A 144,179-nucleotide genomic window follows, 5' to 3' on the forward strand; every position below is an offset into this window, starting at 1 on the left:
ACGTGAGATTGACAGGCGGATCAGTGCAGCATCTGCAGTGATGCGGTCGCTGTATCGGACCGTTGTGGTGAAGAGGGAGCTGAGTCGAAAGGCGAAGCTCTCGATTTACCGGTCAGTCTTCGTTCCTACTCTCACCTATGGTCATGAGCTCTGGGTAGTGACCGAAAGGATGAGATCGCGGATACAAGCGCTCGAAATGAGTTTCCTCCGCAGGGTGGCTGGGCGCTCCCTTAGAGATAGGGTGAGGAGCTCAGTCACACTGGAGGAGCTCGGAGTAGAGCCGCTGCTCCTCCATGTCGAGAGGAGCCAGTTGAGGTGGCTAAGGCATCTGTTCCGGATGCCTCCTGGGCGCCTCCCTCGGGAGGTGTTCCGGGCATGTCCCAACGGGACGAGGCCCCAGGGAAGACCCAGGACACGCTGGAGGGACTATGTCTCTCGGCTGGCCTGGGAACGCCTCGGGGTCCCCCCAGAGGAGCTGGAGGACGTGTTTGGAGTGAAGGAAGTCTGGGAGTCCCTGCTTAGGCTGCTGCCCCCGCCCCCGCGACCCTGCCCCGGATAAGCGGATGAAAATGGATGGATGGATGGATGGTAGATTCAAAATGTATCTGGAGGAGAACAATTCAGAATTAAACAGTGGGTTTTGTATTGACTGTTGTCAGTAAGGCTATGTTCAGACTGCAGCTTGAAATGACCAAAATTTTTTAGCCATTATGCGACCTGTCTGAACGACACAGATCCAGTTTTTTGCAAATGTGACACAGGCCACTTGGATATGTCGTCCTAAAACTGATACATATTCGATCTTTTGACATGCAACTTCAGTCTGAACAGCCAGGTCACATTCATCTGACCTACGTGTCATCAACAAGCGACAAACTGCTGCGACTCCACACCCACACTTTCCTTTCTACAGACGTTGCTGCTACTGCCCCACAAAACACCATGGTCAAAAACCTTGTCCTTCTCCTTCTCAGTCTCCTCCTTAAAACAAATAAGCTGTACATGTTCTGGCTTAGCTATGACAGCAACTTTAAAATCACCAGCTGCTACACCCTAGTGTCCATGTTCACACTCTCTGCGTGTGACATCATCGTGTCCTCCAATGCTTATGCGTGACACCTTGCGTTTTGGTGTTTAAAGTTCACACTGGAGATCACATACAAGTCGCATTTAACTGGAAATGTGAACAGCCTCCCAAAAAAATTAGAATTCACAAAAAAATCAGAATTGAGCATTGAGCCTGCAGTCTGAATGTAGCCTAATTGGTGCCCGAAGGTACTGCTAAGAAGGGAATATTTGAAGTTTACAAAGTACAAAACAATATAATAAAATGAAAGCAGCAATGCTCACTAACAGTTGCATGCACTGGTGCTGATTTTTGTTTAAGAACAAATGGCTTGTTTAGACTGTCAGAGGTAAATATGTGCCTGTGTTGCAATAGTATTTAAAAGTGGCTCTTGTCTCAGCAGGGACAAACAAATGTATTCAGAAGTCTTCGTGTTTGAGTGTGATTGAAGGCAGTTGACACTCCCTTTGTCCTGACTTCTCACAGCTACATTGTTGTTCTTAAACAGTTTGAGGTAAACACATTGTCTCCTCAGAGTCGCCCTCCTTTCCTTTATGTGCAACAAGAGAGCACAGAGAAATAGTGCCAGTCAGCCCACAGCCTCTAAAAGCACATCACCTCACTGCTGGCCTCAGGTGTACAAACTGGTTTTGTGCACTATGAAAGAAACATCCATTTCACAGCATAGGATTCTGAATTTCTTTCTTTTCTTGTTGTTGAACTGTCCCATAATACATTTATACTGTGGAAGATTATGGCGAAAGTAACAACATTTCCATAGAAACAAGCAGGACAAAGCTTTCACCAGAGTCAAATACGAGTCTGGTTTGTGGAGATCCAAGGAAATGTGCCAGAAAAACAAGTGTTTAAGTCATTTAGTATTGTCAATATATAACTTTGTCAATTATAAACTTACTTAAGAGTAACCAGAACTTTTTCTAAAGTAATGTTCTATACTGTTACTTGACAATAAATATTAAGTAAGATTAAATGTAAGATTCAGAGAAGTATGATTTCTTTAAAAATGTACACATATGAAGGTAATAGAGTACCTCCACACCGCTGCCGATACTCAACAGCTGAAAATTAGAAATGTAGCTTCTTCTCACAGTATGGGTTGCAGTAATAAGCTGTTCCATCCATCCATCCATTTTCGTCCGCTTATCCCGAGCCGGGTCGCAGGGGCAGCAGCCTAAGCAGGGAATCCCAGACTTCCTTCACCCCAGACACGTCCTCCAGCTCCTCTGGGGGGACCCCGAGGCGTTCCCAGGCCAGCCGAGAGACATAGTCCCTCCAGCGTGTCCTGGGTCTTCCCCGGGGCCTCCTCCAGGTGGGACATGCCCAGAACACCTCCCGAGGGAGGCGCCCAGGAGGCATCCGGAACAGATGCCCGAGCCACCTCAACTGGCTCCTCTCAACGTGGAGGAGCAGCGGCTCTACTCCGAGCTCCTCCCGTGTCACTCAGCTCCTCACCCTATCTCTAAGGGAGCGCCCAGCCACCCTGCGGAGGAAACTCATTTCGAGCGCTTGTATTCGCGATCTTGTCCTTTTGGTCACTACCCAGAGCTCATGACCATAGGTGAGAGTAGGAACGAAGACTGACCGGTAAATCGAGAGCTTCGCCTTTCGGCTCAGCTCCCTCTTCACCACAACGGTCCGATACAGCAACCGCATCACTGCCGAAGCTGCACCGATCCGCCTGTCAATCTCACGTTCTGTCCTCCCCTCACTCGTGAACAAGACCCCGAGATACTTGAACTCCTCCACTTGAGGCAAAGACTCCCCACCCACCCGGAGAGTAAGCTGTTCATTAGGGGAAAATGTGAGACTTTAAAGAGGAATCCTACAAAATGAGAACACATATGTTGAGTAATTCCTTCATTCATTCAAATCATTGTGAAAGGAGGCGTCGCCTTTAGCTTCAGTGAGAGGCCATTACCATGTCCTCCTCAAGCCTCTAACATGTTCCATTACACATGAAAAGAGTGGAGGATTTAAACTCCTCTGAATGTTTCTGGGTTTGAAATTCTCCACAGAGCGGCAGGGTTTAAAGCACTGTGAGACGCATGGTCTTTATGCTGCTTTTACCCATACAGCACAGATGGACTGGGACTCAATAGGAGTCATTCTCTCTGCATTTAAATACATATTAATATTGATGTGTTCAGAAATTACCTTTTTTTGCAATCCATAAATATTTATACATGATAGTATTAAATTGCTTCATTGCATTTCCACATAATCACATAATCCAACTCTGGACTGCTCTAGACTGTAATGTAAAATATATTCAAGGTTTACTTTTTATGTAGAACAGCATTAGCTTTAAAAAGATGATGAATATGTATTTTCAGCTAGTTACTGTGGCTAAAACCATTGCCCATAGACTGCACATAATGACAATTTCAAAGTGTCATGTCAGGACTTGAACCTCTGGCCCCTGGGTGTGCAGTGTATCCACACTATGGGAATGATTTGGAAACTTCTAAGAAGTTAAACTACAAGGAAGGTTTTTAAGAAGTTTAAATAAAAGTTACCATTTTAAAGGGTTTTAATAAAGTTTCAAATTTGGAATTAATATGTATGTTAGGCACTTTGGCTCCATCTGCTGGTTACTCATTTATACTGCAGAATAAGGTGTCCTAGAGAGGAAGCCTTACATTGAAATCTATGGGAAAATCTTCAGTTTATTTCAAATAATAGTTAAAGAGCCAAGAGTTACAGATGTTAAACATAATAGCAATAGTTTTATAGTCCAAAGATTGAACTGTAATTTTCTGTCAAATGCTTGAACCGTGACAAAGTTTTGGCAAAGGGGCAATAATGCTCAGTTAACATTTATTCATACATTGTGATTTTAGCAGGACTAATCTAAAATTCACCACAACTCTATACTTTGTATTCACTAATGAGTTTTTTGTTATGACCTCACATGGGTCAGATCCAGGACCTGTTTGTGAGAGTCCGTGTGGCAAAGCTCTCGTGTTATTTATGAGGCCCCTGCAGCAGTGCTCCGCTCTCACAGCCCAGCCACATGTTCTGTGCATTCAGCTCCAGTTTGGAAGAAAATCATTCCAGGCTTTTTCCCATTTGCCTCAGCACAGGAACATTCATCACAGGAGTTTGAGAAAGGATGCTGTTTGGCTGCACCTGTCTGGAATTCTTAATCACAAAACTGAAGGCATAAATAAATGCTGCCATCTGAAAAAGGAAAGCAAGTGGAAATTCTGAGTCTTAAAAGCAAACACTTCAATAAAATAACAGAGCCAACATGCTGTGACAGTTTTACTTTCATGTTTGGTCTGCTTACTCACAAATCCAAAATAAAATTCTCTTCCAATGACTTTCTGATTCTCAAAGTATACAATTACTCTCTCTCCACTCTGTCCTTCAAGAACCACACACACACAATCTTTGATTAGCCAACAATTTTTATTTAAAGCAATTAAAGTAATTGTATGTAACTTTCTGGAGGTGGAAAGTGGAAATGTGTTTATGGAATCTTATTTCCATAGATACAAGGGGGAGGAGGCCCTTCACCAGGCCAAATAGGAGTCAGGTTTGTGTAAATGTAAGCTCTCTCAGGGTAATCTAGAATCTGAGACAAACAGAGGAATCTGCTCATGTATATTGAAATGGACCATATCATCTTAAGGCAAGTGTGAAGAGAACTGTCTGTATGTGAGTAGTGAACAGCCCTGCCCCCTCTGCACAGCTCCCACACTGTGGAGGGGGAGTGGTGTGTGTGGGGCATACTGTACATTCACATCTTTATGAGCTGAGAGCCTGTGAATGGAGGGTCCAGGACCCCGCCGTGACTATGTGCTGAGAAGTGCCACGTGCCCAGTATGAAGGAGCCAAATGCCTAAGTGTTGGCACCTTGGCTCATTCCTAAAGAGATGGGGTCAGAGTTGTGTCAGTGCACAGTGTAGCAGGCTGTGTTGACAAGAGTGCAACAGTGAATCAGAATTAGACTTTCCTCCTCGTTTTAGCATTCCTGACCAGTGGTGGAAGAAGTTCTCAATGCCCCTACTTAAGTAAAAAATACAGGTACTGGGGCAAGGAAACACTCAAATAAAAGTAGCCTATCACATGAGAAAAATGAAGTAAAATCAAATTTAAAAATTTACTTTAAACATAAAACTATTTTCAGTGTTAAATGTAGTGAATGTTGCAGATGTTTGGTAAACAGTAGCAATACAAATAAATGTCTTAATTTTTCCACTGTATTTTCTTTTATTGTTTTTGCTACAAGGATTTTTTTTTTGCTCCGGGATTTGAAATAAAAACTTTCAGTCATAATTTCACCATGAATGTGCTAAAATAACCTCAAATCATAATCATATGAAAAGCACTTTTTCAGTCCAGTTAAAACATGTAGTGGAGTAGAAAGTCATCTATACAAGTATCTACTATAAAATGTACTTATAGAGGCATGCAGTGTGCTGTTGTAATGTACTGGTCAACCACAAAGCCCTGCTCTCCACACAGGAGATTAGAGGTCATGAGGAAGAAGCCTCATTGAAGCAGCTCAGAGGAACTGGCCAAGTTTTAAGCACCATGTTATTAACTGATGTGTAGATACAGACCAGAGGCTTTTGAAATGAAGAGGAACATGTGCGATAACCCTTTATTCCCTCTGGACTTCAGAGTGGCTGCTTGGCTTTATCCACTCTTTAATCACATAAATACTATTAGGCAACTATTGTTCCACACACAACTAAACCTGCAAATAACAATGAACCCAATAAGAATGAGGTCAAAGTCACAGTAATGTAGGTCAGACTAAATTTTAAATGGATGTAAACGCTGACAGGTCATCACGGTGAGTAATCAAGTGTGAGATTGGCACTGATGGGAGTACACAAGCAGGACATTCAAGCTGCCATGCTTTGTCTCTGCAATAGAAACCAGATGTGCCCTTTTCATTTGGATAACATACAGTTAAACACATGGAATGCAGGCTGGAGTTTTGAGCTTGGACTTCTTGACAATTCTGTATAGTACTGATTGATCAAATACAGATTGTGTTTGTTAAAAATGGGAACAGGAGGGGGTATATCAGGTCAGGCCATTTAAGGTCTTGCCTAGCTTCATGGACACAGTTATTATATTTGGGCCACATTTAAAAACTTCTGAAATTATTTCTGAACCTGTTTTTCATTATACAGTGGGAATCTTGATTTTCGCTCAACTGTTTTTAATCTCAAAGAGATTTTTTTTCAAAATCTCATTTTCTCTCCTCGCCAGCAATGAAAAAAAAAAAAAAAATCAGTTGGTGAAAGCTCTGCTTCATTGACTTCTCAATGAGTTCATCTAGGATAAATCATTTCCAATCTTTTCTTCTTGAAAACTTAAAAGTAAAGAAGGGAAAGTAAAAGTGAATTACAATTACAAAACAATTTCATACAAATTCACTGTTCAGTTCAAATATTCAAAGTAACCAACAAACACAAGAGTGCTTCCTAATCACAGGAAATGAAGAGGGATGAAGGCTGTGTCCCCAGTCGTCCAGCTAGGTTCCATTTCAAAACAAAATTGAATTCTGTCAACTGGACAAAGGTTTCACCACTCATCCTTTCCTTAGTTATGACAGGAAACTGTTGAGTCACTGCTTCATATCTGTCTGAAGGGAGGAGCTGACTATACTGAAACTACTTTAGAGTAAAGAGTCTTGAGTCCTATTCTGCATGATCATTTAAACAATCATGCAAGATAAGACTCAAAAAAAACATGTCTTTTTTACACAGCACATGTAAGACCACAGGTGTTGACAGAGAATAGTAACTTATTATAGTACTTTGACTTTCAGTGAAACTTCAACGCGACCCCATCTACTTTTTAATAACCCACTCTGCTTCTGTAACAGCATAAGACCATTACGGTGAGCAATGACATGTGATATGGAGGGGCAGTAATAAGAGGACAATGGGGTCTGGACATGTAGATGGGGGACAGGTGTTCTCAAATGACATTTCACTGTTGCCAATTCCCCAGACCAGATTTCACCATGCTGCCCAAGGTGAAACCATCCTTGGCAGTCATCCCTAGAAATATCTAACCAAACCTATCTCTTAAAATGCAATCTTCTACTGATTGGGATAATTATAAATGATAAATTATAAATCCATTTGAACCCAATATCATTTTAAGGGTCCATATTACGCTATTTTCTGACCCAAGTTATAATTTATATTGTGTGTATATATATATATATATATATATATATATATATATATATATATGTGTGTGTGTGTGTGTGTGTGTTCTCCTTCTCTCCTTACCCTATTTGGTTTTTCCTGGGCGGACCCCAATCATTCACCTGCTGAGCTCCACTCCATGATCCTCGTCAAGTAATCATCTCCTGCAATAAAAGACCTGCTGACCTGCTCTCAGTGCCAGATCGTTCCATCATCCCAGTGGTGAACTACTCAGGCTTTTTATGATTTTTGAGAATTCCAGAGACTTTTTGATGCTTACCCATTTCATTTGTCCTATCCCCAGCACTTCATTTGGAGCCAGCCTCATCCTGTTACCACCAGTTCCTGTAAGCCTCCGGTCAGCCTCCGGTCAGCCTCCATCTCCACAGATCTCCCATCTGCAGCCAACCCGGACCCGTCCTGCCTCCCCTGGAATCTATCCCCCCGCCAAGACTATTTTTATGAATAAAATACTTTTTTTCCTTCTGCATATCTGGGTCTGACCAGTGATTCTATAACGCATAGTGGTGGTGGATAAGAAACAGAGCAGAGCCGTGGTGGTGGACATCGCAATACCAAGCGATGGTAATATCAGGAAGAAGGAACACGAGAAGCTAGAGAAATACCAGGGGCTCAAGGAGGAGCTGGAGAGAGCCTGGAAAGTAAAGGCATCAGTGGTGCCTGTGGTGATCGGAGCACTCGGGGCTGTAACCCCCAAACTGGAAGAGTGGCTTCAACAGATACCGGGGAAAACAACGGACATCTCAGTCCAGAAAAGTGCAGTACTGGGAACAGCAAAGATAATGCGCAGAACTCTCAAGCTCCCAGGCCTCTGGGAGTGTATGTATGTTTGTGTATATATGTATATGTATATATTAATATATATATATATATATATATATACACACACACACACACACTTTTTTTTTTTCTCATCGCAAACATACCTGGAGTTTTATGGTCATTGTTGTCATTCACTCTACTGCGTTTTAAAACTCAATACGTCTTCATCAGAGTCATTTTGATGATTTCAGCCCTGGAATTGCCAATTTCTGCTGAACTAAAGGTAAAAGGTAGCCGTTAACTTGCAAACTACAGCTTCATGACATCACATGGTGGAATGGACTATTTTGAGGTTGGAGATGTAGACAGACTAATGATAAAGGGTTATTCAAACATGAGACAAATCTGGGCATGTTTTTATAAGGTATCAGCATTATAACATGACTTAAAGCTCATAAGAGTCAATTTTACATAATATAGGACCTTTAAGTCTTAGACCTCACATGACGTCAAATGTGATTTCCTAACGGGATTTACAGCAATTAACTTAACTACACATCAGGCCTTGTGAGGGAAGTGTCACATTCAGTTTTTTCTATGTAGATGTTTGTCAATGAAAAACAGTTCGGGGGGGATTTGAGTGACAGATTTATTGACCAATAGGGGAGGAGTGACTGAAGCCTATAGTGCCACAGTAGTGCTTATGAATCACACTTGCATACAATGACTGGAATAAGAATCATGTTGGTTTGGAAGATATGTAAAATTAGTATAGTAGAATATATAGAATATATTGGCTATAATTAAAATATTTAAAAGATAGCAAAAATGTAAATAAAAAAAAAAGAAATCTGAAATATCTAGTGTAGTCTAAAATGTATTATTGTGAGCTTTAAGCCATGTTGTAGTGCTGTTTGACTAACCTTTTATTATTTGTCTACATCTCCAGAGCTCAAAATGCTCTGTTCCACCTTGTGATCTTATGATATGGTAGTTTTCAAGTTAACAGGTAGACAATTTACAGTTTGTTCACTAGAGATGGGCAATTCCAGGTCCAAAATTATCTAAATGATTCACAGAGGAGGACTTCTGTTTAATTTCTATTTGAGAGAAGAACTAAATAATGCAGGGTTTGTGTGTTAAACGTGTGAATGAAACAAAACTAAACTCCATGTATGTTTTTGAAGAGGAAACAATATTATAACGGATTAGAAAATAGCACAACATACAGCTCTGTTGGTCCAACTACATGTATTGCTTTGCATTGCTTTAAATCTAATGTCTTATTTCTTGTGTTCTTATATGTTCAAACTTCTCCAAAATGATAAACAGAGACATATGCAAATGATGAAGTGTTTTGCCCAAGGACACAGACATGGCTACAGCCAGATTTTACCCATCAACTTTCTAGTTATACGACAAGCCAACCTGGTCCACATAACATTTCAGAATATTTAGATTTTTTAAAAGATATATGATTACAGTCAAGGTCATATTTTATCTCTCTAGCTTACACAAAAGAATCAGGCCAGTGAGAGAGACTACCAGTGCCTGCAGCTAATACCAAAGAGCAAAGAGGGGACAGAGGAATCATGTCAAAATGTAATGTAAACTTAAAATGAGCTGTGAAATGAGGAAATGCAGGTAGGGAATCTGAGTTAATCTGGAATTTTAGGATAGCATTGGGCTGGCTGGTGATATGTGCAGTTCAATTCAGTCACTGGGGAAATTAGTGAAGATGGGACAAGAGCAGAATTGGAATTGTGATCTACACCTTGTGCAGTGTGGCCTTGCATTTAAACTGCACAGCTCAGAGTTTTACACATAGTCACAGGTATTACTTTGCACAAAACAAGTGTGAAATAGACTGTTGGCCTAAGTAAAACAACTAATACCAGCATTTATTGTATGTTTAAAAGTCCTATATTGCACAAAATTTACTCCTGTAAGCAATGTTATGCTGTTAACTTCTCAAAAACATACCAGAGTAATCTTTTATTATTAGTCTGTGTACATCTCCAAGGCCTAAATCATTCATATGGTTTTAGTCAATGTGTACGGAGTTTAAAAACACAGTGGAGCACTTCCTGTATAACCACGTGACATCACAAGGTGGAACACAGTGTTTTTTGTTGAGAGAAGAACTATTAATTATGCAGGATTTGTGTGTTAAAGATGAATGAATCAAAGGTTTGACTGACTAATTCACTGCCATTAGCCAGTAAGGCCCTCCACTTTATTTATGACTGAAAAGATTGGCCCAAATCAATAATCGGATTGGTAAAGATTTCTTTGACATTTGAATAGTGCTTCTCAGGCTGTAGTTCATCATTGCCAGCTCTGAGCAAAATACAATCAGCTCTAACACTGAGCAGCTGTCTGTCTGGAGGAGATGTGGGTGGTTTAGTGAGAGCTAACTTGGTTAAGTAGAACAACAGTCACTGAATGAGTGTCTTGATTTGTTCTGCCAGAAATAAGAAAATGTGGGCTTAATTTTAGTTATTTTTCCCATGTTAAAAGTTACCATCTGTTTGGATGATTTTTTTTTTTTTGTTACTAGTAGATGGCAGATTTGAAACCAGTTCCCCCTCACCTTTCCTTTCCCCTGGCCTTTGTTCATGCTCACCTGAGCTCTCTGCTCTTCTTCTGTCAGACCAAATTGGGCCCTTAACTCTTGCTTTGATTGTTGGTTTACTTTAGTTAACTATAATTCTATATTTTGTTGAACATTTGAACATCCTCATTCTCTGTGCTACACATGCTTGAGACAAAAAGTAAGCTTTGAATGTTTTTGTTTTTTTTTTGTTTTTTTTAATTAAAATCAAAGATATCTGTCATAATAAAGGCACTTGAAAGTGCTCTTTGAAAAAGTCACAATAACACATTACAAGACAGAATAAAGTGTGGAATCATGTACTCCCTCTACTCTTCACCACCTATAAATAAAAATCATTTGTCTGAATCAAACATACATTGTCAATAAAAAGTATCATGTGACATGAAGGTCATACAGTGTGGGTGATCCATCAGACAGATGAATGAAGCCAGTTGTGCTGACGTCTGCATCACTGTGCTGATGCAGGGGGGCGCTACTGCAGCTGCATAGTACAGCATTAAGTAACTTATAAAGTCTGATACTTCATGTGTATTAAGCATTTTCTCAAATGAATTATTAGACACACACAACTTGATCATTACTTTGGGTTAACAAAAGAATTCAGCAAGTTAACATGGTATTCTGTATACCGGTTGTGTCACATTTTATAACTGTTTGTATTCTTGGTCTCATGTTACCATTTTAGATTGTAATGTAATAGTAATTGGGGCATGCAGTCAAACAGTATAGCACACACAAACATATACTGCAGTTTATTTCAGGTAGAGTAGCAGGCGTTCTCATCTGTCACATCTGTGGAGAGGCTGATTCACTGTGATTTGACAGGTACTATTACATTCACCACAGTGTGAGGCTCAGAGTATGCAGCTAATTATCAGATTAGTAATGTCACAGTCTAAGGGGAATCTAAATGTTTCTGCTGCAATCAACCCATCTCCAAACATGTAATAAAAGTCATAAAAGATAATGATGTATATTTCATAGCCAAAGCAGGAACGCATTTGTTGATTTGCCTCATGTAATTGAATGCATGTCGTGTGAGTAAATGGTGCCTTGGTAAACTGTCTATCGTCCACCTAATGACGCTATGAGAAATCTGATTAGCAGCTCGCGTAGAAAACTCACTTGCACAGAGGACATTATTAAGGTGTCCATGGTCCAGAACAGGTCAGAACAGAAGATTTGAGTCTCTTTCAACAGCTGTGATATATGTATTTATGCATGTAAATTGTGCAAAATAGTGCTGCCAATTGTTAAAAAAAAAAAAAAAAAAAGACATATTAACAGTGAAGTATCACTATGACAGTACACAGTATCAATACTGAATCAAATAAATTACCAACATATATCTGTATATTTCTGTATTTTGTTATTTTGTCACACCCCAAAGTTCACATCAAAGTGCAACGAAGCCAGAGTAGTGCCGTCCAGTTATCTTCACCCCCACAATGTTGATGACATAAACCGAAAAGTATCAATAGTACAAACAAAACCATCTCCAGGTATGGCCCATACATTGAGCCTTCAGAAAGGTTCTAGTGGAAGCAGCCTGCTGTGAAGTCTGTAGCAGCGCATCTCTCCAGCTGAGACACACCTCCAACGGGATTATTACTGATTTACGAATATTAACCACCCATTAGACTTTAAATGGAGCTCTCTGATCAGGATTTCACTCTGCACCAGTCTGATGCTAACCAGGGCGATAGTAACAAGAAGAGATGTGGAAGCAACCTATTCTATTTGTCTTGTGTAATTGGCTGTAAATGATCCCAAACACTCAACGACCACAGAATGAGATGCAAACTGGCACGCGTGGTAATCCCTCTGTAATGAAAATTCACTCAACAGTCTATGTCTCTGTGCCCGCCTTTTCCAACAGAGCTGAGCCACTGGATAAGACATCATTCAGGAAGAAAAGAGAACATATGTCTCAAGGTTGGATGGACACATGCATAATTTATTCACTCATTTTGGAACCTATGAGGATTACTAAAATAGATGGGGTTGACAAAATTCCAGGTGCCACAGTGCCGCGCCAGTGGCAGAAAACTGTTGTTGTGTCCTTAGGCAAGACACTTCACCCACATTGCCTAGTATGAAAGTGGTGTGTGCATGAGTGATGGTGGTGGTCAGAGGGACCGATGGTGCAGATTGGCAGCTTCGCTTCCGTCAGTCTGGCCCGGGGCAGCTGTGGCTACAGTTGTAGCTTACCACCACTGAGTGTTGAGTGAATGAATAATGAACTGTGAAGTGCTTTGGGACATTTCCAACAAATTCTGAAAATTTCATCAAAATCGGTCCATAACTTTTTGAGTTATGTTGCTAACAGACAAACAAACAAACAAACAAACAGACAGACAAACGCCGGCAAAAACATAACCTCCTTGGCGGAGGTAATGAGGTCCTGTGTCCAAACTTCCAGACTGTCCCTTTAACATCAAATAAAATTGTAATAAAAAATAAACAAATAAAGTTTTGAGTGGTTTTCACTTGCACATGTTTAAATGAAAAAAATAAAAATCACTGGAGTAATTAGTGTTTATTTATTGCTATTATTGCTTGTTTGGTTGGGACAGGGCATGTCAAAAAGCATAAACTGTAAACATAAATGGATATCAACTCTGGTTGCAATTCACTGTCCATTGAAAAGCCTTCACCTCTCTGTAACTGCTACTGTAAGTCCTGTTATTTTTGTCTTAACACGTTTGTATTAACTTGCTCTACATGATCTTTATGTTATTTTGCTATTTTGTCCCTAAATCAAGATTGATGAAGATTAATAAGAGGCCAGATCAGGGACCTTCCTTCCTAGGGTGGGAAAGGGCATGTATACCTTCAACAGCTTTGCTCCTGACTGGTTCTAGAGTTCTAAATTTCCAGATATGGTCCCTGGTTTCAAATTTACCCCAATAACTGCTAGCCTCTCTAAGCTTTATTTGGCTGCAACCAAACACTAGGGGTGATGTCACACTCCCTTAATCCACTTCTATTATACAGACTGTGGTTAAAAGTTACTGTACCTGATTCTTACTTTCATGAAAAACAAAATTAGTTCATTTTCCAATGATTCCTCACTTATACTATATGGATTTCAAGCATCCTAATTTTTCGTTGTGATGATTTTACAAGCGCTTTTCACTTTTTTTTTAAATTAGCACTTCCGAACAGTAAAGTTATGTACAACATGCCAGACTGAAGTCATAATTCCCATCTGCTGTGCGTCTTTCATGCACCAGTGTATATGGACAGTTGGATAAAGTTTCTTGCCCAAGGAAACAAAAACAGCATGCACTACGGCCATTGCCACAACTAGAACAACTAGGCCAAATCTTGCTTAGTTCTGAGACCTGAAGAGATTGGGCATGCTTTAAAATATTGAACTGATTTCATAGATATTTGCTAGAAGAAAGATTTGGGTTTTTTTTTCAATGTGAAAATCAATGTGTAGGCTGGCAAAATAGCATTTGTCACGTACTACATCCAATACAGTCTCTTCCCAAAGCCTTGACTTGCTAACCTTATGCTAATAATACACGGGAGATAGACTGAGAATGACTATAATCCTCCATCTTAGCTGCACCTTTCCTAAAGAGAATGAATGTCCCTATCCAAGGTTAATCCTGGATTTTCACTATCTCTCACTGAAAATATATTGCCGTTGGTAAACATTAGTGCCTGTTGGAGGTGAAATTGTGCATGGGAATATCGTATACACTCACGCCGCTCTACTGCCTTTTCTGCTTAGCTACACCCATACGGTAAGGTTACATCTGCCTCTGTGTGCTTGGTTCTGATTTATCACAGCAGTGTTGAGGACTGGGCCTGAATGACATGTAATAGGGGTGTCAATATTCTCCATGTCAGCAGGTAGCGCATCATTAAACCTGCTGATCGACCTGGTCTGCACACGGCACATGACCTTGATTTGCATGACTGCAAATAGAACCAAAGCCTATGTTTCCTGATCTACTGTGCTCCAACTGATTGATTTAGTGGAGCAGGCAGAGGTGCACTGGTAGAAAAATCATACTTTCTGGTATTTTTGGTATAATTTTACCTATTTCTCTCCAGTATTACATAAAATTGACTTTTATAAGCTTTTAGCCATATAATAATGTTGTTACCTCATCAAAAACATATACCTGGAATTGTGTTGTTTCATCCACACATGTTTGAGTCATCCTGTGTTATTACTGTGTCTACATCTTCAAAGCTCCAATTGCTCTGTTTCACCGTGTGATGTCATGAACCAGAAATTATCCAAATGATTCTAGTGAAGCACGTCATACATGACATCACAAGGTGGAAAAGAGTTTTTTTTGGTTTTTTTTTTTGTTTTTTTCATTAGAACATAGATGAGAAAATAGCTTCCTATGGGCCCTTTAATGCACAAAAGATGCCAGCCAGAATATTAAGAGGCTTATGTGTTTGTAGGGAAAAACTGCATCAATATCAGTCTGTCCAATAGGTCATATCATTACATCAGTAGTATTGAAACCTGACTGAGACACCATGTTTTTGATTATGTGAAAATGATAACGTGACCTACTAAATAATCAATGCTACACTTTAAAGGCTGCCACACACTACAGGATTCTTCGGTCTTAAATGATTTTTAAACGTTCGACAGAAAGCGCACATGATACATATGAGGAGAATCTCTTTTAAATCTCCAATCTCAAAGGCTGCAGCAGGATATGTCTGTGGACCACAGGCTGTAAAGTTGTGAGCGCGATCGTGTTAGATGTTTCCTGTCTACAGTAAAATGACTCTACTCACTTTAAGTCTCTTAGGTGTTCAAAAGATCAGAGCACTGCACTTCTAATTTAGATGCAAGTCAAAAGTGTTGTATTATTTTTTGTTAAATTCTTCAGATACATGATTTTAATGCACAGAAGGCTGGTGATAAAGGAAGTAGAATCACTATGGGCTAATCTGCAGCTTTACCTCGGCCTGTGTCCTCTGTGGATGTAAATAGACACAAGTGAGGAGCTATTCTCGCCTTTTCATTTTTAAAGAATGCATCAAACTGGATTAATAGTGCTGTTTTGTGGACTGAATGTCAATATTTGTGGAGGATTTATTCTATAGATAATATGGATGAAATGCTGCAGTTTATATTTACAACTTTACAAAAGGTGCACAATAATAATTTCGCCATTTCCTGAGTTTCAATCTTGCGCCTTCATTTCCATAACTCTTTCCGCCCCTGACGCTGTTTTATTCTCTGTTGCCGTAGGGTTGTTGATGTTTGGTGGTCATGATCTGACAGAGCCACTCAGAGTCACACTGACACTGCACACATGAGGAGCAGTGGTTTCAAAATTGCACACGAAGACAAAAAGCCAAGTCACACCTCCCTGAACTCAAGGAGAAGCAAATCACAGTTTGAAACGGGCAAATTCTCCTGTATTGTGTGGCAGCCTGTAGTCAACTAACTTTAGCAATAGAGCTTCCACTGCAGAGCTTTTGTGAGAATACACTTCTTTATTATTAAAACAAAAACATATAACTTTGCCAAATCAAAAAATAGTCAGGGTTTCCTAAGAGAATTCTAGCCGGGTTCACAAAAATACATATTTAATCATCATTCTGACTTACAAAGATGTTTAATAGAGTAAAAAAAAATACTTATTCTGCTTTAAAACACTATATGTTTTTCAAACCGTGGTAAATGTACACATCAGCATCTTCTACTGGCAGTCAGGCTCCTCTTCCAAACTATATTCATTTAAATTTTGGAATTATGACTAGGTTTTAGTATTTTATTCAAGATCTGTCCTTTGCTGGTTTAGATCTTTCATTTATACTCAGTTAAGTCATAATTTAAGCTCTGGTGGAAGTTAGGAATCCAAAGTTAACACAAAGTGGTAGGGGGCTTGGTGTGAAAAGTTCTAGAGTCATTCCTTAAGGTGATATTATTTTATTCTGTTTGTTACTTAGTTATTTCTACCTCCTCATATTGCATTCCTCCCACAGATGGTGGTTAAATATTCATTTCTTCACAGGTTCTTGCTACCTCAATGTGATAAAATGAGACTCTTATATGACGGAGCAGAGCAAATTCTTCCCAGGGGGCTTTGCGAGCACAGCCTTCTCCCACAGGTCACATGAACAGAACACAAGCTTACAGTGAATGAGATGAATACAATTTCCTCTACGACCTTGAACAAAAGAGAAAGCTCTGGTTCTATTTCAGATTATAGCACAGGGATTGGTCTAAGATTTTTTTTTTTTTTTCACCTCAAATATGTGGAGTTAGCCCTTTAGGTAATTTATAACATACTACCGGTAGTCACTTTCTCACTGTATCTTATGAGATAGTCCGGTAGTTTTAGGTCATTTCAAGATGAGACTAAGAATCCCATAAACTAATGAGAGAAGCTACAAATCTGACATTTTAATTTTCTTTGCCATTTGAAAATAATGTTGTTTACTAGTTATACTTTCTAAATCAATTAGCATGATAAAAATGTTGTTTAAAGCTTAAAGATCCTGTATTACACAAAATTGATTCTTGTGAGCTTTAAACCTTGTTATATTGGTGTTACCTCCTTAAAAACACACCTGGAGCTGTGTTTTGTTTCATTCACACAATTAATTCAGTAGAGATTCCAGGGCTGAAATCATCCATGGTTCTTAGTGAAGGTGTATGGAGTTTCAAAACACAGTGGAGCACTGTCTGTATTACCACATGACATCACAAGGTGGAACAGAGTGTTTTCTGTTTGAGAGAAGAGCACAGCCTAAAGACACAGGATTTGTGTGTGAATGAAACAAACTCCAGTTGCCCTTTCAGAACTTGATTGGTTAAATGCACCAGAGGAACAAAGCAATACTGGACCAATTGTATTTTTACGACCAGCCAGACTTTCGGTCAATCTTAAATAAATTCAAAGCTTCATTACATCATGACTTTTGAGCACACCATCACAACTGTCTTCTGTGTGACTTATTTTAACAAAAATGCACTAATTCCCCATAGGATATAATGGGTTCACTTTTTTTCTTTCTTTTTTTTTTCATATATTTACTTTTCAGTATTTGTCAGTTTAATGTGTTTCCCCAGCCCTTTCTGCCAAATGGGTCCTTCTGCATTATTTATAGAAGCACTTAAAGCCAAGTTATTCCGACATTCAGTCAAAAAGCTTTGCATTGTGTTTTTATGTCTCAAATAATTTCAGTGAGCCTAAACCCCGGTGGAGCTTTCAAGATGCTAAATGCTAAACAGACTGTTGTTCAAGTATTGTCAAGTTCACTGACAATATAGAGAGTGACAAGCAGTATATAGAATTGTTCCACTGCTCTTTTGTTAACTTTTTTATATTGTTTTTGCTAATGCATCACTAAAGAAAAACTCTGCATGGAATTCTTAGTAAAAATGCTTGTACGAACAAATCACAAACTTCTATGAACTAGCTCTCTGCTCGTCTCTCTGAACACAGGTCTCTGAAAGCTACTAATGCTCAAAGTTCAGAGTTTATGGATCAGACCATTTTATTTCAGTTTCTTTTTATAGATCACAAACATACGGTGGAAAGTCATGTACATGCATTTTTTGTAAGTATGCACTTTTTTTAAAAAAAGCACAAGTTCCTGAGCTTAAAGAAAGGGTATTATGCAAAATCACCTTTTTGGAGCTTTCTACCATGTTACAACATTGTTCCCTCATCAAAAACATGCCTGAAGAGGTTTTAAGTATCATCTTTGCATGTTTCAGTATTTGAGCAATCTCTCCTGGACCCTATTCTTGACAGTTAGCTGTAAGATTCTGTCCAATGCTCAGCACACAGTCCTACATCATCCATGCACTCACATGACAATTCTCCATAAATACACTAAAGCATGATACAAAACTATACACAACAACTTGACAGGCCTGATGTGATGTGCAGTAGTTTCTTTAGAGGGATGCACGCTGATGGTGTTGGTTGTGTCTCAAAACTAAAGTGAATTTAGCATTTTCAAAACAATAAGGTACCACGGTGATCTAAATATGTTATGTAAGCATAAACCCCACCGAAATAAAATACCCCCTCTTTAACAGTGGATAAGTGCATGGTCCTTGACAGGTTTGAGTTGCCGTGCCAAACACAGGGCTATAGTGGAGGGACAAGCCCAGTATTTTCATGAAAGCTGTAGTTGGTTCTGTGCCAGTACTTTTGAGCTGCTCCTGTTGTAAGCCTGGATACAGATCTGACAGAGCGTTCTGAAGAGCCAGACATCTGCATCAGAGTGTCAAAGCAGAACTGACTTTTACTTTGTGTGGAAGTACTGCAATCAGAGAGGAAACCACAAAAGCGCCATATTTTTAATCTAATTAGCTTTTGTGTGGCTAACAAAGCAAAAGCAGTCAAACGATGTTCTGCAGAGTCTAGCCAGATGTTTGTTATCGGCTTTCATCTGACCAAGCACTGACTGTTTTTGCCCCTTTTTGCCCATAGTGTGGTATGACAGATTTGTATAATTTTCTCATTTTGACCTAGTTTGGTGGAATTATAATTCTTGTAAATACAAATTATAGCTTTACATAAATCAAGAAGCAATTTGCAAAGAAAATTTGAAAAATATGTTAAAAATTACAGGAGCTAGAGAGAGTTCAAATATAGGGATGGCATCACAATATATATAGGGATAATTCTGTCCAAAAGTTACACCCAATTTACACACAAGAAAAAATATCTTCTGATACTATGAACATTATTTCAGCAAAAGCAAAGTGTTTCCTTATTTGTATTTTTATTTTTTGCCTGGTAACAGTTATAGATTTCCTTAGTGCAATGTCATGATTTCCAACCAAGTTTTCAAACCTAAAAATGGCCAAATTGGGAAATAACTGTGAACATTTTAATTTATTTTTTTTTTACTATAATGATCTTAACTGTGTTTAATGAAATTAATAGTCAAACCTGTCACTTTAAATGTATCTATTTCCAGAAGTTGACTACCAAGTTACAAGTCAGACCTGTGGAATGTATTATGCAGTATTATAACAGAGTATAAAAGGTTTCATATGGTAGTCATCTGGGCACTGTTTTTGAAATCAATACACTTCAACATTAATTTACATTGAGACCACTTTTGGACGAATTAGGGATTCCACCAACTAATTTCTAATCATTCAAAAACAAATAAATGGATGAGCAATGTGTTTAATGTGCAACAAAATATCTCCATGCAGAAAAACAAGTGGCATATTCTCAACCAGAAAAGTGACATAGTGCAGTTTTAACCTCTCTTTGGGAGCTTTGGCGTTTCTCCTGGAGCTGATTGACAGGTACTGGAATGACAGGGAGCAGTGACAATGTTCAGGCCTAACAGGAATGATCATTCCGCTCCTGTTTAAAGCCTCTCTGTTTACACACAATAAAGACACAAACACACACAGCCCCTCCTGGCTCCCATAGTTTTACTTCTCATCCATTCTCATTAATGGTGTAGTGTGGTCTGAGGAGGAGCTGGTGCAGCTGGAGGTTTGGGTCTGAACAGGGCAGTTATTTTGTGGTCAGTCAAGTGTCTGCGAGTGTTATCTCTTCCCTTAAGGGCAGTGTCTGTCCATTCAGTTGTTTATCGTCAGTTGTTTTTTTCTTTCAGCAGAGCTAGAAACAAAGAAAGCATGAAATGTCTCTGTCAACAATAGGAAATTATGATGTGTTTTTCTTCTTTATAATTATGTTGGCTGCACCACAGACATTCACTAGTCCAATGTTTGGACACACTTTTTCATTTAATGTTTTGTCTTTATCTTCAGGACTTTTTACACTGTGGATTTTCACTGAAGTCAGCAATGAATGAGCACATATGGTCAGTGGTAAATAAGAAAGTATGACATAACTGCTTTAACATAACATGTTTTATATTAGATTCTTCTAAATAGCCACTCTTTGCTTTGATAATTGTTTTGCACATGTGTGATGTGAAACCATTTCAGGTGAGTTCATCATGGAGCTTGAGAGAAGGCCAAAGGCTTGCAGTGATATCAAAAAAGGGACATTGGACACTTTTGTGACATAATTCCATACATCTTGCATATTTCCAATGTCTTCAGTATCAATAGTGTAGTAATTATAGCAAAGAAAGAAAAAAGCATGAATGAGAAGATGAGTCCAAACATTTGACTGGCAATTATGGAGCTCAACAGTCCCGCCCACTTCAAAGTCCATTCTGGTTCTGGAAATAAATTTTACAGTCATTTTCCTCATAGACTTAAAAAAAAAAAATTCTAATATCAACAATTCAAAGGCATCATAGGGGCTACCCAGCTACATGTTTGTTTGTTTTTTTCAAAATGTCTGTGAAAAAAATGAATGAATGAATTTACTTGCAGTACCAGGGGGGTGGGCAGTCACAGTTGCGCTCCATATAGCAAGAATAAATTTGGCAGCTAGAGTTGCTTTAAAATCTGCATTAGTGGACACAAACAATGTTGGGTCAGTCTATGAGAACAAACCTGCACGAAAGTGATGACTCACCATGGAGGATGAAAGGGAATTTCTGCGCCGGGTTTGAACCCACTCTTTCACCGAAGTAAACAGCTCATACATATTTTATCGTCCTGTAAAGCTTTGTTTTTATCATAATTCATCCTTTGGCTCTAATTAGCAAGGCTTGGCTGTTTATGTTTGTTTGGGTAAAATATTCTTTTCTTATTCAAATTCAGTTAAGATGCAAATTCAGCTTTCACAATTTTATGGTGGGCTGGTTAAATCATGGCGATGCAAGTTCCTCATGGAGACTATGTTACAGTGAAAGTAATGGGTTTGTACAGATCAAGGAACTGGTTTTATTCATCAGACTGTAGAGTAGTTGAAAAGCACTAACACTTGGAGCATTGTTCTACCATTTTTAAGCGCTGTGCCTGTGTATTTTTTTTTCCATGTATATGAATAAAATTTGTTTTTGCCATAATGTGCTTTCTGCATCTAGTACACAGACTGTTCGACGCTGACCAAATGAAACTCACGATTCCAGGGGTTACAGGGGCGAATTTAGAGCCAGTTCCATATCAGGAATTTATTTACATACAAAAATAATGAAATAAAAACACCAGGATCATGTAGGTCTGGTTAATATGAAAATTTTAAGACCAAAATGATGAGGCCCACTACACAAGTTACAGTTTTTCAGTGTAAATTCATTTGGAGTCAATGGAGTCAGAAATGTCCCCATTCTCACTTTCTATCTGGAAAGGTTAGATATGTACATTTATATATACAATTTATGATCTAATAACAAAACATTTTTATCATCCACAAACCAAGAAGTGTACACACTTATAAACTCATCATGATAAATTATTAGGGCGATAGAAATGCATTACGAAAGTGAGAAATAACTTTGGCCAGGTAGTTAAATAAAAAAAATTGTTGTTTTTAAGTTTTTAAGATCACAAATTGCTGGCACAGCACAGTGTTGCTTGATTCAAATTGTAGAATGTAATTAATAATATATCTAGAAAAAGGAAAAGCCATTGCTTTATATCAGTTTGCAGGGTTGAACTAGAGTTTTATTATGCCTTGTAGTCTGCAGAGCTCCATACGGAATGCATTTGTACAGAATTTATAGACTGCTATATGTTCAGCAGAAATAACGTCAACCATATGGCCGCGCAGTCTCACAGGGTTCTCCTGTTGCATTGTCCTGGATTTGTGGTCCTGTAGTCTGCGGTCTTATTCACACGATTCCATATTTATAATTTAGTCCTACTTAAAATTCAAGAGCCGGTTCCTTGGCTCTCGACCATGATCTAGTGCTATTTTGGCAGCACCGTTACGCTAAGAACTGTGCATCAATCACACCGTTCTCATTGACATGCAGCGCTTAGATGATTTTCCAAGAATGAGGAAGGCAAAGGGCTTGTTGCTATGCGTTCCTGATTACGCTGAGAGGAAACTTGGCACTCACATGAGCCCTAATATCTTTCTTAGCCGTTGTGAATAAAATGCATTGTGCCATCTCTGGCTTTGATACCACACAGAACGGATTCAGTGCTAGCGCTTGGCACCGGCACGTCTGTAAACCTCAGTTTGCTACAGTATTTGACATTTGGGAGCTGTGCGGGTACTTCAGAAATGGAGAGGGTATTACCTGTTATTACATTATTATCCCCAATAGCGCATAGACAGGGATGCATCTGTCAGCTGATGGAGCCATTTTGTGTCAAGTGCTCAGTGCAGTTTTCTGTAGAGGTGTAAAAAGCCTGCAGTACTATAATACTTTAGAGGATGTGCTTTTAAAAAGACAACAAAAGGCTACCTGCAATTGAGTCAGGTTTATCAGTGTATACCCTAAAATTTAACAGCTGAGCTCCTCAAAAGTAAGAGAGAATTTTTGACAAGACATAGCGTTACACTTTGGTCTTGTTCTAGACTTTATTGTTGCAACATACTGTGTAAAACAACCCAATCAATTAGTGTTGGGGAAATATTAGAAAATTATATTCAAGAAAGTGGGAAAATGTATTTAATAAGTTCATCAGTTTTAATTTACTTGGTCAATGGAATAATGTTAATCCAAAATGTGCATTATGTTTAACAACATAATGCACCTTTAAGTCTAATTAATGTGTAACTTTCTGGTGGAGGGAACCTAACCTGGTGTCTCAATTGAAATATTAGTTAGTGTATTGTGTGGAATGTACCACAGTAGGCTACTACATTAAACCCAGGCCTATATTTCCAAACAGAGAAGAAAGCTAGCTGATGCCAAAAATATGTCAAGTTATAGGGCAGATCTGTGAACAGCCAAGCCCACTCACAGTAAGGGTTGTGTTTTTCAAGCAATAAAATCAGTGTTAGACAAATACATTTAATAGTCACAGTGGAGCATTCTTACTACATAGTGCACCTTTAATAAAGCATGAAGAAAGACTTTTTCAATATTTATTTAATTACTTATATTGAATCATAGACTGTATAAAAGAAACGGACTAAGCGAGTGTGACTTCACCAGTAGCGTTCAGTGCCACTCAAATGAGGTTACAGGAGTGAATCTGGAGCCAGACTCTATATTATGAATACTGTATTTTCCGCACTATAGGGACGCTCTGGATTATAAGGTGCACTGTCATTGAATGGTCTATTTTCAAACTTTTTTTTACAAATAATATGCACCAGACTTTAAACGAAACACAACAGAGGGGGTCAGTCGGACTTTGGAGCATTCACGGTGACTCTCGGCTTTGTTCAATTGTGGCTCATAGGGAGGGTGCTGTCTGGGACCGCTGAATTGATGATGTGTTCGCAGTGACTCAGTTGTTCAGATGTGGCTAGAAGTGGCACATTGCACTCGCTTTTTCGGTTCCTTCCACTGTTCCATTCCTTGTCAGCGTGTAAGTGATCAGTGTGGTTGTGGGTGTTCGACGCTGCGCAGTCGCTGTCTGCTCTGTGCGTGTTTGCATGCACTGCGGGTGGTGCAGCTTTGTAGTTTACTGAAGTCGTGTGCTGGGACACCCGAGTGGATTCATGCAAGCCTTCCCTAGCCACACAGCTTTGAGCATATTTGTTTGCGTTTTACAGAAACTAAACTTAAAACCGCATGGCTAATTTGCATAAACTAAGCGCTCAAAAAACAGGTCGCTATTGTGCACTGATGCAGTTCCGCTTCTGCTGGACTAAAGGCCACAAACCAGATCGTTTTCAATGGGATTAGCGTGGACGAACACTGCATCTGCAACAAAAACAACTCAAATATGTACGAGTGTGGATGGGGCCTATGTCAATTGGAGCCAGGGTCAGAAGGAGCCGGAAGATCCTCCTGGCGAACTTCCTATTTGGCAGGCATCGGCTAACACGTTATGACGATATGTCCACTCATATATACGGTCTATGTAATGAACAGATACTTTGTTAAGAATGATTCAGGCTTACTTATTGACTTATTTACAACCATAACTTTTAATCTCAGGCTCTGAAAGTTCCTATCCTATTTTTGGATCTTTGTTATAATAGTGTTTCCTCATCACAAATGAACCTGGAGTTTTGTTTTTTCATTCACATGTTTATTACAAATACCTGCATATTCAGGCTGAGTTTTTTGCTCTTGCATCTTGTGATGATACAAGAAAGTGATCCACTGTGTTTTTAAACTCCATACACCTTCACTAGAATAATGTGGATAATTTCAGCCCTATCTCTGAAAAACGGTAAAAGGTAGCTCTAAACATGAAAACTTCTTTGGAGATGCAGATAGACTACTTTAATAATAAAGGATCAGTCTTTCTTCACACTTTATTAAGGCTGTAAATAATGTAGTTATTATAAAGTGTTTCTGTTCAAAGATATAATGGGAGCTGTTATGTTTTAGACCGGAAGGGGAATGGAGCGTTCAGCTAATGCATAGGAGTATAGGCGATGATATGACTTTATGTCTTGTGGTTAGAGCGAGCCGTTAGTGTATGTCATCATCTTGAGATTATGTTAGCATAAATATGAATATAGAATGAAGATATGACCAGTTTTCCGGCACATGGGTAATTCAAACAGACTTGATAATTGCACTATAAATATATTTCCTTTAGTTCCCTAATCTCATCATGTACTGTCTTTCTGTCTAACACATCTTTAACTATATATGTGGTGATTGCAGCTAATTTAAATATCTGTCTGAGTTCTGCCTCCAGCCCTTCGTGTGGTTCAAAGCCATGGTCTGTGATAGGGTAGGCTGAAAAGGCTAAGCTCCTACATACACTCCAGTGCCTCTTCACAAATGTTACTCATGAATAATAATAATAAAGAAGTCATTTCTACACTTCAGACATAGTTATATTGATGCCACACACCTTCTTACTATTGAAATAATTCCTTTTAACTTTGTAGCCATTTGTGATACTCAAGATGATACAAAGAGTAAAATAAAAGAGTAAAAAGATAAGAACACATACCAAATATAACATTAGTTTGACACAAGGGCATGTCATAAAAATCTGATAAATGATTTGATCATAGGTGCATGCTGTTGGTTGGTTTATTTATTTTTTATTTTATGTTTTTTTTATTCTTTTCCCAACACCAAAGCAACATCTTTTGTTGTCTTATACATTTACTTGTTTTTTTTATTCCATTTTACTAGATGTTTTGAAAGATTTTATTGTACACATTAATATAAAGGCCTGAAAAACAGAGCTAGACAATTATACAGTTTAGAGCAGTCTCAGGGCCTGTCCACATGACAACGTTTTTTGGTCAAAACTGTAAAGTTTGTATTCGTTTTGACCTAGAGTCCACACGGAGCCGGCGTTTTGGGTGGGTGAAAACGGTGTTTTTTGAGAAGGGTTCCAGAGTGGAGAAATCTGAGAACGCTGGCATTGTATTGTCATGTAGACAAGCAAACCACAGCTTTTGGAAAACGATAACGTCACGACCCCATCATCGCCAGGGTCCTCAGATGCAGCGAAGACTGCAGCCCTCAAACTAGCCTCTGCGAACCACAAGATCGTTGCCGAAATGGGACAGGTGTAGCCTGTGGAGCCGCTCCCTTTGCCCAGCAACCAAGATACCCTGTTAGCGATAATACTAACAACACGCACCATGCAGATTACGCACACAGATCAATAACAAAGATTACGCACGAGTAATTAAACTGTTGGATTTTGAGACCAAGTTATTCTAATAATTAAAAAATGTTTCAGAAGAAGCGCTTCCTGGACCTCCAGAGGATAATACACAGTAGATCCAACTCAGTGGTGCTCTTTGAGAAGGGAAGTCAGTACAAAGATGCAAAAAACCCAAGGCACTCACTGGTTAAAATAAAATGCCTTTATTAGTTTACGTTTGTCACTGAGGAAAGCCATAGGCTGAAACGCGTCAGGACTTTGTAAGTTGTCCATTAAGACATGCCGTAAACTAATAAAGGCATTTTATTTTAACCAGTGAGTGCCTTAGGTTTTTTGCATCTTTATTCTAAAAATTGTCATCCAAATCTTATGGCTAAAAATGAAAACTTAAGTTTAACGTGTACAAAACAAAACAGCCGTGTGGACATAGCCTTATTCCTTACTTTCCCACCATTCTAATTATTCACATCGATGACTTTAAAAGCACTTTTCAGAGGAGCAGAGTTTTGCCATCAGTGTAATGCAAGCAACAACTAGCATGCTAACAGTGCTTACTTCTTGGTTCACAGTTAATGCAAAAAAAAAAAAAAAAAAAAGAAAAACTACAGCCTAATTAGATGCAGGCAGTACACAGCATTCTCATTTAGATCCCAAAATAGATGTCTTTGTAATATGTTGGCACTGGCAAGACAATTTTTCTTTTAAAAATAAAAATAAAACGGGTCATCATACTGAGCTATGAACTTAGAATTTCAGTTGTTATTGTGTCTCTAGCTCCATTTTCCCCTCTTTTGCCTCTCGCTGTGCGTCCCCAGGTCTCCATCATCTCATTCAGGGCCTTGGGGTGTTGGCTGTTTCGATCAGAGGTGCCACATGTCCCTGGCAGCACTAAAGCACAAATGTCTGCAGGAACATTTAGTGTGACTCCTGCAGTGATCATCAGGTCTCTGGGCTGTGCATGGGGAGAGCACAGGGAGCTTTATCTGGGATGACAGGGCTAGTCTCCATCACCAGCAAATACACACTACAGCATGGAGCTCTGACAAGACAAAAGCGATTGGGCTGTAAAATGAAAAGATCTATAGATTACCACACAGCATATGCTTTTCTTTGGATTTTAATGTCTGTTTTAAAGGTGCAATATGTCACTTTTCTGATAAGAGGTCTTTCACATGCTTGTTTCCATGGAGATGCAAAAAGTTTTCCTGCAAAGTTCCACAAAATGGCATTCCACTATCCTATCTCTGCGAAAACATGTAAGTGGCACCACCAGTTAGAGGTCAGTTCTGTGGAGAGGCAAGTCGACTCACAGTTAGCAAACGGTGCCAAAAAAGATTAAGATGGTCCGACATTTCAAGAGAAAATACAAAATTAAAGAACACTTTGCAGGAGCCTGTGATGAAAATGACGGGTTTTGATGTCAAACAAAAACCTGAGAGTGACTAACTGTAAAACTCTAACTCTAGCTAGTTTCTGTAGACTATAATTTTATGTATGAGGGGCTTATTTAAGAGCACAAATCATCTCACCTTTTGTAGCTCTTTATGGTTAGATAAAAAATTTTACTCAAGTAACAGAGCTTCAGTTAGCATCATACCCACAGGGAACATTTATGACATAAGGTGTAAAATACCAGTAGATGTTAAATGTCATTCATAACATTCCTCATACATGGTGCACGTTTAACCTTTAAAATGTCTATGTTCTGAAACCAGGCACCAACCAACACCCAGAGGAAACTAGGTAAATTACATTCAGAGTGTTCTCATATATAATGAATTGAACAAAATACCTTCTTGGTGTGAGGCAGGACCACACACTGCACTGCACCACACAGTTGAACCAGTACATTTGTTTAGCATTTATTGATCTTGGCTTGATTATCTGCACATCCCGTGTTTAGCTTTGTATTTGGCTAAGATGGCTAAACAGACTTGGATCGAACTTGGATTTTCACAAGATGCCCAGGCTGTCCAGGCTGTCGTCTCAAAGGGGGATTGTGTTTCCATGACAAAGATCTGTCCTATAAAACGTGGTCTAGACACACTCAAGTCTCATTTTCTATGGCTTCTGCACACAGACGATGTTTTAGAATCTATTTATTTTTTCCCCAGAGATAGCCTTTTTACCTTAGTGGCTTTGAAGGTTTCCATGGTAGACATATTAATAGCCTTTCGCCTGGCCAAGGTCTAGCAAAAATTCTAAATGAGATGTCTTTGGGGAAATTATTTGGCCTGCATTAACCTTATGTTCCCAAATCTTGTGATAGAAGAAAATAGAGCCATTCAGATAATTGTGTTTTTGTCTTGCTATTTGTTCGCTGTGTTTTATTACTGTTGTTTATTGTTTGGCATGAAATGAACTTTGGGACGGTGGCCCCAGACAACAGCACAGAGGAACTGCTGAGCCTAATGCTGCACTATGGGGACGGCGAAGTCATTTCACTCCAATAGAGCACTTAATAGCTTTGGCTGATGCAGAGTTTGTGAATCCATCAGTCAGAGGAGGCGAAGATGACTGTGCCAGTGTGGTTAAGCAGCTTTAGTTACATGTAGTAGACAGCAGAAAATTCCCATTTGTTTTTTTTTTTAGAAATTTTTATTGTTCACTGGAATTTTGTCCATCCTGGGGACTCATCTCCAGATCTTGAATGGGTTTATAGTGAGGAATATACTGTATGTATCAGAAGGCTAAACCTCCTATAACTGTGATACATATTACAATATTTGTATTTGTATTGTATTGTATTTGTACATACGTTTATATAATTTATGTCTTATTGATACTAATCTCTTGCTATTTTTTATTGCTACTTATAAAGAAGTTTATTATTGTAATTCCCCAAGTGGATCAATAAAGTCTGTCTAAGTCTAAGTCTAAACCTACCTTACATTTTTGGTTGTTGGGGAGACTTGCTGTGAGGTGATCTTGCTAGTGTGCCGCCAAGCTCATCAACAATATTCTACTGGATTAAAAGGTAATGAGACAAACTGAGCAGTGCAATTTGTCCCCTTTGAATTATATTCTTCTATCTGCACTGTGATATTAGATATTAGATATTATATCAGATATTTAGGTTTAAAGTTTTAATCAGGTGTGTAGGCAATATGAAAGAGAGGATACATGTATGATAGATGTGAATAAAGGGCACCCTAAAATGTTTTATTATTATTGTTATTATTATTATTATTATTATTATTATTATTATTATTATTATATCATATAATTCTAAAAATGCACTTATTATAGTCGGTTTCTGCTCATATGATAAAATGTTCCAAACTCGTGATACAGTGTTCAGACGGAACAAAAATATATTGGTGACTTTTGACAAAAATGTCAGATAGAGCCCTCAGCTCATTTTGAAGAATTAGTTATTTTAAAAAGACCTATTGTGCTTGCGTTTGCTATATGTGCTTTCTATATGTATTTATATATAGGTATATAGATATAACCTATGACACTCGTGGATTACATTTTGCAATATTAATCTAAAATGACTGAATAAAAGAAATAAGTCAGTCGATTTCTGTGTTACTAAACTGTGTTGCCCAATGGGAGCTGATGTTACCGTAAACGTCATGACAACAAGAGTCGGCAGTGAGCAGCTTTTTTTTCAATTGTACAAACATGATTGTGCAAAGCTGACACTAACATTATATGGTTTGAACTTTCTATTTCCACAGAATCATACAGGTGATGTGCCACTTCCAGAAAGTTACATACTGTACCTTTTAGAAAACTATACAGCTATTCTGTATTTAATGAAGCTGATACATTAAAATTCCTTTCAAACATGGATTTACCAGAAAGACTGCATGAAAATTTCCTTGAATCCATGTTCTGGGTACCTTCAAAGTTACTTTTTTAAAATCTTTATATTTATGCTTCTTCTTTCAAAGCTCCAGGCTCGTGTGGTGAGAAGAGATAATTGGCTGTTGAGAAGACTGCTTTGAGATACAGAATACATTCACCTTCTTATTAATCCAAATGCCTCTGGCTTGGTCTATTACCACAGAACCACAACAATAGCACTTAAACCATTTAAGCTACACCTATACCACTTCACTTCATTATTCAAATGCAGCAAAGTTGTTTTTTTTTTCCAAGAGTTTTCAAAGTCAACCAGGCACGTCCACCTCCTGTCAAAAGCTTTGTTAGAAAACCCGACTCCTGTATGCGTCATCTATGAAAGTCATCAGTTCTGAATATTTTCCACATCATTACAGTGAGAAGAAAGAAAATGCCCTATAGTCAGTGACTCAGAGCCTCCCACTGATCCAGAGCTATAGTAGCAAACATGAGGCTTGTCAGGTCGAGGTTATTTGGTTCTCTCCGAGTCCGGGACAGCCATTTTCTGCACCGAAAGAGCCGGAGGATTTTAGAATATTCAAAGAGACGGGTGAGTTTTGGTCACAACTGTCCAACTCTGTGATGGAGATTACTTTTGAATGCTCTTTTTGTGTATTTTTAATCTGTTTACATTACAGAGCTTGAGATGTAGGGGAACTCTGGCCATTCTCTTTGTATACACTTCTGTCAGACTCCCCGCTTGTGTTCTGAGCTCTGACTTAAACAGCAGTGACAGGCGCGCTGCAGCCTCATATACCTTTTCACTTGCAAGAGTGATTCTCAAACCATGAATTATCAAAGTGCAGGTTGACTCAGCTACCTTGCTTATTTTCTGTCTTTGTACCCAAGGAAGTTTTTATGCTCTTTTGAAGTAATTTACAGGCCTAACCTAAGCCTCATTAGTGTCAAAAAACAAAAAAGCATGATGAAAGAGTTGAGAATTAAAGGTCTTATATTACACAAAATGGATTCTTGTGAGCTTTAAGTCAAGTTAGAATGTTGTTACTTCATCAACAACAAACTTGGAGTTGTGTTTTGTTTCATTCAGGTATGGTTATGATGAGGAAACATTATAGCTTAGATCAGAAAGTGGCTTAATATGGGCCCTTTAATCATTTAGACTAGACATCCTGAAGCTCCTTCTCCAAGCACAATAGTGCAGTGTGATGTAGGTTAGACTGACAGATTGGGAATTCAGTGATCAAGGTTAAAAGCACAGATGAAGGCAGGTCCACATTTTTTATAACTTTTCTTGTAATTCAATAATTCAAAGCAAAGTGCATACGCCCAAAAGTGTCACGTACAATATGGAGGTTAGGGGCAGTTTCTTCTCCAACAGCAGAACACAGAGTGATGCAGTGAGGTGCATTTTAACTGGTCTGACTGATTGGATAAAACTTCTTTGTCCAGGCTGGAATCTTAAAAAGGGAACTCATTTACGGAGAGGACACAAGAACAGGACGTAAGTACAAGCAAAAACATTTAAACGTGATAAAATACTGTAACACACATCATCACAGCCCCACAGTATTGTATACAATAGCTGAGAATTTGTTTTATATAACTGTGCAGAACATTCCAACCATAAAATATAGAAACTTAAGTTTTTTTCCCCTTGAAAAGCTGACAGTTGCAGCTTTCCGAACATATTTACTTGATATTTTGCATTTTTGTAGCTAAGATCCTAAATTAAGCATTTTCTTTTGTCCAAAACTTTGTTTATACATGTTTGCTGTGTGTTTTGTATGAAGGAGTGTGCTTTTTTTTCTTTTTTTTTTTGTTTTCATTTGTACTGTATGTCTGGTCCTATAGCTTTTATTACAGCATGCAGATTGTGAAACAGGTTGCACTGAAAAAAAAAAAATCATTAGGAGGTAAAAGTTTTTAATAGCAAAATGTACTAAAATTGCCCTTAGGTCTGGAAGGGTTAAAAAATTCTTCTTTGCCTCCAGGGACAAGCAGCTGCCAATTAAAGTGCTACTCTGCCTCAGGATCAAAAAGTGGTAAAATAAAAGACAATAAATCAATTTTTAAAAATCAATTATATGCAAGGTCCTGTGCAAATGATGTTTTAAAGTGTTGTGTGCTCTCAAAGTGCTATATGTGTAATTCAAAGTGTGTTAAGTGAAGGGTGAAGGTGCCTGTGTGGGTTGAGTTCTGTGGGCTGCACTCACACTTGTGAACAAAACCACAGCACAGTGATCATCATGTACGGGCGTTTTGTTTACATGTCAAGCAGAAGTACAAAGGGTGAAGTGTAGAACTTAAGCGCTGATATAAGTCCTGCAGTGACACGTGCGGGAATTTAACGCTGGACACAAACATACTGCACTTGACAAGTTTTGGGAATTTTTGGGTCAGTCAACGCTAATGTTAAGAAGATGTGGCACATTGTTTTGCCTCATGAAGGTTTTGTAAGTTTAAAGGTCCTATATTACACAAATTTAACTCTTGTGAGCTTTAAGTCATGTTTTGTTACCTCATCAAAAACATACTCAGAGTTGCATTTTGTTTCATTCAAACATGTTTGAGTAACCCATTATTATTACTCCGTCCACACCTCCAAAGCTCAAAATGCTTTCTTCCACTTTGTGATGTCATGAGGCGATAGTTCAAGTTAACAACCGCCTTTTACCGTTTGTTCAGTAGAGACTGGCAGTTGAAACTGGCTGATATTTTCCAAACAGTTCTAGTGAAAGCTTAGAGTTTAAAAACACAATGGAGCACTTCCTGTATTACTACATGACATTACAAGGTGGAACAGTGTGTTTTCTGTTTGAGAGCAGAGCCTAAATATACAGGGTTTGTGTGTTAAACATGTGTGAATCAAACAAAACACAACTCCAGGTATGTTTGTGATGAGGAAACTACATTATAAATCGCAGATAGTGTATATATATATATATATATATATATATATATATATATATATATATATATATATATATATATATATATATTTTTTTTTTTTTTTTTTTTTTTTTTAAGACAGTGTGTAAGATTTCTTATTCTGGTGAATCAAAATTAACCATAAAATGAATGGATTCTCAAAAGGTTCCTAAGTTCCAGTATCTGCCCCTAACTCATTTTATTGAAAAAAAAACATTGTGACATTGCATTATGCATCCACAGCCTACTGGTTACCCACCATTAGTGTGATAGATAATAGCATGATCGCTGTATACCAAAAGCATGACTCCTGCTGTATCGCACACTGTTCTTTCAGAGGAGCTGTGACTTTTTCGGCCTTTACTTTTCTTCATTTTAATAATCCTCACAGTGTGGAATCACAGGACTTTAATGCTCCCTCTGCAGCTTTGGCTTCTGTGAGACAGGCTCATATTTCTGAGTGTGCTGCATCAGAATTTCACACTGTTCTCCAAAGTCACTGGGAAACTTTCCCTTTCATTCCTCAGAACTATTTTTGATGCTACATACAGAACTGATTTTCCAAAAATACAAAACGGAAGATTAAAGTTCTGTGTGATGCAATCTGATATCAAATCTTTCTGCATGTGTGGTGCCCTTTTGAGTGTCCTGAGAGACTGGGCTTGGCATGACTAATGTAGATGATCAGAGCTGGAGAAAACCAATTACTGTGGTCATCACTGCTGCCCCTGGGCTCTTTAGAATGGGATGGAATGTGTTACAGAATGCATTTTTTATTTCTTTTTGGAGTTTCATTTAGCTTTATGATCATTCAGTTTAGGTTAACAGCTTGGTCTTTTTTCAAACAGTGCCTCAGGGCAACCTGTCTGCAGCAAAAGATTTACCTCCAGATCTTAAATTAAGATATTCATGAATATCTAGCTGCAGATTAGCCTACTTTGAATGTCCATGAGTTGGGAGTACTTTGAGGAACCCACCCAGACACAGAGAGAGCATGCAAAGTGCACACAGACGCCCCACTTATGAAGCAAACCCTCAACATTCTTGTTGTGAGGTTGTATTGCTACTCTTGAGCGACAGTAGCTCAGTTGGTAAGGTGTTTTGTCCACTGACCCACAGGTTGGCGGTGCAATTCCATCTCCCACAGATACCTGCTGCTGTTAACTTCCCTCGTCCCAAGAATCTGCGTACACCGGTGTATGAATGTGCATGTGAATGGGTGAGTGGTTCTTTGATTTGAAGTGCTTTGAGTGCCTTGAAGGTGGGAAAGTGCTACATAAAATTGTGATCATTTACTCTGTCACAATTCTGCTTGCAAAAGGCCCTTCCAGCATACTGAATCATTTGAATTTCAATACTACAGCATTGCTCTATCACTTCACATGGACAAAACCAACAATCTGTCTGTGTTCCAAACAGACCTCCAGCAGAAGATCTCAAACTCTGGATTATGCTGCTCCTCCAAGATGTACAAAGACTACAGATCAACATCACGCTCCAGGAGGTTGCTATTTGAGTTCTGTCGCTTTAACTTTACTTTGTTGTGCTTATTTCTCACAGTTACTTTCCAGGAGTTCAAGTTTGCCAGGTTTGAATTTGGAAAACTTTCTACAATTTTCTGCATGTTTTCTTTTTGCTTCATTTCTGTTCTGTGTGCACTGTGCAAACTCAAACAATGGACGGTCACTACTCACTTGCTATCAACTTGCTGAGAGAAAGTGAATGGAAGAGAAGAGGAGTCCTTTTCCTGCAGCTCTGATGAGTGTGTCCTTTCCCATTGCACTCACACAGAGCAGTAACAGCTCAGACAGCTCACAATGATACTGGGGCTCTCTCCTTCTTCCTGTCTGTCTCCTTTTCTCTCCTCTCCTTAATAGTAACCTGGGTCCATTTTCCTCCATTGCAAAAGAAAGTTTAAAGTTCAGGTTTTCTAAAGTGGTTTCACAATAGTGATGGGCAGATTGATACCAATATATCCATATACCGAAGAATATTGCTACTTAAAATCTTACAGAAAATTGCTGTTTGCTTTAATCAAGTTTTAATATTTTTTCAAATACATTTTACATGTACGTAATACAGTTTTGTTTATCTCCTCATATATTTACATTTTACTCCTAACACATAATATATTTAGATCATCATGCTACCCTTAATTGTTTTGAAAATGCTATATTCACCGATAAGAACGTAGCAACATCTTTTACAAGTTTCACTTTCATTTTGACCCCCTTTTCTTTTGCTCCCTGTGTCAAGACACCCCCTTCAGACTGCTATTCTCGCTAATGAAACTACTGCACATCGCACCATGCATGCATTGGCAAGCTGTTGTATACAGTTTTGTATCATGTTTTTGTTTATAATTGTCAAGTAGGACATGGGTGATGTAGGCTGATTATGAGCTGAGATCTGGACAGAATCTTACAGCTAACTGTGAGGGAATAGAGACTGGGAGAAACCTCTAAAATACTCAAACATGCATGAGTGACATCTAAAACCTCTTCAAGAATGTTTTTGATGAGGGAATAACGCTGTAACATGGTAGAAAACTAGAAAAAAATGCTATTTTGCGTAATACCTCCTCTTTAAACATGTCTATCTTGTGTTTATTCAATTACCGACATGTTTATTGCTAAACAATCTCATCGTAATTTGGCCTTTTATCACCATAAGTTAGAATAAACTGTGGAACATTCCAGGTAACGTAATAGCATATCTCTGGAGAAAAGCAGGTGGCGGACCATGCACCAAAAAAGTTACATACTGCACCTTTAAAGTTCCTCCACTATAAAAGTAAAATCCTTTATAGTAAAGAAGTTGTGCTGCATTTTATTAGAAAACTCATCTGTATTTATATCAAAATTAATATTGTGATACCATAGTATTAAGTGGTATCGGGCCGGGAGAAATCACTGAAATCGCACATCAGTTCACAAAAGGCAAAGGTAGCCATTAGCTGAAGAACTGGAAACAAATGTCAGCAATTTAGAACAGCTTTTTGTGGAGGTTTGGCTGCAACAGTGGATCTGGCTTTAGCTTTTATTTTATCTCCGGGGCAGTGAAGTTTAAGACCCGTGTCTGGGTAATGGCATAAGTGGGGCCATTTCACACTGATGGCCATCTTGTTCCACAACACAGCTCACATCTATTCTAGCTATCTTTAAAAACACACACACACACACATACACATTAAAATAGTATTCTCAATAGGAAGACCAGCACTCCTTATGGACTGATTTTCAAAAGATCACCTCTCCACAGATCTAACCTGTAATTTGGCATATGTTTAATGCTGTACAGTGGAAATTCCCAGTCTAAGCCATAACATCGCCACGGAGACAGGCTGGTGGCGGACCTGACAAGCAAAGGTAGCCTACATTTTTCACCTTTAATGTAAACGAGATTTTCTGGGATTCATATAGGCTACGGCTCCTCCCATTGGCAGAACTTCAGAATGACACTTACGAAGTCGACCAGCGCTGTCTGGAGTTGAGTTTGGAAACACGAATTATGGACCATCTTTTGCCCTAAGTATGCATGCACCTTTCAGCCGTGGCAATGGATGAGGGTAGATCCAGGACCGCGGGGTGAATTTATTTACGGACCCCCTGAGAGGCTACATACAGTTCAGATGAAAACGCTTTTTTTTGGCATTCAGCATCGCCAGGAGAGAGAAATAGTGTCCAGTAGCGGCGGCACGTTCACGGAACACTCGTACGCGCGGCACTAAACCCACTCCAGTCCACCCCTCGCCTCATCCCTGGTGTCAAAGTAGTGCTCGACTCTGCAGGGGCACGCTACCGCCAGGAGGGTGGGCGCACGCTCCAATCCTCAGCTAAAAGATCCGCTGCTCTCATTGCAGTCCAGTCTGCCAAGCGGAGCGCAGCGGGCTGAGCGCACAGACCGCATCCTCTCACGGATTTACGTCGTTCGTTTCGTCTTCAAGCAAAGCAGCATCCGGAGTCACATCTTTCAGCTTTGGACAATGTTTCTCCTGCAGTACACAGGTAGGTTACACTCAAAGTTTGTCTTTTTTCTTACGATAATAACACAGGACTCTCCATGCATCCTATATAGGCTCCCTCCTTGCTGCAGTTGTAATGGCTCCATATCTCGCTCTTGTTGTGCTGTCTATCGCAAGTTGAATTTTGCTCCAGTTCAGACTTCAGTTGCACAGCCAAACGCATTTACCTGCTTCTTTCTCCAGTTTTTATCAACAATTTTTGCGTTAGCCTTGACTCATTACGCGCACTTGACTCATTTGACTTCGGATTCTATCTATATCCACATATTTGAATGTTTATGCGTCAGTATATTGTCGAAGAGCGCACTGTGTTTATTGACGCACACGTATCTGTTCAGAGATGAAGTTTTCCGAATGCATTTGTGCCAGTGCTGACGCTTAATTGCAGCGATGGGACATTTTCACGCATTATTCACGCAGCATGCCGTTGTATTGTGGCAGAATAATAGACCACAGTGAGTCACGTTGTGGACCCTATTAGGAGGGCAGTGTCCATGCACACACGGGATGAATTAAATAGACCACATTGCTTGGTTAACAATTAGAAATAAGTCTGAATTTACAATGGATTTTCACATCATGCTCAACATTTTACCTATCTGGAAACGCATCGTGGTTTTGGGTCTTGATAAACTTGCTGATTCCGTGAAAATAGAACTTATTATATGTCCTTATGCTCAAATTTTGTCCTAATCCTCAGTTTTATATTCCCTTTTCCTCTTTTTTTCCAATTCTCTTCTTGGAATTCAATTGACAAAATAGACCAGTGTGAAAGAGAAGCCCCATCAGTGCGTGTGACAGCCAGTTACCTCCACTGCCCCGGTCCCATGGATAAAATTGGCAGAGCTGCTTTATATTGCTCTCCATGATGCAGGGAAGAGGCACTTGGCTTAGATCTGTCATGGAGGAGAGAAGATCGAATGCTTGTACACAATGTGCTGAAGGAGGAGCCTAAATGTTTTAACTCTATTTGACTTGTGCTATGTGAAGTTCTTGACATTTCAATGCTGGTAATGAGTTGTAAGTAGGATTATAAAATCAATCGCAATTTGAGTGGACCCAATTAGCAAACTGTAAACCACTGCAGTTTCTTGAAGTATCATAATTTCCTACGCAAACAATAAAATATCCTGTCTTATTCTGCATAAAACTGCTAGGCTTGTAGTTTAGATCTTTACAAACATGTTTCTCAGTTCATATTTCAGTCTTTTGTCAGTTCTTCTGGACGTGTTTTTCTCAAATTGTTCAGCCCCAGTAGGAAGGTAGTCACGCTCCCCTGTTGTTGGAATAATAGCCTTGCGTGTTAATGACAACAAAGTAGACCAAGTATGGAAATGCTGGCATCCCTTTGTAGCTCATTAAAAGTGGACTCTCTGTTCTTCGGAGGTAAAAGGATTCAGAGATAATTGCTGCGCTGCATTTGAAGATGTGGCACTTTTCTGATAGAAAAGCATCTAACGCACAGGGGACGATAAAGGTTAAAGTTGCACCATGTAACTTTTTCTTTGGGGGTCCGTCACCTTTTTGTTTCTATGGATATGTCAGTGCTCTACCTGGAATGTTCCACAGTATGACATTAAACAGCTCTACCTTACATTTATTCAATTACAGGTGGCTTTATAGCTCAAAAATTCCTAGAAAAGCAGGCATTCTGACTGAGCAGGGTCGCATCTCCACAGATCTGCCCTGGAACTATAGTTAAGGGTTACTTCAAACATGTGTGAATGAAACAAAACACAACTCAGAGTTTTTGATGAGGACACAACATTATGACCATGTGTTAAGCTCAGAAGAATCCATTTTGAGTAATACAGGATCACCAAATCTACCTCCGTCTCTCATTCAAGACATGGTAGGGCCTGACTGAGGAATTAAGGTTGAAGGATTTTATCTGTTATGTCTATTTTGGGTTGATGGAGAAACCAAATTGCACAGAGGAAACTCACCCAGACACAGTAAGAAACATGCAGACTCCACATGGAAAGGTCACAAGGGTCTCTAAACCTGAAACTTCTTGCTGTGAGACATGACTGCTCGTCTCTCTGCGACAGTGCCACCAGATAGTCAATTTGTTGATGATGTTTGCAATATGCTTGTTGTTGGTAATACATTATAGGAAATAGGATAAAAGGTTTAAAGTTATCTGTAAACTATATTTTTATTATATATATATATATATAAGATGTATGGCATTTTTCATGAAATCACCTCAGTGCAACAGAAACTATCAAATTGGCCAAATTCTGCAATAGAACGTGACAGTTTTATGAAGAAATACAAATCCGTTAACAACTAAATTGGGTTTGGGTGGAATCTCTTGAGGATCATTGGAGTTGGCAGCAGCAGTAGTTTACCTGTCACTTGGCTATTTAAAAGCTGAAAGACACTGGCAGCCCAAAGGATACAGTACAATAAATGCTCTTTACATTATGCATTGTGAAAGCAGTTACATAATTTGAGAGTGTAATATATGGTTTATGCATTTTACAAAGCATTTTGTCAGTATCAACTGTTTTCATCCAATCAGGCACATTGTTCGCTAAGAATCATAGGAAACCAACTGCCTGACACTTGATTTTCTGTTATGGTGCATTCCTCAAAAGTAACATTACAGTAGAATTTTACTCTAGTATTACAATTTCCATCTGTTTTATTCAAAGTCAGAGCAGGGAGAGCTAGTCTTTCAAGCAAGGGAACTCTTTACATTTTCATTGTTACTACAGGTATATATACACGCTGAGCAGATGCCAACAACCACATGAGATTATCCTAGACAGTTGTTTCTCTGTCATGGTGCAATATCTGAACGGCACAAAGGAATAAGTGGGTGGAGCTAACAGTTAAAACTAAAACATGGTCCTTACTCATGGCTCAAAATCAGTAGCCTGATTCATCAGCTGGTTTCACTTCGTAGAAACCGTCTGACCTTGCAGCGTTAGAGTTCATTCTCTTAACAGTAGGCGTTTACTTTTTTTCATTTAACCAATCACTGCTATTTGGTCGTGACTTTTGTAATGCACCGCTAACGGGGATAACTGGTATACTAAGCTTTTCCCAAATCCCATAGGAAGAAGGGCAATAAAGTCTTTCCCCTTGATAAAATTCACTAAACATTCTCTTTGTTCAAGCGTTAAATCCTCGATCTCGGGAATCGTTGCCAACACAGAAAGTATGGCTCTTCGCTGATTGATTGGTGCTCGAACTCGCATTTCCGGGGTTCTCGCAAACGTCTAGTGTATTCGATTCCTGACCTAGTCACTGGAGAGAAAAGAAATTGAGCGGAGGCACTAGGTGGCACCGGCCTGGCTACAAAATCAGGTCCTTAAACTCAAATCTTAAAAATGAAATTAACAACTGTTACACATAAACTAGAGGAACCCTTCACCAACATGCTAGGAGCTACATAACACAAGACCACTGAACTGCATTGGCTTATTATAGTGTTTAAGCTGTATGTGACAGGATTGTGGCTCCTGCACCACTACGATAAACCTCACTGACAGTCCCTTTGAGTCCAGGGCTGAATGGAGGAGCAGTTTCTGGAGAATCTGGATTAAGAACCAGGCCCACTGTACCAAGCACTATAGGAGCACCTTCTGTACTGAGCTGTTCTCTGGAGAGCCTAAGAAGTGGAGCTGTTTTTAGCATATTTCCTACAGCAGCAAAGTCAAGAGAGGCAAATGAGAATATTGTGTGATGGATGACCGCATGCATGTAGGGCACCACTGCTGTTCCTCCTGATCTATAAATGTGTCCATGGCCACAGTAGGGGTAGGCAATAGGGGTGGGATGAGAAACAGATATCAATAGATGAGACAAGAGATGAGATTGGGTCAAAGAGAATGAGTCAAGGGGAGATTCTGATATAAATTATAATGATATGTGCGATTCAGTTCACAAATGTGGCTTTTTCTTTTGTCTTTGTATCACTACTTTTTGGAACTATGACTACGCATGAGATGTAACTCAGCTTACTATTTTTGTATGTGTCCCAATAACTAACTTTTGCAGTCCAAAAGGAATCATTGGTTGATGTTGAATGGTCAGAAAACCAACTCTTGTGAGCTTTAATAATGCCAGAATGTTGTCAAAAACATCCTTGGAGTTGTGTTTTGTTTCATTCACACATGTTTGACTAACCCAATAGTATTGGTCTATCTACATCTCCAACAGCTCAAAATGCATTGTTAGACCTTGTGACATCATGAAGTTGCCGTTTTCAAGTTGACAGCCCCCTTTTAACTTTTTTTTTTTTCAGTAGAAAGTTTAAAAAGACAGTGGTGCACTTCTTGTAGCACAGCAGGACATCACAAGGGAAATAAAGTCTTCTTTTTGAAAGAAGAACTCCTAAATATGCAGAGTTTGTGTTAAACTTGTGTGGATGACACTACAGGGGTGTTTGTGATGAGGAAACAACATTATAACATAGATCAGAAAAAAAGCGCAACGTGAGCCCCTTCAGTATCACTATTAGATGTGAAAAGACTGCACAGAAATACCATTTAATGTCCTTGGTGGAAAGATTACAATAAATCTTTTACCATTTTTGTAATCATTAATTATGTTGTTTTTTGATACATTTTAGAACAGTTCATTACTAATATGCTGAAAGGCTTACACAGCATTTCTGTTGTGTCAAATGCTGAGCTGCAGTTCACTGTGGTAACAAGCAAATGACTTCCTGGTTGAGAGCACTGAAGGAGAACTGACATCTGGAAAGCAAAACTAATTTTCTTAAAAAAGTACACTGTATAACTTTGCAGTTCGGGGTCCATCACCAGCTGGTTTCTATGTCATTGTCCTGCCTGGAATGTTCCACAGTATGACATTAAACAGATCTATGTTACATTTATTCAAATACAGATGGCTTTATAGCTCAAAAATACCTAAAAAAAAGCATACATTCTGATTGTGAGCAGTTGTCTCTCAATGTCCACAGCTCTGGCCTGTAACTTCATCTGGTTTGGTCTCCATGACGATAGAAAGGTTTAATACCATACTGTGAAACATATCAGACAAAGCAATAATATCTCCATCTCTTGACAGGCCATCCACCAGAAAAGTTACATAATGCACCTTTAATGCATTCAACTCAAATGTGTGTGTTTTTTTTTTTCAAGCTCTGTCTCATCCTGAGCAGAAAGCTGAGACGGTGCGGTTTGAACCTCTGAACATGAGTGTCCATAGAGATCGTCTGGAAAGCAGCCATCACTGTAATGGAGACTGAGAGTGCTGAGGAGGCTGTTACTTTAGGAGTAAAATAGGAGTGGTCTGAAAGGCTCTGAAACAAGATGAGCACTGAATAGAGAATGCATTATTAACAGGCTATCACAGCTTTAAAATATTGTGTTATCAGCAGGAGGGAAGGTATCTATGTTCAGGCTTGTGTTTACATGACAAGTCATCACATTAAGGCTGGGAGGAGTCTATGTGTCAGTATGTATTTAGTTAAAGCCACAATAAGTCACTTTTTAGACAAAATTGTCTAAAATAAAAGTGTGTTCTTGTTTTTCTTTTCTTTTTTTTTTTGGTTGTGTTTATGGTAGTAATCTTCAGCCAGGCAGCTATGTAAAGAAAACTTTATTTGAGCACTATAGCACTTGCGCATACATATAATACAGTATATGCTGGGATGAAGATTAGCTCCTCCAAATCCGACGCCATGGTTCTTGAATGGAAAAGGTGGCTTGCCCTCTCTGGGTGGATGGAGAGTCCCTGCCTCAAGTGGAGAAGCTCATGCATCTCAGGGTCTTGTTCATGAGTGAGGGGAGGATGGAGCATGAGATTGACAGGCAGATCAGTGCAGCATTGGCAGTGATGCGGTCGCTGTATCGGACCGTTGTGGTGAAGTGGGAGCTGAACCAAAAGGCAAAGCTCACGATTTACCGGTCAGTATACGTTCCTGCCCTCACCTATGGTCATGAGTTTTGGGTAATAACCAAAAGGACAAGATCGCTGACACAAGCGGCCGAAATGAGTTTCTTCCGCAGGGTGGCTGGGTGGTCCCTTAGGGATAGGGTGAGGAGCTTTTACATAGGAGGAGCTCAGAATAGAGCCGCTGCTCCTCCACATCCAGAGGAGCCAGCTGAGGTGGTTCAGGCATCTGTTCCAGATGCCTCTGGGGCGCCTCCCTCGGGAGGTGTTCTGGGCATGTCCCACCGGAAGGAGGCCCTGGAGAAGACCTAGGACACGCTGGAGGGACTATGTCTCTCGGCTGGCCTGGGAACTCCTCAGGTTCTCCCCGGAGGAGCTGGAGGAAGTGTCTGGGGTGAAAGAAGCTGAAGAAAATGAATGGATGTATAATACAGTATATATCAGTCAGAAAACCCATATCTCCTGTTGGTCGATCTTTAATTTCCATGGAGAAGTTACTCACTGTGCATTTAAATTATTTGTATTTATTTATTTATCTTTTTGCTTTTATTTGACTGGTTTATTTTGTAACTATAGTATAACCAATTCAGATCTAATCAACAGAAATGATCAAAACAGCTATATGCCTCATAATCACAACTGCTATTTTCTCTATAAAATATACAGTCATGCAACTTTTTAGTTGCTCTATATATTTTGGGAACATATAATTTTGTGATTTTCCACTTGCAGACTTCTTGCTTGCAAATAACACACACTAACACATTAAAATCTTCTCCACAGAGCACACTCTTTCATGATCAAAGGGAAAACAGTGACTTAAACATGATGAGTACTGGTGGTGTTTGGTGTTGGACTTAAAGGAGCCCTGTACTTGATGTTTACTGTTCTGAGGCTGCAGTCAAACTGGACAAATACACGCTTCTGCCTCTGCTCAGCACCAGAGTTCAGTCACGCTTTCTGCCTGTGTCAATGAAAGGTGAGAGCAGTAGGACGATGCCACACAGCCCAGCCAAATGAGTTCACTGTTAGATGCTGGATGCCCTTGAACAAATTTTAAGTCGAACTATTTATCCATTTGTCTTAAGTTGCACGGGGACAGTTTATGATGAGAACTTTGCCTGGTACACACACTTCCTGTTTTCTAGATGCGGAGTTCATAGAGTTTTTCTCTGATGTTGTAAGAGTTCATGTAAAGGCAATGCTAAAAGTTAAGATATGTGTTAAATGTTTGCAAAGCCAGGCTGCAGTAGCATAAGAGTGGCTCCATGTATGCATGTGTGGGTTTGTTTTGTTATTAGTGGTATAGTTTTAAAAAAAATTTTAGGTTCAGATTTCCTGCATGTTCGTATGTGAAGAATTACCTGCTAATTACACTAAGCAACATGTTGATCGTGAAGTATGTGTTAAGTAGTTTTCATTGTATAATCGCAGAGGTAGCAAAAAAAGTGCAGAGGGACTACTAATGGTTGTTTTGAGAGTAATTGTGAGAGTAATTACTTGGGGAAACTACTACACACCACTCAAGTTAATGTAGTTTTGAAATAGAAACAGAAAAAACAAGATCACATGTGAAGAAGTGATGCAAGGAATACAAATGTATTGAATTATATCTACTTTAAGCTAGCTTTTGCCATTTGTAAACTTACAGTGCGAAGAACTTTTAAAACTTTTAAAGTACTCTTACTTTAAGTAAGAGTACTGTTACACTGTAAAGCATAATTCTCAAAAAGAATGATGGCATCTGAAAACTACTCAGAGCAGCACAGTTTCATAAAGTAAACTCAAGTAAATATACTTGACTAAATGAGAACTAGCCACCTTTGCTCAAGAATGACCAATTTTGGTTCACTGAAAGTACTTAACATGCAGTGTTGTTGTCCCTTCTTCAATTAAATCACATGTATTTAACATGTGTGTGTGTCTTCTGCATGCTGAATGGAGGTCCTGATGGAGGTTGGGGTCATAAGGACATATGCTGACAACAGCAGACTTAACCTCATGTCTGTGAGCACATCCATTACAGACAGGAGGTAATTGGATTCACAAATCTGCCCTGGCTCTGGGTTTATAGTGCCACTGAGTTTAAAGGGTCATATTTCAGAGTGCTGGACTGTTTGTCAGATGGAGCATGGTCGTATTGAGAAACTGATGGATGCAGAAATACTCACACAGAGCACACTGCCCATTTGTGGTCAAAGTACAGTGGCGCAATTCATCAAATTTTAATATGGATTTGGTAATCTCCAAGCGTCAGTAATGCTTTGGACTTTTTAATCAAGACGTCTACAGCCAATCATGTCAGTAAAAACATTTGGAGCAGAGACTTTGGAGGGTATATTGGTCAGTTTTTTGGTGTTAAGTGGCACTGTTTAAAAGTTTGTATTATATACATTCAAGAAAAAGATACTTTTGGTACTTTGGTACTTTTTACCATGAAAGATCAAATTTAATTAAAAAGCATGACACAGCCCTAGGTTAAAATTTTAAAAAAGTTTTACATTTTATGTATTTGTTACACTGATACGATACTGGTATTGAATATTGGTGCCAATATCCGCTTCCAAATGTTGGTTCAACCAATATTCTGGTTGAACATATAAATCAATGTAAGACTATTTACTGGTCATAGTCACCCAGAAAGTCTCATGTTTGAACTATTTATATAAAGCTGCTTTGTGGTGGCTTATGGTGACTTTGTGGTGATAATCAACAGCTCCATAACCTATTTGGATCTGTTCTTTCTTATTTTAGTTTAGATCAAAGGAAAGAAATATGGTTTTCAGACTCTGCACTGGTATTGGTTGATATCGAGTATTGGAATCAGTATCGGGACTGTGAAAAAACTGGATTGGTGCATCCCTAAAAGAAATATAGAAATATTTTTAAACTTATCACCCACGTGGAACACACATCTTTAGTAACGAGCAGAGACAGAATTCGCTAGTGCCAGACTTTCTTCCGGTGCTGCCGTGTGCATGATCTACGGCACTTCATCTGTTTGACTGTATGGGTAATTAAACAGGGAAGGGCTCTCAGGAAAGTTAGGTTCACTGTGACTTTTCGGCTCTAATCCTCCAATAAGACCAGATCTTTATAGGTGGAATCGAATTATTGGTGGAGTGATAGAAGAGCTGCTGTCTGCTTTTAATGAATGGGATTTATCTTGTTAACTCAATTTGATCTCCTTTCCTCATTTCGAAATTGGGCTTGGGGTTGTTTTTACCGTGGTTGCAAAGGTACCACAAATAAATTAGGTTAAACTATTGGCAAAAGTGATATGTCTTGTAGGTCCTGGTTGCGCGCACACTACTCGCCAGTTTTTAAAGGTATTTAAAGGCTCTGTACCTTATTTTTACTGTCCTAGACCTGGTTAATTTTAAACAGTTTACAGTGGCCTCAAGTTATTTCTCCTAATTAGATGCAGCCACTACGCCGGTGACTCATTTTGGCTCCAAGAGCTGCTTTCACAATATATCTGTAATGGGGAAAGACAAATCAGATACAGCCCCTTCTTGAATATTGTCATTTTGTAGTTGTTTAATGGCAGGGGTTCCAAAAACAACACTGGAACAAATCAAAGTAATCAACACTAACTACTACAATGAAATGATCATTTTCTTATTGTTATTTATTGGCACTGTTACATTTCTATTTTCAGGCCAAGATATGTCAGTGTTTAGTATATTTATTGGTGACACTATACTGCATTAATCATGTAATGCTTTTTCAGACACTCTAAGCCACTTTACAATTTCATGCATTATACTTTTGTAGCCACAACTGCCGTGGTGTAGACTGACGGAAGAGAGACTAAGGACACACTTTTTTGCCACTGGCCCCCACTGTGGCACCTGGACTTCCCAGCAGTCTCCCATCCAAGTACTATCCAGGCCCAGCCATGCTTAACTTCTGCGATCTGACAACATCAAGCTTTGACAAAGAGATCCACCCATATGTATGCATTTGTTCATGGCCAATGCTGATAACAATTGTTTAGCACCCAGAGGAACCGATGGCCAATGACCTCTGCTGATATTTTTAGGCCAATATGTACGGCCCAAATTATCCTATTAAAATTCAATGCAAACTCACAGCTTTGTTTTACCACTAACTATGTAGGGAGTAGTGTTGTGACATTTTTGCAGCATCCTATTCAGACTAAAGTTTTGTGCATATATTTTTCATGCATATTTAAGCATCTAGTTGGGCCAAACCAAATATTGGCCCCTGCTGGAGATTTACAGCCGATACTCTAAAAAGTGCAAATATCAGCCCAAAATATCAGCCAACAAATATATCTGTCTACCTCGAGCTTTAGCAAGGAGGTTTGGCCACAAAGAACTACTACTAGAACTGAATCCACAAAAGCTTTGGGTAAATACTTGTATATTTAGCTCAAAAAGAGGCTGCTTGTGTGAGCTTGGAGTTGTCAGCAGCACTACACAAGTGAAAGGATGCTCTGTGAAAGACAAGTGTACATCAGCGTGAGGTTCAGCCCCAGTGCAGTGTTGCATGAGGAATACAGAGCATGTAGCCCCAGACAGCAGGGTACAAATTATTCAGCGAGTACACTGCAAAAGCGTATGCGACAATGACAGCTGTGTACCTGCGATAGCACTTTTCCACGACTCTTGAAAAGCTTTTGCCTGTTGACTTACCTGCTTTTATGACAACTGCCGGGGTCTCTGGTGACTGACTTTGTGCACATTGGAAGCTGAACTAAAAGAAGAGGGGAAACAGAGCTTTGGCCCAGCTAGAAATCTCCCCTGTGAGCAGGATTTTGATGAGGGTTGTCAAAAGTATTGGAATCTAGATAACAACTGATACTGAAATTAGAATTAAAACTAGTATTGACTCATTTGAGCAAGTGTCAATACTGAAAGAAAACACATAAACAGGACAAAATTTGATCTTTCCTAAATGGTGGTACAATGATTCTCCTCGAAAATATACCAGGAGCTGTGTTTTGTTTCATTTTCCATCCATCCATCCATTTTCTTCCGCTTATCTGGGGCCGGATCATGAGGGCAGCAGTCTGAGCAGGAACTCCCAGACTTCCTTCACCCCAGATACATCCACCAGCTCCTCTCAGGCCAGCCGAGAAACATAGTTCCTGGGGCTTCCCCGGGGCTTCCTCCCAATGGGACATGCTCGGAACACCTCCCGAGGGAGGCGCCCAGGAGGCATCTAGAACAGATGCCCGAGCCACCTCAACTACTCCGAGCTCCTCCAGTGTGACTGAGCTCCTCACCCTATCTCTAAGGGAGCGCCCAGCCACCCTGCGAAGGAAACTCATTTTGGCTGCTTGTATCCACAATCTCGTCCTTTTGGTCATTACCCAGAGCTCATGACCATAGGTGAGAGTAGGAACGAAGACTGGCTGGTAAATCGAGAGCTTCGCCTTTCAGCTCAGCTCCCTCTTCACCACAACGGTCCAATACAGCGACCACATCCCTGCAGATGCTGCACTCTGCATTCTCACGTTTGAGTAATCATGGTTCTCCAAACTCAACTCAACTTGTGTGAATGAAACAAAACTTCTACAAACAAAAAGATGTCCTCTTATTAGTAGTATAGTAGTGGTAGTAGTTGAAATGTATAGGATTCTTGTTTTAGTGTTGCAGTTCAGATTTCAGTTAGACATCTTTAAAAGAAAGTTGGACTTTAAACAGAATCGTGACATCTATCATAAACCAACTCATAATCTTAACGCTCAGAACAATCCCAATTACATATTTTGCCAAAATCGTGCTGCTCTAATTGTGAAGCCTCGTGATGCCTTTTAGTATTGTGACAACACTAATTCTAACAAAAGTTTTCAAACCCTGAGCTGTCATTGTCGCCTTCTGACCATGTCCTCATTAGCTAAAGTACAAGTGGCCACAGCGAGGCACCTCTTCAGAGCCAGTTAAAGAAGAAATGTCTCCCTGAGCACAGATTCATTTAGTAAAGGGTTCGGCTGGTGAAAACAAAGTGGGAGGCAGGTTTAGCTCTGCCACATGGAGTCAGCTGCTCGCCTTTAATGACATGGCACTTCCCTCAAAGCGCCTCAGGGATAACAGAGAATCACTGACGCTATATTCCTGTTGTTTCTGGTTTGATTCCTTTTTACATTTTGCCTTTAGCAGTTTCCTTAACAGTGTACTAGTCTACTTATTCTTTCAATCAATTCATTAGTTGTATAGATTCTGAAAGGCCCGTGAATTACATTTTTATTAAATTTGATAGAGATAAAGCTTGAGACTTGACACTTCTGGACATCCTTATGGAATTTATTTACAGATTTGGCATTTAAGAGGGGGGGTATTATGCAAAATTGACTTTTTAAAGCTTTCTATTTCTATTACACTGTTCTCTCATCAAAAACATGCCTGGAGAGGTTTTAGCTGTCATCCATGCACTAGTCGAACTCTCTTTAAAATTAGCAATACGATCCAACCAAAGCATCACACAAAAGCATTATACAAAACAACACACTATTACTTAATAACCTGATGCTATGTGCAATAGTTAAAGTACAGTAATGCATGCTGAAAGTGTTGTGATGGCGCTCTGAAGGGGGAGTGACTTATAGCAGAGAGCAAATGGAGCTTTTTTCTGGTAACATGGTGATCTAAGTATGTTATCCCTTGTATATTTGATTTAATTCCTGCTCTGCTGCAACCATAAAACCTTTTCTCTCAGCACCTAGCACGGTTTGAAGTCCAAGGCTTATTCGATTACTGAATTAGCTGACGGATATTGCAATAATCAGTTAGTTGTGATTAATCAATTAACTTGTTTCAACTGTATATAGAAAAAAGAAGACTATATTTGTAAGAAAGACTGTCACCTGAATGTGTGAGTGGCTCTTGAGGGCTCCTGGAGCTGTAGGGCATGTGGCTTGTTGGTGAAAGGATCCAGAGATTATCAGAGCACCAGAAGAAACGCGTCTGAGCTGCTGCTGTGATTTACGAGCTCGCCGTTTGATTTATCTCATTTGGAAATGGTCTCGCAGGGCCCTGTTAGCTGCAGTGTAGCTTCAAATTGATTGGACATTTAGAGGGATTCGCAAGAGCTAAAAGAAATTAAGCCTTACAGGAATACCAATGAGTGGTAGTATAGCTTGATTGAAGCGTTCAGTTTCATCTCAAAATGTCTGATATTTAAAGTAGTTTTGAGCTATAAAACCACCTGTGATTAAATAAATGTAAGACTGTAAGCTGTTTAATGTCATACTGTGGAATATTGCAGGCAAAGGATTGACATGTCCACAGAGCCCCAACTAAAAAGTTACACGTTGTATCTTTAAGTGTTTAGTTTGAGTTTGTCATTTTTATCTCAAAATGTCCGATATTTAAGAACCAAGTCTGCGAGTCTGACGGCATCAGTGCAGCTGCTGATCAGACGGAGGAGCTCACATCTCTGGTTCTGTCAGTCTCACCGGTGGATTCCCCATTGATCTGCAGTGCTCGGAGTTTGTAGACATGTGCAGTTTGTAACTTCTTTAATCTGCCATTTACAAAGTCTCTGGTGGTTTGGACTACCCAGGCATGGAAAAGTACAATGAAAAAAGTGTTCATGTTTAGAAACTTTTTAGCGAGGAAGTTGGCATCAGCAATAATATTTAGCCTCACAGTTAATTAGCAGTTTGAACCTCTTTTTGTGTTAAAAAAAATATGGATATTATCACTTATTGAGCAAGTGTTGCAGATTTATATTCATCTCATTAATAAAATTGTCAATGAAGTGAGTGAGGTGTGAAAAATACTAACACAAAATTTGCCTGGGATCCAAAATGCACACTTTTGAGATACTTAGCGAAGATGCGAGGCCGGTCATCGGTGAAGTCCGTATTAGAACAAATCTGGCTGCTTGCGAGGAACAAAAATGAAGGGAAAAAAATGTCACAGGGAACTGAAAAACACTGCAAAATCAGTGAGCAAAGCACTAAACTGTTAATATGAGGTGACAGAAATTAGCTCCGTCACAGAGAAAATACTGTGCCTGTCACAATAATTATACTGAGTTATCATTCAATGCATGACAGATGAATTTTTTTTTTATTTTTTTATTTTTTTTTTTGTGGGGGGGGGGGGGTACTTTTTTTTGTACAAGTGGGAACATTTTGGTTATTTTTCTGTTCTACAATGAGATTGGAGCTGTAGAGGGTTGAACTGAAATGACTCATTACAGTTACAAACAAACTACTTAACGTTCTGTCATTTATTTTTTGTACTTCTTCTTTTTCATATATTGTGCAGCTGAATGAATCGTTTTTTGGGGGGATAATTATGCTTTATGATTTGGTTTCAATTTTAACATTTATCATCTATAATTACTTCAGCAATGTATCAGACTTAGAATTTTGTTTAAATGACAGGCCTACCAATCAATCAAATGTTTGGTTCTGTTTTGAGATGCAAAAAAAAAAAAAAAACTGCATAAATTTGCCTGGCAACATCACAATCTGAACAGTCAAGTCCAGTGGTGGAACGTAACGAGAAGTCGTTAATATTTAATTCACTACATTTGAGAGCAGGTATCTGTACTTTCTACTCAGATAAATTTTTAAATAGGACAAAAAAAATAACTGAAAAGTATGTTATGATGATGATGATGATGATGATGATGATTGATTATTATTATTATTATTATTATTGTGTGATACTTACTGTAAAGGCTGTGGGGTTTATTTTTAGAATGTTCAAGGTTCACAGATTCAGTTGTTTCTATACAAACAAAATCAAAAAACAAAGACAAAAAGTCTTGATTAAAAGCATATAGCATACATTATAAGACCTCATAATATGCGTGAATTACTTTTGAGTACATTTTTAAACAGGCACTTTAATACTTTTACTTAAGTGTATTTTTTCGTGTGATACATTTACTTTGTAGTTTTGTTTGGTTGGTTGGTTGGTTGGTTGTTTTTTTGCTCCAGTATCTGTACTTTTATTTAACAGAATTGAGTGCCTCCTCCATCACTGGTCAAGTCTGCAGCTCCCTGGAACTATAGCCTTGGCTTCAACGACAGAGTTACACAGTGAATGAGACAAAGACATATTCTTTTAAAAATCCATCTGTAGAAATGTCTCTCCTGCATTGGCACTCTGGAGAAGGATGCATTTGGAACAAAACTCAAACAAAACAATGGAACATAGTGAGAGAAAAACATCTCAGTTTGAAACAAAGTACAAGATATGCTCTAAGGTTTTTTAAGTACCATAATTTTCTGCACGAACAACAAAATATCCCATTTTATTCTGCATTAAAAATAGCTGTTAAATCTGTACAAACATGTTCTGAAAAACATTGTCAGTTCATGTTTCAGACTCTTAGTACTGAAGGTACACTGCATAACTTTTCTGGCAAAGGGTCATCACCTGCTTCTCTCCATGGAGATATCAAGGGTGTAGGTTTGCATAGGGATGGTGGGGACATGTCACAACCAATATATGGGGAAGACAAAATAGTCCCTACCAATTTATTTTAGTAAAAAAATGTATACATTTATTCCAATATTTTTCCAAACTCACTAGTATTAATTTAACACTCTTTAGTTCACATTTTGTTTATTAGACATTCTGAGATGTATTCAGTGATATGACGACTATGTTATTTCATTGGCTGCAACAGAGTGATGTCATTAGTAGAGGAGGAGCCTAAACTGGGGAAGCGGGGCAGGCCAGTGCCAGCACCCGAAGATGGCGACTTGAGCAGGTGTGAGTGAAGACGCTGCACCAAACTTTGAAAAACTTTTCAAAAGGAACTTAATTGGCTTCATCTTCAGTTGAACTTGCCTTATAAAGAGTCGCAGAGGAAAAAAGTGACTATTGGCACAAGTGCACCTCCCAAACTACTTGTGCTCTATTAGCAGCCGGACTCTGTTGACAATATTCCATGGAAAAATGTCAGGACATAACCTCACAAATATCTCATCACCAATAAGCAAAGAGAAATCTGCTACAAACTTCTACATCTTATCATCTTAGAAAGGCAATGGACACAAACTGTACATTTTGCAAACTGAACACAGGTCTAAGTCACATGTCAGATCGGTGGAGAGGCGAGCCCACTAACAAACATTAAGAATGCAAGTTTTTAAGTCAGTAAAAACCCATGTTAATCAGTAAATGGAAAATGGATCGATTTAATTCCATGTTGGGACATTCCAGACAAAACAATATCACTTCCACAGAGACAAGCAGGTGGCAAACCCTCCACCAGAAAGGTTACACCGTGCACCTTTAAAATTTGATATTTTTCCCAAATCATTCAGCTCTAATCTAGAGTCTTGCAATGTGTTGTTATCAATTATTACACATTATCACAATTTATTACACATAGATTTATTACGGCAATAAAATAAAGAGTTATTTTTAGTATTTCTGCACAGAGATTTAAGGCAGTGAATAATTGCATCTGAAAATCTGTACCCCATGTGTGCCATCTGCTTAAGTGTAATTTCGGGGCCTTCCATATAGTTCTATCATGGGCCTTTGCCAACATGAGCACTGGTCTATACAGGCTTTTGTAGTCTCTTCTGCGTTGGATCTGTTCTTGGAGAGATTTGTGGCCGTTTGGGGCATAGCACAGAGTCTCAAATGTGAAAACAATCAGGCCAATTTGGAAAAGAGCAAATCCATGTAGACCAACTGTAATCCTTGGAATACACCCAGTAAAGTATACATCTAAGAAGACAGGACAGAAAGTGCAAAGGGACTGAAATGAAGTGCAGCTTTATGGGCAAAATGACAAAAGCCAAACCACTGTGAAATATTTGACGCGTTTTCGGTCACGCTCTCCCATTTTAATTAGAAAGACAGACTTTTACTGCTATGATATGAGAGCCAGGCAGTTCTGTCCATTTATGTGCCACTTGCCTGGACAGATCCTGCATTTTTCATGACACAGGACTCCACTTCGGCCACCAGAGCCCACTGTGATGAAATGCAGATTGACTTTGAAAACTGTAGCCAGATAGTTGGAAAGTGTCCATGTTATCTCTTGCTCTGTAAATCCACATCATTATTTTGCAAATGGAATAGCTGTCAGGACTATTTAAAAGATGGCATTTGGGCTATTTGCAAATTAGATATTAGGGCTGCACAATTAGTGGAAAATATCTGATTGTGATTTTCCTGACAAGAATTAAGATTGAGATTAGATTTGAGATTTTTAATAACAGGATTCTTTTCCAAATTCCCATTTTAAATGTGTCCTGAAGAACTGACAAAAAGACTGAAATATGAGCTGACAAACTAATATAAGAATCCCATTTCAGAGCTAAACTACAGGGTTAGCAGTTTTTATACAGAGTAAGGAGGAGGAAATGATAGTACTTCAAAAGTTGCAGCCTTTGCAATTTGCTAATTGCTTCCATTAAAATGTATATTTCGATTCAATTGCGATTAAGCTAGCAGCCCTATTTGAAATGCGTTTTGGTGTCATAGTGACACAATAGTCAGATGAAAGGGCCTATATTCTGCAAAATTTATCTTTTAACTTCTAACCATTATTTCCTCATCAAAATGGGATCCAGAATACACGCTTCACTTGAATATTTTATAAAGATGTGAGTCTATTCACTAGTGAATTGCCCTGTTTTCAAATGGGTGTGATTGACAGATGGATTAGCCAATCAGGGACATGCATGGTCAGTCCATATTGACAAAGTTAAAGTAAAAACGTATCACAATCAAAAATATGTTGGATTTTTGCATAAGTAATGAGCCAAGCATTAAACTGTTGATCTGAAGTGAGGTACATTTGATTTTATTTGTAAATGATAGATGATCAATAAGAGCCTTTGTTTCATGTGTGTCAATTTTTTAAAAATGAATCAGATTGCACGTTCACCAGCGGGAACCGATTTCAGATATTGATACCTGGAGTTGTATTTTTGAGTTCATCTACACATTTCATCTCATTTTGAGCTCATAACACACCTTCTCACAATTTTCTAATAATAACACCTCTTAATATTTTTACTTCCATTATTTAGATAGGTATTTGTATTTCTATAATTTCTCCAAATAGTCTAGTGCCATCTAATGATCTTTATCTATTACATTGTCCGATGATTTACTGCCTGCATTCTTGATACTTTTGCCAGTAAAGTGGTTTCCAAATAAAGTTTGTAAAGCATACAAATTACTGCCAGTATTAACAGAGAAAATATCACGGGAATCCAGTACAAAGGTGAAAACATAGTACAGACCAGTTTACTGCTCAATGACCATAGTACCATCTTAATGTCACAGAGACTATTGTTTCTTATTGGCCTCAAACTAATAGTTATCGATTTGTCCAGGAGGTGTAATCTTTCCACACAGTTCCTTTCTGACATATTAGTCCAGTGGCCTGCTCCCATTGGGCAGTGAGCCTGTGAGTGGACATGACCTTATCAGCTGCTGTGGTCTCATTAACCTTTGGAGCACAGGGAGATTAGAATGCAAACCACATCCTTACTGAGTGTAATAAAATAGGAGTGGTCGAGATTTTTATAAATTTACTAGAAGGCCATGTATATGTAGAAGGGATGGTTTCTTCTCCTTGAATCAATAATCAAGCCATTAGTTCTTCTGCAGATTTCTCTTCGACATACAGCTGCTGTGTGAAGTATGAAGAACTATGTGTCTTCTAAACAGTCACTAGTCGATTTGCATTTGTTACTTTACACTCCACTAAACTACTTTTTTATAAATGTCATTGTATTTTTGAGAATAGATTAACCTTTCCCAAATCTAAGTCTGCAAGAACTGAAGTTTCCTGCATACTCATCATGATATTAACTGATTTGAGTCAGTGACATTTCTCATTGTTATAAAATCTGATGCATTTTCTGATTGCACTGTGCAAATGTGTTGAAATTTAGATGGGGCTGCAGTCATAAATCACCATCACATTACAATTGGTGTGCATCCCGCTAATGGAACTACTGCCTATCGCATTGGGTTTGTGAGGGTTTGTATTATGCTTCTGTATATTTATGGAAAAATGTTGGCTTGTGGGTTGAGCTTTGGATTGGATCTTACTGCCAACTGTAAGGAAAGAGGGTTTGAATAGGGCCCGGTAGAGTTTCTCAAAAATGCATTATGACATAAAACCACTCCAGGAATCTTTTTGATGATGGAACAATGTTATAAAAATAGAAAGCTCTAAAAAGTCAATTTTGTGATACTGATTAATAGCCCTTCTTTTAAAAATGTAAAATGAAAAAAATCAACACTTGTATTTCCCTCTTGTACTTACCTCATATTACAAAAAGCATGTTTTGCGTTAGGGAGGAAATCACCTCATTGGCTGAATTTGAAGTGTTTTAGAAATCACAAGTGTTTTGAATAAACTCAGTGCCCTTGTGTGATAAAACTCAACTTATTTCTTTCTCCAGTGTTGTTCAATGTGTCCTTGGTCTGTTTCCACAGCAACAGCGATGCATCAGCATTCATTTTAGTCGACTTTTAGTTGTTACATTTGCAAACATTGTCACCTAAAATATAGACAGGAGCCGTTTGTAATTACAGAAAATGGACAATATCTCAGTGACTATATCAGTACTGGCTGATGTAATACCTGTTTTCATTGGCATTGGCCCAATATCAATAATTACAAATTTCTGATAAATACATGTAAGCAAACCTTCACTGCAACAAGTTCAAATTTTCAACTTTGATACAGAATTTAAAATATTGGCATTGAAATATATAGACTACAACAGCCAACAAATATTGCACATTGGATATCGTATCAGTTAAGAAAAAAAACGAAGTCGTTTTTACAGACAAACTATGAAAACTGAATCCATTTTAGTCCTCATTTAAAATTGGAGCCTGCTTTAGCCCGTCTATAAATATAAATAGTTTGGCTGATATGTTTATGAGAATGCCATAGCTGTTTCTCCCGCTTCAGAATCCCCCTGCTTAACCCAGTCAGTCACTGGCGTTTTTCACCTTCATAGACCTCCTAAAGAGACCTGGCCTGGGTCCCTCTCAGAACAGAACAATATCTCATTTAGTGTGGAAACAGACTTAGTCCTGAAGGTCTCATGACTTTGTTTTATCAGCACACAGCAGGTGACTGAAGCTCATATGATTGGATGGAAGAAGTGTCAGCTGTCTCACACTGGGCTCAGAACTGAAGCCTTGGAAATCTTGTTATAACTGGATTAAAATGGATGTATTTATAGTGTTGTTTAAAAGTGAATTCATGGTTTGAGCACTGACAAATACAGGCTGACTAAAAGTATATTGGGTATACTGTATGTAAGTATATGCCTTTGGGTTGCCAGAAAGTAAAACTAAGGTTAACTTTATTGTCCCTATAGGGAAATTTGTCTTCTGTGTTTGACCCGTCCTTCAGTGCCACTGGAGCAACCCATCAGCCTCCAGATCTTGGTATCTTAGCTGAAGGATTTTACCTGTTGGGCAAATTTTGGTTGACTAAATAAAAGACGTTTGGAATAGACTGGATTACATCAGCATTCATCATCTCCTAATAAGGAAGTTTCTGTTGAACAAGCAACGGGCACAAGACAGACTTGGGCTACATTCAGACTGCAGCCTGAAGTGAAGTTTTTTTTTACCCCTATGCGACCTGTATCTGATCTTTTAATGACAGTCTGACCAACACAAATCTGTTTTTTTCAAATGCAACCTAGGCCACTTGGATATGTGTTCCTAAAACCGATACATATCCGATCCTTTGACATGTAACTTCAGACTGAATGGCCAGGTCACATTCATCCGACCTACACGTCATCAAATCTATCTAAAGTAGGTGGAAACTGGAAGAAAGCCACAACCATGGCGCTCACAGATGTACACAAACAATCTTCTCGTTATACGAAAATTGTGTATGAACTCCGTCTGAGTGAAGCAGCGAAGCATAGAGCAATCCCAACACTCTTGCCTGCGACTCCGCACCCACATGTTCCTTTCTACGGACGTTGCTGCCACTGCCCCACAAAACGCCATGGCCAAAAACTTTGCCTTTCTCCTTCTCACTCTCCTACTTTAAACAAATAAGCTGCACATGTTCTGGCTCCGATACAACAGCAACTTTAAAATCGCCAAGTGCTCGATGTGTCCATGTTTAGGCGACTTCTGTAAACACTGAGCATGCTCGCTGCATGTGACGTCCTTATCCTCGAATGCACACGTTTGGGGCATTTAAAGTTCACACTGGAGATCACATACAAGTTGCATTTATTTAGAAATATGAACATCCTCGCAAAAAAATTGGATTGCACAGAAAAATCTAAAGTGAGCATTAAGCCCTGCAGTTTGAACATAGCCTAAGATTAACTTTATTGTCCCTGTAGGGAACTTTGTCTTTTACGTTTGACCAATCCTTCAGTGCCACTGGAGCAACCCGTCAACCTCCAGATCTTGGTTCCTTAACTGAAGAATTTTACCTATTGTGCAAATTTTGATTGACCTAATACAATGAGTTTGCAATAGACTGGATTAGATCAGCATTCATCATCTCCTAATAAGAAAATTTCTGTTAAACAAGCAGTGGGCACAAGACAGACTAAAACAAGACAACAGTCCAATCATTACACATCCGCAACACTAAAATCCCATGCAAACAATCAAACAAAATCCAAGACAGAACAATTCTCCTACAAAGTTTCATCAATCATTTCCAATCTGAAGTACTTACAAATTGCACATACACTCCAGCGTTTTTAGATCAGCATTGAAGGACTCAATAGCCTAGCAACAGTTTTTAAGCACTGTTTTTCAGTCCTTTTTAAGTAGCAACACACTTTTAAGATGATTAGCTTCTGTGCCACATACTAAAACATGACAAAAATGTAATGCGAATACTGGCAGTGGCACCAGGTCTGATTCTTCTCAGGTTCTTGATGAATATTTTGCTTTAGACGTTCAATCAGGTCACTTTGAAATGGTAAATCATTAAATTATATGTTTGTTTGAACCCATTAACTGATATTTTTATTTTTTATTTTTTTTCAAGGCACATCTAGACCTGTCACAATAATTACTATATCGACATAGCGTTCAATAAATGAAAGCTGGAATATGTTCTGGAGCTCATTATTTATTGTGGGTATATTTTCTTTGCAAAAGTGGGGAGATATTTGTTATTTTTGTTGTAAAATGGTAAGATTTAAACTGTAGAGAGCTGAATTAATTACTTCTATGGATAATTATTGATTCATTCAGCTTTATTTGTGGCAGCTCAGGCTTTTAAATGATACTGTCTATTTAAAAATGCTTTACCAGGATTCAATGTGGTTTCAATATTATTGTTTATGGCAATATTCTTCTGTAGCGATATATATCATGCTTCAAAATTTGTTATTGTGATTTGTGACAGGCCAAGGCACACCTGCCAAGACCTCAAGGTACATAGTGTTCCTCAGCACTGTGATTAAAAAAAGAGACTATAGGACCTGCTCAGCTCGACTCCTTAAACAGTCTGACAGTCAGTGCATTCTTCACACAGCACTGTCTGTATCTGCTCTGAGGACTAGTATCACACACAGAGATGCATAGATTTCTTTGTTCTCACAGCGGCAGACACTTCAGGTCAATAATGGACAGCCCTTATTTCATTAAAATAATCATTAAATATTTTACAGTTGAGGTAAATGAACACTTGAAATATTCCGTCATCTATAATTACAGTAATTGAGCCAATTCACTTTCTGAGACTGCACTTAACGCCTGGTGCTTTACTACTAAATGGTGTTGAGAAAGAGTGTGCCAATGGGCAAGTTTTGTATCAGTATATATATATATACACATTACAAGATACAAGACTCTAAGAAGAATCTAAGAAACACCTACACATACATACAGAACACTGGATATTATATTTGTCAGACAAACAGAGCATACAGCATGTTTAATTCAATTTAATATTTGTGTATATTGACTTAACATTCAGTATATGAAAGCTGGAACAATAAATATTTGGGGCTCAATATTTATCATGTGTACTTTTTCTTTGTAAAAGTGAGGAGATTTGGGTTATTTTTGTTGTAATACGATGAAATTTTTGCTGTAGAGGGTTGAACAACTAAAACTTCTGAAAGCTGAATAAATTACTTCCATGGATAATAAGTGATTCATTCAGCTTTATTTGTGGCAGCTCATGCTTTTAAATGATACTGTCTATTTAAAATGGCTTACTGGGATTATCTTGCATTAATGTTTTTGTATCAGTGATAAAGTAGATTAAATATTATCATTTATCACAGTATGTCTCTGTAGCGATATATCACACTTCAAAATTCATCGTGACAAGCCTATGGGTATTGTTCACTCAAATTCTAATTTTCCTTTTGCCTGATTAAATTTGTGGATGGTTCATTATTTCTTTGTCACTGTGGAAATCCCTATTAAATCTTTTTTTTTTTTTTTTTTTTAATAAAGCTAGCCTTTAGACAACAGCTTGGACTAATATCAATATAGTAATATGCTTTTTGACCTATCCTATATTTTTCATTATTGGCAAAGCTGATTAAGTCCTTGTTTTTACTGCCCTTTTCCAGGTCTGGTTTATTAATCCTCGAATCCTCAGCCAAATCAATAGTTCTACAGGAGCTAATAAAAGTCATATTGATTTGAACTTTTTAAAATGATATGCAAAAAAAGAATATTGAAAATATATTGTCAGGGATGTAATGATATCCAAATCTCATGGTATGAGATTATCACGGTATGCATCTCATGGTACTCATATTTATTGCGATATTCTGAAGAGGCTAATATAATTGTAGATGGGACACTTTTTTGTTTTTAAAATACCTACAAGATGATTGGTGTGAATTATTTCAGTCATAATCCCAAGAATTCAAGTAAAAAACATATTTCTTCATGTTGTCTGCACTGAAATGAATCATGGGATATGTAGTTTCCGATGTTCATAAGCTGTCTATGAAAAATGCATTTAAGCAAAGGAACTTGTAATTCGATATATTGTGACAGCCCATGACATTATTGTGAGACCTTTGACAATACGATATCACAATATTTCGGTTATTGTTACATCCCTAATATTGTCTATAAGAAAAATGTAATCTAGTATTGCTTCTTGGGGTGTCCTATGTAACTTTTCTAGTGGAGGACCTGCCGCCTACTGTCTCCACAGAGATTTTAAGGCTTAGCCTGGAACAGAATGCCTTCTTTGTCATTATTGTTGTTATTACATGTTGTTGTGCGATTATAAACAAAAACAAAACTGACATCTTTAAAAAATGAATAGAAGAAAAAATAAAAGTGATTGTATTTTTGTTAGATTTGTTAGAGTATGGAACAATCTGAGGGATGATTTTTAAAAAGTTTTAACACTGTAGAAGCCTTAAAAAAAGTATAAAGATTTATGTTTTGAAAGATATAGCGCTCTGGAATGAATGCATTAAATTTTGTTTGTTGGTCATGATCCATGGGTTTATATGTCTATGTTTTGTTTTGTTTATGACAAAATAAAAACTACGACACACCACCAGGCGAAGTTATAGACCAGATCTGTGGAGAGGCCAGCCCTCTCCCAGTAACAAAGCATGTTTTTCAAGGTAATTATGAGTGAAAAAAAAAAAAAAAAACTCTTTTACAAGTTGGAGACAAGCATTTGCAGGACATTCCACCTGATAAGTTACAAAGTGCACCTTTTAAGAGTTGATGAAAACAAAAAGCACTGAAATTTATAGTTGAATCTTCCAAACGCTTTTCGTGCAATACTTTAACAGCAACCAAGACATTTTTACACATATCTGATGGACTGCAAAAACATCATCTGATAAATCTTATAGGGAGAGTACAAATCGATCCAAATTTGTGACCCAGCCCTATTGTATGCTGGCTTGGTATCCCCTGTGCCCTTTCAATATAAAATCAAAAACTACCTTCTGCACTCACATCATCAATAATGTTCTTTCTGTTTTCTGTACAGGACTCAACTCTCTGCCCTTTGACCCCACAACCAGCTCAGATCCTCTGCAGTTCAACAGTTCCCTGGTGAACGAGTGTCCTCCTTTAGAGAACGCAGCAGAGAACAGCAAGAAGAGGAAGAGGTCCACTCTGCCCACAGGTATATATTTACCAAAAAAAAAGAAAAAAAAATAGGAAAAAGATGTATGTTAGGCTTTAAAGATATAGGCTTGCAATTCTGTGCTGACAAACTAAGTCCAGTCTTTCCTATTGCACTAGACCTGGGAATCTGTTCTTTGTAGAAAAAAATGGAATAGACAAATGACATGGAAGAACAACTTTGTCTGGAAGAAAGTACAAAAATATAGGAAGTAGCCGTTAGTAATAAAAAGAACACCTTTATCAATAGCATCAAAATGGACAATTACATCCAAAATGGAGGAACTATTTATGCACAACTAGTGATTTTTATGTAATTTAGAAAGGTTTTGGCCTTTGTTAAAGGGACAGTCTGGAATTTTGGACACAGGACCTTATTTACAAGTTAGCCAGAGTGTGGGAGACGTGTGGAGACACTTTTTGAAATATTTCATCCAGTCCTTGTATATGCAGAGGTCGCTGGTGCTAGGCTAGTGCATGTCAATAGTTAGCCTGCCACTAAAAACAGTCTTACCCACTTCACAAAACACCTGAAGCAAATCTATTATTATGACAGACTGTCGATGTGAATGTCTGTGTCAATAGAATAATTTTAGAAGTAAAACTAACCTTGCATTTGAAGGATTTATGTCTGAGCAGCAGCAGCGAATTGTACTTCCTGATAGAAAGCTCGGCAGTGGCGGATTGATATCACCTAGCACCTATCTTACCGGCAAAGTAAAATGCTGCTGCTGAGAAAATATTCCTTTGCAATGCAAGGTTAGTTTTATTTCAAACATTATTCTAACAACACAGACATTTACCTCGACAGTCTGGCGTAATAATAGATTTGCTTCAGGTGCTTTGTGGAGTGGGTAAGACTGTTTTTAGTGGCAGGATAACTATGGCCATTGACATGCACTAGCCTAGCACCAGCAACTTCTGCAAATACAAGGACTGGATGGAATATTTAAAAAAGTGTCTCCACACGTCTCCAACACTCTGGCTCACTAGGAAATGAAGTCCCATGTCCAAAATTCCAGACTGTCCCTTTAACATTATGGTTGCGAGGTTGTAATTTATGTCACATGTATTAGTGAAATGAGTAGTGGAACCTGACATATGCACTTTAAGGGGTGATTCTTATGTCCCTATAGTAGAAGAATGCATTTTGAGAAAACAGCCTTTGAAGTTACAATGTCTCAATTAAATCAAGTGAATTCAAAGAAATAATAAAACATCTTAAAGTGCAGATTGGAATATGCTGTGGTTTCCAGGTGAAAGCTTATATGTAGATAAGAGAGTAAACTGGCCAAGTAGAGTCTCACCTTATTAAACAGATTTTAAACCTGAATGTCCATCATGACGCATAGGAAGTATTTCTGCAGAGAAGAGCTTTGAAGCAGCTCCCGGGGTGGTGCCACTATAGAGTTTATTTTTTGTTGTTGTTTTCAATTAAACTGCCATGTCCTGAGGCGCTGTCTGTCTGGCCTGTTTGCGGAGGTCAGTAGCAGCAGAAAGCGCCTGCTCAGCTCCGATTGTGTACCGTCTGTTTCCATGCCAACAGCAGCTGTCCGTCAAACCTTTAAAGCCCCTCTGTTCTTCCGCTGTTTACACCTAACAGCAGTTACCATAATTATAAAGGACCAAGACCTTTCCATAAAGAAGAAGCAACTAATGAATTGCTTTTTAAATCCAAATGAAGCGGTAATTAAAGAGGTTGTTATGTTCCTTATTTGAAGCTGTTTTAATTGAGAATAGATTAATACTTGCTGTGAAGAATCATACATCTTCATTCTAATTAGTTAATTATTTTCATCAGTACTTGACAATTAACCTCAAATTGCAGAACTATATCAAAATGTTTATAACAAATCATTGAGTTAGTGTTACTTATTTAGTGCTTATAGGAGTACAATTGATTGCACAACTGTTTAAAGTTGCACTGTGTTACTTTTCTGATGTAGGGTCTGGAAATTATTATTCTGCCTTGGATGTTCCACACTATAGCATTAAACATCCACTAAGCATTTATTCCATTACAAGTGTTTTTATTCTTTAAAAAATACCTTGAAAACCCTTTTGTGAACAGACCTACCTCTCCACTGATGGAACTTGGAGTTAGAGAAGTTTAATGTCACTCTGTGGAACATTTCAGACAGAGCAATAACATCCCCATGGAGACAAAGAGGCCCTCTACCAGAAAAGTTACACAATGCATTTTTAACATTACACTCACAGTAGTTTTGTGATCCTTTCTCTTTTCAGTTTCATTCGGTGATAATGTCCTGTAGAGTGTAAAATCTTACAAAGTAGGATAATCAAAAGTATTGATTTCTTAGATACTAATTTGTACTGGTATCGAAGATATCAATACAAAATCCTAAAATGGGACAAAATATGACCTTTCTGTTTTAGAATGGTCTCAAATTGTTTATAAGAGACTTTTTATTATCAGCGCTACTGAAGCACATGATATTATTTTATATACTGCTCTCATCCTGTGTTGAAAATTAAATTATACTGTCTCAAAAAAGTGTGTTTTCATTATCACGATAGTAACATTGGCATGGAATAGGAGTAGGTTGTCAAAAGTATTGAAAATCAGATACTAATCAATAGTAAATCAAAACTAGATAATCTTTTGAACGAAAGTATTAATACTGCAAAAGAAAAAAAAGATCCTGTTAGAGAAAAGTTTTAGTATAATTTTGAGCTTCATCAGAATAAATATAAGACCTTACATTAAGATAAAGAAAGTATTTTGTATATTAGATTAACATGTTACTAAAAAAAAATGTGCATGTTTTACCATCATTGTAGTATCATAATCCTTAACAAGTACTGTGTGTTCCTTAGTATCAAAACTGAGTTTGAAATGTTTATATTAGCAGTAGAACTAACAGGGCAAAATCAGCACACTTGTGTTTTTTATGTGATTGCTGCTGAAGAGGCCCACGCTCCTTTTCAAATGCATTCATGTGTGGAATTAGTTAGCAGTGATTAGAGCTAATTTGTACCTTGAGTAGAGGAACTGTATGTTTGCTCTTTGTTGTGGCAGGGAGAAAAAGACATGTTTGAACACAATGAAAGTTCCATGAATCTTTAATAAATGCTCCCCTCTCACAAATGTACCTGCTGTGTCTTGGGCTGTGACACTGTTTAATCTCAGCATCAAAGCTATGACCTTTATCTTATGTATGCTGGTTTTGCTACACAAACCTGAGTGCTTTAAACTATCAGTCAATCCCATTTTTTGACATCTTATAATAAAATATTGTTTATGCTTTAAACATACTGAAAATTAATATTGAAGCTATTAAATATGAGGTGCCCACAAGACTTCTCCAGACCATCTTTACTTCATCACACCATGATAAATCAGCGGCCTATTTATTACAAATGTATTATTTATCAAGCCATTCAATACTGTAATTTCACAGTTAATAACCAGAGCGGTTCTCATCAAACAACAAAATCTATAATGCTCATAAAAGAAATTTCAATTGTTTTTATGCAAGCTACAAGCAGCGTACAACTTTAGCAGCAGCTTTGGTTCTGACTAGGGATGAATAGATATGAATATTAGCGACAATCCTGAAAAGTTGCAGGATTGAGTATTGGGACTATGATACTGGTTAAGCAAATATCCTGACTGGACAATAGAACGATTCATAATGCTTCAACTTCATTCATAAGAAGCGGTTTAGTAATTGTGTGAAGAACAAATAAGAGTTACATAACACAATTGGATCTTTTGTGTAATAAGTTAACTGTGTTTTAAGGGAATAAGTGCCATTTTTCCATCCTTACACTGGTTAACAGTCAATATCAAGTATCAGCAGATCTTTAGTTCTGGCAAAATGTGCACGACAACATCCAGTTCATGCCAAAGAATGAACCCAGTTACAATTCAAGCCATGCCAAGCCACACATTCAACAACTGAACTACTTCCAGTCCAATTTATTTTTATTTATGTAGCACATTTTACCAACACAAAGCTGCACAAAGCAAACACATCAGTAAATACATTGCACTGCTGAATAAGTCAAAAACAGTCATTCAAAGCATTAAACTACATCTCCAGACCAGCTTTAATCTCAAAAACCTCTCCATAAAGCATGTAAGCACACAGATGGAAAGTGCCTATCTTTTGGTGAGGCCTCCTCTGGACTGTCTCTGTCCTAACATGCAGCATCTACAACAAGCAAAGTAATATTATAAACAATGTGAATCTAAAGTGGTCAGGTTTTGACATGTGCAAAGGGACAGATAGATATTTGTAGACTCAGTCAGGGATTTATAAGTCCCTTTAGTGCTGTGGTATTCTCTGGACTCACTTGGTGCCCAGTGCTTTTAAATGTCTTAATTGTTTGTTTTAGGCTGGATGTGACTACTGTGTGAAGACAGCCTGTTATCTGACTAGGCCTACATGTGGCTTGGAGATGGAAGGTGGTGTAATAAACTTAAACCTGTGGAGAAACTTCTGCTTTAGAGTTTGAATTGATCAAAACAAATCCAAAATGAGTAGTTTATGAGTGTTGGTTGAAGCTATTTCTGAATGCTCCTTGTCATTTTTAAGAAAGGTATCTAGCTTCAGCATGGTGCACCCAGATCAGGAAGTCACTGGAATGGCTCAACCAATAGGAGACAGTCCAGTGGAAAGAGGATGGGGCTTTCCCAGCAGCAGGTGCAGTGTTTGTGAATGTTCTCATAAGTGTAATATATATTACATTTGATGACATAAACTTTCACAATAACACTTGTCTCCCAGTGAATGCATTTTATCATGTTGCTGAAACTTGACATGACTGTAGACATTTGAATAATGCAGTCACGCATGATCAAATCCCACATTCTTGTATTCTGCTCTTGTCCACAAAAACACATTTAAGTGATTTATCAAACATGTCAGGAATATTGGCAGCCTTAATTTAAAACACAGAAATTCTGTTTTGTGTTGACAAGAGACATTACTGAGAAGTTTTTGTATTTGTCAATCTTCATGATTGATGATAGAAACTCTGTTGTGTAAAACCAAAACTGAGTGAACCAGTGAGACTTTCCTTTGGTGCTGTGAGTTCATTTGTCGGGGTTATTTTTCAACTGAACTAAAACCATGTGTCAAGGGCAGCTGAAATGTTACGATTTCATTTCTAAGAAAGGCATCCTGGGATCTCAATGGTGCTACGACAAATAAAAGCCAAATAGAACATGTCAGTCTTCACTTTGATATATGGACTGTTTTGTCTCTGCAAGAGGAAATGTGTTTCTGCCAGATAAGTCTGATACAATAATAATCTCTCCACCTGTCCTCGGTGTTAGGAAGAACGCTTGAAAAGCATTTACTTACAGAATACCGAATACTTGCATTAAAATGTATTTTGTAACATATACAGCGTCCAACCAGGATGTACTGTGCATCTGAATACTTCTGCATGAAAAATGACTACAATGAATTTCTTTGATTTTGGGAAAATATAATTGCATTTTGAACATCCCCAATGAAAGAGTAACTGTATCAGAATACAGTTACTCAAAATGAGTATTCTGAGTATTTATTTAGTTACTCTCCAACACTTGCTGGAACCTCACTGCATGCCTTATACACTGACTAATTTCCGTCGATCCATAGCAGATGTTAGGTGTACTTTAGTTCGCAGGGATTAATGGATTTGAGCATTAAAAATGTAAGATAATTTTCATCAGTGAGAGGACAGTAAATAATGTAACAGGCTACTTCAGCTGTCAGAACTGGGAGCCCATGGAGATATGAGGATCAGTGTGTGTTAGTCCTGTGGAGATCTCTAGTCACATTTCAGTCTTTATAACACAGACAAGCATGTGGCTAGCCACAACATATCAGATTATGTGTAGATTAAGTATTAAAGGCACTGTACCTGATTTTTACTGTCTTAAAAACAATTAGTTCATTTTAAATTGGTTCCAGTGGTCCAAAGTTCTTCCTCACTTACCTTTTATTCCAAGAGTTATTAAGTGCAACTTTTAGAGGTCAAAGCAGTGTGTTGCAGTCTGGTAATGCTAACAACTAGCAGCCTAATTGTGTACTTCCTGATTATAAGACAATAAAAAGCATTATAATTTGATGCAGACATTACACAGTGGATTTATTTCGACCTCAAGAGCTGCTTATACACATTTTGCTCAAATACTTGGAACAAAGTCAGGTACAGCACCTGTAAGTCTTCACAATTGTATGTACAGACTAAAGATGTACGGATTGCGGTTACAACCGCGGTATCCGCGGTTAATCCGCGGGTCGGGCGGATGACGTGATGAAAAATTATATTTTAATTAAATTCGGGCGGGTGGCGGTTTAACTACTAAAAAAAAAAAAAAAAAGTTATTGTTAGTATTGTTACCTACATTTGAAAAGACGAGTCTCATTGTCTATGCTTGTAGTATGAAGTGTACGTCATATCCTTAATTAGCCCATTTGACCTCGTTTTTATGTTCTGAAGGTTAAGGTTGTGTTGGGTTATTGATAGCCTAAGGTTTACGAGGCACATATTATATGCAGTTTATTTTATTATTTCTAATTTATTTCAGCTGTTTGCCAACACGTAAGTGGCTATAGGGCCATATTTATTTAGTTATGCATATTTTTTCTTGCCTATTTCAATTGGAATATAAAGAGGGCATTGCCTGATTTCAATAAAGGTTCATCTGGATGAGATGATCTGTCTATTTTGTTTCGATATCAGTTATATTTTAAAACACGCAGACATTATAGCGTAGACTGCCACTCGGGGTTTTTAAAACTTAAAGAAAGACCGATGGAGTGAGGCTATGACTTTGAAATAACATCGGGCAATGGCAGAATGTTCAGAATGTAACAACATCCAACACGAAGGCAAGAAGGTTCAAAAATAGTCTAGTCGGAAAACGTTGTCAATTAATTAGCTGCGCAAGAACAAGGTAAGTTTGGGGTTGTTGCGGACAATTAAGAATGCGAACATACACGCTGAGCGAATTTTGGAATGAATGAGCTATAGAGTTTGCATTTTTATCGAGGCTCCGTAGTTTGTTTGCTGTATGATTGTTCTAAACTCTAAAATCAATCGGCGGATGGCGGGCGGGTGCGGTTTTGAAAACCTTCGGTGCAAAATGGATAGAGGGCGGATGATGAGTTTTGTGTCACGGTTGCGGATGAAAAAATAGCCCATCCGCGCATCTCTAGTACAGACAGGCTGGTGTCTTAGTAATGTATATGAAATAAATAAGTAAAAATGACTTTAATTTAAAATCTTAATGTCAATAAGTAATTTTCATATCAGATCGATTTCATTTTTTAAAAATTATTATTATTATTTATGCTGATTGTATAATTTGGGTTTAGACTAATTCCCGTGCAGTTGAATTGCTTCTTATTAATTCAGATAAATGTAGCTGCCAGTTGAGTAGTTTTACCCAAATTATCTTGAAACCAGTCCATTCTTTCAAGGAAGTACTATCATCAAAGTCTAACATTCATTTAAGTCTTTTTTTTTTTTTTTTTTTTTTAAGTGTATAACCTTTTTGTTGTTCTTCTTCTATCAGAACATAATAGTCCACTTGTCTCCACTTCTACACAAGGAGATTGACAACACCCCTGGATCTGCATATAATTAAAGCACAAAAATAGCACATTTTAATTGCGACTGTATAGAAAGTGCACTGCTTTACATACACTCAAGAGAGAGTAACATATCTTGACTTTTTCTTGAGGAAAGGTCTATGTGGGCAAAACAATCTGAGCACTAAATACAGAAACTGCAACTCCAAAGTATCCTCCAAAAACTCTACCATCCCATTCTTGGAGGTCTGGAGGTTTCTAGTAGAGCCCGACCGATATATATCAGCTGGCCGATATTATTGGCCGATATGGGCACCTGGAGACATATCGGCTATCGGCCGATATGCTTGCTGATATGGGCCGATATTTCACGTGGGCATGTTATACCTCGTTATAAAGCTTAGACTCTCTACATTAAGTTTATTTAATCAATTTTTTTACAGACAGATAAATGTCCTAATATGTGGCTCCGCATCAGTATTTATCTGCGGTGTAATTTGTCTGTGTCTGTGTCCACTGTCCCTGAACACACCCCCAGAGTCACGTCACTTCACTCACGTGCTATTGTTTACAGCGGTGCGCAACACTGAGATTATTTTTCTTTTTACGGACAATCGGTTTGAGTCTGGATTAAAAGGACTTTTATTAGTGCAGACTTGTGATGTGAGGAGGAGCCTGTGTGAGCGGTGAGTGTTGGAAATACATCGACTTTGAAGCTAGTTTTGGCTATTTGTTATTAGCGATTAGCTGCTGTAGCTCCCGCACATAAACAGACTGTTTTCTATTGGCCTATTGTAAAGTGACTGTATTGGCCGTATATTTGCTACTGGACCTGCATTGATATGTAAATGAGCTGTGAATAGACGTGTGAATGATCCACATTTATGCATATAATTAATTACCGCGGCGCACGGCTAAAGGCTAATAGCGGTAGTTTATTTACTAGCAAGGAGTTATGGGTCGGTCACGATCGAAGCGGCTCTTTGAAGCGAACAACGGGAGCATGTTTCTTATTGGGAGCCGTGTTTTCTCTTTTTCTCAGTTTTTCTCTTCAAGCCGCTTTTAGACCCGTAGTTTGACAGCAGCAGCGGCTGAAAACAAAACTTTCAGAAATCTGCGTGTGCATAGGATAAAAAAAAAAAAGTGCATATTTGGCTGCAGTTCAGCATAAAATGAATAAACCAGGACTAATCTTGGGCTCGAGTGAGGAGATCGAGTCCCGACACTCAGTCCTGGTTCAGTTCTGGTTTAGTCCTGTTTTACACATGGTTTAAATCTGTTTTAGTCCTGGTTTTGTCCTTTTTCAGTCCTGGTTCAGTTTTGTTTTAGTCCTGCTTGCAACAAAACAATCTCTAGAGTCGCTTGGGAGCCGAAAGAGCCAGTTGCTTTAGTGAGCCAAGCCAAAAGAGCCGGTTCTCCAAAAAAAAAAAAAAAAAACTGGAATACCCATCACTAGTAGCTAGAATGTGATGCAAAAATGCCATTAGGCCAATCTACTGTATGTAAATATGACGTAAAGAGTCAGATTAACAATAAATGTTTCCTAAATAAACCCAATTTAGAATCCACTAGAGCCAAACCTAAGTTTTTTAAACAATTCAAGATTTACAGTGAATTTTTACATCACTAAATATATCGGTGATTACATCGGCTATCGGCAGCTCCAACTCCCATTATATCAGTTTCATATCGGCCACAACAAAATCCATATCGGTCAGGCTCTAGTTTCTAAGGTGTAACTACTTCAACATTTGAAAATTGTATAACTAAAGGCTCCTATTATGCTATTTTCTGATCAGTGTTATAATGTTGTTTCCTCATCACAAACATACCCAGAGCAGTGTTTTCCTGCATATTTGGCTGAATTCTTATTTGGCTTATACAGGTAGTGATCCACTGTATTTTTAAACGCCATACACCTTCACTAGAACCGCTTCATGGCATCACAAGGTGGAACAGAGCATTTTGAGCTTTGGAGATGTAGACAGACTACAGTAATATAGGACCTTTAATAGTATGTTTTGTTTTGGGTTTTTTTTTGTATTTTAGAATGGGCTGGAGGTGCACAGGATTTTGTTGTTGCTTTTTTTTTAAAGCATTTGACCACCATCATCTTGAATAGACTAGAGAAAATAACCAGGATGAAGAGGTGTGTCCAGATAAACCCATATCAGGTTCACTGAACTGTTGACATTTCCTGGTTCTAATTGTAACACTGATAAGATTCTGCCTGTAATGGTCCTTTGCAGAAAAGGGTCTTCAGCCTGCCATAGAAGCATCAGTGTGACGGGAGAGAAAATCCCTTCATCTGATGTATTTTAAAAAGAGTAAAACGCAGTAGCTGGTCCACATGCACCTCTTTTGGCTTTCAAGGTTAAAACATATGATCTCCTATGTGAAGTCTGTGAAATATAAAACAAAGTGAAGCACCAACACAACAGTGCGGCGCATCCACAGACTCTGGTCCCTCTTCTGTTCATGTTTCAAACAAAAAGAAGCAGTTTTTGAAGAAGCTCTCTGCCCGGTTTACCTCGTTCCTCGTGTCAAGTTGTCCTTCAGACTTCAATAGACACATGGGCGTAGTCTTTGTTAAACAGAAGAGATACAAGGTCACGTATAGTGGACATGGGCTGTTTGGATCAAACTCTGCACTAAAGGGATAAAGTGCCTTACTGTTTACAAGGCTTAGGGATTACTGGGCAAATTTATTCCTTTTTATTCACCTATAGATCACCCAAGAACCTTTTTGCCCTCAAAGATGAGCTTTACCAAGAATGGGACTAGAAATAGTACTTTATGCTAGTATTGGCACATATAGAAATAACTATATTTTATCTTTACTTCATTGTTTTTTGTTTTGTTTTATTAAAGTGACATTTACAATCCAAAAAAAAATTATAAAATGAAAAAAATCTAATATGGATTTCTACTCTCAAAATTAGAGTGACCAGAATTTCAAAATCAAAAACTTGGATATTTTTTGGTGGTTGGTAATAGTAAAATTGTGAAACTAGTGCATAATTAAGGAAAATTGTTATGCAGAAACAATTCATGATTAGCATGTGAGCCAGTATAGTCACATTTTCTTTGTGTTTTTGTTGGGGTTTTTTGCAGATATTTTGTATTTTACCTAAACAAATCAGAATTTATGCCTCTCTTCACTGTTGGCAGGTATCAAATTGGTCAAAAATAGGGACAACTGGAACATTTCTTTTATAAAACTGGGACAAATCACTGGTTTTGGATAAATCTGCTGGGACAGGGGACACAGGGCTCAAAACTGGGACTGTCCTGTAAATAGGGACATCTGGTCACCCTAGTCAAGATAGTCTGACCCTTTGGGAAACACTATTCTTGTTATCATATGGAAGCAAAAAAGAAAGAAAAAAAATATATAAGTTAAGCAAATTTTTCTAGGCTCGGTCATCGTTGTGCTTCTAACGTTCAGGTAGATTTGGCCAAACGATTTGACATTTCATTTTAAGACTTTTTCAGTGTGTTTGTGTAAATCCATGGGACAGATAGTACTATATATCATAGTATAAGTAGCTCTTGAGGTCTTAATAAGTCTACTGTGTGTTTTCGGTATGTAATTTTGAAGTATTTATTGTAGGATTATCAAGCAGGTGTTAGCATGCTAGTTTTTATTACTGTCAGTACAAAACTCCGCCTTGGTCTGTGGCAGAAAGAGCTTGTAAACTCATCGTTGTGAATAATTAGAATGTTCGTAATGCATAAGGTGAGTGAGGACTAACTTAAAGACCACTGCCTATTTAAAATGAACTAGTTTGGTTTTTTCACATTTTTAGGACAGTAAAAATCAGGAACAAATCAGGTTTCCATATACTGCAGGGTAATTTGTGTGTAATTGAGAAAGTTCTTCATATTTTATGAGCCACTGTGGTGATAGGGCTGGATTATTCCGAGCACACTCCTAGATGTGTTCCCTTCAGCTCCACATCAACCTGACGGCTCCAGGAGGACAGTGAGGAGGAGGAGGAAGGAAGAGTTGTAATATATGTTTATTAAAAATAGAAACAGCTGAAGTTTTCTTAATTTTATGTCTTTTTTGTTGTTGTTTTTGTCTGCAATGGTGCTTTCTTATTGTTTCCCATTAATAGAGGAGACACTTTGTTTGTTTGTTTGTTTGCTTTATTCTGTTTAATCAGTACAGGCGATAAATAACTTTTATACTATTATAAAAATTAAAATATGGACTGCTAGTGTCAAGATAGTCTGAACCTGTGGGAAAAACTATTCTGTTATCAAATGGACGCAATTATATTCCACAGTAGTCAATGTCAAATGTAAGTGCCTCTACTCCAAACTTAACTCTTCACAGCACTTTTCACACCACAGCTAGTATTCTGTTTGTTCTTCTCCATGTGGACTCTCTCCTTGCTTTCTTTGCCCGAGTCTCCTCATTAGTCCTATAAGCTGCAGGCTTCTACTCAGCACGTTCTATCGATCCAGGTCTTACCATGTGGTACTTTGGCTTCTTGTTCGGCTCTCCAGAGAGTTTCATCTGGACACTGTTATGGAGGATGGAGCTAATAGGTAAACACTTGGATGTGCAAGTGTAAGTGTGATTATTTGAGAGGTTTTAGCCAATACTTATCCAGTTTACAGTGCTCAAAGGCCCTTGAATGTTTGTACGCTTTTTGCTTAATCACTTTACTCTTGTATTTAAGTGGCTGTACCTGATTTCTCTAGCCTGATGCATCAGCCGACCTTACTTCATTTCACTTCGTACAAACCGCCTGACCTTAGATTTCCAATGAGATTCATTTGGTCTTCCAATATTCTATGTTATTAGGTTCTTTTTTTCAGACCTAGAGTGTTATTTCATACCTGACAGTTTCGACTGCTCACTAGCGTCTTCCTCAGAGTGGTCACGTGATGTTGCTGTGACGTGTCTAGTCAGCTGATTTAAACATCACGTGACCACTCTGAGGAAGACATTAGTGAGCAGTCAAAACTGTCAGGTATGAAAAAACACTCTAGGTCTGAAAAAAAGAACCTAATAACATAGCCTTAGATTTCGTTCGCTTGGCAGTAGGCGGGTACTTTTTATCATTTAACCAATCGCTGCTATTTGGTCGTGACGTATGTAATGCGCCACTAACGGGGCAAACTGGTAGATTAAGCTTTTCCCAAATCCTGTACGAAGAAGGGCAATAACGCCCTTGATGAAATCGATCGATGTTCTACAGGCTAATGTGATACCTGCATTATTTTGTCAGTTCATAGGTCTTTTATTCAGTTCTCCTGTACAAAACTATGAACAGAATCAATTTAAACATAAATTGCAAAGCTCTCAATTGTAATGTTGTAATATATTTCAGAAATTGTTCAGTTTTATTGTAAAAGCAGAGCAGCTTTTGAGGTCAAAATTAGACTGCTGTGTGTGCTCTCCATCTAATTATATTGTTTTTTTTTATCATGGAATTAGGAAGTGAGCTGTTAGAATGCTAGTTCTTGTCACCAATAATGTGAAAAAACTCACCTCTGGCTCTGGAAAGTTGTACTCTGAATGCATCAGGTAAGTGAGGAATAACTTTGACACTGGAAAGCCTTTCAAGTGAACTAGTTTAAGGCTAAGGACAGATGATTTGGAACTTGAACTGCTTTTAATAGAGACTTTGGGGCTGAAGGCGGCCATGTTGGTGTGGGCAGTGAAACCATTTAGTGCTGTGTGTGAAGCTGTCAGCTCAGAGGATCAACCAAACTGTCTTGTTTTTGACACACATTGCAATATGGTACCTCTTTTAAGTATTTATTTTATTTCACAGCAAAAAGGAATGACTCTAGGTATAGGGCTTCAATTGCCTAGTTGTCCTTTGTTTTATGATTGTCTATTCTACTCTATGAAATGTTGTGGGGGTTTTTTGTAATTTGAGGCATGATTGGAAAGATAAACTATATTTTTGTATTGTTGACACTTTTTTCCTAATGAGCTGCAGATTTTCAGTTTTGTTAAAGCATCTGCTCTTGGGTTGTTGTTTTTAAATGTATTTCTTGAGGCAAGTAGAACACAGTGCAAACTCTGTAAATATCTGAAGCAACAAATTGTACAACTGTTTTCTATTTTGCAATAGCACATCAATTTACATGTTCAAATTTAAATTATGTTCTTGAATGGAGTGTATGGCATTAGTCTACTTCAGATTTAGTCTCAAACTATTTCCCTGTGTCTCATATTACAGTTTACTGTACCTTTCATTTATACACCATTGTAGTTGTGTTAAGATTGATTAAACATTCCTTACGCTTGGTTACATGATCATGTAAGAGGGCTAAAGGGTGCCTGATATGTAGAATTGGATTAGTTAAGTTCGTATTTAAAACAGGACTCACGTGGCCTTTGAGAGTAAGAAGCTTTGACTAGAAAAAGAGCAACACTCAAGTTGAGAAACATTAACAATTCAATATATTCAAAATATATTCTGTCTTCATTAATTTATTATTTGATAATTAGTTAAAACAATGCTTTGGAAGAAATTCTTTTCATTACATGGACCCATATCGGGAAATTGGAAATCACTTTCATCAAAGCAAATTGTGGTTTATGAATATTCATTGACCAAGTAAAACAAATGAAATACGCAAATAAGTCATCAATAAAATTTTGAGTGAATGTGGGATGAAGCAGTAGTCTACTCTTGGCTGGGGTCTAAAGATACAACTGTCTAAAAGTCGTCACACCCTACAGGATAATTTTCCCAATTTAGGCTGCAATTTGTTTCTCCCTGAGTTCGAGGAGGCGTGACCCAACTGTGTGTGTTCTGTCAGATTGTAACCACCAAACATCAGCAACACTACAGTAACAGCCAATAAAACAGAGTCAGGGGCAGACGGAGTGATGGACACAGAGGCGTAATATACAAACTCTGGAAATAGCGAAAATAGGCAATTTGCTTAGTCACTTCTTGTCAGATAAACTGTAGCATTTTCATTCATATTAGCCATAGAAGTTGTCCTCCTCAAATAATGACACCCTGTCCACAAAACAATGCTATTAATTCAGTTTGGCGCATTCTTTAAAAGTAAAAAGGTGAGAGTAGTTCCTCACGTGTGTGTCACATGTACGGGCTCTAGGAGTCAAATTGGCTATTGGCCTAAATCTAGCCAATATGGGTCGATGGCCATGTTATACCTCATTATAAAGCTTAGACTCTCTATATTATTTCCATTTAATGTCCTAAAGGTCCATCTAGGAATGTTATAATCTGCTTCTCATGTGCTAACCTTTACCTGAACGTTATGTTGTGAACACTGGGGGGAAAAAATTTAGTTTTTAGGCAAAACAAATGGCAAAACAAATTTTTATGAAATTGGTGGCTTAATACTGCAGGATTTCTTGGATCTATGGAGCCATGTGAGGGTGCAGCAGTTTGAGGTGGTAATACTTGGGCCAACTCCTGACCTGACACTGGTTTACACATGACACTTTGTCCTGGGTTTTCTCCTCGACTTTGTTCTGGACTTTGAGGTCCACTTTCTCTTAGACTTTGTCCATCTCCACCTTGTCCTGAACTTTGTTGTGCAGAGGAAAGTACTCCTGCTACTGGATCTGGATATTGTCCTCTCCCTCCTCCAGGACTTTGCTCTGGACCATGTCCTGGACTATTGGGACTTGAACCAGTACCTGTTCCTGAGGCCTCGTCTTTCTGCTGGATCATGTCCTGTGTCTTGTCTTGGGATCTGTCCTAATCTTGGCGCAGCCGAATTTTCAGGATTCTCTGGATGATTCTCCTCTCCACAATGTTGTTATTGTCCTTCATTTTCTGGACTGTGACTTTGTCAAGGACTTTCTCCAGGTCTAAGGTCTGGATTTGGTCCTGGAGCTTTTCATGGAGATCCCTCAGGACTTTCTCCATCACTATCTCAGTGACTTTGTCCTGGAGGTTCTTGCAGACCTTCTGGACCTTTCTGCCTCTTTAGCAGATGCTGGACTTCGACTTTTACTTTGTTCTGAGCTGTTTTTCTTAAAGTTCAGACTTTCCTTTCCTCACTGCAAAGATACAAGAATAAGATGTGGTACTGACAAGACAACAGCAGTTGTTTTTCTAATATATTTAGTCATAGTTTACAGCTGAACCTACCTTCCCAGTAACACGTCTCTGTAGCGTTTGGTGACTGGAGGATCACATTCCAGGTCAGAGGTCACCTCAGATGGGCACTGTCTCTTGTGTCTTCTCCTCTACACCTGGACAGACTCACGTTTGTCCAGAGGAGGAGCACAGTCAGGTCACTGCTGAAGTGACATTTAGTCCCTCTGTTCTGAGTGGAGTCTCCACTGCAGAAGGAAATAGTCGTCCTAAAAGATGTAGTGTCCTGTGTGTGAACACTGAAGACCCCAGACTGGAGCACATGATCTGGCTGTGGGAAGAGGAAAGACATCAGTCTTATAGACATCTAAAAATTGTGACCTCAGATCTGATTGGATTAGATTTCAGAATGCGATCTGATTGGATAATAGAAAAATAACATCTCAACAGCTCTAAATTTGTTGAGATTTTTTTTTTTTTTCTCAGGCCTTACATTGAGCACCACTGCTAACTGTCAGTCTGGTGTTTTCTTCTGTTTTTCTGTCTGTCCACAGATAGCCTTCAAGAACATTCAATAATTGCATGTGAAGAAGCTTGAGACTTCTGATCACCAGACCTTATCTCTCAGCTCAATACACATTGACTTCCATAGGATGGTTCTTTCCACTGAAGCCAAGGGTGACTTTTTAGCTCAAGGTTATGCTATGAACAAAAATCAAAGGCCTTTAGAGGTTGCTTCAAGGAACAGCATCTGTGAAAATATAATATAATGAATTCAAAGAACAAAGAATGAAAGTGTACAAGTGAACAAAGAGCAGGATGTGAAGGAGAGATGGAAAGAAGTATAAAAGGTGTGAGAGGGAATACAGGGTAAATGTGCATTTGACACATTTCTGTTTTTTTCTTCCTGTTTGGTGCGTTCTAATCTGTGGAACTTGATTTGGCCGGACTCCACTGTCAAAGAAAATACACTTGCTCCATGATTTTGTGGAGGGGTTTGATGTGCCTAGTGCAAACACGAGATGTATAACTGCTCTCATTTACTACAACAACTGCATCATTTGCAGGAGGTTTTGCATGACCATTTCAGATCTGTGCCCAATCTTAACCAGACGTGGGTCTAGACTGTAGGTCAACAGATTCAGACAATCTACTCACATTTAAATAAGCCTGTGCTATCCCATTGTACATGTTGACAGTATTCTTTTAATTTGTTTGTGATTAAATGTATGATTTTTTTTTTAGAAAAAAAAAACATTTGCTGATCTTATTTTTACAGAGTATATGCTAGTAGTACAGTAACCTTAGTGAGGGACATGTGGGTAGATGTGCATCCTGATAGAGCCAGTGGCAGAAAGAAAGAAATCAAGCTTTCCTGAATAGCTTTAGAATGATCTTGACACATAGACAACTATATGCCCATAGACCACTATGGAACCTACTTGGATGACTGAGGGATTACATAGATATAAAACCACATGGTAATATAAAAGAAACTACTATTATTTAATGTTGAGAATCACTATTGTCTAAATAGAGATGTGTGTGTCATCTCTCAGTCATTTTGTTTTTTGTTTTTTGTTTGTTTGTTTGTTTGTTTTTTGAGTGAAAAAATAAAACAACCTTTGCCCAGCTGACAATATTACATTTTTCTTTTGCTATAAATAAATAGTGTTTTAATTATTATTGTGCTATCAGAATTAAGTATCGAGTCATTCATTGGTATCAAAATCGAGTTTGAAATTTAGTATCGAGCCAACACTAGTAGCAGCACTGTGAATGAATATCTGTCACAATGACCTGTGCCATCAAAGAATCTTGAACCGGAAAGCAATGGACACATGACAAAATATGTTATATTTTAAAATTTACCAGCAAAAAAAATAATTTTTAAGTAGAAAGGTAGTAAAGATTCTCTATTAAAAAAACATATACAGAATTGAACATTACCATAAAAGGTGAACCTATAGAGCAAGCTGAGCAAGAAAAATATTTAGTAACACTGGATTCTCAGCTAAATTTTAAAAGTCATGCATCAGAAATTAAGGCAGCATTAACTGTTTCAGGATAATCTGGCTCTACATTTATGCTTTAACAAAAGGTTAGACAAAAAGCCCATCAGATTTCACCACTATTCTATTTTATCAAATTGTACAATTTAAAATTTGGATTACTTCTGTATTTTTTAGCTACAACAAATGTTTGAATGGACTGGCTCTGGAACCAGTCTGTAAATTTGTAAACAGACTGTCCACAAGATCCACATGAGCCACAGCACAGAGGGACTAAAGAGTTCCTTTCTGTAAGACCTTTCACTCCCATTGTCTTCTCAGTGAAGAAAGCTAAACTATGAAACTCTCTACTTACTCATATAAAGACTATCTCCACACTGTACACCTTAAACAAATGGACCTGGTTCCCACAACAGTAGCAAATTCATTGTATGTCAATTGTGTGTGTGAAAGAGAGAGAGTATGGGGTGAGGGGTATTTATATTGTGATAGTTTGATATTTGATTTTCTTGACACAGTCACTATTTATTGCTTTTTCTACAATATCCCCACTGCTTTTCAGTGAACAGTTTAAAAGCCCTTCTGGGGACTGGTGTTGCAAACTAGTCTAGGCTACAAACACTATGATACCTGCATCAGATTACTGAAGTGTTAATCTCTGTTTGTGTATCTGTCCCTATTCAAATAAATAATAAACACTAATAAATAAGTAGTGTAAAACCACTCTTGTCCTGTGGACTCCTCAGAAGTGGCTCTGTTAACAATTCGCTCCATCACCAGCACCGCTCTGGAATGATCCGCTCAGAGAAGTAAAAGCCTGATAGGAGAGACTCAGTGTTTTGCAGACACAGGAGGAGCCTGAGACTGTGAGCTGTTTGCAGAAGCTGGGCCTCTTATTATTAGCACTGCAGTTGTCTTTGGCATCAGGGAGAGAAGAGGGTAGCTTTGAAGGAGAGGAAAAGGGGAGACAGTACAATCTAAATAGAATCATGTTGAATTAGCCAGGGACATATGTCTGTGCTCAGATTGTCTTAAATTATAGTATCTATTATAGTACAAAAAGTGTAGGCAGCTATAATGTTTTGTTTGTGGCAGCATTTTTATTGTGTCCAAAAATATATATTTTTTTTCTATTTCTCAGCTGATGATTATCACAGCTGCAAGAGAATGGCTTTGGTTTAGAGCAGAGCAACATATGTAGCATTTACCCATACCTTTTCTTTACTGAACTGGTCAGCATGTACACTTAAGAAGATTTTTAGAATAGCTAATGTATGATATGAATATAATTCAACAGAATTTGAATATGATAATAACATTTGTTTTGGATCTAAATGGATCTTTTTAATGATATTACTCCAATCCTCTGTTTCTCAGCAGAAGTGATCCACAACCTCCCCATGGAGTCCAGCTCAATGCCGATGCCCATGTCAGACCCCAGCGCCTGGGCCACAGCCATGAACAACCTGGGGATGTCTCCTCTGGGGCTGAGCACACAGACACTAGTGCCAGGTACAGCTCTGTAGAAACATGGATCATAAAGCAATCACAAAAGCACTATTCTTGTATTGTTTGTACTGCATCAGGTGAACTGCTTCAGTTCAGGTTTTTGTCACAAATAACACTGCTTTCTTATGCATCATTATAATGCTGTGCCACACATCTAAAACATTGCATTGTGAAGCTTTCTCCTACTCTCTTTTCCACTATATCAGTAAAAAATCTTTTCCTAAAGCACATCCCATTCCTTACCATGAAAGCATTTTCTTATTGAAGTATAGCCTTTTGTTGAGCTGCTGTGCATGTGTGCACTGGCATTGCATATGCAGTCCTCCATGCACTTGACCAAAGTGAAATATAAAGGGGAGTGTGCACTCATGGCACAAATCTGTTCCATCTCCAATGGTATAAAAAGCCTCCTGCTCCGGGGAGTGGGTACTGCAGAGGCAGGATGTGAACAGTGATAAATTCTAATGAAGCTGGGCTCCAGAGTCTAGTCTCAAAGGCTATAAATTCATTATAGTTAGTGAGTCTGTAATTATCTGGATCATGTTCTGTATTCAATCTTTTCAGACACATTTCTTTTTACATTTCACTGTCATTTTGTTTCTCAATTGTAATGAGAGAGCAGTACAGGTGCAGATAATGACTTAAACATCCCTGATGCGCTGTATCTCATGGAACACTGCCCTAAATCTGGCTCACACAAATGGGACACACATGAATATTGTTATTCTACACCTGTGAGTGACAGCACTACCCTGAGACTTGCTGCATTTAACAAGGACAGGCTTTGCCTTGGGGCTCACTTAAAACATCTACATATATGGTATAGAAAAGAAGGTGAACTCTGATCCTGAAACTGAACTAGAAATATCAGCCCAGCAAAGCCCAGCACAAGGCCATCAGCAGTGGGGCTGGACTGTCGCATGGATCAAACTTATGCATCTTTTAAGTTTAATGTTATATATACCTCCAGTCTCTATTGTAGACATTTGTGAGCATGAGACGCATTATACACACTTGAGCAGATGATTTATTGTAGTTCTGCGGCATGTCTAATGTAGTTTGATCTGCTAAATTATAATTGTTTTGTGGTGCCAAACATTACAGCATGTCATGCAGTGTGTATCCAGACATAAGTCATCACAGTTACATTGTAAATGCTTGGACTAAAGTACAGATGTTAATCTCCTCAGGATTCAACATCTGCTCTCCACATCTCAGAGTAGATCACGCTCCAGAAGCATTTCTTGTGTATTCCCCAGGTTTTAATGGGATTTCCTATGTCTGTTACAAAAAGCCCACTTGGTGGTAACTGCTCAAAAATGTATCTTTTCAATTGTTTGCTAAGTCATCAAAATCAGCATTTTAGTTTATTGCTAACATAGTCAAAAAAGTAAGCATAAACTCTACAGCGGTGGTGAATAATTGTTCTTTCCATAGTAAATTGTGAGAACAATTATGAATGTTATCTTACAATCAGGATAGTGAGGGTTTTGCTCTGTCCTCATCAGAGATTATTACCCATCATGCCCCATACCAGTCCCTTTTGAGTTTTTGCAAGAAAGAGTTCACCAATCTCACCTCAGGAAGATTGTCATTGCCAGGGTAGAACAGATGGACAATATAATGTTTAATGGTCACATTTTCATGTTGCACTTTTCCACTTTCAAGGCTCTTTACATCAAGGAGCCTTTCACTCATTCATACACACACATTCATACACTAGTGTACGCAGACATTAGGGACGCGACTGGTTATGTGTCTTCTCAAAGACACACAGCATTCATCTGTGGGAGCTGGAATCACACTGACCACTCAACCAATAAAGTGTACATCAAGAGCGGGATACAAACCACCAACTTGCTGATCAGTGGACAAACGCTCCCCCAACTGACCTACTGTTGTTATCAGAACAACACATGTGCAATCTTGGGCTCTATCATGTAAATCTAAATCCACCATGTTATTTTTTTTCAGTTGTTCCTTCCTCTATCACGTTTCTTCAACTTGTTTTATTTTTGTAATACATTTGATACCATAGCTCCATACTTGGTCATGTATTGCATTGCCATCATCACACCTATGGAGTAAACATCAGCTGCTTATTCACAGCAGGTACCTGTGATGTAGATAGTGGAAGGCAGTGTCATTTCCATTTCAAAAAGCCTATATATATGTGGACTTGTGTGCGCACTTGACTTGATTGCACTATGTGGGTGTTGGTACAGTGAAAATCAATTCTGTAAATAAGAGCTTGCATAATGTAAACCCAACTGTGCTCGTTATCCATAAGGTTATTGTTCACACAGTAGGAGGGACTCTTAAAATATCGACATTTTGTGCTGTAATTTATTCATGACCGTTTGAGTATTTGACTATGTGTGGGTTGTTGGTCTGACTGCAGATGACACAAGCAACGCATGTGTCTCTCCGTCCTACCTTGGAGGGTTTTATATTATGCAAGATTTAGAAGTGATGACTATGAACTCATGTTGTCACAATACTAAAATTTCAAAATTAAGGAAATGACTAAATACTCGATACCGATTACGATACCACAATGAGGATCAAACATGCAGATTTTTTAGTAATTTAGTCATTTTCATACACAAAATAATAGTAGTAGTACTTTTATGTTACCATGAGATCGTATACATTTTGTGTGATTTTTTGCAGTATTAATACCTGCTCAAATGAGTATCTAGTTTTGATATTAGTTTCAGTATTGTTTAGTATCAAATTTTCAAAACTTATGACAGCGCTACTTTGGACAGTAAACAGGAAACATTATTTGTGGTGATTTATACATATTGATTTGATTTTATTGACCTTAAAATCAAATCAATATGTATTCTTCTTTTTTGTTTTCAGATTATGAGCCAAATGTGGGCCTGATGCCTGAGTTCAGCCCCATGAATCCACTCATGCCCGGTCTGGGTCTGGTACCAGATGTTCCTGTCGTCAAGGAGATCATCCACTGTAAAAGCTGCACCCTGTTCCCTCCCAACCCCAGTAAGTCTGCCCATGTCTTCTGGTTGACCATAGACATTGTATACATACAATACTGAACATCTCTTTCAGTTTCATCATCAACTCAAAGCTGTTTTTGCAGCATTTCTCTCATAAATGTTTTCCTTGTAAAAGCAGAATTCTGTGAATTTTTTTTTTTTATTGCTTCATGCTTTTATTTAATCTATAAAACTGTTTATTAATGCAAACTTGTAAGAAGGAGCCATATAAATCATGATATGACGTTTTAGGATGAGAGCTGATTGACTGAGCAGAGGTGTTCCACCCTGCTACATTAATTTGTCTAAAAAAATAACTGCTCTAAAGCTGTGCTAGTGGGTAAATAATTAATCATGAGGTAAATAGTAGCGATAGGCCAAAGGGTTTGTGAAAGCTAGGAATAGAATGACAGATTTAAATACCAACTTTCTCCTTTCACAGTTTGAAATGTTATTACCCTAGCCTTAATGTATTCATAAAATATTATTAGGTGTAATCATACTTTATGATTCTTACTTAAAAGGTGATTTGCCCTGACAAGTCATTACTTAAAGGTTCACTTTAATCTGAATTTTTGGTGAGAGTTCGCTGCCTGCTCTCGATGGTTTTTTGGGGGGTTTTTTTTTGTTTTTTTTGCCTGGAACCTCTATGGAGACAGTGGAAACACCAGGTTACAGATCAAATCTGTGGAGAAGTGACCACGCTCACATAAGAAGTCATGATTTGAGCAATAAAAACACCTGTAATTGAATAAATGAGTGATAATTTTAATATATACATACCGTGGAACAATACCTTCATGGAAACAAGCATGTGACGGTGCCCCCAACAGAAAAGTTACATAGTACGGCTTCAAAAAATGTTTGACTTCTGTAAGATGACTCTTTATATAGTTCATACTAAATGTGAAGTCAATAGAAATCTCATCATTTAAATACTTAAAAACTTCTAATTGTTATATTTATCGTAACAGGGCCGTGGGTTCATAGGCTTCTTGTTCAGTGTACACATCTGATTGGGATGCACAGTGTACAGCTCTTGTAAAGTTATTCTGAGCGTGTGGGCCAGCAGCAGACTCCAGCACAGACGGAGAGAATGTAGAAGGGATTATGCTGCTCTCCCCTTTGGCCTGAAAACGTATCTGATGTCAGGTGTCAGTGAAATCACTTTGGAGATGTGGGGAGTCTAATGAAGAAAGAATTCATGAGTGGAGTGGAAAGCTCCTCTGGCATTTGCATGAAAACTATCTGACAAAATTTAAACCCTCAGAATGAAACCTCACATCACCTCCCTGCAGGGCTGAAATGATATGAACATTGTCGATGGGAGGTTTACATGAATTGTACAACATAGATCAGATCCATGGTGAGATAATTCAGAATAATGAAATATTGGTTATATTTTAATCCCAGTGTTTTGTTTTGGGTTTTTTTGAACAGAAGAGCTGATGTAAATGGGACTTGTATGCTTTAAGTAAATGTAAAATTGGTCAGACATATTTCCCATTAGACTCCTCTTTATAGATTTAGAGAGCTAAAACATTTTACAGCCTTTTAAAAATAGTTTCTAGACAATATACTCAATTCTCACTATAAGACAATTGATGAGAACATATGTACACAACTTTTCATTTTTATACAGACTGTGTGAATAAATGAATAAACAATACAAAGACCATCAGTAAATAAATGAAAATGAAATGAAAAAAGAAAAAAAAAAAAAAAAAAATTTGAAACTATTGCATTTTTTATTTTATTTTTATTTTTTGCATTTAATAGGTAGTGTCTTCTAAGCGTTGTTTCACTATGATCAATTCGTAATCATTGAGAATCTTACTGAGATGCCGTACAATAACAAACTGTGAAAGTTGGTTTATCCCCTGTAACCAATAAAGGCCTTTTATAACAACTAAACAGAGTGCACCTGACCTTTTGACTACTTTTTAAGTTTTCCAAATTAACTTTTTATATTTCAAGTACAGTCATTTTGCTGTTTGGTTGCTATTGACCCTTGTCCTTGAATAAGAAAACCCTCTGAAGCACTTTTCCTCTTTTATACAAATCTTACTGCTCACTTAGTGTCTTACTGTTAATTTCTGAGGAGTCACTCAAAATAATTTGTTTGTTCAGAGTAGAGCCCGACCGATATATCGGCTGGCCGATATTATCGGCCAATATGGGCACCTGGAGACATATCGGCTATCGGCCGATATGCTTGCTGATATGGGCCGATATTTCACGTGGGCATGTTATACCTCATTATAAAGCTTAGACTCTCTACATTATGTTCATTTAATCCAATTTACAGACAGATAAATGTACTAATATGTGGCTCCGCATCAGTATTTATCTGCGGTGTCATTTGTCTGTGTCCGTACTGTCCCTGAACACACCCCCAGAGTGACGTCACTTCACTCGCGTGTGTTTGTTTACACCCGCAGCCATGCGCAACACTGAGATTATTTTCTTTTTCGGACAATCGGTTTGAGTTTGGATTAAAAGGACATTTATTAGTGCAGACTTGTGATGTGAGGAGGAGCCTGTGTGAGCGGTGAGTGTTGGAAATACATCAACTTTGAAGCTAGTTTAGGTTTTGTTAGCGGTTAGCTGCTGTAGCTCCCGCACATAAACAGGCTGTTTTCTATTGGTCTATTGTAAAGTGACTACATTGGCCGTATATTTGTTACTGGAGCTGCATTGTTATGTAAATGAGCTGTGAATAGACGTGTGAATGATTCACATTTATGCATATAATTAACTACCGCTGTGCGCAGCATTTACGGCTAAAGGCTAATAGCGGTAGTTTCTTTACTAGCAAGGAGTTATGGGTCGGTCGCGATCGAAGTGGCTCTTAGAGCCGGCTCTTTGAAGCGAACAACGGGAGCATGTTTCTTATTGGGAGCCTTGTTTTCTCTTTTTCTCACTTTTTCTCTTCATGCCGCATGTAGACCCGTAGTTTGACAGCAGCAGTGGCTGAAAACGAAACTTTCAGAAATCTGCGTGTGCATAGGATAAAAAAAGTACATATTTGGCTGCAGTTCAGCATAAAATGAATAAACCAGGACTAATCTTGGGCTCGAGTGCAGGAGAGAGATAGAAACCGAGTCCCGACACTCAGTCCTGGGTCAGTTCTGGTTTAGTCCTGCTTGCACAAAACAATCTCAAGAGTCGCTTGGGAGCCGAAAGAGCCAGCTGCTTTAGTGAGCCGAGCCGGTTCTCCAAAAAAAAAAAAAAAAAAAAAACTGGAATACCCATCACTAGTAGCTTGAATGTGATGCAAAAATGCCATTAGGCCAATCTACTGTATGTAAATATGATGTAAAGAGTCAAAATAACAATAAATGTTGCCTAAATAAACCCAATTCAGAATCCACTAGAGACAAACCTAAGTTTTTTTATCAATTCAAGATTTACAGTGAATTTTTACATCACTAAATATATCGGTGATTATATCGGCTATCGGCAGCTCCTACTCCCATTATATCAGTTTCATATTGGCCACAACAAAATCCATATCGGTCGGGCTCTACTTTTGACTACTTTTTAAGTTTTCCAAATTAACTTTTTATATTTCAAGTACAGTCATTTTGCTGTTTGGTTGCTATTGACCCTCGTCCTTGAATAAGAAAACCCTCTGAAGCACTTTTCCTCTTTTATACAAATCTTACTGCTCACTTAGTGTCTTACTGTTAATTTCTGCATAGTCACTCAAAATAATTTGTTTGTTCAGAGTACAGATGGAAAAGTTGGCTTATGAGAGTGCATGCATGGTTAATCCTTCTATATTTCCTGCACCATCCATGTTTTTTATTTCCACAAGACTACCCTGACATGAGTTTTTATCGACAACTTTTCTGAGCTCACACATTCTCCTTTTTTTTCCAGATCTCCCCCCTCCGGCCACCAGGGAGCGCCCTCCTGGGTGTAAGACGGTGTTTGTTGGTGGTTTACCAGAGAATTCCACGGAGCAGACCATTGAGGAGGTCTTTGGTCCATGTGGAGAGATCATCGCCATCCGTAAAAGCAAGAAAAACTTCTGCCACATTCGCTTTGCTGAGGAGTACACTGTGGACAAGGCTCTTTTCTTATCCGGTAGGCTAAGCTTCCTTACACTGCCAAGTCAACTAACTCCATTTAATTAGTTTATTCTCATTTGGTTAGACATTTTGGTTAAATTTTCTACCTTAATTAGCCTTAAGCATGACTTACTTTATTAAAGGTCCACTTCATACATTTTCTGATGCAGAGTTTTTTACCTGCTTGTCTCCATGAGGATGTTGTTGCTTTGTTTACCATATAGGATTAAACTGATTTATCTCCATGGAGAAGTGATGCCATTAGGCTGAGTTACAGGTGAGATCTCTGGAGAAGTGACCCCACTCAGAGTATGTTTTTATTTTGGAGCAGTAATTGAAATAAATGCAAAATAAAGTTATTGCCAGACTGGAACAGCAGACAGAGCAATAATGTTTCCATGGAGACAAGCAGGTTGTGGACCCTCCTCCAGAAAAGTTACATAGTGCACTTTTTTAGTTTATTACTTGAGGTTTATAAAGGGTTTAGGGTTAGGAGTTAGAGTTCAGGTATCAAATAAGTAGTTACTAAGTCTAGATCAGGGGTTGGCAACCCAAAATGTTCAAAGAGCCATATTGGCCCAAAAAAAACAAAAACCATGCCTGCCTGGAGCCGCAAAAAATTAAAAGCCTTATATAAGCCTAATATGAACGCAACATAGGCTGTCAGTAAATTTATAAACCGACTATTAAAATGACTAAGTCGGCGCCGTCTGTAGCCACTGAAATCAGGTGGTTAGTGTTGATTCCTTTGTCATTTAGGCCCCGTTTACACGTACACGGGTATTTTTAAAAACAGAGACATTTCCCTTCGTTTGTTCACATCGTTTACACGCAAACGGAGAATTCGCCTCTGAAAACGAATCTTTCTAAAAACTCCAGCTAGAGTGGAGATTTTGGAAAACTCCGGTTTCACGTTTGCGTGTAAACTAAAATAAACAGAGTTTTAGGAGCTGACGCGCTGAAAGTGCGACCGACGTTTACCTGTTGCTTTGACGACGATGATGGAAGCATTCAGAGTAGCAGTCGCATTTCTTCTGATCGTGCATAGGAGCACTCAAAAAACAGCAGCATGTAGAACTTTGTACGTGTAACGGGTGCGCATCTGGTCATTAACAGTCTAATATTTTGGTGCACATCCGTTAACCCTTAATTATATCTGCGTTGTGTCCCTGTGTACTGCGCTGGTTGAAGGAAGGACCATGAGACACTGGTGACCAATGGATACTGGATACCACGTTTACTGGTGGTTCTGCACAAATGAAAGAAAAATACAAATCTCTGTCACATGTTTTCTCCATGCACGCAGCTCATCAGTCCCCTCCTCAGTAGCATTGTACAGACTGAGAGAGGTGCACATGTGCCTAAACATTTTAACAATTTTTTTTAACATAAAATAAATATGAATTATAATATTTTTAAATGTTCCATAACAATCTATTGACATCTTAAACACAATGCACATACCTGCACAAATGAAAGAAAAATACAAATCTCTGTCACATGTTTTCTCCATGCACGCAGCTCATCAGTCCCCTGTTAGCAAGAAAACACATGGAGAAGGCTGAAGCTAGCTCTCAACTACATGTAACTACAGTAAACTTTAAACAATAGACATGAGACCGCTCCTACATGGTCCAACTTGTACATGTGGATTTGTAGATTATCAGTAATTATATTAACAATGAACTTTTATATTTTAAAACTTGTGCTCACCTCCTCAGTAGCATTGTACAGACTGAGAGAGGTGCACATGTGCAGCACGCAAACCACGTTGCTCTTAAAGGGACAGTACAGGCAAAATGTGCAACTCTTAATAACATAATAATAACATTGGGAAAGAGGCTAAACCATGCCTAAAACCACACAATACCAATGGAAATTTAATTAAAGTGAAGGATTTGGTGAAATTCAAAATAAAACAAAAATACATTTCTCCTTGGTTACAATCACCCCTCCTGAAATTCACCAACATCCTGAACGTAGTCTACACAGGACCTCGGGGGGGGGGGGGGGGAATGTCTACCACAGCAATCTGTCACAAGCAATTCACGGACCAAGTCCATGACCCAACTGAAAAGTTACCTTGCACACAAGATTCAGGAAATAAAAAGGGTGATCAAGTCTCAATATTCCCTCAGGTAAATGCAGTGCCGTGTACACCACACAATGCCTGGACCCATAAATGCTTCTCATAGACACTTGTCAAGGAAAATGCAGCCAACGGCATCAGCAGAAATCAACAGTACAACCAAAGATCTCTCAGGCTACAAAAACAGACTGAGGCTAGTCACTGAATAAACCAGGTCGGTTTCTGAAATAAGGTACATGAACCATAGACTCAATCAACCTGTTCACTGATTTCACTAACCTCCCTGCACGAGTCCTTACTCGGGTACTGTCCCCTGTGCTCGCATCGGGGCCAGTGGAACCCGAAGCCACTGAATGTGAGTCAGCAACAGAGTCATGGTCAGGTGAAAATGGGTCAGCTAGACAGTCATGGGGGGAACTGGGAAGAACCAAGTCAACACAAACTGACTGCCCTAAATCAGGCAAAGCAGCAAAAGCATCATTGGACATGGATTCAAAAGAGTCATTGTTCAAATTGTCCATGAGGGAATCGTCATTGAATAGAGATCGGTCAGTGTCATTGGGCTCATCAGGTATGACAGGAAGTGGCAGGAAGTTTACATTCAGCAAAAGATTCCTGTGTACAACTTTTGAGTGGCCATCCGCATCACTGATTCTGTAAACATGAATGTTGGGGTTCGCATCAACAACAGTGTACACTTTGTCTTCCCACTTATCGGCAAGTTTCCTTTTTCCTCTTTCCCCTTTATTTGCGACTAAAACACGATCACCCACTGACAGGTAAGTTCCCTTGACACGTTTGTTGTATTGAGTAGCTTGGTGCTGCTGCTCAGAAGCCGCATGCTTTTGCGCAATGTCCATGGCACATTTAAGAGAGTCAATCAGGGAAGTTGCATAGGAGTCATAGTCGGTTACAGTAGGGTCACTCAACACTTGCTTAAACATAATGTCAACTGGCAGTCTCGGGACACGGCCAAACATCAAGAAAAATGGTGCATAGCCAGTGGTTTCATGGACAGTAGCATTGTAAGCAAATGTCAGGGTTTGAATCTGTTGTGGCCACTGTTGTTTCTCTTTCAGGGGAAGTGTACGAAGCATGTTACCCAAGGTGCGGTTAAAACGCTCTGTGCCTCCATTCCCCATAGGATGATAAAGCAGTAGTATGCGACTTAGCAACACCAGCCAATTTGAGAAGTTCTGCTATCAAGTTGCTTTCAAAATTTGTGCCCTGGTCCGAATGAACCCTTTCAGGAAAGCCGTAGACACAAAAGATGTTATCCCACAGTTTTCTAGCAACCTGTTTAGCCGTCTGATTGGTACAAGGAAAGGCATGGGCTAGTTTTGTAAAGTGGTCAGTAACCACTAAAACATCTACAGACCTCTGCTTGCTATCTTCAGCTGACCAAAAATCTATACAAACTAGTTCCATGGGTGTAGAGCTTTTAATACTCTCAAGGGGTGCCCGAGCGGAAGGTTCCGGAGATTTTCCAAACACACACCTGGGGCAACATCTTACATATTCGCGGACATCTTTTTCCATGTCAGGCCAGTAGAACCGTTGCCTTGTCAGTGAAAGGGTGCGGTCCTGGCCCTGATGGCCCGCCATGTCATGGAGGCCTGACAGTGCTTTGTCTTTCAGATTGCATGGCAAAACATACTGGAAACGTTTTTGTTTGGACATAGGATCATGAACTACTCTGTACAGTGCACCGTCCCGAACAACTAGCCTGTCCCACTGCTTCAACAATCTGAGCACTTGGGGATCGACACCAAACCGTTCACGCCTAGTAGGTCTTCTCTTAGCTGCGACAAAAGGTAACACAGTAGCAATAGCCTGATCTTGCTGCTGGCCAAACTGAAGATCTGAAGCAGACAAAACAGGGGGAGCGCCTTGACCACATGACAGCTGCTGCACATGCTGAGCTAGACTAACAGCTCTGGACTCAGCCGCGCTAACCCACTCGCAATGGCACTGACAAAGAGCCTTAACCTCAGCTGCACTGCACATGACCGTGTTTGAAAGAGCATCAGGACTGGGGGCTTGATACTGACAGGTAACTCTGAAAACATCCTGTACAGATTGCTCTTTCATCTCATCCATTTCCTGAATGAGCAGGGAGTAGGGCTCTGACAAAAGTCTCTGACCAACAGGTTTTGCAAAGGGGTCACGGCTAAGTGCGTCTGCCACTACATTGCCCTTTCCCGGCAAATGTCTGAGCTCAAAAGAATATGAGGCGAGCTTTGACACCCAGCGGATCTCACAAGCGTCAAGTTTTGGCTTCGTCAGAAGATATGTGAGCGGATTATTATCCGTCCATACAGTGAAGTTCCGCCCTTTCAGCCAATGGCTAAACTTTTCACAAACACTCCACTTGAGAGCTAACAGTTCAAGTCTGTGGGCCGGGTACCTCCGCTGTGATACACTTAGGGTCTTGCTCGCGAAAGCAACAGGCCTAGCTGTAGTCTCACCCTTGGGCACTTGAGAAAGCACAGCGCCAAGACCATCCAGAGACGCATCTGTTGACAGGACAAAGGGTTCTTCAAAGTTAGGGTGGGCAAGCACAACACACTCCAATAGCATTGATTTCAACTGCTCAAAAGCCGTAACGCACTCATCGTTCCAATCCGCAGGGGTAAGTTTACGAAACGTGCCCTGTGACTTTTTGGTCTTTGCAAACTTGCCTTTTCTCTTCTGGCCAGCAGTTAGTGCAAACAAGGGCTTTGCGATAGAAGAGCAGTTGGGGATGAAATGTTGGTAATAAAACACCATGCCTAGAAACGATTTGATACGCCGGACCGAAGGTGTGCTGCCATCCTCTTCCATGAGATCACTGACAGTCATGTTTGTAATGACCTCAACTTTTGAAGGGTCCACAGACACACCTCCACCATCAATAACATGGCCAAGGAACCCTACTTTTTCTCTCAGAAAGTGGCACTTTTTGGGGGCCAGTTTAAGATTGTTCTCCCTTAGTCTGTGGAACACGGTTTGGAGTCTCGAAAGGGCCTCAGTCTCAGAAGGGGCAAAAATGAGAAGATCGTCAAGGTAGCAGAGTAGTTTAGAAAAGTTCATGTCCCCAAATATTCCAATCATCATCCTCATGAAAGAAGCAGGGCTGTTGCACAGGCCCTGTGGCATGCGATTATATTCATGCAGCCCCAGAGGAGTGGTAAAAGCAGTGTATTTCTTGTCTTCTTCATGCAGTGGGACATTGAAAAAGCCTGAAGTCAGATCCATTGTACTAAACAGGCAGTTGCCACCAAGCGCAGCCAAACAATCAGCCTGGTGGGGGAGAGGGTGGGCGTCTTTCAGGGTCCGGGCATTTAACCACCTGAAGTCAGTGCAAATCCGCAAACCACCGTCCTTTTTCCACACCATGACCAAAGGTGAGGCATACTCACTGGTGGATTTCCTAATTATCCCTCTTTCCTCCATATCGCTGAGCACCTGCCGCAACTTCTGATAATGTGCCGGGGGAACTCTCCTATATGGCAACCGAAAAGGGCGATCATCAGTGAGACGGATACGATGTGTGTAGCCTTGCACTTCCCCACAGTCCAATGAATGTCTGGAGAATATGTCATGATACTCAATTAGCAGCTCAGCGAGTCTTAACTTGCAAGCGTCGGTGACTTTGCATGAGTCAATATCAACATCTCCAAGGCCTAGGTCAGACAGGCATTTGACAATGGTGGTCATGTCACAAGGGGAGTGGGAGCCATCACCTTCCCTGTCAGAGTCGCCTTGTTGGTCATTTGCGGCCACATGAAGGCCCTGAAAAACATCAAAATCCTCAATCGCTAAACAAGGGGAAACATCAGCCAGTTTACTGTTTCTTTTTAGTGTGACTGGATTTGTCAGTGGGATTAACAATGGTCATAGGCACCCACCTATCACCCCAGAGAGGTGTAACCAGGCGACCCACGAGAACACTTCGTGGCATGGCTTTAGAGGAGGTTGGCTCAACTATAACAGTACTACCGGGGGACATAGGAACATTAGCTGGAAGCTTACCCCAGACTAAGTGCTCGTGTTTGGGTAGCAAAGTCACAGCTTGGGTGAGCTTAACGGTACCTATCTTGTCAGGAACAGCGCTACCCTTCCAGCGCTCAACATTGGTAAACATTGACAGAAACTGATCAGTTTCAGGATCAAACTGTGGACCAAGTTTTGACGCTACGTCCCAGTAATCTCCAACCCCTTTCAGAACATGTACGATGCGCTTTATGACATTTGAGCCCAAAATAAGATCATCTTGTTGGCCAGGCACAAGCAGCGTGGGTACCATAATGTGTATCCCATACAATTGCATTTCTAAGTCATAGAAACCCTCAGGCCTTGTCTGTAAACCACCACAGCCAATCAGCACAAGATTCTCAGCGGGTGTTTGCTTTTCAGGTAACAATCCAGCTGTTCTGAGCTTTTCAGCAGCACCCTCACTAATGCTACACGCCATCGAACCAGAATCCAACATGCCACTTAGGTTAACACCATTGTTGACCAAGACTGGTGTGTAAAACAGCTCACCAAATGCCTGAACCCTTTGAGTACTCTGAACCACTATCTGAGTTCCCTTCGGCGCTGTAGCGCAAGCATCAGTGTAAAGGTCGGCCAGATTGGTTTGGAGGGGATTGTCTACTTCACCCACACCACCCCTCAACAGATGTGGGTTCCCTAGTTTAACGGCTGGTTTTGTGGGCTAGAGGCGCTGGACAAGTTAGAGCGATGCTGGTTGCCAGGGACAGAACAGTCCTTTTTCCAATGACCAGGAGACAAACATTTGAGGCACCTGTTCTCTCTTTTACAGTGGGACAGAGTGGAATGTTCCGCAGTGCCACATACTCTACATGCTCTCTTAGGATGTTGGGGCAGGGCAGAGTGAGTGCTCAAGTTGGCTGGGGCTTGTGTTTGCTGTGTAATTAACCTGTCTAACACACTCACCAGACTCCTCATGCAGTCTGCATCAATACCAAATACACTGGGTGGAATGGCAGGGGGAGGAGACTGCATCAATGGCCTAACATCACCTGCTCCGAGGTCATCGACCATAGGCACACACTGGGACTGGGCTCTATAAACAGCAGAGCCAGGCTTGTGCGGTCTCATTGTGGCACCACGGGACTTCTTCTCCCGAAGATGTTCATCGAGCCGCCCTTGGATTTCACTGGCAGTCCACTTATCTGCCGATTTGAACTTAAACACATTAGAAAGAGACTGGTCAGGGCAGTGTTTGACAAACATCATACTGACTTCATGGGAAGGATCATCGATACTACGGCCCTGTCTCTGCAAACATTCATGCGCCACATCCACCGTCTTGTTCAGTCTTATCCAATATTCCATAGCATCCTCGCCTGGCACTGGTAAGGTATTGTAAAAGTCCGCAAGTGGCATGTTTGAGTAGGTCATTTCACTGAAGTGTTGTTTTAGAATATCGAAAATCACTTGGGGATTGGCAGCATGGTTAATAGACTTGTCATTACGCAATTTTATACGGACAACATCACCAGCTCTGCCCATAAGTTTAGCCAGAATCTCCTGTGACTGTTCATGTAGGGGAACGTTGCGTTTCTTCAAATAGAGAGCCACAAGATTTTCCCATTCATGGACAGAAAACTTGTCCGAACCATCGCCTCTAAATATGGGGGGTTCTTTGACATCAGAATGCATGACAAAACTAACGTTAGACCGAGTCATGTCAGGCAATTGAGCAGTAAGGTTAGTGTCACTAGTCATATTCTGTATGCTTCTGTCAGACTGTAACTTAGCAGTGATAGATTCACCAATCTTATCAGCTAATTGAGTAATAAGTGCACTTAAGTCAGCACTCTGCTGAACTTGACCAGGCACATCATGTCTCACAAAACGTGTTGAGGAAAACTGTGGACTATCTAAGACAGTATCACCATGACCCGGTGACCTGGCATCAAGGGTCCGATTGTGTAACCCCCTACCCACACCAAACTGGAACTGAAAAGGGACACTGTCAGTACCATCATCTTCCCGCTCAACAGTGTAAGTGCTACCCTCTGCCATGATTCACACCGTTGCACATGCACAGAAAAAAAAATACAGAGTTGTGAGAAACATACAGCATTAGATAAAAGTGCTGAAAACCTCTACAACTTAGTCTATGCAAAGAAAGAAACCAGGCACCATCCAGTGACACTGAAATGCCAAGGGCGAGGCAGCAGCTTCCCACGGCGAACGAGCTGACGTCGAACCTTGAATCAGTCCTTGAAAGGTCACGGCACCATTGTAACGGGTGCGCATCTGGTCATTAACAGTCTAATATTTTGGTGCACATCCGTTAACCCTTAATTATATCTGCGTTGTGTCCCTGTGTACTGCGCTGGTTGAAGGAAGGACCATGAGACACTGGTGACCAATGGATACTGGATACCACGTTTACTGGTGGTTCTGCACAAATGAAAGAAAAATACAAATCTCTGTCACATGTTTTCTCCATGCACGCAGCTCATCAGTCCCCTCCTCAGTAGCATTGTACAGACTGAGAGAGGTGCACATGTGCCTAAACATTTTAACAATTTTTTTTAACATAAAATAAATATGAATTATAATATTTTTAAATGTTCCATAACAATCTATTGACATCTTAAACACAATGCACATACCTGCACAAATGAAAGAAAAATACAAATCTCTGTCACATGTTTTCTCCATGCACGCAGCTCATCAGTCCCCTGTTAGCAAGAAAACACATGGAGAAGGCTGAAGCTAGCTCTCAACTACATGTAACTACAGTAAACTTTAAACAATAGACATGAGACCGCTCCTACATGGTCCAACTTGTACATGTGGATTTGTAGATTATCAGTAATTATATTAACAATGAACTTTTATATTTTAAAACTTGTGCTCACCTCCTCAGTAGCATTGTACAGACTGAGAGAGGTGCACATGTGCAGCACGCAAACCACGTTGCTCTTAAAGGGACAGTACAGGCAAAATGTGCAACTCTTACTAACATAATAATAACATTGGGAAAGAGGCTAAACCATGCCTAAAACCACACAATACCAATGGAAATTTAATTAAAGTGAAGGATTTGGTGAAATTCAAAATAAAACAAAAATACATTTCTCCTTGGTTACATACGCAACATCAGCCCGGAGCAGAAGCTCTGAGCTCGGGCAGCAGCGCCAAACACACAGGAGCAGTCAGCGCGCAGCCACTCAAGACAGGGCTGGGGGTCCAGTGTTGGTCAGATTATCCGGGGGCTTCGTCCTCCATGTCCTGGTTCCAGACCTGGGCACGCAAAGGACTGGGTCCGAGTGCTTCAGTGCAGTCATCTGTGCGCTGGTTCCGTGCGGGAAAAGCGAGAATGCGCTGTGGATCACAGGTCCGGGTGGGCTGCTCTGGTCCTCCGCGCTCGACCGCGGCTGGTTCCGAGGGGGTGCAAAGCATCCGGACAGAAGCGTGAATCCCGTTTGGTTTGTTATATGTTATTCTGAGCGTCCGTCTGCGCACATGTTTTTTTGTTTTTTCGCTTTTTCAGGGAAAGCTCATCTATTTGTTTCATGTGTTTCATTTGCACACAGCTGATGGATCAGATCCATGACCAGAGATGAATGAGGGTTTTACCCCTAAAGAAACCACATTAAAACAACAACCAAAAAAATCATTCCTTTTCCATTTTCACTCATTTTTGAAAAAGCTCCAGGGAGCCACTAGGAGAGTGCTAAAGAGCCACATGCGGCTCCGGAGCCGCGGGTTGCCGACCCCTGGTCTAGATCATTCTTAATAAACTCAAGTATTTTTCATGGTTCATTAAGACTAATTATGATATGATATAATTATAATAAAGTGTTACTGATATTTCTACCACACTGCACTTGATTTAAGGTGTGAATAACTCTTGAGGTAGTTTATTTTTTTCATTACCCAGAGATGCAGAGTTGAAGTCCATATAATATACAGATGACTGAGCTGTTTAGTTGGCTCATAAATAATACACCCACACACGCACAACTAAGAGCTTCATATGAAATATTGAAGTAGTTTTAGATTAGGAGTCTGAAGCTGACGGAGGAGGCCCTGAACTTATTTCTCTGTCTATGCCGTTGCTTGGTTTACTCCCAGTTATTTGGCTTAACCTGGGATATGTTGAATATTCCCAGGAATTACTACATTCATTCACTGTAGACTGGAATTATTTTAAACTGGTAAATCACTGGATAGGCATTTTTTTCCCGCCACTAACAGCTCAACTGAAAATGAAAGTGAAATTTAATGTTAAAAAAATAACTGAAGAAAATAATTGGCTACGTTTACATAAAAAGTACCACATTTCTGGAGTTGTCACATTATTAAAATGACATTCAAACCACAAACTCTGATGTGAGGCTATGGTCAGAAAGAAATCAGATTACTGTTTGCATGTAACTGGATTCACTGTAATAAACTATAACAAAAGCCCCCCCCCACTCCTTTAAACTCTCAATATCTTTCAATTTCATTTTTCCTCATGGGATCAATTCCTTAGGGTTTACTTTTTATTACTAGCTAAGCTGATACTATTTTAAGCGAACTGAGTAATTATTTCTATATTATAATGTACACATGCCACAGTTCCTTGCAGCTATCTGACAATTAAGTTAAGTTAAAATAATTAATGATAATTCAGTTAGCTGCTGGTTGCTCTTTTTAACATACAGTAAATATGGTTGGTCCATAGGTTACCGCATCCGCCTGGGCTCCAGCACAGACAAGAAGGACAGCGGGCGTCTCCACGTGGACTTTGCCCAGGCCAGAGACGACTTGTACGAGTGGGAATGTCACCAGCGCATGTTAGCCCGAGAGGAGAGGCACCGACGCAAGATGGAGGAGGATCGACTAAGACCGCCTTCTCCTCCTCCCATCGTCCACTACACCGACCACGAGTGCAGCCTGCTGGGGGACAAGATCAAAGGTCTGTGACTGTAGATGGCTGGTGGTTGGGTTAAAATAGGCCTAGATGAAGCTTTGTTTTCCTCTTACTCCCTTATTGATACTTTGCAGTGACCACACCCTGGGAGTGATCTACATGTACCTCTATAGTAGAATGTTCATCAGTTACCATGGTGACACAATGCGCACGTCAGCAAACACTTGGAGGGTTGGGGAAAAACACAATTTCCATGAGATAAGACAAGACACAAGATTAGGTCCACAACAATGAGACAGGACAGGATTTTTTGCCATTTTGGCTTCTCAAGAAATGTAACTCATCAGCATAAACCATTCTTTGTCCAAGCCAAACATACGCACATGGAAATAAACAATAATTTTTCTTATGTGTGCACAGTCTTGTGGCAATTTTGTCTCAGGAGATCTTGTTCCATCCCAAGCAAACACTGCCAAAAAGTTTGAAGTTAATCTGAAAAAATTGCAAGATAGAATTAAACAACACATTTTTAGGAGCCTGTGATCAATACGAGCATTAATGATCCTATTTAAGTGTTTGATTTTCAACAAAAAGGTGATAAACTGAAAACTATTGGCTAATGCTAGCAGGCCTGTGACTGTAATTTTGTGTGAGATGGACTTAGTCAGTTCTTTATGGTCACATTGTGTTGCATTAATATTCAGATTAAAGTCTAAATTGAGATAACAGAGCTTCAGACAGCACAGAGTCCAGTTAGCGTCACACCCCCAGGAAATGTTGATGACATTAACTGCAACGTATCAATAGTGCCTTTACATTTGATGGAGATTTTCATCTGGAGAGTAGAAAGAAAATAGAGAATAGAAAAAAGATTGAAACAATGCCATTGCCAATGTGTGCTATAATTAAAAAGACAGTCCAACAAATATTACATTGTTTGACATTTTGGGCCATGCAGTGTTTACAGTATTTGTTTGGCTTTATATTAAACCAGATGTGTTTACTCTCCAAATACTTCCTTTGCTGTATACCATCTGACCTGTATCTTTTCTCTGTGTGTTTCAGATGATGTGAAGTTTGCCGAGGCTGTCCGGGTGCTCCTGACCTGGCTGGAGCGAGGTGAAGTCAATCGCAGAAACGCCAACAACTTCTACTCCATGATCCAATCCTCCAACAGCCACATCCGCAGACTGATGAGTGAGAAAGCCCAGCATGAGAAGGAGATGGAGGAGGCCAAGGAAAAGTTCAAGAGCGCACTGGCTGGGATACTGGGCCAATGTGAGTTATTTGTACACAAACACTAGAAATAGATGCACCAAATATTCATCTTCTGCCCAGGGTAGAACTGCGGTCATTGCTACTTGTTACTAGGCAAAACTAACAAAAAAGTAAGTATTGCTTTTAACTTAATGTTTTAATTACCTATAAAACCTATGCTATAATTCACAACACCCAGGAATTAAAGTGCTGGACTGGTACGAGTTATGGTAAGTAGATGCAAGCCAGGAGAGTCGGACAGGGGGAACTGCAATCTCTGGAGTATGACATTGCAGTCTTAATCATAATTTCAGTCAGCTATTTTTTTCAGATTTTAAACTATATTTTAATCATAGACAGTAAACACAACTTATTATGCATATTTCCAAAGTAATAATTATCATCTTATCAGTGTTTTGGTATATTTTCCACCTCTACATGTAGTGTGGGACTAACAACACAGTTTGCACCGAGGATCCAGAATTTCCTGCTGCCCTCCAGATGTTAAGTTGAAGTTAATTTTTAAATCGTACTCGAAGTTCTCCTTTTTCTCGACATAGAAGTGGAGAACAGAAATAAATGACAGGTGAGGCTGAACATGCTTTAGAAGTTAGTTTTCATCTGAGAAAAATCCAAAGGAGGCAGACTGCTCCCACACCTCTGACAGCTCTCAGTGCAGCTGCACAGCCCACGGCATTTCAACTCCACAACCCCACCACATGCATGTGGAATAAGATGCAAACATCCTTGAAGGCGTTGGTGAAGCAGAAAATTGTTTGTTTTATGTATTGTTTATGAAATGTGATGGACGATGGACGATGGAACATGTGGCCATGTTTACGTAATTGACATAATCAACAGTTCAGATAGGAGTTCAAACCAAATGCATTGTGTTTCTTCCTTCGCATGTGTTTCTGCTAGCAATTCTATTTTTCCTATTTTTATTTTGGACAGGAGTTACTCAGTCCAAATCTAAAACTGACTGACAAACAGTACATTAGCTCCACTGCATAAATATTGGCTCATCAATATCCTGCATTTATCATGCTAACCAAGAAACACCTGATGTTTTTTACTTTATTATCGCAGTGTTGGGCTCTTGGATGAAGCTACAGATCTGCAAGTGTTCTTTCTCTAAATACACACACAGTACAGTTTGTGTCTTTACATTGACATGATTGAGTGAAATAATTGTAGTAAGAAGGGGCAGGAGTTTTAACAAAGTTTAGAAGCTTATTTTCCATTAGTATGGGAGACACTGTTGTTCGTTCCAGTTCAGTGCAGTCCAGTCTGGCTATGCTTCCATTGTATGGAGTGCCAGCCCCATGCTGGCACAGCACAGAAATGCTGAATGAAATTTCTCTATCAGTAATTACCCACTCTTCTATTAGCAGCTGTCTCCTTCAGGTATGTAACCACAGAGCATGATTTGCAATGTAAATTAGATTGTTTGGTTGCTTTGCCTCGAACAGGGCATGCAGTGCTGTGATGGTAAGTCTAACACAGACTTACACATACATAAAACAGTTCATCAGGTTGAGTTGTTGACTCCAGTCTCTCACACTCTGCTCCTTCCCAACTGCCTCTGTCTCCTGCCCCCCTGTGGATGCTCTCTGCCCCCTCCTGCACCTCCACAGTTGAACAGATTGTGTCTGTATTCCAAGCTGCTTCCAAACAAAAGGCATGGGACCATTTCTCCAAAGCTCAGCGCAAGAACCTGGACGTTTGGCGTAAGCAAGTACAGGTTAGTACACTTATCGCAGATATTTTTGTAAATTGACAATACTACCCAATTATGTTTTACACACATATCTACAATTCAGTATTTGAAATTAATCTGAATTCTGAATTATAAGTATATTGGGTTAAGAGAGGTCAAGTAAACACCTTTTCCAAAAACTGGGACAAAATTTTCTATCAAAAACATATTTCCATGCAAAATCTGCCTGTTCTGCTGCCTTTCATGGTGACAAGATACAGTCTTCTTGGTGAGTCCAATTGCTAGTACTGCAAATGTTTTCAGAGCTCAAATGAACAGCCCTCATATCATCTCTGTTGGCTGAACAAAGTTAGTTGGAGCATGAAATTGTGGATTTTTTGCCTGGGTCTATTGGATCTTATAGGTTCTTATCTGATTGGTAAGTTCCCTTTAGCTTTGTACAAAACTCTATTCTGTACGCACAACTTGATTTCTATGATAACAGTCTTTTAAAGGTAGGTAAAATGTTGTAATATGTACTGTATGTTTCCATGTGTTGATCTGGTATGGAGGAAGCATATGCTAGGTGTATGTATGAGGGTGATAGTAATGGCCAGATAGTAAAAATAGTTAATATAGCTCATTCTCAGACAATAAAGACAGCCTCATGTATTAGCTGAAAACATGTTTTTTACATTGATGTCCAAGGTTGAGGCTCTTATGTTCAATAGAAAGAGCAGAGAGGCAGAGGTAGTTAATCATCAGACTGACAAACGGAGGAGCACTCTGTCATGTTGACCGACTGCAGCTTGGAGCCACAATCACTCCACAGCCACCCCCTCTATCATTGTCATATGTGTTTGTGTGTTTGTTTATGTGTGGTACAGCACAGGCGAGTGTGTGTATTTGACCTCTGCCACGGGCATTGCTTGATAGTGTCAGCTCACAGATATATACTATTTACTCTTTTGGCTGCTTTTAGCTCCTTTGATGTTTCATGGGAGCATTTCACTCAGTGTCATTTTCTGCTGAACCTTGTGGCTTACGATGTACTTCAGATTTTTCTGTTGGTTATCTTTGCAGGAGATCAGAAACATGCACAATGAGCAGCTGATGGGGATCAGGCGAGAGGAGGAAATGGAGATGTCTGACGACGACATGGAAGATCCCCCCAGCAGCAAACTCTCAGAGGACTCAGGTCTGCTGTGTGCTGTTCTCTGCCTATTCAGCACATACATATCAGCTACACAACGCTTCGGCATCGCTCTTGACATGACAGCCCATAAACTCATCACCATCTCCAGGGGGTAACAAACTGCCAACAGTAGAGACAGCTATATTCTACCTCTTAGCATCTGACAACACGTTCTCATGAAGAAGAGACATGCTAGCTTCATGTCTCATCTTCAGAAACACTCTTTGATCTTTAGACCACACTACTGCAGTTCATAGTTGTCTGCCTTTTAACCACACGTCCATGAATAATGTGCAGTTGTCCTTTGGGCCTGTTTAGTTGTTATGTTCTGTTTACATAGTATTTTTCGTCAAAGCTTTTAATCATTGAGCTCTCTGCCATTAGCAAATGTGTACTTTTTATTAACATTCAAATGCTTGCACCTGCTCTTGTCAGCTCAGCCTATTATCTGATGCAAGCTTGATGTTTAAATTTCAATGATTTGCATTACTGTCACATTTCATCTCTCCATGCATAACAAATTGTCAACCTATTTTATAGGTTTATTGCTTTTAATCAGTATTTTCGACAATTTTTGGGTGGGCAAAAATGTTCAGAATATGTTTTGAGTGGCTTGAATAGCAGTACTCTTAACTGCTTAAACCTTCTGCTGTATGTTTTCTTTTATATGCCAGTTGTTCTCTGTGGACACTCAGAACATGAGCTCACCCTACACTCAAAGCATGCACGTAGGATAGTGCTGTGTAGGAGAAGGCTTATCTCCTCTGTCCACTCTGCCTTTTCCCTGAGAGCTACTCCTAAGGTCTACAGGAGGAGCAGAGCCAATAAAAGACATGAATCCTCCTACACTTATCTCACCAGGGTTTGTTAATGGACTTTATTGATAGCAAAATAATAGTCATGTTATTGGATGTACAAATTCAGCATTACCTTCCTTGGCTGGAGTCATTTTATGAAAGGAGTGAGGTATTTTATTGTAGACGTTCATCAAGTGGACAAGGAGTATGTTTTCAAAGAGAGTAGGAGAATCTAATTTATTATGTTTAATGGTCCTTTTATTGTGTTATATTCATCTCATATTTTTATCTTTGCGCTTGTGTCTTCCAGTTGTATCCCAAGCCGAAGCACTGAAGGAGGAGAATGACTCTTTGCGCTGTCAGCTGGACGCCTACAGGAACGAGGTGGAGCTCCTCAAACAAGAACAGAACAAGAACCAGCCCCACAGAAGTGAAGAAGAGAATACGCACTCACAGCAACTCAGCTTCCTCCAGCAAGCTTTGCAGGGCATGCAGACGGTACATACGCTACACACACTACGGACATTATATATACACATGGTAAAAGCAAGAGTTTCTATCTGCGTCGATGTTATTTTTAAGAACGGGGTCAGTCAAGGGAACCCACTAAGTTTTCTCTGCTACCTTAAAAAACTCAGCTGTCATTTATTTATAACCTGATGCTCAAAGATCTATTTGAACAGTAATGCTGTCTGAGCCAAGAAGTATTTGAAACTCCAGTCCTGTTGTAAGAAAGTTTTTTAGACTGACTTTAAGTGGATGAGACTGTTATTTGTTGTGATTCGCACAGTTTTGGAAAAAACTCAAAGATGTTATACCATTTTGAAAATGCAGTAATCACAATTTTAGACACTGCAGTGCTTTTAATGTTTAGCACACATATGTTTTTTTTAGTTTGTTGTTTTTTTTTTTGCATTTGCCATTGCTTAATTGTCAAAAGATAAAAGATGAAGATAAAAATAAACCACAACATCCAATTATTACTTTCACAAAAATATTATTATTATTTTTTCCCTTCAACACAGGGCTGCTTTCTGTCATGTCTGCAAATGGAGGCTGCACATGTCTTTACTGCAGATTTCTATCATTGCAAATTCTTCCACATTTCTTTTCATAAATGCTTAATGAAATGTACCTTTAAAAATAAATACTGAACGCACTCAATTATGGTTTCAGCAACTCTTAAAAATGCGCGAGGACTTAAAACAGCGCGAGTCAGACCTGGAGAAGAGTTTGGACGACAAACAGCAGCTGAAGAAAGAAGTCCAGACCCTGAAGGATGGTCTTCAGCATCTTCAGAGTCTACAGCACACAGACGGAATGCAGGTGGGGGATTAAACTTTACATTTTATTAAAGACAATCTTATTTTTTCAATCACTGGCACATTAAATCGTCATTGCGAGGAGGTGAGGTGACTCGGGCATCTGTTTTAACATCCCCCATGGAAATGAAGTGTGTAGGGAGACTTTGTACAGGCTGTACTATGTTGCTTGACTGAGCTATTCCCCTACTTATGCTGATGGAAGCTTCTGGGGTGAGGGAGGTCTGTGTGTCCCTATTCAAACTGCTGTGCCTGTGATTTGGCTTTGGCTATTTCAGGAAACCAAACATAAGAAACCCACTTTAATTAACATTAGCATTGTATCACATCTTTCTCTATATGGTAATAAGAATAGAATATGGTGTGCACTGTTAGAGAAACTTCTTCTAATAAGGATTCATGGAGATGGAGAAGGATTTAGCTCAAATAAAAGATGAACAACCTTTCCCAGCACAAACGCATGTCGCCATATGTCTGTCTGTGTAAATGAGCACTTAGCTGGATTCACAGTGTCTTTTCCTCATATGTTTCTAATCTACCACAGCTGGAGACGTTGCAGGAAGACGACAGAAGCCCAGAGGAGAACGTTGATCAAACCACTGTAAGCTCTGTCTCCTATCACCTCCTCCAGTCACAGCATAGATCATTGCAGGACCTGGAAACTTCACACTCACCATGCGTTTTAATAATAATACAGAAATTTTTTTTTATTGAATTGTAGGTTTAAATTAGACACAAATATAAGATCCACCTTGTTTCTATTGCACTTCTCTCATACTTAGTTTTGCATGGATTTACTCTACTCCTGTTGTTTACACACATAACAGTTAATTGCTTCAAATCATCAGCATTATCTTCAGCCCATTGGTGCTAACTCAAAATCTTCTAACTGCATTTGTTCCACTTATTTATGGGAAATTTGTTATCCATTGAGCATCATGTCAGATTAAATGTGTTCGTTTAACATGATTATAAACAGGCTTCTGGCTATGAGCAGATGTATTTAAAGCGGTGGTGTCTCTGTGTTGTAGGAAGTGTCTGTAGCGTCCACAGTGGTGTCGTGCAGTCAGGAGAAAGATGCTCCAACAGAGAGAAGTCCACAGAGCCCTGTCCAGTCAGAGAGAGAGGCTCTGCTAGTTGGTGAGATCACTTCACACGGCCACAAAATAAACCCATATAAATCTGGGTCTGAATAATATATCAGATGGCCAGTGAAATATGGATGTGTGCAGTATACGTTTAATTTTGTATGAGCCTTGGCTGGGTACATACAGTACATTTGGCATTTATATTTCACTGTGGGCCACCTCTAGTTTGATCCAAATATGAGTAATATAGATGAAGAATGTGACGCGATAAAATTATAAAAGTTAGTGGATAAAAAAAATATGTTTCAGATTTTCTTTTGAACTTTTTGTAGCATTTGTGTTATAACACCATTTAAAGGAAACATATTAAAGGTTGTATAGAAGATTTTCCAAGGAACGAGAAATCCAGCGACTGTTTGTCGTTTTGCAAATGTTGCGCATGCATGAAACCACCCCCCCTCCCCCACAGCTCCCTACGTAGAAACGCCTCCTCCCGCCTCCTCCTTATGCCAGAAACAGGTTTGTTTCTAGAAAACAAGTACTCATCGCTGCACATGACTTGTAAACAACTAACTACAGTGTTGGTTAGGCAAGGCGGAGAAGTGAGGAGCGGGGGAGGGGGTGCGCGGACATTTCGTGCGTGGAGAAGAAGTGAGGAGCATGGGGAAGAGTGGAGCGGGGAGCGAGGAGAGGAGAGAGGAGCAGTGCAGAGAGGGGATGCGCGGAGATTCCGTGCGCATCAACTAACTACAACACGCAGCAGCAAGCGGGCTCTTTCTTTGCATTGAAAATTACGTTTTCAGGCATAGGATATCACATTCGTGTCCTGAAAAACGTTTGTCTAGCTCTTGGAAATAAAGTACGTTTTCAAAATAAGCAGAAGTGACCTGTCCAGGAGTAATTTGGCGGCCAATGTCTTTAGACCCTTTGTCTGCTTCAATGCACGCCATCGCTGGAATGAATCTCCAAGAATCACCTTCTTTCAGCGACCTCAAAAACGGACTTTCTTTTGCCGCTAACTGCTCGTAGATTCTTGTCGCCATTGCAACAAACTTTGTGCGAACTGCGAGGAAGACATAGGTCAAAAAGCCACTAAGAACTGTTGCTTTGGTGGAGTAAACAGCGTCTGTGCATCTTGCGTCTGTGGACTGTGTGACAGGCGTACGTAAACCACGTAATGGCAGCGTGCAGGCAAGTCAGTTACGCTAGAAATGTAGGGAGTTTGATTGACAGCCTATCAGCTAACAGATAACGAGGCAGTCTCATTATCTATTGGCAAATGTTTAGCCCCACCACGTCCAGAGTTGATGAATTTTTATTCTCTTTTTTTTGGTCATCATAATTACAAGGCTACTGCACCTCTATAATGCTATCATTGACAATTTGAAACAAAAAAAAATCCTCCATACAACCTTTAAGTAAAATTTACTTTTAAGGACTTGTAGCCATGTTATAACTGTGTTCTGTCATCATTAGTAATTTTTTTTTTCCCCTTAAATACAACTATCTCCACCCACTGCTCTGTACATACTTGATTATTCATCCAATTCAGACTCCAGGTCATAGGTGCAGGGTTCAAAATGTCATGTAGCCCTTTCTCAGCTATAAAAACATTTCAATGGAATTATTTGGCTCACTACAGTGAAATGCCACAAATCTCCATTAGCTCTGCAGTTTTGAATGGAAAGTTAATGGACTTGTTTTATGAGCTGTTAAATATTTAGGCATACAGTGAACAAATGTGAAATAATGATCTATGTATGTTACACTTTATTACAAAATAAATACCTGGTAAAAATACACTTATTACAAACAATGTGCCCCTATTCTTATCCATGTCAGGTTGGCATGAGTGCACAGGGAGTGGGAGGGTCTCCTCCACTAACGTCTGTGCTGTCTGCCTCTGAGCAGATCTACTGGAGCATCATCACAAATAAACATAGACAGAAGAACTGCTCCAGTGGGTGGATTCATTTGAATATAGCACCATTATATTTTACTGTAACAGGTTATTTAAGGTCAAGACGACTCATGTTTATGTATGTACTAGTATGTGCAGTACTCCAAGGCTCGTACACTGTGTGACCTTTTTTTAAATGTCATAAACCTTCATAAACAGGTCTAACTATGTCCCCAGATAGAAACAAACATTTTCAAATCAAATACCACGTTTTCTGATACTAGTTATAATGCAGATTTATTCTTCATTACAAAAACATTGGACATGATGCCCCATTTATTTAGGTTTTAATTTGGTGTTTTGGTTCACAAGATAATTATTCAAACAGAAAGCAGAATCAACCACACACAAGTCTCCTCTATGTGCAGGTTAAGACACTGGTCACAGGTTGAGATGTGATTATATTGTGCTGTAATTGTGTGGATCAAACTCACTTTTTAATAATGTCCCTTGTTAATATTGGTTCATGAGCATAGGTTAAAGTTCAACAGAAACACCTGACCCTCTCTTTGAGCTGACACAGATGTTTCAGAGCTGAGGGAGCACAGCTTTGATGGGAGATAAGAGCATCAAAGTGATCATCAAACCCTCACTAATCTCACAGCACAAATACAAGAGTCTTTACCAGCTCTGAAACTGAGGAGAGGATCCTGCTCTTCTTACAATCACACATATTAGACACAAGAGGGACTTATCTCTAATGTGTTTTCTTTGTTGACACTCAGGAATCATCTGTACATTTCTTCATGTTCACCCGTTCGGAGCCAGCCTCGAGTACATCTGCTCCTACCTGCAGCGTCTGGACTCCAAGGTAACAGGCTTAAATCAATGAGAGCTCTCACTGCTCATCACAGTTACACAACTACATGCTCACTTAATGCTGCAGTACAGTGTCAGTATCCCACAGGGCAGGCAATAGTGGGCCTCTTGCTAAAGCCCTGTTGTGCACTTAAGTCACCTAGTCTATCCAAGACAATCCTTCAAAATATTTATTGCACTGCAGCATTTTGTAGTTTGCTCTTGTGACGTTTATTTTCTATTTTTCCTTCTGAGCTTAAAAATTAAAGTTTTCCAGTCACCTGTTGGTCTCCATGAATTACTGCATTACCTGGAATCTTACACAGTACAGCACTGAACCTATCTATCATTCATTTATTCAATTTGAAGTGTTCTAATGCGAGAACATGGGAAAAAAAAGGCATTTTTACAAGGAATTGGCACAAGATCTCATGTGACTAGATCTCACGAGACACAAATTAATCCCTGGTGAGTTAATCCCTTTTGAATCTATTATTATTATTATTATTATTATTATTATTAATTTACTGTCTTGTCTGTGGTTGTAATTTTACCAAAACTGAACCTGTCAAGCCACTAAATTAATCACACTGTGGTGATGGACCCCATATGCACAAGCTTGCCCTGCTTCTTTGGGAGTCCATGTTTTTTTAAGAGTTAACACATATGGCACACATAATATATATGTTAAATGCATGTACATATTTATATATATGTATAAAGGTGTGCCTTGTGAGATTATAATTTAAAATTGTGGGGGAAAAAAAGGAAATTTAATTGAATTGAATAGTTAAGCGTCTGGAGAAGCTGTTTTTCCTAAAAGCAGTGCAACAGTATTCACAAAAAATATTAATTAAAATTACACGATTAATTTTTTTTACAAAGTATGTCAAAATCTTGTTCTTGCTGACCCAATCTCGTTTCTCTTCTCATCTGAAAATTGGTTCTTGTCCCACCCCCATTTTTTATCATAATGAAGATAAGTTAAATGCCATTATGTGATACATAAATCTCCATGGAAACGGGCCAGAAGAGTTCCATAGTGCACCTTTAACCTTGTAGATAGTTGGTCCTGACTCTTGAATCCTCTGACACTTTTTCATTTGCACCTTGTCTCTCTGGGAACAGCCATTTATCCCCATATTTCTGCACCGGTATTACGGCTATTCCTGCCACTTTGAGGAGCTTTCAAAAGTGCCAACTGTCAAAGTCACCTCAAAATGGTAACTTTGGCAGTAATGGCCATTTTAGCTTTCCCTCACAGATGTACCGTTGGAGGAACGAACAGGCAGGTGTCAGAGCGGTCATTTAAGTCACAATAAAGCGACATTTTATACTCAATACAGTTTCTGATATACAGGGTTCCCACGGTCATGGAAATCTTGGAAAAGTCATAGAAACTGAAAATGTCCGAGAAAAGTCATGGAATTTCACTCTAATCTCTTTCACGCAACTAGACATTAGACTGTTATGATTATTTCTGAACCTATGCGCTTTTTGTTTAAAAGAGACAACAATAAATGCACTGACAGTATATCAAATGTTTAAAAAGTATAATACCATACCATAAGGTGAGTGGAAAGGGTTAACATTTCATATCTAAAAGTATGCTCAATTCTACACATGTAGGATGCCATAAAGCCACGGAAAATTCATTTTAGGTTACGAAAAAGTCGTAGAAAACTTTTGACATTTTGTCAGTGAAAAAGAGTGGGAATCCTAGATATAAAATTTCTGCAATAACTGAATTTGTCTCATTAAAGATTTGAGTATGTAAGTAATATTAAATAAAATGTAGTAACTATATAATATATCTGCGTTATTCCCTGTGAATTAATTTGTCCTCTCTCCAATATAGTTAATTTAAAGAGGCATTGTGTAACAAGTGCAGATGATTTGGCTTTGTCTAGAATGTTCCACCAGTTTATATTCCTCAAAAACAACTTGGGAAAACCTGGATAGTTACAGTGACTCTCCACAGATCTTTCTTCTACTTGACCTGATGGCATCACCTGCTTTTCTCCATGTAAATAGATCCCATACTGTGGAACATTCGAGACAAAATAATAATATCTCTATGAAGACAAGCAGCTAACAGACTCTCTGACAGAAAAATTTCATGGTGCATCTTTAAATTATTGTTAACTATTTGTGCATTGCGTGTTGACAGATCACCACAAGTGAAGTGGAGGCGCTGCTCTCTCGGCTGCCGTGCACCTTCAGACAGGAGCTGACAGGAGTAGGAGCCAGTTTAGAAAAACGTTGGAACTTTTGTGGATTTCAGGGCATCAACAGTTTATAGACTCCTCCCTAACAAGGAGACATGGGACATTATTCTGGTGCGAAAGGTTGACCGAGCTGAACAGAGTGGTGACAATGTGGATATCATCCTTTTTACAACTGAAACCTCTTGTTTAAATGTTTATGTGATTTGTAAAACTAAATAAATGAACTGAATTATTGTTGACCGCTTTAGTGAAATGCACCATCATTCTTTAGCCTTCTAGCAAACATTAGGTTAGGACTGGGTGACAAAGGCCAGTTTTGTTTTTTTTTTCTCAAATTGATTGATGATTAATTTTTATTTTTGTTTTATTTTATTATCTCATTAAAAAATACAAATGGTTTACGATATTCATTTTATATATTGTTCATGTAAGTTTTATGATGACCTCTCCATTAAAAAGACCCCAGTTTATCATTGATTACAGACGACAGATTTTTTATCAGAATTAAATTTGATTTCGTAGCTCTACTTTACGTTTGTGAAAGTTATTTATCCTCTGTAATTTAACCCAATCCTATATGTCTGTGCCCCTCATCTCACCAGTGTATAATGGTAACACACAAGAATGAATGTGAAAGTGGATTTGTGCATGTGTCTGTTTCAGCTCTCTGATTAAACAGCCACGATACCTGTCCTGGGGTCCAAAATTACAAAAATGTGGAAAAATTATTTGAATGATTACAATTTTTTCTCAGCCTATGGGACGACATGGTCAGTCACAAAGTTATACCAGAGATTTGTATTATAGTATATTGGTATTAGGATTTTTTGTGCAGAATATGTGATTTTTAATAAACATATTTTTTCATAACCTGTTTTCCTGCTATTTTGATTCATTGGGTTATTTAAAAATACCTAAAAAAAGGGGCATCCTGACTGAGTTTTGGCATCACACTAAAGCTAACAACAATAAGCATGCAAACGGCGCACTTTCTGATTCTAAAACAATAATGCTTTATATTTAGATGCGGACAGTACACAGCTGACTTAGTTTGACCTAAAAAACTGCTTATACAATATATCTGTAGTGGGGCAAGATGAATTTCACTCAAATAGGAAAAATCTGGTACTTGCACTTTAAGCTTTGGGTGCACAGGGACAGGGCCAGTGCCGGGACTGTGAAACACAAATGAAAAGACTCAGCTCACTTCTTCAACACGGGAATAGGCAGATGAACATCGCACACAAGCTGATTTTAGTATTTGTTTGTTGATAATAATAGATTGTCTGATAATTAATCAACAGTTGGTGTGAACAAGAACAACAAACAGACAACCCTGACGTCAGCAATGTCCCATGTTGTGTAGAGCGTCACTGACAAGGTGGCAACAGCAACAACCTGGAAAACTAACTTTTCTTGTGAGGGCCCTGCTGTCTGCCTGTCAGCTTGTACCTGCTTTACTGCTCTCCACAGCAAACTGTTTAGACTAACTGTTCAGCCAAAAATAGGCTAAAATAAAAGCATGTTTTTTGTTTGTTCTTTTGGGTTTTTTTTATATTGCTTGGTAAAATAACTGGGAAAAAATCTGCATTATAACAGTGAGTGGAATCACCTCTCCATAGATCTGATTTATAAGTTAACATGGCCTGGTAGCATTATTAGTTTGCCTCATGAAACATTGCAGACAAAGCAATAACATCTCTAGGGAGACAAGTAGGTGTGGTGAACCTTTTACCAGAAAAATTACATAGTGCACCTTTAATAACACAGGATTCAATTTCTGAAAGCATGATTGATCAGTCTTGTAGTTGAATTGTTGTTCTCTGCATATGCTCTATGTCACAGTCAGCCCTCTGAGTGGACCTATATCTGTGTTTAACTTAAACAGTCGTAAGTGAGCTATGCACTCCAGAGTCTGACCCCCATATCTCAAGCATATATTTACCTGGGTCTGGTGTCATTTCTTAATAATTATTTATTTATTGAACATCAACTACCATCTCCTGATGTCAATTTTATTCACTAGAAACAAAATGCTAAAAGTGTAATGAATGCAACGTGGACAGTGGACCACAGCATCCAGAGAGCTAATGAGAGTGACTGTGTGCTTTTACATTGTTTACAAAAGCAAAATTAAAGCAGCATGAATGTCATTTCACACATTCATATTCAAATATATGCGGCCCAAACAAAGAGCTATGTTTGATGTTTGCCTTGATTTTATGCAGATATGCCACATTATACAGTGTTTGTGATTGCAGGCATCTTTCCTCTGTTCATAGATCTGACAGCTGATTACAAAATAAACTCATTTGCATTGGGACCTTTACAATCAAACACTGCAGCATCATGTACAAAATCAGCACTGACCTCATTAAGCCATGTATTCAATATAATTAACATGACATTTGTCTGCTAGTGTGTTTTTAAGGATAAGTACAACACACTGTAAAATGTTGAAAAATAAGATTTAAATTGACCTCCATTATCTGTTTAAACTAATGATTCAAACTTAAATCAGAAGTCTATTGGTACAACAGGACCCCACGACCCCATTAATACACAAATTCAACAGAGAAAGGTAAAAAGGTTCCTCTGATGTCTCTAGTGTGTATTTACCCCACAATGAGTGATAATTGTATTACGTAACAGGTATTTATATTCAAAGGTCTTATATTACACAGAATTGAGTCTTGTGAGCTTTAAGCCATGTTATAATGTTGTACTTGTCACCTCCTAAAAACATACCTGAAGTTGTGGTTTGTTTCATTCACACATGTCTGAGTAATCCTTTATTATTAGTCTGTTTATGGGCCCTATCTTGCCCCCAATCTTAGCGCTAGCACAAGTATGGGGCATGGAGGTGTGCTGTGTCTGAATATCGGGTAGAGTGGAGCAGATTGAGGGTGTGGTGTGGCGCGTTCAGTCAATTACTACAATTGAAAAAATAAATATCAAACTAGTCCACTGAAACACAACATGCAACATGCTTTTATTTGGAAATATTTTACGATAATAAAATATTAATAAATTATTGTGTGCCCTGCGGGATGTTCTGCGCCATTCAGATGCCCTCCCGCAGCAGACCACATCCCCTCACCTGCTTCCTGTATCGGCTTGGCACAGCTCTATAGTTTGGCTTGAACTGGATCTGTACAAAAGCTGCTCATTCACATGAGGCCATTTGCAGCACTGTTCTAAAGTGTGTTTTCTTACTCTGCGGTCCTAATGCTGCAATGTCGTGTGGTAATTGTTTAGTGCATATCTATGCGCAAAGCTGTAAAATCAGAAAGATTTATATGACAATAAATGTATTCCATAGTCCACAAAACATCCACTTGTGTGGGACTAAATGCAGTGGACACCTGTGAGACAAAAGTGCTAGCAGTCAGCAGCAGCAGCCGTGGAAACCTGTACCTCCGGTGAAAGACAAGGGACAGGCTGAAGTGGACTATCGGCCCAGGACAGGCGGGAGCAGGTGCAACCAGGGGAAAGAGTAAAGGAGATCAGCAGGTCTGATGTGGGATGAGGAGTGCACAAGAAAGACACCGATCTGCTGCATAATGGGAGACAAGAGAACACAAGCCCAACCAGTTCTGTGACAGCCCACCCAAATTTCTATCATCCTGGCACCTCTACTGATGTATACTTACATGGGGCTCTGGAGCTGTTTTTGTGTGTATATATATATATATATATATATATATATATATATATATATATATATATATATATATATATATATATTTATTTATTTTTATAATTTTTCCCCTTTTTTTCCTGCACCCCTCTTTGCTGCCTGGTAATGAGGCAAAGATTGCAGACATGACCCACGCTGGCAGTGATTTTAAATGCCACAGCGGTCACTGGTTAAGATGCCATCACCATATATGTACCTGTACTGTCCCACTCCAGTCCACAGCAGCCAAGTACAGCCCGACCTGGACACGCCCATACAGCCCTATCTTGCCACCACTCGAGTGTTAACAGGGGAGCGTTTCCAGATTAGACAGGAAACAGCTGACAGGAGGTGCGCTCACAGCTCTATAGCCTGTGATCAGCAATCATAACCCGCAGCAGTCTTTGCGATTGGACAAGTCTCATGAGATTCTCCTGTGTGTGTGATGGATGTGCACTTTTTGTTGCATGTTTAAAATCATTTAAGACTGAAAAATTTTGTAGTGTGTGGCTGGCTTTACTATCAGCAAGGTCCTCTTTTCACAGATCTCACCTGTTGGCTTAGTAGCATCACCTGCTTGTCTCCATGGAGAGTTTTGCTGCCAGGAATAGCAGGCAAAGTAATAACGTCATTGAGCCAAGCAGGTGGCAGACAATCCACCAAAAAAGCTAAACAGTACACCTTTAATTGTTAATATTTCTGTATTTTCTTTAATTTATTTAAAAAGGAACATTACATTGATCGACTCAAATTATCTGACAAAAAGTTGAAGTTAAATCATCAGATATATACAATTAGTGGTACATTTCTACCATTGTTATCTGCATTTGTACTGTTTGCTCTCACCTTAACCTGATAATTCATTTGTTACAATTAAGTAGAAAAAAGGAGAATTTTCTATAATTCTATTCAGCTCTGGAAGTTAAATCAATATTTCAGTGCACCTGCCTATGCATGTGTTCGATGTAGCAAATGTAAGGCCTTTAATTTCCATGTAAGTAAAGGTCAAACATAAGCTGCTCATCCCTCCTCTCACTCCTGTGTTCGCACATAAAAATAAAGGTGGTCAGTGACTGGTATTAACTGCAACCTTATCAAGATTAGTTAACTATGTCTGAAACACTTTTAACTACAGTAATGAAAAAGAAAATGCAGTTTTGTTCACTCACTGTACAGCTGAATTAAAAGAAGTTTATCATTAAGGTGGAGCTAAACACTAAATGATTTTTTTTTTTCTATGTTTTTTTTCCTCTAAAACTGTGTACAGTATTTGGTGTTTGAAAGCATAGTCTTTAGTTTTAATACAAACTAGGTACATTTGCAGTTTTCTGGTCAAAAATTTATAAAAATGGGTGTGTACTGGCTCCAGTGACCTATGTACTATGTGACATCAAGCAAGACTGCCATGATTGCAGCCAGGTGTTTCTGATTACAAACACCTGGTTGCAAGGGGTGGAGTTTGAAGTGTGGGTATTTGTTCGACCAATCACACTGTTCCTCAAATGTTCAGACCCCGCCCCTCCTCCCCCTGTTTAGGGAAGAAACGCCCATTTACGTTCCGCAGACTGACAATATTGCAGTTTTGTGGCTCTATCTGCACTTAGGTGTTTAGTCCCACTTTAAAGAGATAGTTCGGGATTTTTGACATAAATCTGTATGGCATCCCCGTGAGCAGTGTCGTGCATCCACACTGACTTACCCCCGACAGCGTCCGCTGGCCGTTTTTGGTGCTGACGAAAGTAGTCCGGCAAGTTGGCTGGGGACATTAAAATAAAGCGTTTTTCTTCTCAAAACAATATGTGTTCAAAAGAGTGATACATTTGCATCACAAAACCATCACCCTCAAAAAAGTCAGATCTCATAATCAATTGGAAAGTTAAACCCATACTTCGGAACCTTCTCCATGGATTTGTATGATCTTGATGCTTTTAATGAATAACATTTCCATGAAGACAAGCATGAGGACAAATAGGAGTCAGGTTTGTGGACATGCAAGCCCGCTCAGAGTAAGGACACTGAAAAAGCTTTAGTTTTTAGTCAATATTTTGGTTAAGTCACACATTGGGGCTTTAAATAACTTATTTTCAAGTGCAGGTGAGGGCATTAGTCCTGTGACAGAGAACGCGGCCTAGTTTGGATCTGAGCACATTCGTCAGTTTCATATTCTATTTTCGCACTCTCTTCCTCCTCTCTGATCAGACAGCAGCAGTTCTGTCAACACCGATGACAAACACGTACTTTATAAATAACTGAATCTATCACAAACTCTCACACAAATCATTCAGTGTCAGTGAGTAATACAAATATTCATAGCTTTACACCTCTTGCAGTGAAACATAGCCTACTGCAAAACACTGCTTCTGTCCATTCTCTGCGCTCCACCTGCTCAACATAACAAAACAAATCAGGAACGTGTACAGATTATTTCCGGTGTCATTTGAAAAATAAATGTCCCATAATCCTTTGCAGCACCTGTGAATAGGAGTAATCAGGGTGGTGTCAGCATTTCCATCAGCGAAAAAACTGATGCAACGTGGAGTGATTTTCTGGCACTTTCTTATCAGGTGCTTTAAGGCTGATATCCAAGATTAATCACAGACTATTTTCAAATAAATAGTAAAATATTAGGGATGGGATGAAACAACTCCCACCAGAAGAGGAGACAAGATGCAGGATTGGGTCCATGAGAACAAGATTTTGACATAACTGAGACATAACTGACCAATGTGCAGTTCTGTTCACAATTTTGGCCTCCTTGTTTAAATAAATATTTTTGTTGTAATTATAGGTATAAATCACCAGTGTCTATCATTGTCCGTGTCAAATGTAAACACCGGGAAATTCACATATTCTCATTGTCTCTTTGTTGATACTTAACTAACAACTAATTTCCCGAATCTGAATCTGAACTTTGACTCCAGCAATTATTGTTTATTTGTCATTTACATTATAATACATTACTTTTGAGGTGATGTTTGTGAATGAGTCTGCCCTTTTGAATGGTTCCTTGGTGTGAACTGTTGGAACTGGAGGCAATTTTTAAAGAACTTAATCTTTTTCTCACATTTCTATGCATTTTTATACTGGTTAACGCTGAACCAACACAGAAGTAGAGTAACATGAGTGAAAGCTTTATACACAAAAATGTATTTGGCATCAAAATAACAGTTCATTTTGGTATTATTATCAACTTTGTAGTGTGGTTTATTTACATAATGTATCATTTCAAAGAGTAAACACACTCGCACACTCCCACTCTTAGTTGGAACCATTTTACATCTGAGCTTTAGTCATTTCTCTCTGTGATTATTTTGCAGATAAACTGAGTTCTCACATAAATAAATACATATACAAAGACATGACATTAACAGATCCAGACGATTCAGATCCCTAAAAGAGCCAGAAGTCCTTTTAATGCTTTTTTACATTTCCCAGCAGATAATTTATGTTTTCTACCTCATCAACTTAAAACATTGTCAAAATAGGCTAATCCTCCACAGCTCCACAACTCCTGATCCTGAACCTAGCTCTCAAGGTCTGGAGAAAGGCACTGACTTACTTTACCACAAGTACAAATAAAATAACCTTGAAGTAGCTCTGTGTTTTACGTTTCAAAGACAAAAAAAAATCTGGTATAGCATCTTTAAGTTTAAACCACCAGATGATTTACAGAATGAAAACTCATAACATCCCATAAGACTTTTATTGTATGTTGCCTCTTTTACCTAATCTGATCTCGTATGGCTTACGGTTATATATTCCATTTCCCTGCTCTTGTATTCTGTGTTGTTACTTTGTTTTGATCTGAGCTAATCCTATTTAAGTCCACTTTAATAAGGCCTTTAAATGCATTAAGCTCCTCTGTTTATTGCCTCTCTCTTGTGTTCACAGGTTAAATGTTGACTGAGGGCGTATTGAGTCCCTGGTCCACCTCAGCTCATAATCTGATCAGCAGTCTAACAGATGCTCCTCATTTGAAATCCTGTTTGTATCCCATGTTGGTTTTGGCCAATCTTCAACTCCTTGAGATGTTTAATAGAACGGGATTAAATATTACGTAATCATTAAATCTTCTTTCAATTAATTTTGGCAGCAAGAGGGAACAGTTAGACGCTGTGCATTTGAGATGCACGATTCTGAAAAATAAGAAATTCATTAGGATGTTTCAGACAAGAGATTGTGATTAGGTTTTGCAATTAATGTTTTCAAGTACACATTTTAAACCCTCTGTACTTATTTTGTATTGATGATTTTGAGTAAAATTCGTCTTGCCCCAGTACAGATATATTGAATAAGCAGCTCTAGAAGACTGCTTAGGTCTGTCTCTTCCTAATTTTGAAGCGTTTTATTGTCCGATAATCAGGAAGTGTGGAAGCATGCTAATTTTTTTACTTCACCATGGTAAACTCAGCTCTCATCTCTGAAAGTTGTGAAGCGTGCTTATAAACTCATTATGTCATCATTAGGATGATCAAATGCATAAGTAAGTTAGGAAAAACTTTAGACTACTGCAAATGGTTTAAAATGTTTATTCATGTCTTTAAGGTACAGCACCTTTAAATTTCTCCATGAGGAGACAAAACAAAAGAGAACCTGAAACCTAAATTGAATGAGTTTGAAGCCAGTTAAACTGTGTGACATTAAATAATATGAAGTACTTTTACTTTCTTTCATTCCTCTCTGTGTTTTTGGATATTGCTGGGCTTCTCTGAAAAAAGCATCTATTCAGCTAATAATAATAAATGTAGCTAAATGATAAACAAATTTTGCCATTTTTCTAATACAAATTTGCACATTAAGGGCATTATAAGCCACCATCAGTGTCCTCCGGTGCTGCCATGTTTGTTTTGCTCTGTGTAGGCCTGGTACTGGGTTGTCTGAAACACCTCCCCCTACACATAGAGAAGCCCTGTGATTGAGTCGACCACTGCGGGGTTCAAATTTAAACCACACAAGCAGGATCACCTTAAGTTGGCTTGTTGTGAGTTTGTGTGCAATGTATTTGAATAATATATATCATAATAGTGTTTGTGTTTGAAATACAAAATCAAAGCACAAATCAAAGCACACCTGGACAACTGTGGGATTACCCAGACCATTTTGACACAAGTGGGAAAATTTGGGAGGAGTCTCTTATTTCTGGATATTAAAGCTTTTGGAGAATGCTTCAGAGCTCGGTGAGTGATCTTCATTTTCAGATGTCATTTTATAGTTTTCACTGAGGTACACTGAACTAGCTAAGAGTAAGGCAAAAGCCAACGCATACCAAAATGCCCCGCGGCGCATCATTTACTGCACTTCAAACCCACGCGTCAACACACTAAACGCCACGTGTCACAGCCTATTTAAGAGCTTAAAAATCCTTTAACATAAGTCTTGCTGTGTTATTAACAAGTGTTTTATCTGCAAATTACTAGGTAAGATAAGAGACATTGCGAGGCTGTGAGAAGAAGGGAAAGGAGCTTGTTTGAGAAGGTTATAGTCACTTTAGTGAGAGGCAAGAGTTTGACGAGAGCTCTCATGCCTCTCCTCAAAGTTTACATCACTCGTTGTGTCGGTCAGCTCGCAAAGACATGTCTGTATTCACCTCACAAGTGCAGAATGCATGTGTTTTCAGATGTGGCACCGCATCTCGATTCAACAAACCCAAATCATGGCATGGGGTTGAGCGCCTCCGACAATATTCCAGTATAAGTCAATGGGAGCCAGGGTCAGTAGGAGCCGGAAGAGCCTGCATGTGAACTTCCTATTTGGAACATCTTGGCTAGCATGTTAGTTATGTCCATGAATATATACAGTCTATGGTAATTGCTGAACATTCCATCATAAACATGCATACAAACCATATGCAGACCCCTCCAGCTATCACTGCCAAATATCAAAATGCAACACATCAACACTCGCACAAGTTGAATGATGTGAGAGTTCTGTGTTCCAGGTTGGCTCTGGTGGCAGTTTGGACAGCCCCTCTCTGTACCCAACAAGGAGGCACTGGTGCTGGGCTTCAGTCAGACTTCGTGGCTCTGGAGCTGGTGCTCTTCTCTGGCTCTCAGGTACTTCTGGAAGGTCCCATTTGCGCTGTTGGCTATTCCCAAGAGCCTGGCCCTGTGCTACTATGACTTCTGCGTGCCCAAATGGGGCCCTCTGGTATCAGTGAGTTTTCATCTTTTAATCTCTAGAATGGCATCTATGTGTCTCAATGGATCTATCTCCATTGAGACTGTTCCCAAGTTTGTTTTTCTTCTGTGTTGATACTTTGCAGCTGATGTCATAAACATTCCCTGGGGTGTGATGCTAAGTGAAGGCACATCCCCCAAAACAACTTTTGTGGGACCCACCTTGTGCAAAATGGAATGAGTCTATTAAAATTTGTGGTATAGTATGAAAGTGGTGTGTGCGTGAGTGTTGATTGTGGTTGGAGGGGCCTATAGCGCAGATCGGCAGCCTCACTTCCATCAGTGTGCTCCAGGGCAGCTGTGGCTACAGTAATAGCTTACCACCACAAGTGTGGAGTGAATGAACAGTGAAAGCGCTTAGGGTGTCTTTAAAGGCAAAAATATAAATGCAATGGTTAATTAAAAAATAATTAATTAATTAATTAATAGTCACATACAGTGTCACATAGTTGTGAAATTTGGAACAAAGAATACAGAGAATACAAAAATATAACCTTACAGGGATTTATCTGATTCTGTTTACAAATATTAGGCTACTTATAGAAGTAAATATTTTAAAAAGTGCTTTGTCAAGGACAAATCCTCTCCAGAAATAAATTGATTGGGACACATCAGCATGGAATTACATTTTCATATGTAAATAGAAAACTGCCCAAATTTGTCAGCTTCAAATTAAGTCCAAGATGAGCTCTGTGTCTCCAACAGATCAGCTGTTATAACAGAAATAATGGTCCACACCCCCAGAATGATGCATAGAATGTTCAGTCATTTGGCCATAGAATGCCTATGGGGCCTTTCTGTGGGAAACTGGCAGATTTCAGGACAAAAATTCTAGTTAACTTTCATGGATTTTATTCAAACTTGGCACAATTCATGTTTATATATGGAATATTATGTAAGTGAAATTTCAGTTTGGTATCTTTTATAATGTTTGAGTTTTGGGTGTTTAAAAGGGTAGGCATGGTCAAAATCAGACCTAGCAGAAAAAAACTTCCTTAGTCATAGACTTCGGACTGTTTGGGGCAGATTATTATATTTTATTTCAACTTTTTATTATTTTTTTATAATGTCAAGTCTTTTATATATTTTTATATATAAGTTTAAAGCAATACCAGTGTAACTGTGAGACATGATCAATAACATTCTGTTACAGTTCAATTACTCATTATTTATTGAAGCATAATCTTCTGTTACTTAGTGAAATGTGGACTCATTTTTATGCATTTTAATTTCATGTGGTCCTGTCTCAGATGTAACACTGTCATCTGAAGAACAGACAGTCCTGGTTCGGTCCTTGCTTAGTTATGGTTCAGTCTTACTGGTTTAGCTAAAAAATTGACCGAAGTGGACTGTCCTCCTCAACTGCGTCGAGTAGCCAGGCCAGGGACCAGCCCACGTACGCAAAAGTAACGTTGCGCCAAACTGAAAAAGGAACTATGTTTTGTTACCAAATTTTCAGTAGAAGCGTGTTACACAATTTTTACCTCAAAAAAGTAGTTACGTTACATACATTAGAGGACACGCATACCACAGGTGAGAGTCACGGCACAGGCGGGAGTGGACTGTCGGGTGCGACCAGTGGAAAGAGTAGAAGAGATCAGCGGGTCTGATGAGGGTCTGATGTGTAATGGGAGGTAATGGAACGGAGGAACGCAGAAAAAAAACTATGGTAGACATGAGTGTGCGTGCACGGGACTACAGTGGTGCATGTATGTGAGAAGGGCCTCGTGCTCACAAGCACAAGCCCAGCCAGTTTTGTGACGGCCCAACCAAACTTTTTTCCCACACTCTTTTGTTGCCTGGTAATGAGGCAAAGATGGCAGACATTACCCACGCTAGCAGTGATTTTAAATGTCACGTCGGTCATAGCTCACTAATCATTAAGTATGGTCAGTTTAACCAATTGTTGATCACCTATGTTCATAAAAGCAATTTTTTGCACCCAGCTAAGTTTACAGGTTTCATAGAAGTAAGTTTTATTTCTCTCTATAGTTGACACATCTTCCTTGTTCATCCTCGTTAGCACCTTTCTGCGCTGTGCCAATTGTGCCTATTTCCTCTATCTGTAGATGTTGTAACTTGCTTTTGTTTTCTGTGTAATGACTCCAGTTCATAAAACGTGTGAAAAATCCCTCAGTTATCCAGGTAGACTCCATGGCAAAGGAGAAATTCAATTTGTCAACTGGACAATGGAAAATAAACTTTTGTCCAGTTGACAAATAGAATTTCTCCTTTGCTACAGTTCACAAAGCTGAAAGTGAATGTCACATGTTAAAGTACCCCTTTCACTAAAACATCTTTAACATCTTTAACATGTTGTTGTATAACCAATTAGATTTAGTGAACAAGATGTGCACATCACCATCATATTGTATCTGTACCTGTCTCCACTCCATTGTACTGTCCCAGCTGTGACCAATGTTACATCAGCTGACTTGCTGTAACACTAAATGCTTACATCTAATAATCACATAAAACATCATAATAAGTAATTGAAAACACAAAAGCCCTCATCCACATAAGACAGCAGATTTGTACACAGCTCAAATTGGACATCAAAAGCTTTCTTTCATTTGTGTCATGGCATTTCAAATCACTATGGACATAACAACACGCGGCTGGCTGCAAAGATGAGCCAGAATAATCAGTAAAAGATGAAAAGAAATCACGTTTGATATGGTGAATGGGACTTTGAAGTCGTTTTAAGGCTAGCCACGAAGCACGCACATTGAGAGGACGGAGTGAATGCACAAACTATGATGTCATCTAGGATTTTTCAGCCAGTTAATGGCAACCAGATCAGAAAGAGCAGGTTAGGTCAAAAAAAAAAAAAAAATGGAGTAGCCAGGTCCAACTCCTTTTATAGACAGATCAGTGGGCATAGCTAAGGGTCATTTCTCAAGGTTTGTTTATGCATCCTCACGGTAAATCAGAAAACTGCCCTAAATACACTCAATGCATAATCTCCTGAAACTACAGTCGCACGTTAACATGAGAATGGTCAGACTGGTAGCTCCAGCAGGACATATGTGCACACTGGCTCTATATTTCTCAATGAGAAAGCCAGTCAAGTTTAACCACTTGTAATTGGTCTACAATGAAAACAACTGACTGAATAGGCTTGTATTTACCCTCTGTACAAACTGACCACTGTAAACACAAGGATTTCAAAAGTAAATTTCAAAACACTAATCGACCTGGACCTTGGCTCTTTCATACAATACATAACTGCCACAGAAACACTTTGTGCTGATGGTAAATGCACAAATACAACAACAGATGCATGGTCTTTACATATTTTGATGGGGATATGTGCCCACACTTGCATAGGGCGAAATACCTATGTAGTGCGTCCTAGGTCTTAGACAAACTTTATTGAGCCATAGACATAATTATTTGGACAGAGTAGCTCACACATCACAATAAATATAATAACAAAGAGCAAAAATATAAATGGTAATAGTAATAATTTCAAAATAGTAGCAAAAATTGCAAAAAAGAGCAAAAATCATTGCTCTCAAAGGAATGTACTGCTCCTTAAAAATAATAATGCTCAAGTAAAAGTACTCAAGTAGAAGAAGAAAAAGGACCGGTCCAAGACATAACTCATATAAAGGTAAAAGGTTTTGGGTGAAAATCTGAGCAGGATTTTTAAGAGTAGTAGAAATCTGTGCGTACTTGGGAAATCCGTGCATATTTGGCTGTTGGTATTTTGTTGATATTTGTAAACTATCAAATGAGTCCAGTCGCACATAAAATAGATTGTGTGTATTTTACCCATCAGAATACGAACTGAAAAGTTACGACGTCAAGAATTACAATCACGAAATGAAAATTTACTATTATACTTTCATCAGTATGAATATGAATTCACAGACGGGACTTTACTGTCAAAAATACATCATCACTTCACAGACATTATTTATCGAGCAGAAGAAACGTCGATCAAGCTCAAGACTGCGCATGCTCAAGTTTGTAGCAGAGGGTAAAAACGGAGTAATGGCACAACAAGGAGCTACAACAGCGACCAACAAGTGGGTTATTTAAAATTTATTGTAAAAATGTCTTGTCTTGCCACATTGAATTCAGGTGTAGAAATCCCTCCTCTGAACGGGAAATTACACCTATATCTTAACAGATAACATAGTGGTAGAACTTTGGCTAACATCAGATGTAACATTATCCCAGGGCTAATTAGCAAATATCGGCGTTTTCTGCATCTTTAGTTTGAAACATTCAAGGCTACAGCCACAGCGAGCAGTCAAAGAGTCTTAACCTTCATCTCAGCTGCATTTCTCGCATGAAATGCCACCAAAAGTTCCTCAGGACGCTGAAATGTCCCAATTTACACCAAACACTACCGGGTAGTTTCCACGTTAAGGGCTACTTTTTACCTTTTGTTCATTGAAGATTGGAAATTCTAGGGCTGAAATGATCCAAATGATTGTACTGAAAACATGTGGAGTTTGAAAAAACACTTGAGCACTTTCTATATAACCACATGACATCACAAGGTGGAAGAGAGTGTTTTCAGTTTGAGAGAAGAACTCAGCTGAAGCATGCATTTTTTTGTGTGAATGAAACAAATCACAACTCCAGGTATGTTTTTGACGAGGAAGCATTATAACATAGATCAGAAAATAGTCATATTAATCATAAAAATCACAAAATCAATAATCACAAAAATCTAACTGGACTTAAATGAAAGTCCAATTTGATTGACATGGAACACTAATCTCCACCCTGAGACGACATGCAAAGAATTTAAGGAGTCCCTCAAATTTTACAAGCACTTTAATAACTGAATAATGTTTGAGCGAATTTTTGCCGTACTGAATTGGACTAAGCAGTGTTTTGGCCTGTCCCTAGAATTTATTGTTTGCGGATTGGAAAATAACCTAAAAACGTGTACATTTTCATAAATACATAATGAACTTTTTATAATGAGCTCACCAGATGCAAACTACAGTCAACAATGATCTTAATGAGAAAAGTGATTTACAGGCTCTAACACGCGAACTCCATTAACACCTTAAAACCTTACAATTCTTTTCCTTTTGCAGTCATATTATAGGTGCATTGTGTAACTTTTATGAAGCAGGATCTGGCATCTGCTTGTCTTCATGGTGATGTTATTGCTTTGCCTTACCAGACTGGAATTAAACAAATATATTTAGTGTTTCGATTACAGGTGTTTTAATTCTCAAAACTACTGTAAAAACATGTATTTTTACTGTGAGCATGCCCACTTCTCCACAGATCTGACCTGCAACTTGGTCTAGTGATGTGGCCAAGCTTATCGTCATGGAGACTACTCCTACTACTACTATAAGTACTATAACTACTCAGCTACTACTGCTACTACTACAACAATTATTATTAAGACTACTACTACTAACTACTACTTCTGCTACTACAACTACTACTGCTACTGCTATGTTCCACAGTATTAAACAAATATATCTTGTATTTATACTACTACTGGTGTCTTTATTTGTCAAAACTACAGCAAAAACATGTATTTTTACTGGTCCTGGTCCTGGTTTAGACATGGTTTAGTAATGGTGTAGTCCTGGTTTAGTTCTGGTGTAGTCCTGGTGTAGTCCAGGTTTAGTCCTGGTGTAGTCCAGGTGCAGTCCAGGTGTAGTCCTTGTTTAGTCCTGGTGTAGTCCTGATGTTGTCCAGGTGTAGTCCTGGTTTAGACCTGGCTTAGTCCTGGTTTAGTAATAATGTAGTCCTGGCATAGTCCTGGTGTAGCCCTTGTTTAGACCTGGTTTAGTAATGATGTAGTCCTGGTGTAGTCCTTGTTTAGACCTGGTTTAGTCCTAGTTTGGTCCTGGTTTAGACCTGTTTTAGTCCTGATTTAGACCTGGTTTAGTCCTGGTTTAGTAATGGTGTAGTCCTGGTTTAGACCTGGTTTAGACCTGGTTTAGACCTGGTTTAGACCTGTTTAAAGTTGTCTAAACCAGCCCACAGTATTTAACCGTGTGTATAAAATTCTATTTCATTTGAACTTAATGTAAACACACTGATAGAACTGCAATGAAGGACTGGAACTGCTGATACCAGATTTCTGTTAGTGTTCAGCTGAATTTCACCTGTACTCTTTTCAAAAATCCCAGTTTTAATACAAATTGCCGACGTGATTATTGGCATCAAAATCAATGACTATCCATTAAGCTGATCTCATACTGTGCAGTTGTTGAAGAGTAGAGTGTAGAGAAGTGAAATATAAACATTAACTCTAGTCACTCTCTGGTTCCAGGCCATGTCTAGTTTAAGATTTTATTTATGGCAGAGGTCTTCAACAGGGGGTCTCTCTCTCTCTCTTCATCCCCTCATCTCTTACTCTCTGTCAAACTGCAAATACGTCGACCAGGATTTTGTCGTTTCTTGTTGAGTACATGTGAAGAGTTCCGTTCCAGGTAAGATCCACGGAGCGACTGGAAGAGGAGGAGGAGAACAGGACAGAAGAGGGAGAACAGGAGAGGAAAAGATCAGAAGAGGAGAAGGACAACAGGACAGGAGGAGCGACTTCGATGGAATATCCCCCTAGTATTGAATCAAGAGAAAGAGGAGGAGAGATGAGGAGAAAGATGAGAGGGAGAGAAGAGCCGCTCTTGGTCTGACCCATCCCCCAGCACAGCTCCTGGGATCATTCAGGCACCAAAACCCCTCCACCACGGTAAGGTGACGACTCAAGGAGGGGAAAGCGCTTCTCAGGTGGAGGCACCGGACACCACTCCCCGCTTCAGCTCATCTGTTTCTTCTGCTGAAACACTTTTCATGTGTTTGCATTTGCACACAGCTGATGGATCAGATCCATGACCAGAAATGAACAAGGACTCGGAGGTCAGTGATTTTGCTACTTTAACAGATCTCTGGAGAGGCGAGCCTGCTCACTAATGCACGTTTTTCAAGGTATTTGTGAGTAATACTTACAACTGTAATGAAATAAGTGCTACAGGTTTGAGAGGCAGGCATCTGGATTAGACACCTGATGGCGCTCGATGGCGTATTTATTAAAACTTTTTTGAAAACGATGCTGTGTGCACGATGTAATTTTGGAAAACGGAGGGAGGGAAATATTTGTTTCTCAAAATACCCGGCTATGTGTAAACGTAGCCTTAAAGCAGCTCTATGCATACATGCACTATTATGCTACAATATATTTAGGCTATATATGAGTACTTCAGGGGTAAGTCAGGTCTAAACCAGAACTGAACCAGGACTAAACCAGGATTAAACCAGGTCTAAAGTAGGACTAAACCAGGTTATTTGCTACAGTATTGTTTTGTTTTTTGTTTTTTTTTTTTTTTTTTTTTTGTGTATGGTAAAATCCCAAGCGATTAACATATTAACATGACACATGGAAATTCACAAACCTCTGGCTTTTTCGTCCCGAGTCTTGTAGTCCGAGTCAGGGGGTGGTCAGTAGCAGTTTCTGTGGAAATATTCCAAAGATCCGGCTGGTGTAGGTACAAATGTTGAGATAAAGTTTAGGAGCACAGTTTCTTGTCTCGATCAAGGTTTGCAAAGGTTACAATGTTTAAAAAACGCACATAGCAACAAAAATAACAACAGCACGCACGTGCGCACTGACGGACGCACGCAACTGATGGACGCACGCAACTGACGGACGCACGCAAGCGTCTTGGCGCTAAACCAGGACTAAACCAGAGCTGAACCAGGACTAAACCAGGACTAACCAGGACCAAATCCAGCAGGCGCTCCTCCGGCGTTTCACTTCTGCTGATATCGCCGTGATTTTGGCGAATTTGTATGAAGAAAAACCCACCACTTCAATCCAGGTTAAAAAAGCATTGTAATGGATGTTACAATGAAGGTTGGTAGTGTTTGGTGTAAACTGGGACATTTCAGCGTCCCAAGGAACTTTTGGTGGCATTTCATGCGAGAAATGCAGCTGAGATGAAGGTTAAGACTGACTGACTGCTCGCTGTGGCTGTAGCCGTGAATGTTTTAATCTAAACATGCAGAAAATGCCGCTATTTGCTAATTAGCCCTGGGATAACGTTACGTCCACAATGTTATCTACTAAGATATAGGTGCAATTTCCCGTTCAGAGGAGGGATTTCTACACCCGAATCCAATGTGGCAAGACAAGACATTTTTACAATAAATTTTAATTAATCCACTTGTTGGTTGCTGTTGTAGCTCCTTGTTGTGCCATTACTCCGTTTTTACCCTCTGCTACAAACTTAAGCATGTGCAGTCTTGTGCTTGATCGATGTTTCTTCTATACGATAAATAATGTCTGAAGTGATGACGTATTTTTTAAAGTAAAGTCCCGTCTGTGAATTCGTATTCGTACTGATGAAAACGTAATCGTAAATTTTCATTTCATGATTGTAATTCTTCATATCGTAACTTTTCAGTTTGTATTCTGATGGATAAAATACACACAATCTATTTTATGTATGACTGGACTCATTTGAGAGTTTACAAATATTTATTTTATGCGCAACTACAGCCAAATATGCATGGATTTCTATTCTATGCGCACGAATATTTTTGAAAGCTTTCTTACTAAATAGAATTAGAAGGATCAATTTTCACCTTTTATCACACATTACACATAGTGCGAAGACTGATCAAAAAATTGTACGATTGTTTATTGTTTACTTCTGAGTATTGTTACAATGGGAAATACATGAAGCAAGAACAAATATGGTGTCTTATTAAAAGTTTTAATTTTATTTAAGTACGGTAACTTTAACCAAATACTGATCATCTATGCTCATAAAAGCTAAGTTTTGTACTCAGCTAAGTTTCCACCATTTACAGGTATCATAGAAGTAAGTATAAGTATTCCTCTCTAGAGGTGACACATCTTCCTTGTACTTCCTTTTTAGCACCTTTCTGCACTGTCACAAGAAGGCTCCTTGGACCTGATAGGGCGTATATGTGCCAAGTTTGCCTGTTCCTCCATATGTGTTGAGATTCTAATTGGCTTTCGTTTTCTGTGTAATGAGTAGAGTTCACAAAGTGAATATGAACGGTTAAACTACCCCTTTGATTAAAACATCTTTAACATTATTCCATTTAAAATATTACTGAAAATCTTGTAGCCGTTTCACAGTTTTAATGACGTTTACAGTTTCACTTCCTGGTTGGACATGAGCCGAAGTTATGACATATGTAGCAGTAATTCCATACCTAGCAACCATAATCATAAAAAAAGGTCAAGACTTGTCTAAATTGAGCAATTGTTATGATTGGAGTAATACAAATAAATAACACCCTCAATGTGTTAAATGAATGTTTAAAGTGTCTTCCTTGCGTGTAAATTGCCCCTGCATTTTGGATGGAATTTTCCATGTTGATAATGTAGGTAGAGGTATTCCATTTAGGACTCACCGCAGCGGTTCCTGTATTTTTGTATTTTTCCCCCGGAAATTGCCACTTACTGCAACTACTATCCCACCAAACCAAGTAATAATATATATTTTTAAAAAGAACACCTGTCGCATTCTCTTTTAGCTCATTTTCCTTGTATATGTATCATCAGAAATTTAAATTTTGTTGCCGTGTATATACGTTCAAATGGAAATAGATAAGATTACATTAAGCATTTATTATAAAGATGTAATATTTTGCTTGTAGTTAAATCTACTGGTGTGAATAAGATAAAGAAGATTCATATTAACATTCAGTTCACTTTTATATATCATTTTATATTAACATCAGGACAAAGAAACCCTATTATAAAGCTATTTTCTTTTCCTGTTAAAAAGTGATCCATCACATTTGTGCTAATGCTGACCACAATCTCCAGAGACTTAAAAAAGCATGCAAACACATTTTGGCCAGTCCGATGTGCTGACCAAACAAACAGCAGCAGCATAACTACTACTCAGATTCTTCAGTAAAGTAAACTTTCAGGTACAGAGCCTGCTTTGAGCTCACACAGTTCCTCCTTCATGACCTCTAAATAACATATTATGAAAGCGTCTGTATTTACACTGCTTGTCTAAGTATAAACACAGAAAAATAGGCAAGGCATTGAGCACAAATTACATGGAAAATTACCAGGATGCTCCAGTATTGTTTGTGTTCTCCATCACACTCTATTGGCTGTTTCTAGTTGTTTTTCATTAAAGTTTATGATCAAATCTCAACATTACTTTAACTTTGAGGTACTTATATATCAAGAAGCTATATAAATGGAGTGTGTACTCTAAACACTTCATTATGTTATTTCTAGAGCTATAGTTCCTAGAAAAGCATGTATTGCATTTTTTCTTGCATGTGTAGTATCCATGATTGCAGATACTTAATTCATTGTGTTAACCAATCAGAGAAACATAGCAAAATAGAAAATTCAATTCTGTCAGCTGGACAAAAGTTTTAGATTGATGTTGTTTCACAGATCGTCTAAGAACCTTTGTCAGTTCTGGTGGATAATATTATGTAAGCGCTGGTGGCTGGGACCCTGCCTTATATCTACCTGAAAGAAGAAGCTAACTACACTGACACACATATTTGTTTACTGACATACTAGCTATCCCTGTTGTTTTCCTTGTTTTGATTTAGGTCAGAGAATGGAGTTATAAATAAGAGCTAAATGATGTCCAAGCCCTGCATTCCTGTGCAAAGATGGATCGTCTTTCCTAACAAAAATTGCCGCTTTAACTCTCCTGATGGATTACTCAGACAATGAGAGAAATGCATGGTCCATTTGTGTCAAAACAAATATGGCAGCTTATGAGTAAAAAAGTACTGAGAAACTCTGTGGATAGCTGCAGAATCAACAAGCAAAAACTCTAAACTCTTATTTATCTCAGGTAAAAGAAGTTATATGTTTTGTTTGGAATGATACAAGAATATTTGAGAGGTCTTCCTAAATTGAAAGACACATGCTACAAATTGGTGAGGAGGGTTGTTTGTCATGCTTTACAGTGTGATTCCAGACCCTTCTGCATTCAAAGAGAACGCTGGAGGGACGGGCTGGTCAGGGAAATATTTTCCTATCATTGTTTACTTATCCTCGCCTTTAGGTCTTAAATAACAGTACTGGCAGAACTCCAGAAGTGTCAGGCTGTGCAGAAATGAAGAGGGAGTGACGAAAGGGTTTGGAGAGCCAGGAGACTACTGCAGGCTAAGAATGCTAAAAGATCTATAACCAGTTTACTAGAGCTGAGTCTCATAGCCTCAGCAGCACAGCACAATCCTCCTCTTCCACTAACACACTGTGAAAGAAGGACTACTATTCTCTTATTACTACACTGTGTCTCCTCCTATTAACTCTGGACATATGTGAGTGAAAAAAAAATACAGGACCTGGCTAAAATGTACCAAAAAGCAGTATAAATGTCCTGTTTTAAGGGCCACTATTACGCAGAATTAACTCTTGTGAGATTTAAAATGTGTTTCATTGTTGTTACCTCATTAAAAACATACCTGGAGTTGTGTTTTGTTTCAGTCATGTTTGAGTAACCCTTTATTGTTCGTCTGTCTACATCGCCCATACTCAAAATGCTCTGTTCCAGTTAACAGCTACGTTTTGCCTTTTGTTAAACAGAGATCGTCAATACCACAACCATCTAAATGATTCCAATGAAAGTTTATGGAATTTAAAAACACATTGGAGCACTTCCTGTATTTCCACAAGGCATGACAAGGTGGAACAGTCTTCACTGTTTGAGAGAAGGACTCAGACTAAATATGCAGTATTTGTGTGTTAATTAGACATGAAACAAAACACAACTCCATGTATGTTTTTGATGAGGTAACAGCATAACATAGATCAGAAAACAGTGCCATACGGGCCCTTTAAACATGAATAAATTAGACAACAGTTAGATATATAAAAATATATATACTTTAATTGAAATTGTTTGCATAATAGTGTGAGAAAAAAAAATAATGAACTGGCTGTAGTATTTTACCTCATGCATATGAAAATTCTCTGCATTATCAAGGATGGAAACAGCACTTCCAAATAATGAACTAATTACGGTTACATGACAACAACTTTCCTTATATAGGTCAAGGGGTTCCAGTGCTCTAATTAAACATAGTCAGCACATCGTCAACAAGGACATTATATTTCCACTACAGAGGCCCAGAGTACCACACTAGATGAGAGCACATGCTTAATGTTTTCTGGCAGCTTTGGGACAGTCAGCTGCTTGGACCTGGCACTGGTCCCACCATCTGGACACATAATATCACGATTGTTATGTTAAGAATGTCAAGTGCAAAGAATTACTGCTAAGGACACAACTTAGCCATACTATTTTCATGTCTGTGGTAAACACCTCAAACTCATTGTCGACTCCTGAAAGGGTACTGGGGTTAAAAAGGAAGACTTTATGGTACACAAATAGCCTGTAATCAAATCCAATAGTGCAACAAGCAATCAAATCCAAATGCAACAAGCAAGCTTTCACATCTGCCATCTACCGGTGAAAAACAACAACAAATAAACCTCCAGATGGTAGGTTTAACAATGCTGTTGTATTTGTGATGTGTGTGTGAAAGGTCTTTTGGTGTGTTACCTCTTACTCTACTTTTTTTATTTTCTTTTTTTTACACAACATATTTAGATCAGTTTAGATGTTACCTTTGGTTGTTTTGAAAATGCAAAATTTGCCAAAAACAATGTAGGGCATTACAGTTGGTGTTCTTTTTGTTAATGAAACCACTGTACATCACATCAGGTTTGTGGATTTGTGGTGTATTGTTCTGTATCATGCTTTTGTATATGTAAGTATTGGAGTGCGGGAGGATGGGTAATGTAGGCTTGTGGGCTGAGCTCTGGACAGAATCTTACAGCTAACCATAAGAACGGTTTGAATAGGGCCCGGGAGGGATAGGTAAACTACTGAAACATGCATAAAGGACAACATGTTCAGGAATGTTCTTAATGAGGGAATGTTATTACATGGTTGGCAACTCCAAAATGTCCCCTTTATGAAAAAACGATTCTTTTAAAATTTGACTGGTGATTATTATGATCCGTTGCTGCAACTGTAGAGCAAAGGATTATTGCTAAGAACACAATTTATCCTGTTGTTGTCGTGTACATTGACAAGATACCTAAAACTCAATAATCTATCCAGGAAGGGCTTCAGGGTTTAAAAAAAAAAAAAAAAAAAAAAAAAAAAAAAAAAAAAGGAGACTGAATAGTGTTAAAATACTCAGTCCAGTCAAAATCCAGTAGTGCAACAAAGCAAGTAGAGTATAATAGTGTAGTACTGATTCATATAGAAAGTGGATACAGTATATTAAATTTATTACACGGTCAGACAATTCTTATAAAATTCTTCTTATCCCAGATGTTAAGTGGTAAATTAAATAAAATCCCTTGTCTTGTTATGCCTTGACTTGTCTCCAGGTAGCTTCTTTTGCCTAATATATGTATGAGAACAGAAATGACAACAGAAATGACAACAGCTCAAGACCAAATAGCTGCATTTCAAGAGATTACATAAGCAACACTCTTGAGTTTCATTACCATATTATTTCTTACACCTGCAACATTCAAGTGCCACTCACAACTGATGGAACTCGAACAAGCATGCATTTAAATCAGCTCGCCGTGCTCTTTGCCCTCACATCCGCTAACAAGGCGAACTCTCAGATTAGAGTGCAAGGTCAAAGTCAAAATGGATTAAGAAAGAAGAAAGATTACAGCTAATGCAAAGATATAACACAAAATACTTATCGTCTCTCTCCATCACTTGCAAAGAACTTCAACTCCTGTCCTATCTCCAGCACGGTGCTTTTGATCTCGAGAACCGGATAGCCGAGTCTTATCCTCCAATTTCCTATTTCAACATTGTTTCAGTGGCACGTAATCTGCCTTTATCTCTACAGTGCCCACGCAAGTCTGCCTGCTATTGATCTAAGGCGCTTCCATACATTTGAACATGCTACAGACTTCCACTTTATTCATGCCTTCATGCACTTATTCAGAGTGCAGGCATCTTTATCAGGAAATGAAAGAAGAGAAAGAAAACAGATATACAAGCATAGGCAAGGCAAGGCAAGTTTATTTGTATAGCACAATTCGTACACAAAGTAATTCAAAGTGCTTTACAGAATAAGAAATACATTAAAATCATAATAAAAACAAATCAAAACATAAATAATCGTGAAGATTAAAATAAAAAAAGAGAGACATAAATTGGAGAGAAGAGTGCGGAATGAAAACCTTTCAGTTATATGCACAGTTAAACAGAAATGTTTTGAGTCTGGATTTAAACAGCGTCACAGAAGAGTCTGTCTCACATGTTCAGGAAGACTGTTCCAGGTTTTAGCTGCATGAACCTGAAACGCTGACTCCCCTTGTTTAGTTCTGACTCTGGGCACCAGCAGGAGGCCGGTCCCTGAGGTCCTCAGAGTGCGAGATGGTTCATATGACACTAACATGTCACAGATGTACTTTGGTGCTCGGCCATGGAGAGACTTGTACACAAGCAGAGCTGTTTTAAAGTCTATTCTCTGAGGCACAGGAAGCCAGTGCAGAGACCTGAGCACAGGACTTATGTGCTCGTACTTCCTAGTTCGAGTAAGGACCCGAGCTGCAGCGTTCTGGATGTTCTGCAGCTGTCTCACAGCTCGTTTGGAGAGACCAGTGAGCAGACCATTACAGTAGTCTAACCTACTGGAGACAAACGCATGGATAAGTTTCTCCAAGTCTGCTTTAGACAGTAAACCTTTGATTTTCGCTATGTTTTTTAGATGGTAAAAGGCTGCGGATGTTATTGATTTGATGTGGCTGTTAAAGTTCAAGTCTGAGTCCATTATTACCCCTAGATTTCTTGCCTGATTTGAAGGTTTTAGAGAGAGAGACTGGAGGTGACTGCTGACACTGTCCCTTTGTTTCTGTGGACCAAACACTATGACTTCAGTCTTGTCAGAGTTTAGCTGGAGAAAGTTGTTTTGCATCCACACACTGATCTGTTGGATGCAATGACCAAGTGAGTCCACTGGTCCATAGTCTCCTGCTGCCAGAGAGACGTAGATCTGAGTGTCATCTGCATAATTGTGGTAGGACACATTATTGCTGCATATAGCACAGTATCCTTCATTAACACAGATTACTTATGGAAGCACTGACCAATCAACAAGCCTGCCCTCTGTCTTAGTTTTAAAGAACACATATTGTGCTTGGACTTGCTATATTATTAGAATCTATGACACCCGTGGGTCATTATGTCATGATGTGGACATTTAAATGACAATACTAAGATGAAACAACTTAATAAAAGAGGCAGGTCTACTGACTTTTGCAATAGAAAACTAAGGTGCCCAATGGGACTTGATGTTGCAAGTAAACATCATCACAAAGTTGGCAGCTCCTATGGGTAGCTGCAGATCATGCTAGAGAGAAGCAGATTTGTTTTTCATTGGCAATATGGTGTCTTGAAAATAAGTGAAATTATCGCTCAAATATGTACGAATCACTACAAATACTACTTTGAGAGGGGAAATGAGAAGGGGAAACAACTATAACATGATTGAAACCTCTTAAATGATTTAATGGTTTTGCATAATAGGTCTAAACTTTTTAATCTGTTAAGGTTTAAACTTTGTGCATTTCAGAATGTTATAATGTCATAAAAATAGTATTTATCAGATATGAAGCAATCAAATTCAAAGTTAATAATAATCCACTGGATTTGTATATAATCTTTCAAGACAAAAGATCAAAGTTCTTTACAATACATTATTCATTCCCTCCACACTTGGTGCTGGTAAGCTACTATTAACGCCACAGCTGCTCTGGGGTAGACTGACGGAAGCGAGGCTGCATATTCTTGGCCCCTTCAACACTCACACACACCACTTTCACACAAGGCAATGTGGGTGATATATCTTGCGAAAGGACACAATGACATAGGAAATTACAAACCGTCTAAACTTGACTTACTTAGTTACTGTTATGTTGCACTGATAATTATGCTGTTTTTTTATTTTTTATCTTTCGTTGTGAATATTGGAGAACTGATTTCTTTACCTCAGAGGCTGGCCCAGCTTAGAGTGGTCTCTTGTTTCCCCTTTTTGCAGAGCCTCAGCATCTTGTCTCTGCTGTCCTTTCTGTATTCCACAAATCCAACAGAAAAAAGACAATTGATCAATAACTCGTCTTTATCTCAAATTAGGCCCGTGTTGAGTTCAGCTGCCCATAGGTAAAGATGTTCATTACACGTTGCTTACCTGCCACAGTGAATAATGGCTTACAACCATGGATCAAGAGGTCTGAGAAGCAAGCACGGGCACTTTTCCGGTGAAAGTATAATTGAGGACAAAAGCTAGCGTTTAGCAACAACAGCATTTAGGCACATCAATGTTGGAAAGGAAACAAAGAGCCACGGTTGAAATAGCCAATATCGCAGATCCACATTCATTAAGACTATAGCACATATTAGCCTATCCACGGGTTTCAGGACAAATGATTCATTCCTGAAATTAAAGATTTTGATTTTGATTGCATAATTGCTATGACAATGAATGACTGTTGCCATAACTTGAAATCCATGCAGGAATCCATACAGAGAAGACTCATTATTTATACATGCTATCTAAAGTGTATGCAAAATATATGAACATGTTTATGTATTTAGAGCATGACTTTCAAATAATGTTATTCAAATTGTATCACATTTTTGTTAATCCATTCACACCATTCACTGAAAGGGATTTTTAGGATGAACGTTATCCCACACCACATGAGCCAAATTCACCTTTGATTGTGAAGGATGCATCTCCCAGTCTACTGTGACAAAACTGTATTCTGTATATGATATTCCACACAAGCTCTCCACAGTCACAGACCATAAGTAATTTACCAGGACAAATCCATACTTCACGCCACTGTTCCTCTCCAGTAGCTCTCAGTCTGTTTCTTATCTCCGTGATGGAGTAACTTGCCTTCACTGCTCACTCACACTGGCTTTGTTTAGGGAAGAACCATGTCACTAATGGCACAGTAGACAAATATGACCAAAAATGTGCTTTATCACAGAAAAAAAAGTTTAACTGTTCTTTGAAACTTTTTAGTGGAGAGTTCACCAGCTGTATCTTGATAGAGACGTTATTGCTTTGCCTAGAATGCTTCACAGTTTGGCATTAAACTTTTCTATCTCTATGGAGACAAGGTGAAAATATAACTTGTAACTGAATAAATGCAAGTGTATTGTTATTGGAGGAATAGGCGGCAGATGTACCCAGAAAGTTGCACAGTGTACTTTTAAAAAAATAATGTTGCGCACAAGTACAATTTACACAGTATATGGAGCCATGTGAGATTGGGGTCTTTCTTGGTCTTGGTCTCAGTCTTTCCATTTTTTGACAGTTTGAAAACATGCTTTGAAACATAAAAAAATACAATAAATTTTGCATTCTGTTGTTACATTGCTGTCCAATATTTCAACAAGAGGTCAGAAATGCAGCTTCTCTGAACCTTGAAGTTGAGTAAAGCAACCGTCTTGGCAGGTTTTGGTTTTGCTAGAAGAAAATACATCAATATCAAGAGAATTTCTGATGAATGTCTCACAACTGCTCTCACTAATCAATAACAGAGAGAACCATAAACGAATGATGAGTTGCTGCAGCCATTTCTCTTCATAGCAACCCACCTCTAGCCTCGAGTCAATCATAAATTATTCATTGCTCAAAACCAGACAAAATAAAACACATACTAAATAGAGGGCAGCAGGGAGCATTGTTGTGCCAACTTTATAACAAATTTGTACATAGAAATGGAAAACTGAGCATAATTGGGCATGTTGATTGGTCAATGCCTTCTGGAGTTGCAGAGGATGACAAACAATCCAAACACATAACAAATAATAAACAACTTGAAACCAATGTAGTTTTATAAATATATTTTGTTTAGAGGTTCTTGTTAGAGTTTTGTTTGACTGAATAAATGAGAGATCAAAGGCACATGGACAAATGGATAAATTAAATAATGTTGACAAATCTGCACTTAAAAGGATTGTATTTAGCCTGCTCTCTCACTGTTCTAAAAAGGTATACACTAACAACTGAACCTTGGTTGCAAGAGTGTTATGACCCAGCTCGTTTGGGGTGAGGGAAGTAACAAAAATAAAACCAAGATGTAAAATGGAATAAATTAAGTAATGTTTAATTAACAGGAATGTAAAGGTAAATTAACAAAACACTAAAAATATACAGAAAACAACCTAAACTAAGAAACAGAACAACAGAATAAACAGAGTTTTGTGCCAGAAAAGGGGTCACGCAGGCTTACACAAAAACGAGTGGTAAAACTTAGGGATACACACTAAACTAAAACAAGTTCCCCAAATTAAACCACATAAGCCCACAAACAGAATCGAGTGACCAAATCAAAAAAAGGCACACAAAACAGAACTAGACTAACACACAAACACAAAACCAAAATGGCAGACTGGCCACCAAGGCCAGCAGCCCCAAACAGGTGCTGGCAATCTCCTTAAATAGGGGGAGGTGGCTGCAGGTGAGGTGGGCGTCGACTTGCCCCACCAATCACAGACCAGGGCTCGTGCAGCAGGAATCAAGAGAACTCTGCAGAAATATTACAACTAAGGCCTGGGGCCGTAACAAAGAGGCTTAACCTTCTGATGGAGGACACATATGTTTTCTCAGTATATGGAATTTTCAGAACCTACAGAATTCCCTCACTGAGCTGTAGAGGCTGCACTAGCACTGATTCATGATGGGGTGTAGGTGCTGGAGTCTAGGTAGTGAGGATTCAGATCAGAGAGAGACATTTTAGGTTTAAACCAACTGGATTTCAGCATTGAAACTGGCAACCCAAATGAAAGACTGGTGTGATGCTTATTCTGCTTCCTCATACAGAACTTGACCATCATGGCCAATGTTTTTTGTAATTGTAGATAAGAAAAATCAGCATTACACTTGTAATCAACATGCCTACCTCATATGTGGGTCACAGATAGGTTAAGGTTGATACACATTTTTTTATCAAAATCTTATGTACAGTGACTTTAATTGGCTGTTAATTTCTCTCATCATAATAAGATGTCAAAATACTGCAGTCAGTATGACAGTAGGATACTGGAATATGATAAGTTATTGAAAAATTTCAGCAAAGAATGAGAGAGAAATAACAGTGGCTGCACCTGATCCTATTTTCTCTACTTACTGCTTCATAAATCACTATGAACATCATTAAAACTTTAGAAAGTTTGCAATATAAAGTATGTACCGTATTGTACAAATGTGGTTTAATCTTACAATTGTGTGATAACAGTTACATTTGTGAACTCATTTCAACTCTAGTTGATGAAACCAAGACGTCTTTCCTAGCAACATTCTAAAGCTCCACGTTATAAACAGCATGCTTAAAATCCATTACCAGTGGATGCCAACACACACGTAATCCTTCTGTGCAACATATAAAAGTGAATTAAACTAAGATGTTCTCCGTGAATAAACTATTATTTTAAGTAATAAAACATGAAACCCCCAAGCATATTCGAATCCTGAAAATTGTAGAGTTCTGTGGATAAATAATGCAAAAAGTCAAGATTTAGTATTATTGTAATTTGCTTCTGCAGTGCACAAATAGTGTAATTACATCCAGTCACTGACTCCTGAGTTGCTAATCCACTTTCGTTAGTCAGAAAGGATGCCCTCCACTTTATTTATGACTGAAAAGATTGGGCCAAGTCAAGTATCAGAGGTGTAATGATTTCTTTGACACTTGAATAATGTGTATTAGGCTGTAGTTCATCACTGCCAGTGCTGATGGCTCAATTCCAGCAAATACAAATACAATCAGCTCCAACATTGACCAGCTGTCTGTCTGAGGGATGAGACAGAGGCTGGGGAAACGTGCCCTGGTGAGAAGAAAATCATTTAAAACAAATCACACCAACAAAACGATCAGCCTTATCAGAGCAGATCGATGTAATGCCTTTTTATAGTCAGACTACTCACTCTTCGTATAATTCCAAAACATGATCTGGAGATAAAGAGGGATAATAAAACTGGAGCTATAGCTGCGTTTTTTTCACCCAAGCAAATATGGAGATGGATAAATATCAGTTTAACAACACTGGACATGAAAATCTGGTTATGCTTAAGGGACTCTTTTGTACTGTTGTATACTGGCAAAATGGTGGTCAGTATTTTGAATTACTTATATCTGTATTCATAGAGCATCTGCCTCTGAGTAAATATGCTAAGGACGCCACGCTGGCTGGGAAGAATTTGCAGCATTGAATGGCATTGAGCCTGCTTTTGGAGTTTCTTTGTTGTTAAATTGAAGACAACGATTTATCTTAAAATTTATTGGATTTCCGTAACGTCATGTGCTGTTGTCTGCATGAAAGCAAGCAGGTGACGCCACCAGGCCACATAATAGGACAGATCTGCGGAGAGGTGACTCAAATGCATTTTCAAAGCACTGAAAACACCTGTAAATAAAAATTAAAAAAAGCAAGATAAGTTTAATGGAGTGTTGTAGAGCATTTTAGTCATGCCCTAGACCACAAAAGTTATACTGCACCTTTTAGCCAAGTAGTTGAGTAAATGTACTAAATCAGCTGTCATTATTTTTCTAACCAATGTAACTGAATAGATGATTATTAAGGGTTATTATTTGCAATCTAGTTGTGTAATGTGTTAAGAGTCTGCCCCATATAAGGATGATTACATTCAAGATTGTTCATGTCAGTTGGAGCCTTTCTGAAGATTTGTCAGGAGTTAGTTGAATTGAGTTGAGTTTTTTCTCAATCACCCACATTAACCTTATATAGTGCAAAATGTTCTGTCTGCTCCTTGTCTGTTCATTTACTTTGGATGGGCTTTTACCAGCTATCAAAAACTTAAGGTACGAGTGCCAAATAGCATCATGGCCTTGTCCAGGTGAAATTACAGCTCAAAAAGTCTTTGCAGGAGAAGTTTTCAATGAACTGTCAGGTCATTTTGAAAAGTGAAAGTTAAGTTTGATATAAGAGCTGTCTCACAAGTGTGGTCTTTTCAATGTGATGAATGGCAGAACATTTTGGAGAAGCTCAGAACTAAGAAAATGTCAAATGTCAAGACTTAAAAAATATGCACTTCTCTACTATAGTAATAGCCAGTCTGAATTACCTCTCTTTGTAACTGTGACTTTGAGGCTATAGCAAACTGCGTATTAAAAATGTAAGATGACTATATCAATGAGTTCTTGTCAGGTTAATATTCAGTAATCACTTTCTTTGGATAAAATGGTACACTTTTAGCTATTACAAATGAATGCAATTGTCTCTATTGCAAACATTAGATAAATGTCCTTGTAAGATCAGATTTCCTCTATTTGTACAATATTAACAATGTGAGAGGCTATAACTGTAATACAGAGACAATGAATGTAGGATCAGATTATTTATTCAGTCTTCGAGACGCTTGTTTTATGATCTCTTTGTTTGGAGATATATTTGGAGCTGCTTTGGATTTCTGGAGTACAGAGTGATAGAAAGTGTTAGTATTGTATAGTATTAGCCCTAATGCTGAACTCTACATTTGTTCATCTCATCTCTTTAACTATGTGTGTTATCTGCACATAATAAAACAGTTTAGATGGTTTTGCTGCCCACTGTTAAATCTTGTTTGGTTATCTTTTTACTCTTTTCCTGTAAGAGCCAATTCCAAATTTAATCTAGTGTACAGCCTTGGAGAGAGAGAAGGGTCACTGAATAATATAATGCTAATGATTAGTCACAGTTTTATTATCTCCATGGCTCCACTTTCCTCTTCAAAATTTCAGTGATTTCATAAAGTTTAATCAGTTTCATAGTACATTCTCAAACTCCAGCATAATTTTCAGTAATTGGACACACTGCTCAGAAATCTGCAGAATTTATAATACAAAACTATGACTAAAGTCATGTAGGTTTGGGGCTTTTTCTTCTGTATTAGCCGAGTTGTCTTCTCCTCAAATTCTTGGTTGATCTCTCTTACATGACAAGAAATAACAAATTACATTATGAGTGAATATCAGTGCTGAGTTATGCTTATTATTCACTTTACTTTCATTTTCACCTATTACAGAATAACTACTAGTAGAAAATGTATTGCTACTTTTAAAAATGCATTAACAGGACTTTGGCATATCTGAAGTTTTGGTAACATAAAGAAAGTACTATTATTTTGTGTTGATAATTACATTACTGTCTAAAAGAAGCGTTTTTAAAAATTATTTGTGTTGAGTATCGAGCCTATTCCTTAATATCGTTTAAAAAGTTAGTATTGGGACAACACTAACTGCTACAGGCATTTAAAAAAAAAAAAAAAAAAAAAAAAAGCTAAATGGGAGTTCAGAAAAATGTAGAAATGAAGGATCAAGTAGGCTACATCTGCATCTATATAATGACATTTGTGGAGGCTGGACACTTTAATTGTGCTGCATTCTCCCACATGCACTTAAACACTCCTCTTTGCGAAGCATAGATGGATGTCCAGATAATTTACCTGTCAGTCAGTGGTAAGACATGGCAGTAAGAGAGAGTAAGAGTTTTTCTTTATATTGGAATAAGAATCTTAAACATATAGGCATAAAGGAAATCAAGATAAAGTCTTTTTGGTAGATAAATCAAAATTAATCACACATACATACTGTCTTATACACCATTATTTCCACAACAATGTGTCTGTGCTGTTCTAATTTTCACCTGCATGTGTGAAAAGTGTGAAACAGGTAACATTACACCTCTATATGAAACAGGGATTATGCAGGATAGTATTAGCCTATATAAGAACTTAATAGAGTAGTTTGTAGTGCACTGGGATTCACTAATCTGTCCTGGTACATTGCCTTCTCTGTCTTAAAATGTGCCAGACACTTATTGAGGAGGGAATGGCTCTGGCACGTTTGATAATCCCTCTATGATAATTTGGCATC

The 144,179-nt window shown here is 38.8% G+C and overlaps 1 protein-coding gene across 2 annotated transcripts; it reads left to right on the plus strand.

Annotated features, from left to right (window-relative positions):
• The first annotated feature begins 36,776 nt into the window (after nt 1-36,776).
• On the plus strand, nt 36,777-112,306 carry LOC110158841 (ecto-NOX disulfide-thiol exchanger 2-like). 2 transcript variants are annotated; one of them, XM_055159432.1, is made up of 15 exons: nt 36,777-36,967; nt 61,771-61,908; nt 80,904-81,038; nt 83,904-84,044; nt 87,926-88,132; nt 98,904-99,137; nt 100,158-100,370; nt 101,987-102,093; nt 103,132-103,246; nt 104,351-104,538; nt 105,217-105,366; nt 105,907-105,963; nt 106,394-106,502; nt 109,136-109,221; nt 111,379-112,306. In XM_055159432.1, the coding sequence occupies exons 1-15, from the start codon at nt 36,946-36,948 to the stop codon at nt 111,508-111,510; spliced, it is 2,034 nt and encodes a 677-aa protein (XP_055015407.1). In that variant the 5' UTR covers nt 36,777-36,945; the 3' UTR covers nt 111,511-112,306. The 2 variants fall into 2 exon arrangements, with proteins under 2 accessions (XP_055015407.1, XP_055015408.1); XM_055159433.1 differs by having other exon boundaries at nt 80,907-81,038.
• Nucleotides 112,307-144,179: the final 31,873 nt, after the last annotated feature.

The sequence above is a fragment of the Boleophthalmus pectinirostris genome, unplaced genomic scaffold (genome assembly GCF_026225935.1).
Source record: "Boleophthalmus pectinirostris isolate CB_2022bp ecotype Guang Dong unplaced genomic scaffold, ASM2622593v1 HiC_scaffold_23, whole genome shotgun sequence".
Taxonomy (NCBI): domain Eukaryota; kingdom Metazoa; phylum Chordata; class Actinopteri; order Gobiiformes; family Gobiidae; genus Boleophthalmus; species Boleophthalmus pectinirostris.

Excerpts from the sequence above, each read along its gene's own strand:
- LOC110158841 (XM_055159432.1), top strand. The coding sequence starts at position 36,946 with ATGTTTCTCCTGCAGTACACAG. Across the intron at positions 88,133-98,903 it reads CAAGGCTCTTTTCTTATCCG|GTTACCGCATCCGCCTGGGC; the intron begins GTAGGCTAAGCT and ends GTTGGTCCATAG. Across the intron at positions 100,371-101,986 it reads GGCTGGGATACTGGGCCAAT|TTGAACAGATTGTGTCTGTA; the intron begins GTGAGTTATTTG and ends GCACCTCCACAG.